This window comes from Eschrichtius robustus, chromosome 8, assembly GCF_028021215.1.
Source record: "Eschrichtius robustus isolate mEscRob2 chromosome 8, mEscRob2.pri, whole genome shotgun sequence".
In the NCBI taxonomy this organism is placed as follows: Eukaryota; Metazoa; Chordata; class Mammalia; order Artiodactyla; family Eschrichtiidae; genus Eschrichtius; species Eschrichtius robustus.
The window spans coordinates 107,901,480-108,002,822 of NC_090831.1; the positions used below are offsets into that span (position 1 = coordinate 107,901,480).

The 101,343-nt window shown below is 43.3% G+C and overlaps 3 protein-coding genes across 8 annotated transcripts; 2 read left to right on the forward strand and 1 right to left on the reverse strand.

Annotated features, from left to right (window-relative positions):
• Positions 1 to 209: 209 nt before the first annotated feature.
• CPA5 (carboxypeptidase A5) lies at positions 210 to 19,610 on the forward strand. 2 transcript variants are annotated; one of them, XM_068550099.1, is made up of 11 exons: positions 210 to 325; positions 1,488 to 1,569; positions 2,571 to 2,705; positions 11,240 to 11,338; positions 12,528 to 12,629; positions 13,833 to 13,934; positions 14,286 to 14,396; positions 14,861 to 14,951; positions 18,294 to 18,493; positions 18,750 to 18,834; positions 19,323 to 19,510. In XM_068550099.1, the coding sequence occupies exons 1-11, from the start codon at positions 210 to 212 to the stop codon at positions 19,508 to 19,510; spliced, it is 1,311 nt and encodes a 436-aa protein (XP_068406200.1). The 2 variants fall into 2 exon arrangements, with proteins under 2 accessions (XP_068406200.1, XP_068406199.1); XM_068550098.1 differs by lacking the exon at positions 18,750 to 18,834 and having other exon boundaries at positions 19,323 to 19,610.
• A 9,604-nt stretch (positions 19,611 to 29,214) lies between these two features.
• CPA1 (carboxypeptidase A1) lies at positions 29,215 to 36,937 on the forward strand. Of its 2 annotated transcripts, XM_068550100.1 has the most exons (11): positions 29,215 to 29,253; positions 30,038 to 30,141; positions 31,025 to 31,106; positions 31,564 to 31,797; positions 32,036 to 32,137; positions 32,671 to 32,772; positions 32,964 to 33,074; positions 33,709 to 33,799; positions 34,307 to 34,506; positions 35,012 to 35,096; positions 36,750 to 36,937. In XM_068550100.1, the coding sequence occupies exons 1-11, from the start codon at positions 29,215 to 29,217 to the stop codon at positions 36,935 to 36,937; spliced, it is 1,338 nt and encodes a 445-aa protein (XP_068406201.1). The 2 variants fall into 2 exon arrangements, with proteins under 2 accessions (XP_068406201.1, XP_068406202.1); XM_068550101.1 differs by lacking the exons at positions 29,215 to 29,253; positions 30,038 to 30,141 and adding an exon at positions 30,489 to 30,553.
• A 4,323-nt stretch (positions 36,938 to 41,260) lies between these two features.
• CEP41 (centrosomal protein 41) lies at positions 41,261 to 90,204 on the reverse strand. 4 transcript variants are annotated; one of them, XM_068549457.1, is made up of 11 exons: positions 90,068 to 90,204; positions 76,513 to 76,576; positions 63,390 to 63,437; positions 59,130 to 59,191; positions 57,437 to 57,506; positions 51,429 to 51,573; positions 49,579 to 49,730; positions 49,108 to 49,175; positions 47,947 to 48,061; positions 47,289 to 47,504; positions 41,261 to 42,388 (listed from the first exon to the last, which is right to left on the reverse strand). In XM_068549457.1, the coding sequence occupies exons 1-11, from the start codon at positions 90,098 to 90,100 to the stop codon at positions 42,300 to 42,302; spliced, it is 1,062 nt and encodes a 353-aa protein (XP_068405558.1). In that variant the 5' UTR covers positions 90,101 to 90,204; the 3' UTR covers positions 41,261 to 42,299. The 4 variants fall into 4 exon arrangements, with proteins under 4 accessions (XP_068405558.1, XP_068405557.1, XP_068405556.1 ...); XM_068549456.1 differs by lacking the exon at positions 41,261 to 42,388 and adding an exon at positions 44,157 to 46,596; XM_068549455.1 differs by lacking the exons at positions 41,261 to 42,388; positions 76,513 to 76,576; positions 90,068 to 90,204 and adding an exon at positions 44,157 to 46,596 and having other exon boundaries at positions 63,390 to 63,683.
• Between the last annotated feature and the right edge of the window lie 11,139 nt (positions 90,205 to 101,343).

Sequence of the window (101,343 nt, forward strand, 5' to 3'; positions counted from 1 at the left end):
TTCTCAGGAGAAGACTCACCTAGAAGTGGGGAGGGGCGCCCCAGCTCTCCAAGACCTGGCGTGTGGGAATCCCACACACGGTCTCCCCAGAGAGAGCCTAACGCACATTCTCGGGTCTGGCCTGTCGGCCTTTAGGTGCTCTGCTGTCCTGAGGCCTGACCATGCCCGTGCACGAGGAGAACCCCTGAAGTTCTCCTGGAGGAAGAAGCATGCAGGGCTTCCCCGGAGGAAGTGCGGGCCGAGCGCTGTCCCCTGTGGACAGGCAGACGCTTCTGGTCTGCAGCTTTATCCTGGCAGCAGCTTTGGGCCAAATGAATTTCACAGGGTGAGTGCCTGCTCCTTAGTGGGAGGGAGGATTGCTGGGAGCCAGGTGACCGGGTGGCCCAGCGGGACCTGATCAAGGTGAAGGGATTCAGGATTTCAGTCCCCATCCTGAACCCGCTTCCAACTCCGTCACCTCTCAGTTTCATGTGCGAGGGCAGGACGCGCAGCTGTATTATTGTCCCTCCCCCAACCTAGAGTTCTTAGTCTGGGCTCCAAGGGTAAGCTTTCAGGGCTCCAAGAATCCCCTGAAATCATATGTAAAATTTTTTGTGTATCTACTTTTTTTCTGGAGGAAGTGTTTGTAACTTTTCTCCGATTCTTAGAAGAGTTATAACCCCCCAAAGACTATGTACTCCTAACGTATGGGTGTGGTATTGTCTTCCTTTGAGTAAAAATAAGTATGAGTATTATATACCCTCTACAGACATGATTTCTCAGCTTCCCAAAGATCCCGCAAGGTAACCCCTCCATAGTATCTCCATAGTAGAGAAGAGGAGACACAAGCTTAGAGAGGGGGTTCATCATCCAGGGTATCAGAGCCAGTCAGGGAGGGAGCCATCGCTATCCCAGGCTCAGACCCCAGAGGTCACACTGCAGGCTGCTCAGTTATATGACCTCCCCAAGCCTCCAGAGGGACGGGAAGGAGCTCAGCTTCCCCCTCTGAGGTGGTTTGAGATTGATCTCTTCCATGTCCTGCGGCTCTTGGGAGAAGGCAGGAGAGGGCACGGGGTTGGGGCAGACATGGCCTTGGGCCCTTGTATGAAGAGCACATGGGGCCACCATTGGTGCCCCCGACTCCCTGTATCTATTCCTTTCTGTCCTTTATTCCTTTTGTTCCCCCTCCCTCCTCCATCCCCCACATTCCTTTCCCATCCTGTTTCCCCTGTCTTAGCATTGGGCTCATCAGCAGCACTGACAGGCTTTTTTTTATTTAGTCCCCTGGGTGGTCTGTCCTTGGGGCTGGAGAGTCCACTGGTCCCAGGCTAAAGGGCTTCCGTGCTTCCCAGGGCTACAAGTCCTTCTGCTCAGGGGTCCTCTAGCCTCCCAGCTGTCCTGCCAGGTCCCCGCAGCCTGGCCTCTTTTCCACTCTGCCTCTTCCAAGCAGCACAGTCTTCCAGGAATCCCTCTGAGCAGCTCCCTCCACCCTCTCTGTGTCTTTCCAGTGACCAGGTTCTTCGAGTCCTGGCTAAAAATGAGAAGCAACTTTCACTTCTCAGGGATCTGGAGGGCCTGAAGCCCCAGAAGGTGAGGACTCCACAGGGCTTGGGGACGAGTTCTCTCCTCCCTCACAGCGGCCTGCACCTTTGGCTCCATGTCCTGCTTCCCCCACCCCAAACCTGCCCTCTGGGTGTATCTGCCAAAGATCACAGCACTGTGGAAAAATCAAATGTGGCTCCTCTTCAGAAGAGGTTGGGAACACTCACCTGGAAGGTTGGGTGGCCCTTCTTGGCTTTCCCCTCTGTCCTGTAGGGGGGCTGCTCTGAAAATGGCTGGAATGTCCTGAAGCCACATGAGAGGTACATGTATCTCTGGGTGGTATGCCATGCAGCATGCAGACTGGACACATCTGTTTCCCAATTGGAATGGCTTAGCTTGGCAAACCTGTGTTTTATTTGGGTTTGTCCCTGTCAGCCTGAGCATCGGTTTCTGAGAACATTTGTCCTCAGCAAGTATTCCACAAAGCAAAACATTTTCTTCAATAATAGAAGGGTTTTGTTTGAGGGCTGTTGAAACAACCTGATATTTCTGGATGTGGCCCAAAGCCCACGTTCCTATTCGTTTGAGTGCCCTTATCAACCAGGACTCAGAAAACTTTATAATAATTCTCTCCATTTTACAAACTGAAAAATAGACATGGCAGTCGGATGGCACAGGGATCCAGATCAGGCCTCTCCTACCCCTTCGGGGTTTAGGGGCAGTGACGTCTCCCTCTTCTCACCAGGATTCTTGTCCATGTTAATGTCCCAAGTGATGGGCCGTCTCACCTTTAGAGATTATTTTGGGCTCTTTAGATCCAGGCGAAATTACATGGTGTGAGTGAGGCTGGGAGATGAGGTGCTTAGCATCAGGGAAGGAAATGCAGTGACTTAGGGATTTTGTTTGTCCCTGTCTTGCTGCTCGGCCTTAGGGGTTTCATTTTGGAACTGGGGCCCTTTCAACTGTACAAGAGAAGAACATCTGGCCCTCCAGGGTGCCTACAGGATTGTGTGATAAACATGCCCGTTTTTCTCTCCTTTGTGATCAAGGTGGACTTCTGGCGTGGCCCAGCCAGGCCCAGCCTTCCTGTGGATATGAGGGTTCCTTTCTCTGCACTGAAGGACATCAAAGCTTACCTGGAGTCTCATGGCCTTGCTTACAGCATCATGATAAAGGACATCCAGGTGAGGTCCTGCCCCAGCGCTGCGGCTGGGGGTCTCACCTTCATATCCTGTTTTGGTTTGGGCCCAACATGGAGAAAGAACATCCAGGGCTAAAATGGATGTTTTCTTTCTGGAGTTTCATCTGCATTTTTGTGAACCTACCATGGAAGGAATGAAACCTCACACTTCTCAAGGAAAATTTAAATCTAAGACAGAGTTCATAAGTCATAGTATGGTAATGGCAGGGTAGCTTGTGGAGTCCTCTTTTATTTTTAATTAAAATTTAAAAAAATTTTTTTATACAATTTTAAAGGTTACTTTCCATTTACAGTTATAACAAAATATTGGCTCTATTCCTTGTGTTGTACAATACATCCTTGAGCCTGTCTTACACCCAATAGTTTGTACCTCCCACTCCCCAACCCCTATATTGCCCCTCCTCCCCCCACTGTTAACCACTAGTTTGTTCTCTATACCTGTGAGTCTGCTTCTCTTGTTATATTCACTAGTTTGTTGTGTTTTTAAGATTACTTGTGGTGTCTTCTTATGGAGGAATTTGTAGTTCATGGCAAAGGAGGAGACGGGGGAGAAGGGAGACAGGAGGAAATAGCTCAGGTCTTTTCTGGGCACCGTGGGGAGGGAGGCAGCTCTTCTGATGGCTCCTTTTGCTCTTCTGACTGCTCCCTCCTGTGTCTGTTGTGTCTCAGCCATTTGATAGCAGGGGATTCCTTCACTCCAGAGAGGCAGGAAGAGGTGAGAGAAGCCGAGTGTGAGCCCTGCTGCGGTTTCCTTCCTGCCACCTCCACTGCAGGGCTCTCAGTACTGGGCGCCTCTCCCAGGCAGGATTCTGCCAGAGGAACAGCTTTGGGAGAAGCAGCTGCAGGCCTGCCCTTGGGGAGGGCGAAGGGAGACTTCATCCCAGGCACCCCATTCTCCCCACCCTCACTTGTTGCTGCACCTTACAGCGTCTTTTCTGAATGTCGTGAAATTCTATTTTAATTGTTCTGTCTGCAAGGATATCCCAAGGAGTCTCTTTCCTAAAACGATTCTTTTGGGCATCACTGGGTTAGACCTCTCTGGCTGCACCCCTCCGCAGATGCTGTCGTGTACCTGTAGATTTGTATCCATGTAGATTCCTGCCCAGCCACATTGTGCTGCAGCTAATCTCCTCTGAGGGCTCTGCGTGTGGGAATACACAGTCCCCAGAGCGCACACACTTGACACCACATGCCATTAGGTGCATTCCTTCCCATGTAAGCACGGGGCTGGGGCGCTGCGGTCCATTCAAAGACCTTTCTTCCTCCTCAGGCACATCTGTTTCCCGCTCAACATTTCCCTAATTAAATCCCCCACAAACAAAAATGGGGAAACTCCCACAGACAAGAGAGGCTACCACATCAAAAGACTTAGTGCCCAATTCTCATTTTTCCCCCTTGCCTGCATTTTGAAGTTTGCATTTCCCTGCTTCTGCCCTGCCCTGGAGACCCCGCAGCATTTGGCAAACAGATATGAAGAGGTCTCTGAAAATTTTCTGTTGATTTCTGCATATCAGGAATGGACCCAGAGGCACCTGTGAGTCTCCCCCGCTTCACCGGCTCCTCTGGAACTGTCCTCTCCTGTCATCCCCAGCCCTGGATTCCCTTCGCCGGCGGGGAATGGGGAGCTTTTCACGCCCTCTCAGTAAAATGCCCTCAACTCGGGGCCTTAACCCAGTCTGGCAGGATTTTCACCAACACCTTGCTCTGTCTGCAACGCATCAAGCTCTGATTGTTATACTTGAGATCACATTTTGGCTCCCAGGGAGCTGGGGCTGGGAGGAGGCTGCTGTGTGGAGTTGATGTGTGGTGGTGATGGGGGAAGGTGTCGAGGAGGAGGGAAGCTCAGAGGTGCTAACAGGAGGGAAGGGCTTTGCACCACTCAGGTTGTTGGCCTCCAGTCTCATGTTTTAGTTATCAACGCACAGACCTGATTGCTTTCTGTCTTCTGGATCGCCTCACCCCAGTGTCTGGCATAGCGTCTCCTGCATGGTGGGCCCTCAGCCACTGTGTGCTGAATGAATCACTCTATCGGCAGGTTCAGGAGGAGCATGCCCGGAGAGAGACCTGACTAATATGCTGGTCTGTGTCTCCAGAGCCCCCTCCCCTGAGCCCCTCAAGGTGCAGAATCATTTGCCTTATCTATCTTTATATCCCAGCACCTACCAGAGGGCCTGCCACTTAGGTGGGGGGCTTAGTAAATGTCAGTTGACTTCATGGACATGAGAAGGAGAGGGAAGAGGAGAGAGTATGCTTGCTTGTTAGTGCCAGGCTGAGAGAAAGTGTGAAAAAACTTGGTGCCAGCTTTTACTTTGGCCAGAGGCGCTGGAGACTTTTGAGGAAGGGAGGTGCCCCCCTGCCACTCCTGCCTTGTGATCAGAGGGATGCTTGAGATGAGCTTATTCATTCCACCCACAGATACAGAGACACCTACTGTGTGCTGGGTATTGGGCAAGGCACTGGAAAAACAAAGATAAAAAAATGTAGTCACTGGATCCAGGGGCGCTTGAGTGCTGTGGGGATGGGGGAGTTGAGGGGAGTAAATCAGTGATGACAATGGAGTAGATGATGCGCTGATGGAGTGGAGCAGGTTGCTATGGGAGCGAGTACAAGAGGCACTGCACGTCGCTCTGAGGCTCCGAGAAGGCGGTAATTACGGTGTGGCTGAAGAGCAGCAGAGGGGGGGCCGGGGAGGGGAAAGGGCCTGTGATTGGCACTGAGGCCAGACCAGAGCACAAAGGGCATCCTCCACCAGGTGAACAAGTCAAGATAAAATCCCGAAAACCATGGGGGAGCCATCGGAGGGCTCGGACATGATCAGATTTGCATTTTAAGAAAAATCTCTCTGACAGTGACAATGTTGACAATGTTGAGTTGGGGACAGGAACAGGGAGAGACTGACAGACAGGAGGGTGGTGCGGAAATTGCTGTGGGCCAGGGAAGAAATTATCTGATTCCGAGTGCGCTGTATTTGCATTTAATTTTTCTTCACCTCCTCATTCTTTTCAGCCCTTTGGTTTTGTTTTTTTTTTTCCCTGGGATGAGTCACCATGGCAAAGCTTCACTTGAGCAATCAGCTCTGTGGATTTTAATGGCTTTTTTCTGATTACAAAATTAATAAATATTCATGGTAGATAATTTGGAAAATAGGGGAAAGCACAAAGGAGAAAACAAAAATCACCCATGCTCCGAGCACACTCTAGAGCAAAATACAATTTAGTGTAAATAAAACTTCGCCAATTATCCCCTCTCTCCTGGATCATTCCCATTAGCATACAAATATAGAGTTATTTCTCTCATCTTAAAAAGGTCCTCTCTTGATCCTTTCCCCCACCTCCAGCTATCACCCCATTTCTCCTCTTCCTCATAGAGCAAAACTCCTGGAAATAGTGACTGTACTTACCATCTCCATCCCTCTCCTCGGGTGGACTGTCCACCCCTTGCTTCACCTCAACTGCCCTTGACAATGTCACACACAGCTCCTAGGTCCAACTCAGCAGTCAGCTCTGAGTGTACAGTGTCCTGTTCTTTCATCTTTCAGCCTGACTGGTCACTCTCTCCTCTCTGGAACACGTCTCTCCATGTGACTTCCATGACACTACACTCTCCTGGGTTGTCCCATCTTACTGGCTGCTCCTTTGCATGTTGTTTCCCTGGTTCCCAGCTCTGTCCTTCGACCTCTCCTCTATCCCCTCATCCAGGATCATGGCATTGAATACCTTCAACCTCCTGAATACTCCCATATTTATAGCTCCAGCCAGACTTATATATCTGACCTGAACTCCAGACTGACGTATCTGACCATCTACTTGGCATTTCCACCTAGGTGTCTAATGGGCATAGCAAACTTCACAGGTACAAACCTAGCTCCCCTGGCCACTCCCTGGCCTGCTCCTCCATAGCCTTCCCCAACTCAGGAAATGGCAGTGCCATCCTCCCGTCACTCAGACAAGAAACCTGGAGTCATCCTTGACTCTTTTCTCACATCCCACAGACAGTCCATTAGCAAATCCTATCAGCTCTCCCTTCAAAATATATCTTACCACATCCTATTCTATCACCACGGGTCGACACCCCGTCAGCCTTCACCTGGATTATTCTGGTAGTTTCCTAACTGTTCCCCCTGATTCCACCCTTGCCTCCTTATTGCCTAGCCTCAAAACAGCAGAGGTGACCTTTAAAAATATGCAAGTCCTATTATGTCACTCATCTGCTTAAAACCCTCGGTGTCTCCCCACCTCATTCAGAGTAAAACCCAAAGTCCTTAAGACTGCTGTAAGGCTCTACACGATCCAAGCCCCACCCCACGTCACTGTGCAGTCTCCCCTTGCTCACTCTGCTCCAGGCACTGGAACCTGCTTGATGTTCCTCCAGCTTGCCTGACCTATTCCTGCTTCAGTGCCCTTGACTAGGATCATACTTCAGGGCCTTTGCACTTGCTGGTCCTTGTAGCTGGAATGCTGCTTCTACAGATATCAGCATGGCTTATTCCCACACTACTTTCAAAACTTGATTCACGTATCAACTTTTCACCCTATTTTGAGCTGTACCTTTCTCTTCCCACACTCCCCCAGTTCCCGCCCTCACTTTTCTCCTTGGCACGTACAGCCTTCTAATATCCTATATGATTTACTTATTTGTCTTGTTTATTGTCTGTCTCCCCTATCAGGCTGTAAGCTCCATGAGGGCAGGCAATTTTGTTTTGTTGGCTGCCATATCTTTAGTGCCCAGTGTGTGCTTCACAAACACTGGTCTGCTGAGTAGAAGAGATTAAAAAGTGGGAAAGGTGTTGGCTGGGGTGGGGGTGGGTGGCAGCTCTAAAGAGGAGAGGAAGACAGGAATAGGCAAGGAAAGGAAGGAATCATGGGTAAGGCCCTGAGGGAGAGCCAGAGTCTGGCTGCACAGGGGTAGGGGGCTGAGGAGGGTTGGGGGTAGGGGTTGGGAGACAGGGACAGCAGAAGGACTAGGCCCCTCTGTTGGTCCCAGGGAGGGGCAGGGGCTGCCTGAATCACCCAAGTGACCACTAATGGGGGTCACCTGCTGTCCAAGTCCTGCAGACACCACTTCTCCCTGGAGGAACCCAGATTTCCTGGTCATGCCCTGTAATGATTATTCCACCACAGAGTCCTGGAGTCACCCAAGAGTTACTGTTGTTGTCCTGTCATTGTCATCATCATCGTAGCTGGCATTTACTACATGCTAGGCAATGTTCTAAGCATTTTACATGTATTCACCCTTCTAATCCTCACAAGAACACTTCAAGTATGTGTGAAAGTACATGGTAACATGACCCCCATTTTATGAAGGTGCAGAGAATTTCCTAATTTAGGAGACTGAGGCACAGAGAGCTTAGTAATTTGCCCAAGTTAGTGACAACATCAGGATTTAATCTGAGACAGCCTGGCTCCAGGCCCTGGACTCTTTACTCTTGTGCCGTCTGCCTTCTCAAGCGGTGTCATTGTTGTTCGTATGGCGTTTTAGCTTTGCCTTTTGGGCAGGGAAGCCCCGGTTCGGTCTTGAACTCTGAGGGGTCCACTCTGACAGCCCCAGATCTGTACCCCCTCCCCCCATCCAAACGTAGGCATGGCGTGTAACTGCCACCAGCCATGCAGCTGCCACTGCAAACGTCAGGCCTGGAAGAGGAGGCCAGGGATGCATGAGGAGAGGTGACGGCCCTCCTCACAGAGCGGGCATTAGAGCCCAGCTCCTGCCCGCCACCACTGTTTCTGGGAACTTCGTCCATTTTACGTCTGTGGTTGGAGTGAGCTGTGAATGCAGATTCCCCTCAGGCGTCATCTTCACCTTTGGGGCCCACGGTCCCCCAGCCCCCCATCTTGGAGGTGCTGTTCGTAATGTCCCCATCCTTCCTTGCTCCTGTCATAAATTAATTTACACTGAGGTGTTACTATCCCTGTCAGCTTACGGCTTCCAGGGAGGCAAATGGCTTACTTCTGAGTCTTTTTTTTCTCTGAGAAGCCTGACAGGGCTGTAATTAGGCAAGCCTGTGGCAAGTCTGCATTCTTAGTTCTCCCATCCCCTTCCCTCAGCCCTGTGAAGGGAGCAAACATCTGCGTATTTTTCAGGCCAGGGTAGATTAATGTTCCTGGAATCGAGGGCCCAGCTGTGAGGGCTGAGCATTCCCAATTTGTAAGCGGGTGTCATATCCATTCACAAGGCTGTGAGCGTGTTTGGAAAGTTATTTGCAGTTTGGTGCCGACTTCCCATTTGCCTCCAAGCTGTCGTGTGGAACAAAGGACAGCCTTATGGGAACTCTCTTCCTGTGGGTGTCCCTGAGCTGTGGGGAAAGAACTGGGTCCTCCAGTCCTATCTTCCCAATTTTTCTTCCCTCTCCTCCACCTTCGCTCACCACCTCCATCCCTAGGAAGTTAGATGTATGGGCCCTTTAACTTTATGGCGCTGGGGCCCTGACTCCGGGTGCGTTGGCCTGACCTGCTCTCTGCTCTGCAGCTGCTCACCGCAGCTGGTCATGCCCGGCCCACAGTGAGGGACACACATTGGTCATGGAGGCTGCTGAGATTTCCGTTGATTTTCTGGGAAGAAGACAGATTTCCTTTGTTAGAGCTTCCCAGGCTGGTGCTTGTGCCAGTGAGGATCAGGGCTCCTCCAGCCATCTCTAACTAAACCAGCAATCCCAGCTTTGCCCAAGTGGGAACGTCCCCAGCCCAGCCAGTTCAGCTGGAGAGCATTGCAATTACAAATGCCTAGCGTGTAGTTGGTGCTCAAAAAGAAAATGAAATGAGCCCCAAACATTGACTTCCACTCCCATTTAAAAATCTGTGAACTTGAGGATTGTGAGCAAGCTGACAGGGGCGGTGGGGTGAGTGTGTCATCTGGTAGTGGCCTCGGCTGCAGCGGGGCGGGGCGGGGTGTCTCTTCCAGCCCTGGGACTGAAGGCGCCACGGCTGCTGCTTTATTTTTAGCCATTTGGGTGTTTTGCCTTTGTTTTAGTATTATTTATTCATTTAGAAGATTTTACTTATTGAAGTAGTGTGAGCACGTTGCCAAATTGCAAAAATAGAGAAAAGGAAAAATTCCTTGAAATCATAATCTTTCTCTCCTAACAGGCATGTTAGCATTTTGGGTTTTTTTTTGGCATTTTACTGTGTTGTTTTCCTATGCTTGGGGTATTGCCTTTTCATTATTTAAAAGCACTTTTAAATTACAATAGTATGATGGACTTTTCACCTGTTGTTCATATTTTATACGTGTGCTTACTCTTTCTCTGTGTACACACACACACACACACACACATATAGACATGTGTACGTGTGTGTGTGTGTGTGAGATTCTTATTAGCTTTTAGTTTTGATAGCTAGCTGGCCTTAAGGAACATAATGTTAGAAACTAGGATGTCTGGGTTTCTATCTCATCTCTGCCCCTTGTTAGCTTTGCTATTAAGTCTCTTTACCTCTCTAATTTGCATTTTCTCTAAAACATGAATAGTTAATTCTTGCCCTGTCATCAGGTCATCTAACCAGATCAACCGAGGTGATGAGTATACAAATGCTTGGTTAAACTAAAAGACTCTGGCCTGAAGCAAGGCATTATCAGGATTTGCTTGTGACCCAGAGCTGCAAAGCAGTGACTCTGGGTTGACGGCCTCTGCTTTCCCAGCACCGCTGTGGCAAAGGGGCCCAGGCACCTCCCATGCTGCACAGGCAGGGCTGAGTCTTGGGGTGCTTCGGTCCCTGGGTGTCAATGTAAGGGTATGAGCTTAGGGTGAAGGGCACCTGCCCACCTCACTGAGTCCCGAGCTGGGAAAAATGCCCCAGGATGATGTGGGAGGTCAATTCAACCCAGGCACTGTACTGCCCTCTCTGTGGGAAGTACCACGTGAGGACTGTGTGCCAACTCCAAATTGCCACTCCAGGAAGGACATTGCTTTGGCTCACCTGTACTTGTGTTTAAGAGGCAGTTAAGATGGTGAGTGACAGACTGTTGGCACATTAATTATAATGATTTGGACTGGCTCTTCGAATGGCTTGGACATCAACTGTCTGGGCTACTTCCTGGGGCAGAGTGCGTGCTGTGGGTCAGGGGAGCCCTCTGCTCCCCCGGGGTCAGTGTACATAGCTCAGCTTGGGCTTTGGCTCAACAGAGGGTTCACAGAGGACAAAAGCAATGTTGGCAGTGGCCCATGAGCATCTTTTCCAAGACACTTTTATATCTTTTATTACATTTTATCCTTTTGAGATGGGCAAGGCAAGTCCCAATTTTCACGCTGAGGAAACCAAGATCAAGGTTCCACAGCAAGTTAGTGGCAATGGCACACTTAGAACCAAGTTCTCCAGACTCCTTGTCCTGTGCTCATCTGGGAAATGGCGGCATGAATGCCAGCTTGCCAAGCGGAAAAATCACCCAGCAACCTGGCATCTCCTCCTTTTGCGCAGTTCACACTCACAGCGGCTCATTCTCCGATGTCGATGCTGTCTTTGTGCAGCCAGCTGAGGCAGGGCTCAGAAGAGACATGCCTGGCCCAGCCTCCTCTTCCCTTCCTAGGTGCTGCTGGACGAGGAGAGAGAAGCCATGGCGAAATCCCGCCGGCTGGAGCGCAGCACCAGTAGCTTCAGTTACTCCTCGTATCACACCCTGGAGGAGGTGGGTCTGCCGGGTCAGGCTCTGGACTCTGTTGTCCTCTTGAGCCCGCAGGGTCTCCAGCCTCAGGACTCTGGGGTCTACAGGAGACCATGAGCTGACGCTTGGGGAGTGCAGAGGAGGAGGTCCTCCTTGGTCCTCCAAGGTCCTCCTTGGTCAAGGAGGTCCAAAATCCAGGATTCAGACAGAGGGGACTGTGGCTCAACAGTGCAGTCCACAGCAGGCGTGGGACCGGAGTAATGGGTCTACGAGGTGGAACACTAGAGCAGGGATCCAGCACCGGCCAGAACAGAGCAGGTAGAGGCACCGTCCTATCTGACATTCTGGCTAGGGATCCAGGGGTCTTAACCTCTGCACGACCATTCCTGTGTTAAGTGACCCCAGCTGTGAGTGCTAGAGCACAGAGGGACAGGAAGCTAGGCATGTTAGAGAGCCATTTTGTAGAATTAAACAGAGTTCCTTCAGCTGGAGAAAATTTATGATTACAGTTACAGCCATCGAGGGCAGGCATGACTGATTGTGACTTGTTTATAAAGGTAGAATATGCAAGAAAAGCACAGAGACGCCCAGTCGAGAAAGAAACTCTAGGCACACATCCTACTTCCATGTAAAGGATGACATCATTGATATTGTCCATCTATTATTATCATTATCACTCTCCCCGTTTCACGAAGTCCGTTAATAGAGGATCCATTTTCTTTCATATATTTGTTAATTTAATTATATATTGGAAGAATAAGAGAATGAATTAGTATATTCCATTAGTATTTATTGATGTCAGAGATAAATAATCCTGCCTTCAAGAGGCTTAGAATCTAAAAGGGTCAGGATGACTAAAAACAACACTGCAAGGACTATGAGATCTGTCAAATGGATTGAAGGGGCCAATAAAATGGAAGCAAGAGAAACTTCCAACCAGAGAGAGCCTTGCAGGCTGACCCTGGGGACTGAGTAGGCTCAGCACATGCTGCTCTTCCAGGCAAGGCTTAGGAAGAGCCTGGGAATCCAGGCTAACCACAGCTCCTGCCTTAGACCCAAGGTAGTCTTTCATTTTTGTGATACGTTTAGATCCTCAAGGGAGGTGGGAAAGCATTAAAGAGGGTGGGATGGGGCAAGGAGAATACTCAGAGTGATCCTGGGGTTTGCCCCCTCCCTGCTTAACTGCCCATCTGAGAAACTTCATTCCTTTCAGATATATACCTGGATCGACAACTTTGTAACTGAGCATTCAGATATTGTCTCAAAAATTCAGATTGGCCACAGCTTTGAAAATCGGTCCATTCTTATTCTGAAGGTAAAAGCTAGCAGTGTTGACCACTAGACTGTACAGTGAGTGCCTCTGGCATAAGTTGAGTTCATATGGGGTTGTGGCTGGGTGGGAGTTTTAGGGAGAGAGATGTGTACACTCTTGTCCCGAGGTGACCCACAAGCTTTGGGATGGTGGTGTTCAGGGACCCACCCTTGTAGGTGTGGACAGGTGGTAGTGCAGTGACCTGGCACGTCTGGGTCAGGAATCTGGTAGGAGGGTTGCTAAGGAGATGGAACTGCAGAGTGGCAGTCATCACCTTGGACTTGGGATGTGAGTGTGAGTGAGTCAGCATTCTTCCTGTTACCTCAGTTGCTTCATCTGTTCAATGGGAAGAGCGGTACCCAGAGGCTTCATTTACAACAACTGAGGTCATCTGGCTCAGGCAGCCCCACAGATAGGCCTGAGTCTATGAGGACACCTTTCAGCCCTTCACAGGGGCCACTGGAAACAGAGCTCGAGTAAAATTGGCAGCAGCAGTGCCCTTGGCCATGAAGGAGGCAGGATGGGTGAGAGTGTGGAGCCTACGGGAAAATGATTCTTTGTATGTGGCCTAAAGGGCACTCGGGAGCGTGGACCACGCAGGGCATTTGACATCCAGCTTTCAGAGAAGACAGGCACTGCAGTCCTCAACAATGCCCTGGGAGACTCTTCTGAAGGGTCAAGTGGTCTCATCTAGCTCGGGACTTGACTTCGCCTGTGCCTGCTTTGATTTCCCTTAAGGGCTGTCTGTGTGCCCTCTTTAATGTTGTCTAAGACCTTGCTACTCAGTGTGGTCCTTGGACCAGCAGCAGCAGCATTTCTGGGAGCTTGTTAGAAACTCCCAGCCTCACACCCCTTTCCAGATCTACTGAATCAGAATCTGCATTTTACTAAGCTCCCCGGAGGATTCATGTGCCCTTGAAAGTTTGAGAAGCACTATTCTAAAATACTTTCAAACCTGGGAAATTCTGTGCCTCTGGCTGGATCACTTTGCTCTCCAAGAGCATCACTGTGTCTCCAGGGCACCCCCACACGTGTGCACTTTCTATGGGCTCATGCACAGGTACCTCCACCTCCAGCCCCCCTCTCAGGAACATGGGGCCGCTCCAGGCAGTGAGGGTACATCTGGGGCCTCCTTCCAGGCAGTCTAGGGACAGCCCTGTGGCTGTTTTGGTTCAAACTTGTATGGGGCCTGGTGCTTTTCCCCAGTTCAGCACTGGAGGTTCTCAGCGCCCAGCCATCTGGATCGACACTGGAATCCACTCCCGGGAGTGGATCACCCATGCCACCGGCATCTGGACTGCCAGGAAGGTCAGCACGGACCATGGGGGCTGGGCTGGGGGGTGGGGGCTGCTCAACTATTTAAGGGCACCTCCGGTTGAAAACTTATTCATGGTTCTCCTAACCCGGGGCTGTCTACGCTCCTGCCCTATGGAACAGCTGCCATGTGCTCTGGCCTTTTGCAGCACAGAGTCCCCAGCTGTCCTCTGCCTTCTAGTTGTTTAAAATCCAAGCCTTTGGTTCTGCACAAGGCTGAACCTGATGACTGATGCCACCCCTGCCTGCAGCCACTGGCTGTACAGATGTCCTGCTCTGCTTTGGAGGAGAGCCCGGCAGGGCCTCCTGTCCCTCACCCTATCCCCACCCTGCCCTTTCTTGCAGATTGTCAATGAATATGGCAAAGACCGCATCGTGACAGACGTACTGAACGCCATGGACATCTTCATGGAGATTGTCTCCAACCCTGATGGGTTTGCTTATACCCACAGCATGGTGAGAGTACCTGAGAGGGAGGGGGTCAAGGATCAGGGGTCAGCTCTGGGGGAATGAAGGAAAGGTCACTGTGGCTTTGGGATGCTTGGCTGAGTTTCCCTAGGGGCAGGCCCCTCGGGGGCTCCTTGCAGAGTCTCACTGAGGCAGGCGGGCTGCTCAGGTGCTGTAGCTGCAGCTCTTGCCCTTCAGCCTCCCTCTTGCTGCCCAGGGAAGGCCACTGTTGATTGGCTGTGCTTGGGGCTCTCTCCATACCCATGTTTAACCTCATAATACCCCAGGTTTAACCACAAAGCATCTGATCTGCAGCCTTGGCCCAGCCCCATGCCAGCCCCATCCAGCCCTAGAGATTCCTTCCTTTTGCCCCTCCCTGGCCTGCCGGACCCCCCTTCCTAGACCAGGATGTCAGAGGCTTCCACCCAGGAATGGGCCCAGTGAATGAGGTCACCTGCCCTGTGCTTTTTCAGAACCGCTTGTGGCGGAAGAACAAGTCCAGCAGACCCGGAATCTTCTGCATTGGTGTGGATCTTAACAGGAACTGGAAGTCAGGCTTTGGAGGTACTGCAGTCTGCTGCACCCGGGGGCAGGGCTAGAGAGGACTTGGTTCCTGGCACGTCTCCCACACAGTCAGATTATGTTGACTCATAACTGGGGAGGCAAAGCAGTTAGCTAATGCAAGTGAGTCATGGCCAGGGACAGGCAGGCACATGCCTAGGATTGGCCATGAGGTATGGGGAGAGGTTGCATATGTCTGTTAAATGTATACATATGCTAAGCCTTCATGGGAAACAGCTCCTTGCATGGGGACTAACTGCAAGGGTCAGATCCTAAATATGGCAGAGAAAGGCTTAAGGAGGTCCAAAGTAGTCTTGCTCATTGTTCAAAACCCAGAATTTGTGGTGCCCCACCCAAATATCTCTCACCCTTCCTTGAATGGAGCATGCCACAAGAAAATGCCTCCAAATTCATTCCCTGAGACCTGTGACCCAAATTTTGCCCTCTGGGGAGGCCAGAACAAAGGTTCAAACATAGAATAAGCTAGTTCCTTATCATTAACACTGACTTGAGCCTGGCTTTTATTTTTGGCCCAATTACTTTGTGACCCTGGGCTGTTGGACTGTTGTTTACCTGCAGGGTTGTATGGTTCAAAGGAGGGCTTCCTCCTGAGTTCCCTTGGTGTTCTTCCTGATTATCTCCCTTGCCACACGAGGGGCTTAGGGACTAGATGGGGAAACTGAGGCTTCCAGAAAGCCCAGAGATGAGTATGTGGACCCTGGGAATGCAGCAATTTGATGGTTGGGGTGCTGGGTCTAACCAGGAAAGTCTCCAAAACAGAGGGGTTTATGGGTACAGCCCTCGGCCCCCAGACACTGGCCCCACACTATACTGGGGGATCAGGGTTTGGCTCCACAGGAGACAATGCCATGATGTTGGCTGCTCCTACCCCTTCGCCATGCTGTTGAAAAGCAGATCTGCAGATGGGAGGTCAAGCCAACGAGATAGAACATTCTAGATCTGGATGCCCATTGCTTTGAAAATCTGATTTGAGTCTGTTCTCACTGAAAAATAAGGAGAGCTCTGAAGCATCCAGAGCGAGGCCACCAGCCCACAGTGTAGGGGGTTGCCTGAGAGTCTGGGGCTGTGTTTTAGTTGCTTGTGTAAGGGAACACAGCCACATAAAATTAGGTGTTTCCACCTCCAAATAACCAGACATTTGCCCCCCAAGAGGGCATCCACGTGGGCCCCTCAGAACTGGCTGAAGGGAGTGCCCACGTACCCTGAGACAGACTGGCTAGAAGAAAGACAAATTACCTCTTAAAGAAAATAACTTTTGTGAGTTTCACCACAGGAAAAAAACATCATTTTATATATATATATATATATATATACATACACACACACACGTATATATATATATACACAATGTAAAAAAAAATATGTGGGAAAAAAAGCCCAGAGGGGACAAAAAGCTCCCATAATCCCACTACCCAAAGATTACTGCTTTTAATAATTTACCATGTCCTTCCAGCGAGTTCCCCTTGCTACAAATTACATTTTTAGAGAAGGAAAAATAAATAGCTAATGAATCCATTAGCAGGTACTTGTGAAACAGGCAGGCTCAGAGGACGTTGACTGTGAACGTCAGAGGCAGACAGCTAATTCCAATTTGGTCAGGGGAAGATTAGTTTATTCTGCTTAGCTCAAACCAGAACTAACGGCCTGAAGTGTTTCTCCATATTTGGGCAAAGCCACCTGGTCGTTGGCAGGGGAACCACTTTCCATGCGTGGGCTGCAAACGCAGACAAAGCTTGCAGCCTCCCTCGCTCTGCTCATCTGTTGCTATTTGTCATTCATCAAGTGTAGCAGGTGCAGAGGCTCCCAGCAGACACAACAAACAGGGCCACTGTTAGCTGGGCCAGCTCCATCCTGGGAGGCTGCTCCTACCCCCTCGTTTCCTGCAGGCACATCCCCTTCTAACCAGGGTCAGTCCTCGCCCTAGGCAAGGACCCGAAGACCAAGAAGAGATGCGTTCCCAGGTGACAGAATAGCCTCTGGGCCTGCCTGTGGCCAGAAATAGCGAGTGTCTGGTTAGTGACTCAGGGGGGAAGATTTTGTTTATGGTTTTATTATTGCCTTAATTTAATTGCTGCGTAAAGAGTGATCTGTAGATCATCCCTCCCAGCGCGCCACCCTCACCTGCACCCTTGGGGAGGACCTGTTTGCTGCAGTACTAGAGCAGCATCTGAACTGGTGGGCAAGCCTCCCAGCTCTCCGGCCAACTCACTGCCCTGAGGGGTGCTCTGGCATCCTCAGGAGGCTTCAGAAGTTGGGGCAATCCCTGGCCTCTGACTGGGCTTCTGTGCAGTCATTTCAGGGAGGAGGAGTGAGAGCAGGACCCGGGATGCTCTTTCCAGTTGTGTTCCTAACCCACAGATCTTGACCAGCCCAGCCTAGCCCTCCATGACGTGGCCCTTGGGGAGGGGAGGAAAACAGAAGGGGAAGAAAAGAGATGGGGAGCAAAGAGTCTAGTAGGAGATGGGAACAAATTAAATTTGTGAACAAAATAGAAGCGCAGCTGCTCTTTGCCCTCTCTCCAACTTAGGTCCCCAAGAAGAATTTTCAAAGACTCTTTGCATCTGTGGTTCCCAGACCAGCCTTGGGCAACTGTGGTGATCTAGTCTCTCTTTTCCTCCAAGTTCATGCTGTTCTTGGGCCATGGCTATGGCAAAGCTTGAGCAGACAATAAGTCTGAGCACTCAACTGACCCAAGCCTTTCCCATGGCAGTGGAGGGTCAGCAGAGAAGGATCAGCTCAAAGGGGTTGCTGCTCATAGGGGAGGCCAGGTTGGAGACCGACTGGCAACTGCTGAGGCAGGCCTGCCTTTCTAATGGAACCACAGTCAGGACTTAACCAAAGGACAAGCCAAGGGAGCTCCCTGCAGGGCCACAGAGCTGCTGAGTCATGGTGTGGCAACACTCCTCTGACGTACTAGACTAGGGTATGAAGCAGTAACAAATATCCCTCCAAATCTCAGTGGCTTAACACAATAAAAATTTATTTTTCATGCAAACAAAGTCTAATGTGGGTAGGTGACCCTCCTTGACAGCTCTCTTCCACTGGTGACAGAGGGATCCAGGACACTTCTCCATTTAGAGTTTTTTCCTTCAAGCACACAGACAGAAGAGAGTGTCGAGAAGTCGCACTTGCTCTTAGCCTCCAACTAGAAGTGACACATCATTACTGCTCACATTCTCATTGGTCAAAAGTAGTCACATGACCTCAACCAAACTGCAAAAGAGGCTAGGAAATGTAGAGGAATACAGTATATTTTGTGAGCACTAAGTGTCTTTCCCAAGCCTGGGAATTTGAACACTTTGGGTGCTTTGATTCTACTTCCAGGAAATGGTTCTAACAACAACCCCTGCTCAGAGACTTATCATGGGCCCTCCCCTCAGTCAGAGCCAGAAGTGGCTGCCATTGTGGACTTCATCATGTCCCACGGGAACATCAAGGCTCTGATCTCCATCCACAGCTACTCTCAGATGCTCATGTACCCCTATGGCCACTCTCTGGAGCCTGTTTCAAACCAGGAAGAGTTGGTGAGATTGGCTGCTTAGGGCTTGGGGGAGGCATCCAGCAGACTCCCAACAGGCCCCATGGTAGGGAGCGGGGGGTGGGGGGGACTTGTTCTCACATGTGATCAAGTTCAAAACTGGAGGTGCTGTGCTTCCTTCTCACAAGAGCCATCTACACATTCAACTTCCAAGACTCTGAAGTCCCTGCTTCTCAGCAGCTGCTGAGGGTGTGGGAGTGTGGGGAACGCCGGCATCTCACTCTCTGGATTTAATCTTGCAGTACAGTCTTGCCAAGGATGCAGTGCAGGCCCTGTATGAGGTTCATGGGATCGAGTACATTTATGGCAGCATCAGCACCACCCTCTGTGAGTGAGCCTTCCCCTGGCTGTTGCTGCTTCAGGCACCACATCCACCTGGGGTCGAGCAGGTGCAAGCTCTGCTGACTGGCAGGCCTGGTTGGCCACAGGGTTGTGCCATAGATCTAGCTGGGCTGGGCCAGAGCTGATTTCCACATTTGAATAGAAGGGTGAATGGTGGTACCCAGACACAGGCACCTGTTTCTTTGCAGCATTAATTAGTGCCTATCTCCCAATGCCTGGGTTACTGCAATGTTCCTTGAGGGTAAATATCCCAAGTCTGGTGGCCTCAAAAGCTTTCTTTTTGCCAGGGCAGAGATTGGGCTGGGTGAGCAGCGTATGGCCCAGGTTGAGGCCTGGGCCAGGAAGCTTGGTGTGGTCTGGAATGGGTGGGAATTTGGCCCACAGGGCCCACTGTCCTCTCAGGATGCCTCTGTACCTTGTGACCACACCCTGTTCTTCCTTTTGGGAGCATTTCTTTGCCCTTTTGTATCCAGATGTGGCCAGTGGGATCACTGTCGACTGGGCCTATGACAGTGGCATCAAGTACTCCTTCACCTTCGAGCTCCGTGACACAGGGCACTATGGCTTCCTGCTGCCGGCCACCCAGATTATCCCCACAGCCCAGGAGACGTGGATGGCCATTTGGACCATCATGGAGCACACGCTTAATCACCCCTACTGACAATACTGCTGAGGGCAGAGCCAGAGGGTTTGTCTTCTTTCCCAAGGCCTGGGCTCCTCCTGAAACCCAAGTTATGGGTCCCTTCCCACCCCTGCCCTGACTCCTTAGGAAATAAAAACAAGTTTGAAGAGGCTTGGTGGCTTCTGGCACTGACTGCCACCCCTTTGGGCTCAGCATTGAGGAGGGGACAGGGGCCTTGGAAATGCCTCTTCACTCCTCAGGTATCCAGGCGGACAGGGGGACCAGCAGCCCTTCCCTTTTCTCCTCTTGAAATGTTCTCGGGGCCCAGAACAGATAACACACCCCCTGGAGCTACTAATATACACGCTGTCCCTTTGGTACTTACATTTTAAGATGAGCCTGGAGGGGACAGTGTTTGATCTGAAGGAGTGGATCTCCAGTGGTGGCGTTTCTGGCACCTTGAGCGAGGGGTGGGTACAGACAGGCAGCCTCCTCCTCTTCCTGCTTCATTTCCCATGCTGGGTAGGGAGTAGACGCACATTTCAGAGTCCTCCATTCAGAAGATCCCTCTCACCCTGTTAACGAAAGTGAACAAGTTACTGGTTTGTGACCTGCTCTTCCTGGGCACCCTCACAGGCTCCCTTGGTCTTGGGAGCAGAGTCGCAGCCAGTCAGAGCCAGCACAGCAAGCACCGCACATCCAGAGAGAAGTCCTCTTTTTCCTCCTCACGATAATCATCATGGTTGTCATGCACTGGGAAGTTAGTCTAGGCAAGGCCATTTACTTTATCTCAGGGAGAGATTCTGAGATACAAATGAGGTCTCTTCCCCCATCCTCAGGCTTCCTTGTACCTTTTGCCTTCCCCCATCACTGGGGAGCCGGGATAGTGGGTGGGTCTGTTTGCTCTGCCTTCAGGGGAAGGCAAGTACCCCCAATAACAAGAAGTCAACTGGAGAGCTGAATGGGCTTGTGTAAGTCTGAGGCAGGAAGCAAGACTTTCATTTGCAAAAGCCAGACTTTAGTAATTGTTGTTGCTAAAGGAAAGGATTGTGGATACCCATGAATTGGCCCCTGCAGGACACGGAGTGCAGGGCTTTACAGACAGGGAAGAAAGCGGGGGAAAAAAGGAACAAGTCCCCCTTTCCACCCAACCTGTGGAAGAAGACAGAAGTTGGACCAGTTAACGGAAAGAGGGGATCAGTGGCAGTCAAAACTCTGGGTATGGGCCATGTCCAATATGGCGCCTGAGCCTCAGCTTAACAGTGGCTGAGCAAGGGCTCTGGACAGGTGATTAGAGGCAGCCATATGGCTGGGTACACATCAGTAATGCAGCTGTTGAGAGCTCTTAGCAAAGAAATGAGAAGGTTGGCGGGTAAGATGGCTTAGGGTAGAGGCGAGAAGGCTTAGGGTAGAAGCAAGTAGGCTGAGCTGAGGGGCCATGCAGCCAGCAGCCATGATGGCACAGTGGGCATCAACTGGGCATACCTGTGCCCAGGACCAGCTGTTCCATGTGGGAGGCCTGAGAAGTCAGGGAAATGAACCCCTGAAGAACCTAGATCATTTCCAGGGGAAGGGCCAGCGACAGAGGATGAAAGAATTCTGACTCGGGCTAGAGTTTCCCAAAAAAGATGAGTTTTTTTAGAGCTGGAAGTGGTCTAGAATTTCCAAGCTGAAGTTTTCTGCTATTGACAGAAACCCGAGGTCATGGGCTAAGTTAGATAAATAAAGCAAGTCATACTTTTGCACACTGGAGTCTGTGATTATAACTTTTATGCCCTTTGCACAAATATTTTTATTTCATCCTCAGGGGGAGGATATTACTGGTATTAATAAGCTCATTAATAAGCTCAGATAAGGAGAGCGTGATTTGGAGAGGTTTTAAAGGCCACAAAAGGCCACATAGATTGAAAGTTGAGGGAGATTTGAACTTGGGTTTGTCTAACTCCAAAACCACCGTGTCACCATTTGTCCAAGCCTGGCCTGTGGCAGAATCTATAGGGAGTCATTTAACATAAAGATGTTTCGGTTCCACCCCCAGACTGAAACAGAATCTCTGGGGTGGACCCCCAAATCTGCTTTTTTTACCATCTTCCCCAGAAATTCCGAGGTCCCTTAAAGGCTGAGAATCTCTGATCCCTGCTTTCCTGCTTCCCAGGAGGAACACGTTCAAGTCTTCTAGGGGGAGTGGGGCTTTGGGCCTCCTACCCTCTGCCATTGTCTATTAGGGCTGAAGGTGACTACAGCAGTGGGAAGCCAGTCATCCTTCCCCAAGATATTCCCAAGGGGCTGCCTTGACCCTAGCCAAATGCAGTGTGGTCTGCAGACCACAGGCATCAGGATGACCTGGGAGCTTTTTGGAAATGCAAATTCTCAGGCCACCCCAGCCCTACTGAATCAGAGTCTCTGAGGATGGGACCCAGGTGATGCTAATGCCTAGTTGGAGAAGTATTGCCTTAGAGGCAGGAGTATCTGGATGCTGATGGGCTTCCCAGTAACAGTGAAAATAATAAACTCTTTTCTGGCACATAGTGTGCACCAGGCATGGTTCCAAGGACTCAACACATTGCCTCCTCACAGCTCTAAGAGGTAGGACTATTTTTTTTTTTTAATACATTTATTTATTTATTTTTAATTTTTGGCTGCGTTGGGTCTTCGTTGCTGCGCACAGGCTTTCTCTAGCTGCGGTGAGCGGGGGCCACTCTTCGTTACGGTGTGCAGGCTTCTCATTGCAGTGGCTTCTCTTGTTGCAGAGCACGGGCTCTAGGTGCACGGGCTTCAGTAGCTGTGGCACGCGGGCTCAGTAGTTGTGGCACACGGGCTCAGTAGTCGTGGCGCACAGGCTTAGTTGTGCCGCGGCACGTGGGATCTTCCCGCACCAGAGATCGAACCCGTGTCCCTTCCATTGGCAGGCAGATTCTTAACCACTGTGCCACCAGGGAAGTCCCGAGGTAGGACTATTACTGTCCTTATTTTCAGATGAGGAAGCTCAGGCTCAGAGAGGACAGTGGCTTTTAAAAGGCACGTAGCTACTGAGTGGCAGGCCTGGGACTGGCCTGCAGGTGACCCTGAGTCATGCCCAAAGCCCTCAGGACCAGGGCCAGGAACTTGTTGCACAGACCTCTGTGCAGCCAACAGGCCCACAGAAGTTGGGGCTGAAACTGCTTTCCAGATGGGGGTCTTCTTAAAAGGCAATTTTTTCCTTAAAATCCTTCCGTGACTTAAAACCCGCCCAAGGCGCCGCATGGCTGGCCCTGCTATAGGCCCTAGCAGGTGGCCAGCCCTCTCTCACCTTGTTTCAACACCTCATTCATCAGCCCCAACCTCACGAGCTTTTTCTCAGTTCCTTCAGCTCCTTCCCAACTAGAGGCCTTTGTATGTGCTGCTCCTCCTTGTCTGGAATATTGTTTCCTCTTACTCTTCCTTCGTGTGGCCCACTCCTTAAAATTTCCCCTTCAATTTCATTGCTTCACTAGTCCTTCTAGGACCACCCACTGGAAGTAGATCTATTATTTTCTTTTCCCGAACCTTATTTCTTTCTTTGATAGCAGTGATAATAATTAATTGACTTCTTTATTTGTTATTGTCTCTACTGCTAGTTTGAGAGCCTATAAGGGGAACGACCATGTCTGGGTTATTCACTCTCACTCAGTTCCTGTCAGGCACACAGTAGGTGCTCAATATTCGTTGAAGGGGGGTGTTTCTTCTCCTCAGCCTAGTACAAATTACGACTAGGTTTAGCGTATGTGACAGAAACCCACCTTACTGTGGCTTAACCAGATCAAGGTTTTGTTTCTCTTACGGAATAAGTCGTCTGAGGTGGGCAGTGCAGGGCTAGTTCAGTGACTCCTTGATGCCCTGGGGACCCAGACCCCTCTGGCCTGTTCTGTTTTGCCGCTCTGCTACCATTTTGACCCCTAGTCTGTTGCCATCATATGACTGAATTCCAGGCAAAAAAAGGGTAAGGGTAAGGGGCAAAAAAATGTGAGCCAGCTGAGTTGGCCATCCATGAGCTTAAACTTACATCTTACTGGCTGGGACTGTGTCAGGTGGCCATGCCCAGCTGCAAGAGAGGCTGGGAAGTTGCTTTATAGCTGGACACATTACTGACCCCCCCAAAAATTGGAGTTCTGCTGGTAAGGAGGAAGGGGAGGATGGATATTGGGAAGGCAGCCAGCAGCGTCTGTTGCAGCTTCTCTGATGGGAGAGAGGATTTGAAGGGGCCTTTGAATCCATTTCTTTGCTCTAGCTCATCAAGTGACTGACTTTATCATAAAGCCATAGAACTTTCCAGATGAAAGGGTCCTTTGAAAGCTTCTAATCCAACCCTTTGCAGTTATAAAGACTGGGGGCCTCCGGATCATCTAACTTACGCAAGGCCCCACATGAACCTAATGGCTGAGAGAAGCCGGGGATTGTCCTCCTAGGACTGAGGGGTCCCCTCAGCAAGCCCAGGGCGGGTGATGGCTGGGGGTTTAAGCTTATCAAGTAAAAGCTCAAGACTTAGACATGCAAGTTTTGAAGATATTACAGAATAATCTCTTTTTCATAAAACTTGAACTTTTTCCCCCCCATTTCTTAGGTATATAATGCTAAACAAGAATTTTTTTTTCTGCATTCTGCTTGGTTTTTTTTTCCTCCCAACAAGCTGTCCTTTTTTGGTATGTTTTTTCATCCTTTTCACCAGTAAAATTTATGAGCATTTATTTAAAAGAAAAAAACATTGGAAAAACTGAAGAGAGAAAGAACGATTATACATATGGAAAGCTATAAAGAACCACAGTGAATGTGCTGTGGTTATTGCTTTCTTAAAAAAACAAACTAGGCAGGCAGTTTGGAATGTGAAAGAGTCCTGTGTGAGGGCAGGGCAGGCGGCAGAGGCCAAGGGTGATGCGCTAATGGCTGGGGTCCTGGGAGTCCCGTGAGGTGCTGTCCATTTCCCCCGTCCTCCTCCATCTCCCCTCTGACCACCCCATACAGGGCCAGAGAGAAAATGACTTTACTGAAAAATAAAATTAAAAATTAAAAAGCTTCTTTAGAAAAATAAGAAGGCCCAGTCAGCCACTTAGTACAAACTGAGGGAAAAAACAGTGAACATAGGGCCTGTCAGTGCTTGACAAACTGGTGAGGACATGTTCCTCTTGTGGGTGGTGGCGGGGGTGTGTGTCCTGAAGGACAACTCCAGCCTGTTCGCCTTCAGAGAGTCTCCTTCCCCCAGGATTCGGGACCATCCTTGGGAACGATGATACAAATCTATTCGTTCGCCTTGTCCCTCATTAACCTCTCTCCAGGGTCTGCACTCGGCCTCTTGCTCTCTCCTAACCAGCTTTACCAACTTCTGTGGCTCTCATCCACGCACCCACCAGCCCACCTCCCTCAATTCCCCAAAGCATAGCCAAGACCACTGGGTAACATCTCACAAAATTTTACTTGGGAATACAGAAGGGAAATGCAATGTAGAAAATAGAGCACTTAAATTGGATGCTGGAGATTGCTGGCATTGGGGTTGGTGGTTCATGTTCCTTCGTGAGGTAACCCCTACAGCCTTCATTCTCCTTGACCCTCTGCCTGCTCCCACATTGCTGGGGCAGCCCATCCTGCCCCCCAACTGTAGCAATGCACCCTCAAGTGCTCCCCAGCTCCTCTCCCAGGCTCAGGCAGAAGCAAACCTCCCCTTCCCCGTTTTTCCTTCCACACATGGGACATTCCTGCTTAGCTCTTCTCTCTTCTGCATCTCTGTTCTGAGACTTGGGCTCTGACTTGACTTTTCCTAAAGACCCACTGGAGTGCTGCTCCCTCCATGTGACTCTTCCTCCAAAGAAAAATTCTGCCTCCATTCTGGGACAAACACTTGCTAGCTACTTTAAAGCGACAGTTCCACAGCTTCAAAGCAAACAAATAGGCTCTGCTGGACACTCAGTTACGAAAGCAGAACTCAAGGAGGCTGCTGATGGGCCTCCACCTCCTTGTCTTCCACGTCACCCCACCCCCACCCCACAACCCCCTGCTGCAGCTTCAGCAGGATGTGGTCCCTCTCAACCTACACTGCCCTGGGAACACTCACCCACTGCAAACCCCAGGGCCCCTGGGCCCCTGTGGCTCTGTTCTGATCTTCCCACAAACCTGGCGAGCCTCTCTCCACCCTGCCCAGACCTGTCACCATAGCTGTGATTTGTTTGGGGGTAAAAATACAAATGTCCCAGAATCATAAAGTGTCACAGCTGGAAGGGACCATGGAGATCATTCTGACCAACTCCCTCCCTTCATAGATGAGGAAACTGAGGTCCAGGGATGTATAGGGACCTGCCCCAAATCATATGCTGGGTTTGTGGCAGTCTACTTTTACAAGGCATTCCTCTCCCATTTTGCTCTCTTCTGAAGTTAGACAATGTCTGTGTGAGGTGGGTACTTTTTTCTTTCTTTTTCTTTTCTTAAAAATTTTTTATTGGAGTATAGTTGATTTACAATGTTGTGTTAGTTTCAGGTGTATAACAAAGTGAATCAGTTATACATATACATATCTCCACTCTTTTTTAGATTCTTTTCCCATATAGGCCATTACAGAGTATTGGGTAGAGTTCCCTGTGCGATACAGTAGGTTCTTATTAGTTATCTGTTTTATAGCTGGGTACTTTTTTCAGTCACATGTGACAGAAAACCTACTTGAAAAAGCTTGAGGGAAAAAAAAGTAGAATTTGTTGGCTCATCCCTAGAGCTGGGGTGGGGGCGGGGCGGCTAGGTCCACCTGAATCGCATGGCCTCAGAGTTGGGAAGGGTGGACCCTCAGGGAAAAAGGAGATGCTGTTATCAGAAGGAGGAGGTTACTGGGTGGGGCAAATGAGAGATGTCCTTTACAGCCCACCACTTAACTGCCTCAAATTCCCATATAGACTTCTTTTCCCACATGCACACTTTACCACGTACAGCCTTAAACACACTTGCCAAAGGGGGATAGCTGAAATCTCATCCATCTACTTCATCCAGCCATTCTGACTGCACCCGTTTGTGCTCTCTTCAAAGATCTCCCTTGCCCACTGTCCCCGTTTGATCTCTAATATGGACATGGGGGACTGCCTCTCCTCATGCCGCTTTAACAATCCATTTTCTAGGTTTTGGTTTGGGGGGTCTCTAAGCATTGTCTTAGAGCTTCTGTTGACCATACTTGGGCATTCTCTGGCAACAGGGCTGCCATGGATAGTTGCCCAGTTTGTGCACTGCACAGAGGTATTCTGCTGAGGACAAGGGATGATGTCTGTCCAGAGCGGGAGGGGTGCCTTTCTCCATTTCACATAAAGGCTCCCCTGGGCTAAAATTTATTGTCTTCTGACAATACAAGTACTTTAAATGCTTAGTAAGTCCATCAGAATGCTTTTTACAGCAACAACAGAAATCCCAATTAATGAAAAGAAAATGAATATTCTTTCATGTTATATAGTCCGAAGGTGGGGCAACAGACTTGACAATATTCGAGAAAGGTACCTCCTTCTCAAGAGTGGGGAAACGTTTTCTAGAAGCTTCCTCACTGGCCTCCCCTCACATGTCATTGACAAAACTGTGTCACGTGCCCACCTCTAAACCAATCACTTGCAAAAGAGAATGAGATTCCTTGAAGATTGTCTTAGACCAATCTTAGAATTTATCCCTAAGCTGGGAATGGGGTGACTTTCCTGAGGGGTGACACCTGCATACAATCTGGGTTTGCTCAGCCAGCAGGAAGGAGGAGGGGATGCTGAATGCTTGTCCGTGTGGAAACAGCAGGTCTCCGTCTATTTGCACTCAGGCACTTACCCAGTGACTTGTCCTTGAATCTAGATGCCGGCCTGGTGGTTTCTTTCTCATGCTAATAGGTCTTGGTGCTCTGCCTGTTCCCCCAGCTTTCAGCCCAATGGCCCTCATCCTTTGCCCTTGCTCTGGACCGATGTGAAACATGCCCATGGGTAGAGAGGCAGAGTTGTGGCCCTCTGCCCCAGGTTCCAGTCTAGCAAATCGGTCTTTACCAAAAGGCAATTTTCAGCTTATTGAGGTGCTTTGGAGGGACCCCAGGAATTAGGCTTAATTTCCACCTGAGACCCACATTCCTCTGCCACTGTGCTTTCAGCTTCCTGCCAGTGCTGGCCCTAATTTCATCTTGCAGCATTGAATTAATCTTTTCCAACCTTGCAAGAAAATAGATTATATGACTCTTGGACAACTTAGATTGCTGGCTGGAGGCAGCAAGAGGCCCCTTGGCGAGGCAGTGCCTTCCCCCCACCCCTTTTCCAATGGTCTTGTCTTTTCTGGAAGAAATTCACAAAAGGCCAAGAGTTAGCCAACACACCCTTCAACATGTGTAGTGTGCGTGAAACATTAAAAATTATAGGACCGCTTTCGACTTAGAAATAGAAAAAGAAATATGGTTTTCATAATGCAAACTAAAGAAAGGCTCTACAAAACTTTCTTTCCTAGTGGGGAACAGATTAGAGCAGCTCGAGGGGCTTCCTTGGTGGTGCAGTGGTTGAGAGCCCGCCTGCCAATGCAGGAGACACGGGTTCGAGCCCTGGTCTGGGAAGATCCCACATGCCGCGGAGCAGCTAGGCCTGGGCGCCACAGCTACTGAGCCTGCGCTCTAGAGCCCACGAGCCACAGCTACTGAAGCCCGTGCGCCTAGAGCCTGTGCTCCGCAACAAGAGAAGCCACCACAATGAGAAGCCCGCGCACCACAACAAAGAGTAGCCCCTGATCCCCACAACTAGAGAAAGCCTGTGCGGAGCAATGAAGACCCAACACAGCCAAAAATAAGTAAATAAATAAATAATAAAATTTAAAAAAAGAACAGCTCGAGAGCACTGCAGGGCACTAAGAGATGAGGGGGACTATGAGGGATGGGTGAGACCTGGTTCCTGGTCTCAGGAAATGTCTAGTCTCATTGGGGAGACAGAAATAACACTCTAGGGACAATTAAGGAGAAATAAATATCAGTTTGTGCTCAAGAACCAAGCAGTGTGATAAACACCACTTCCCTTCCATCCCTGGCAAAATCCAGCCATTAAGACCCAGATCAAGTTTCACTTTCTTGGTAAAGTCTTCCCTGGACACTCTTGGATGGGCCCATAGTTCTGAGTCCATACCCCTACTGGTACTTTTCACTTCGCATCACAGGAAATGCACTGCTCAGGTCTCCTACAGCAAGGAGAGCAGCCCAGTGAGTGTCTTGTATGTTTAATCCTGTCTTGGTGACAGCTTCTTGGAGACCTGTTAGAGAACCAACATGTTGGTTAATTACTTCTGTCTTTCCCACTAGACTGTGAGCTCTCTCAGCTCCCTGACAAGTCAGTGGGGAGGGTCACCGTGGTATGATGTGGCCACACTTCCCACGGGCTGTTCCCAGCTGGTGAATGAGCACAGTGCGGCACTAGTACCAGCATTCCTATAGGACGTAGGGCTCCCTGAACTGCAGTGTTGGCTCCAAGATTCAGAACTGCACTGCTGCCTGAGTTCCTCCTGCCCAATCCTCTCCCAGGTGTCAGACCTGCAACGAGGTGGAGGCTCTTCTCTCTCCCCTTTATCCTTCATGGATGTGTCTCCCCATGAATCTCTTGCATGCTTAATCCTGTCTTGTTGACCCACAGCTTCTTGGAAAACCTGAGAGGACACAAGTTAGTTGGATACTTCTGTCTTCCCCGTTAGACTGAGTTCTGTGAGATCAGGGACCCACCCGTCTGCTTCGGGCATCATCTCAGGGTGGAGCACAGGACCTGGCCCAGAGGATGAATGAGCAAAGAGATGAACATTCGGAGAAGGGGCAGGTAGGTGAGAGAGAAAGAAGCCAGAGGAAGCCTCAGGGAGGTGGTAAGCCTTGCCTGGGGTCTGGAGGGCAGGAAAGGCTGCCAGAGTAGAAAGGAACAGTCTTCATGGAGGTTCAACATCTGTTGAGGATGGATTCAGTGTTTTATCATCTTCCCAGAGCTATGCTCAGGAGAGAGTTGTGGGTAAATGTAATGGGGTCACTCTGCCTTGGCATAGGAAGGTTGGCCCGTAGGAGGTGGGCTGGGGAGGCAGAGGGAACAGATGGAAACCAGAAAGGGCCACCTTGGTTGTTGGCAGTGCCCAAGCCTGAGGCCCTGACACAGAGCAGGGCCCCCAGATGCTGCTGGGGAACCACTGGGGCCCCTGTGGATTAGGGCGGATTTGTGTTAGATGTCTCTGCAATGAGGTCAGCATCCAGAGCCAGAGCAATTCCCCTTTGTGAATTCCAGTTTCTCCTATACAATGTGCAGTCCCAACAGGGTTCTGGCCCTGGTTCCCACCACCTCACTTTCTACTCAGAGGACATCTGGTTGCAGTTCCCATCAAGGGCAACCCTTGATCCCAGAGCCCTAGAGCAGTGGGGGTGGAGGGAAGCTTCTGCTTCTGTGCTGTGGCCTGATTCCCACAAGGCCACCGAGACTGGTAAGAGTGGGGCCGGGAAGTTTCCTTCATGGGGTTGTACCCTAAAGGTCAGGCGGCCCTGGACAAAGCCTGTGTGGTGAGGAGCCAGCAAATCTGGGAGCTGGCTGGGGTCCCAGAGGGTCCCATCTTGCTCTCTCATAGGAACAAAAGAGCTGGTGCTTAGGGACGTGGGAGAAGAGGACACCTCACGTGAGGCTGCAGCTGGTGTGGCTGCTCCGGAGTCCTGGCTCCTTCTCCATTGCCGGGTCAGTAAACAGGACCATAGGGTCGGTGGGCTGCAGGGCTCTGGGCAATCAGGGTTCCAGCTGGGAGGCCTCAAGCCCTAGCTGACCCTCAGGCCCAGGATGGCCCCTCATGGCCAGGGCTTGAGGCCTGGCTTATCTCTCCAGCTGTCCTGTTCCCTGCCACTTTATCAGGGAGGGTGGGTAGGTGTCAGAGCTCGGAACTCCCACCTCTCCCTCCCCGTGGGATAGAGCCCAGGTGCAAGTAGAAGGACAACTCTTGGGCACAGCCAGGAGACCTCTGTCCTGGGAGAGTTTAAAAGGCCCCAGGACCTTCTCCGCCTCAATTGACCTTCCCAACTGGCTGCAGCATGCAGGGGCTGCTGATTTTGAGTGTGCTGCTGGGGGCTGTCCTTGGCAAAGAGGACTTTGTGGGGTAGGAGCACGGAGAGGAGGGGGTGCTCAGAGGGGAGATAGGGAGGACTCAGCCCCCAGCCAGCATCTGGAGGAGATGGACAGACAGACACATGGGAAGATGGTCAGAGAGGAGCAGACTAGCGCATCCTGGAAGGCAGGCTGACCGGGGACCAGGACTGAGAAGGGGTCAGGTCTCTCAGGACAGCCTCTTGAGCCCTGGAGAATATCTGAGCTCTGAGGAGGACTTTTCAGAAGAGGAGGCAGGAGGAGGCCTAGCTAGCTTTAGAGAGAAAGGGTCTTAAGCTGGGATGGGGACAGCAGCAGTGTCCAGAAGGTTCCAAGGAGCCCAGGCCTCCCATTGCTAGGATCCCTTGTGCTTCCCCTGCTCAGCCCAGAGGACCCGGGCCCAGCCACCCTCCTCCCACCTGGGGAGCACACATGGCCAGTAGGAGCTGCTCAGGCCCTCAGTCTCCCCTCCTGCTCTGCCCAGGCACCAGGTGCTCCGAATCTCTGTGGCCGATGAAGCCCAGGTGCAGACGGTGAAGGAGCTGGAGGACCTGGAGCACCTACAGGTTAGAGGATGTGGGAGCTGCCCTGAGGCCCCAGGGTACGTCTCAGGGCAGATGGGCTCGCCTCAGACCCCCGCCTACCTGGGGCCAAATGGGGCCTGGGCTCTCTATCCCCAGCCACCCAGGAGGGAGCCATGGGACTGATCCCTGTTAGGAAGTGACTTAAACCTCCCAGTGCCTGAATCTTGCTGCCTTTGAGCGTCTGAGCAAAAGGGACCCCCACACTGCCCCAACTTCTAGTTCTTCTCTCTCCCTTGCTGCCTCAAAGCCTCTCCACTCTGCTTCCTGGGCCATTTCCCTGACCAAACTGGACTTTGTCCAGCACCCAGGGATTCCCTTCATCCTCTTCCCCTAACAGCCATGCCCCATCCCCAATTATCTGGGAAATTCTGGTGCCAACACCCCCTCCCAGGCAGGCCCTTTCCCAGCCCGCTGTGACCGTGGCTCTTGTCCTCCACAGCTGGACTTTTGGAGGGGCCCTGCCCAGCCAGGCTCCCCCATCGACATCCGAGTGCCCTTCCCCAGCATCCAGGCTGTCAAAGTCTTCCTGGAAGCCCGTGACATCAGATACACAGTCATGATAGAGGACGTGCAGTCGCTGCTGGACGAGGAGCAGGAGCAGATGTTCGCCTCCCAGAGCTGGGCCCGCAGCACTAACACCTTTAACTATGCCACCTACCACACCCTGCAGGAGGTGAGGGACCCCGGGGGCCGCCCTCCACAAGCACCGAGCTCTTCCTCAGACAGGCAGAACACGCCAGAGCCAGCCTGAGCGTGCGTGACATCTGCTCTGTCACCGTGTGGCCTCGAGGCTCTGGGTCGTGGCTCCTCCGCATTCAGGGCTCACAGCAGGCTCGCTAACAGAGCTGCTAAGGGAGGCATCCAGGTGCCCGGAAGCCATGAAGGCAGCCTTCCCTCCTCTGCCTCCTCAGATCTATGACTTCATGGACTTGCTGGCGGCCGAGCACCCACAGCTTGTCAGCAAGCTCCAGATCGGCAGCAGCTACGAAGGCCGTCCCATCTACGTGCTGAAGGTAATGGGCACCTGAAAGTGGATGTACGTGAGCACATCTGCAAGACTGGGCACCCACATCTGTGCGTAGGCACCCATGGGTGAGCCCAGGGTTACAGGGAACACACTGTTATATGGACTCCCTGTGTAGCATAGGTGTGTGCATACCAGTACACACACAATTTAAACTTTTAGGTGACGCAAGTGTTTCCAATTAAGTGTCACATTGTGGAAAGTATCCCAGAGTCTGGTAGTCCAGATAAAATGTTTTGTTTGTGACCTCCGACATAGAACTATGTATGGGCATTGGAACATGGTGGGGCCAGAAAGTCTGGCTGAGTCATATTTGCGCCAAGCTTGAGCTGAGGGCAGGAGGCAAAGCTCTGCAGGATCCCGGTCCAGACCCACTCCCACATCCCACCTGAGTGATGGTCCCACAAACAGAGCCTCAACCTGAGATACCAGAGAGCAGACAGCCTCTGGGTTGGGGTGCACTCCCCTTCAAGGAGGTGAGACAGGGCCCCAGCTGAACTATTTCCTGCTCTTCTCATCCAGTTCAGCACCGGGGGGAACAACCGTCCAGCCGTCTGGATTGACACGGGCATCCATTCTCGGGAGTGGGTCACCCAGGCCAGTGGGGTCTGGTTTGCAAAGAAGGTAAGCCTGCGGAGGTGAGGGTGCTCTCGCCTGGTAGGGCATTGGTATCCAAGGCCCATAGAAACCCTGGCTCCTGCTTCCATCCAGAAGCAATGACCACAGAGGGAGGTCGAGGGCAGGCATCCATTGCTTTAGCATGGCAGATTCCTGGCCTGGCCCGCTCTGCCCCTCTGCTCCCTAACCTCCACCAGATCACACAAGACTATGGCCAGGACCCGACTTTGACTGCCATTCTGGACAACATGGACATATTCTTGGAGATCGTCACCAACCCTGATGGTTTTGCCTTCACCCACAGCAAGGTACAGGCCTTCTCCTCTTCTTGGGGAAAGCAGGGTGGGCCTCTGTCCTCTGAGCCCCACAAGCTACTCACCCCTAATCTCAACCCCCAGAAGTTGAGAGAGGGACAAACAGACCTGTCCTCCTAGACTAGGGGTTCTTGACCTTGGCATTCTTGACATTTGGGGCAGATAATTCTTTGTGTGTTGGGGGCTGTCCTGCGCAAGCAGCATCCTGACCGACTCAAGCCCCCAGATGAGACAACTGAAAACATCTTCAGATATTGCCAAATGTCCAGGTTGTGGGGGACAGAATTTTCCCAGTGGAGACACACTGCCCAGACCTTCTTCCCTGGTTCTACTTTATGTCTATGGGACAGCATGCTACCAATCAATTTTGTAAGGGGCTGCGGGCGGGGGGTGGGGGGAGCGGTTGCCACATGCCTTCCTCTTTCTGCCAGTAGAACCCTCTGGCCAAATGCCATCCATTGTCTCTTCCATTTTCCTTCAGCCAAGAGCCCCCTTTGCAGACCTTCCTCCCTGACAACCAGTTGAAAGTGGTTTCTGATTCCATACCGTGTCCACACCCAGGATCCGGATTGGGGCTCTGTGTTGATTGTGGCCTCTGTCAGGTGGCTGATCACTTTTCCTTTCTCAGAATCGATTGTGGCGCAAGACTCGATCCCTGACGTCGGGCTCCACCTGCATTGGGGTGGACCCCAACAGGAACTGGGACGCTGGCTTTGGGAGTAAGGCCCAGTGTGGTTTGGGGAGCAGGGATGGGACGCCCCAGAATGGCTTCTTACTGTCCTTTGTCCTGTCACCCCCCAACCCTCTCCTGCCGCAGCAGTGGGGGCATGTGGGTAATGTTGGCCTCTCCTCCAAGTTGCACAGTGAGGAAGGTGGCCCTCTGAGATCTGCTTGTCCCTTTCCTGTAAAGTTGTCCCCAATGGAACTGAGGTCTGAAGCCAATCTATGGGTTTTCTAGAGTAACTTCAGCTCCTTCCCTCTGTGGTCACTTCACTGCAGGAACTGGTGTCGCTTGAGGAGCCCTTCTTACCTCTCTGGGCATGTCCGTCAGCTTTGTCCAAGTTTGGCTGGGGAAGGAGGCAGGACCCCCAGCTTATAAAAGGCTTCTGCCCTTTCCTTATCCGGGGTGGGGGTGAGCCCTCCTGCATCTCAACTCATGCAAAGACCAGAAGCCATGGAAGCCACACTGTTTGGGTGTAAGGAATGCCAACTCTCCTCTCCCACAGAGGCGGGAGCCAGCAGCAACCCCTGCTCGGAGACTTACCGTGGCAAGTTTGCCAATTCCGAAGTGGAGGTCAAGTCCATCGTGGACTTTGTGAAAGACCACAGGAACATCAAGGCCTTCATCTCCATCCACAGCTACTCCCAGCTCCTCTTGTATCCCTTTGGCTACAAAAAAGAATCACCTGCAGACAAGGATGAGCTGGTATGTGCTGATCCCTGCTTGCCTCTCATCCCAGAGGCAGCTTTGGGCAGGCCTGGGTTTTTATCCATCAAACCTGCTTAAGGCACGAGGCCCTACACTGTGCCTAGCACCCCCTTCTCCCATGGACCCCTGATGGCTTGAGAAGACCAGCAGGGCAGACAAGCCTTTCTGTCTGGTAAGCTGAGGCACAGAGTGGCTGAGTCACTTCTGTCACATGACAGAGGAAGGGGGTAGGGGTGGACTTTGAGCTTGTACCACAAGTTTAAACTTGGAGCTGCATGGTGACCAAAGGGCAGTGAAGTACCAGCCAGACATCCCACAAGGTCACATACTGCTGAGTTCCCGGGGCTGACCCTGCAGGGCCCAACAGGTTCCATGCTCTCTGCTGGGGGCCGGCTTCTGCCCCTGGGTCATCCTGCCAGCCCCCAGGATACCCTGGCCCTGCGGTTCTGGGGGTCTGGCATTGCTGGCCATGACAAGCAGTCTTGCTTGGCGTTTTCTCCAGGATCAGGTGGCTAGGTCTGCTGTTGAGGCCCTGACCTCTCTGTATGGGACCAAGTTCAAGTATGGCAGCATCATCACAACAATTTGTAAGTAGGTGCATTGTCTCTGTGGGTGGTCTGGGAGGAAGCTCAGCTGGCTTTCCCCGCCAGAGGGAGTGTCCCTCCTGGAGGAGGTAGCCAAGGGTTCCCCAACCTGGGAGCATGGGCGAGGAGAACAGCCCTGGCCATGCCTGACTACTGCTGGCTTGGTGGGCAGCGGGGCCCTTTCCTCATGTGAACTCTGCCTTCCTCGATACCTTCAGACAAACCCTTCAGTTCCTCTGAGAACTCTTATCTTGGGGTTAAGTTCAGCTTCATGCATGGAGGGGGTAGAGAGTTCTGCTAGCCTTTGTATTGTAGATCCCTAAGAAATTCAACTTAAAAAATACCCTTCCTCCAACGCCCTTCAGTTAGAGAATATATCCTATCTTTTCCCAGCTTACTTATCCATGCAATGCCCCTGAGAGGAGGACTGCTACATCAACATGGAATTAAGTCAACAAATGTTTACTGAACACCTAGGATACACCAGGCCTTGTTTTGTGTGCTTGGGATACAGTTGGGAATAAAAATAAGCAAAGATCAGGAAACCTCCATTCTAGCCAGCCATGACAATAAACATGAATAAGGAAATGATACGATGTGTTAGGTGATAAGTGCTGGGAGAAAAAGAACTACTAGGACAGGGTGAGGGAACTCAGGAGTACTGGGGGTGGAAGCAGGGCAGGTGGACTGAAGCGTAGGCCTCATTGAGAGAGTGAAATTTGGGCAAGTGTTGAAGGAAAGGAGGGATGGAGCTAAGAGGCTATTTGAGGAAGAGCCTTCCAGGCAGAGGAATCTTCTAGAACAAAGGCCCTCCCGTGTGCCCTGACTTGGCGTGTGTGGGAACGGCAGGAAGAGCACAGAGACCCAGTGGCTGCAGCAGAGACAGGTGGCGGGGATGGCGGTGGGGGGCGGCGTGAGGTTGCGGGGTTCAGATCCCATTGAGCCCTGAAGAGACACAGCCAGCTTGTGGCTGACAGGAGGTGAGAGTACTGAAGGAGCAGGGGACAGGGACACACCTCAGACTTCCTGCCCCGAGTGCCCAGTTCTGGGGGGTGAGTGAGTCACAGTCTCACCTGGGGCTGGCCTTACTTTTGGACTCCAGGCCTTCTTTGGAAACTGTTTTAACCCTGAGTCAAAAGGTTTTTGGCTTTGTTCAATATTGTGGAGTTAAATTCTGATATGCAGCCACCTCCCTCTCCCCTGAGCGATCCTGCAGCAGCTTTGATACCTACTGCAAATCTGTCTGCAAAAGACAGACAAGGGGCTTTTGCTTTGACTCTGACCCTTGCACTTTCCCCCTGTAGACCAGCATCCGGGGGACAGTCCTGGTTACCCAAGTGGGCAACTCTGGTATATTTGGGGGCTTGACCCAAGTGGCTGTTAGATGGAGGCGGCTTTCAAAATCTTGGGAGCTTCCTTGCATGACCCAGTGAGAGGAGAACCATTGCTGGTCCACTTCTCTGGGCCTCTTGGACTAAGACCCTTCAGGGGAGCTTCTTGGGAGGAAGCCAGGCTGCTTGGTCAACAGTAGGAACTTAGCAGATGCTGACTCCAGTCAACACTGCACGAGGCTCTGGGCTTTGGACCATTAGCCCAGCCCATGCAAATGTTTTCAAGTGAGTTACCTTTGTTCTGCCGGTTCTGCTCCTGCCCCAGACCAAGCCAGTGGAGGCACCATTGACTGGACCTACAACCAGGGCATCAAGTACTCCTTCACCTTGGAGCTCCGGGACACCGGGCGCTATGGCTTCCTGCTGCCGGCCTCCCAGATCGTCCCCACGGCCCAGGAGACATGGCTGGCACTTCTGACCATCATGGAGCACACGCTGAATCACCCCTACTGACCCGGCCCTTCAGCGCTGTCTTCCTCCTCCTCTCCGGCCCCACCCAGGCAGCCAAATAAAGTTTGAGTGTACATGGACCAGAATGGGGCTCATGTGTGGGAATGCATGTGGCATGTCTGCCTTTTCAAGCTGTGGCAGAAGTGATTTAGTTCCTGCAGGTCTCACTGGAAACGTGTGGGTAGTTGGACTAGATGACCCTTAAACTCCCCTGCATTCCAAGGTCCTGTGAAGTTGTATCCAAGTGGCGTCTGTTTTAATTAGACCACCCTGAGCTCAGCTCGTCAGTGGGGTGATTTGTTCATACCTTAGGAGCAAGCAGCAGCCACAGCTGCTAACCAAATGCCCGGCACCCCGCAGTGGTGAGGAATTCAGCTTGTACAATAGTGTAGCTGGTTGGATCCATTCATCTACAAAGGCAATAACCCTGAGTAAGAACTAGAATAATCCTGGTGGCCAGTCTTGTCCCAAATCAATGTTGCAGCCAGGCAAAGCAAATTTCTAAAGAGCAAAATATGGTCTCCCACTCCTAATTAAATTGGAAGAAAACAATTGGGTTAAATGGAATCATTTACTGAATATAAAGAACAAACACCAATCCCAGGGCATTTTATTAATTGAATTGTATCAGGAAGACTTTGCCTTTAGAGACAGAAGTAGTTTACTTCTCACTGCCCCATCCTTTCTAGCATCTCCTGCTACGTTGTCTCCTCTTTCACTCACCACCACTCATTATCGTTAGCAAAATTTCTCAAACATAAGGCTCTCCTCTCCTTCCCCATACCCTCCACAGCTCCTAGAATTTGGCTTCCCTCCCTTGGCTTGGTGATTCTGGTGGCTGTGATATCACACTTAGTGGCTAGCACCACAGCACATAGCATATATCTCAACTTTTTTTCAAAGCAAGAATCTACATTCCGTTTCTTCCAAATCTCTTAAGGTGTGACTGTCAAGCATGGGGTTCCTCCCACTGAAGTTGCTGGGAAGTGGATGCGGGGTGGCTTGGTAGCTTCCCAAATAGGGGGGCTGGGGTAAGGATGGCAGCCTCTCCCTGTACCAGCCAGATGAAGTATCACAATGCATCCAACTCCACTGACTTAAAATCTGTGTCTTTTTCACATAAAATAGCCTGAAGATCAAACGCTTTTTTCTTTTCTTTTCTTTTTTTAAGGGCCCACTGGGGAATTTTCATCTTGGAGGTTTTTTATAATTTTTAATTTTCTAAAATTGAGGTATAGTTGATTTACAGTATATATTAGTTTCACATATACAGCATAGTGATTCAAAATTTTTATACATTATACTCCATTCATTTTTTTATTTTAATTTTTTTTTGCTACCATTCTAAAAAACAAAAAGAATGAGGTTGACTATACATATAGTACACATAAAGTTATACATATATAAGTTTATGACGCAAGGTTAAATGGTGTTTCAGTCTTTACAGAAGGATGATCTAAAGATTTTATGACACTTCCTTCAAGTTATCTTTTAGGAACCATTTCCCTTCAATTTATGTAGATAAGCTGAAACCCACTGTAATGGCTCAGTTTGGGCAAGTAAAAAAAAACAAAACTGATCTTACTGTTTAATAAAGACTGATAAGTGAAAAAATATTAAGTTAGCAAGACAATATATCATTTTACAAAATTGGATTACTTAGGCTTCAAGGGTAGAATTGCTTAATTTAAAATAAACTGTACTCCCTGATAGCAGAGACCACTTGATTTGGCATTCAATCTCCAAAACCATCAACAGTACTTGACATACAGATACCCAATAAATATTTGTTGAATGAATGTTCTCCACATATACTAGAGAACTTATAAATTTTATAATCTTTATTTTGTAGGCTTGCAAGTCATTCTGAATTTCCCTGAGTTGTAGTTTAGAAAGTAAGGCTCTGAATAAGAAAGAGTCTTAAGAAAGGTGAAAAGACAGGAGTAAAGCACCAGAATGAAAATTCCATGAGGGCAGGGATTGTGCTGTTTTGCTCAACACTCAATTTCTACTGGCTGGCCAAGTACATGACACATAGTAGGCACTTAATAAATGCTTGTTAAATGGAGACATGGAAGTCATTAACATTTCTTTTTCTATTTTCAACTACAGGAAGAACTTTCCATTTTGTTTGCAGATACATAGTTTTACAGATCTATGGGTAAAAAAATTTTATAAATAAAATCATAAAGCTAAAAGAAACAAAAATTTTAGAAAATAATGTGGTGTATATGAAAAAGTATTAATAACCTTGAGGGGAAAAAAGCTCTTATAAGTAAAAGGGGTTTTAAAAAAAGACTAACATTTCAAAAGAAAAATAGGCAATTCCCAAAAGAAGAAACACAAAAAGCCAATAAATGAAAGATACTGATTCTCTGAGTAATTTTTTTTGTACATTAAAGAAAAATATATTATTTTTCTCCCATCAGATTGACAAAGAATAAAAAGACTGACAACTCAGTATTATCAAGAGTATGAAGAAATGAGACCTGTCATATACTGCTGGTGGGAGGATAAACTTACACCACCTTCCTGGAGGGGAATTTGGCATATAAATAAAAAATTTCAACGTATTGACACTTTGACCCAGTAAGTCCACTGGGAGGAATTTATTTTAGAAAAATATTTTGAGAAGTTCAGATAAACATATGTACAAGGTTGTAAAAAAGTTAAATTAAAAGGAAAAGAAGCTAGATAGATACCAGTATTGATATGGCTATTACCCATTTACATAATGGAATATCGGGAAGCCATTGTAGTCTGTGTTGATATGGAAAAATGGTCACAATATACTGGGCAAAAGAAGGTGGTCACATGATGGAAATATTCTAAAACAGGATTGTGGTGATGCTTTCTCAACTCTGTAAATTTACTAGAAATCACTGAATTGTATCCTTAAAATGGGTGAATTTTATGGCATGTAATTTATATTTCCATACAGTTGTTTAAAAAAAAGCAGGCTACAACATAGTATATTGAGTATGAATCTCATTTTTGTTTGAAAAACGCACACCCACTATGACTGGAAGTAGATATTCCCCAATAATAATAATTGTGGTTACCCCAGGCAGCAGTGGTGGTTTTCCTCTTTATACTTTTCTGAATTTCTTGCAATGAGTTTGTATAATCAGGGGGGTAAAAAAAAGCTATTTCAAACGCACCAGATTACCTGTGGGTAAAGTTATCTAAGATTAACTTATTATCAAAATCGAACATCTAAATGGCCATCTTAATTTGTGCCCAGATTCTTTTTCATAATTTGTCTAAACTCATTTCTTCTGCTGTTGCCCAGAACAAGGTCTTATTTTTGGAAAAGTTTATACTCCAGATAGAGCTGGAAGCAAGTGTTTCTACCAAGGGCAGGGTACTAATGTCTCCTGGTTGGGGGCCATTCCCTAAGCACTCTGTGGTAGCTCAGATGACAGCTCCCAAGAGCCCTTGCTGTTCACATTCAGTTCCTGCAGCAATCTGGGGAATTGATTATGCTAACGCCTATTCTCTAGGACTTTTCAAAAATCTTTATTTTTAAATGAACTCATTTTACTTTGTTCTTAGAGCATGATCTATGGTTCTCAGTGTGGCCCGTGGGCCATTCGTGGTCCATAAGAATCCTTTGGGTGGTCTTTTGAATTAACACTAAGATATGCATGTCTAGCTTTCTGGCTTTGGTCTGAAGTTAAAATTGAAATGTCATTGAATACAATCCAGATATGACCTCACTGGTCCCTCATCCAGTACAGGGCTATTCATCATCTCAGCAATTGTTTTGCAAGGGCAAGTGGGACTAGGTGGATTTGAAGATGCAGACGGACTCTTGCTCTAAGGGCTCTAAGGACAGAAACATCATTCTGTGAACACACTACGACCCAGATGCTCCTTACAGGAAACTGATATGACCAACCAAAACATTCAAATTGGCCAGAAGAAGGAAGAGCTCTGAGAAAGAAGCACAGAGCACCCGTCAAATCTGAAAAACTGTCAAAGGGTAATGAATTCTCCCCAAAGCATTCAGGATCCACATTAATTTGGCAACTCAAACTGTGAGCATCATCTAACGACCCCAGAGATGAAGACTGCCAAATGTTTACTGCCAAACTAAAAGAAGAAAATTAAAAGTCTTCTGCTTAACTACAGTGGTGTGTTCGGCTACATTTTTAGAAGAGTGCGGTGGAATGAGAGCTCTGCTAACATGGACTGAGGCACAGAGGTTTGCTGCTGCTTCCTCCCATGAAGCCCAGGCCTGCGGCCATAAGCCAATTCACACAATTTATGTTTCAGCCTAAATCAGAAACATCACCGCAAAGGAAAGAGAAATTCAGACACAAATCATATCAATATGGTTTTATTGGATAGTTCAACCATCAGGAAAACAGCCTACTTTTTCCCTACAATCTAATGAAAAGCTTGTAACTCCCATTCCCTAAGTGATAACTCATTAAGAAACAAATCTCAGAAACCCTGGAGCACCTGTCTTCGAGATAGGTCACCAGACACAGACAGTGGAATGGTCCCAGGAGCAGATGTTTCGGTCCCTGAATTCCTCGCCTTTTGTGCAGGCAGAGGAGGAAAGCTTTCAGTGGAATCTCAGGTGACGAGGAAGGTAGGGGAGCCAACAGCCAAGGGAAAGTTACATTTTTGTTACTGAATTGGAGGCATAGCCAGGGAGAGAGTGGCTGTACCCACCCAGAGTGGACAAGCACAGAGCAGAATGGTTTCTCAACCTTCCAGCTCAGTGACACAGGGCAAGTTGCTTAATTTCCATTTGACCCTCAGTCTCCTCACCTGAAAATGGGGGTGCCTACCTCGTAGGGATGTTCTGATAGTCAAATGAGTCAAAACGTAAAATGAAGAATCTAGGAATACTGCCTAACACATAGTAAGCTCTCCATAAATGTTTGCTAACATTATTACCTGGAAATCTTCAAGATTTGAAACAAAAGAGAAAATAAAACCCACTCTCAGATGGGGATGGTGCAGTTGAATTCTGAAGGCTACTTTGAGCTTGAGGGGACCATGGAAACAGGCAGACTGCAGACAGCCAGGCTAATAATAACGGCCCTAACAGCTTTCTGGGTACCTCCTGCAGAGGGTAATCTAAAAATCTCAGAGTGATGAATGTCTCACATACAAAAGTAGGATGTAGAAGAGGACAAGGGATAACAAACTTTCCGGGTCTCCAGAATGGCAGACCAGCGCTGAGTGGCCACCACAATGGGCTTTACATCCCAGACTTCAGTCTTGACAGGTTCAGTTCATTTATTCACACACCCTTATTAAGGGCCACTGTCATGTAGTTGGTGATTTTCACCCTCTGGGAGGTTATAGTCAAAAATAATTTAAAATAATTTTAAAAAAATGTAGTCCATCAGTCAATAGTATTTAATAAGTGACCTCTGTTTGCCACACATTTCACCAGGTGCCTCAGGATGTTATGCAGGTGAAGAGAATCTGCGTCTGCATTTGGAACAAAGAGGATAAGCATCAGAGAGTGAGACCATAAGGAGATGGGGGGGGGGTGCGGGGAGGGGGGCAATATAGTTTTGTAAACACATAAAATCATGCACTGAATCCTGTCCTGTCAGAATTCAATGCTGACAAATTGCCACCATTACATATTTTATGCTATAACTGACCTGTGTGCCAATTTAAGGACATGGCAATAGCAATTTCAATAATTCCTGCAACTTTAGGAAAGTATTACTACCCAAATGTCTTCTGAACACTTTGGAAGCACAGTGTGTCCTATTTATTGTTTTTTATAGGAAAAATATATTTTAATCAAAAAATTAATTGAACAGTAGATAAGCATATCATCATGCTCACATAAACTGATATAATATCCACATTTCTGATGTTTCTTGGAAAAAGAAAAAGGAAAGTATTATGGGAGTTAAAACTTTGAAAGAATTGTGAGAAAATAAACGCACATTATAGACACTGGGAATATTTTGGAACTGGCGAAAGAAAGGTTCTTAATGATTATCTTCAGAGTAGAGCAGGAAGGGAGTCATGGATTTAAATCCAGGTGGACAGAAATTAATTATCCCCCCTAAAAAAGTCGGATAACATAAAAGACAGAATCTACAACCAATTTATAACATGACAGAAACCAAAACCAACACAAGAAAAATTGCCTACATATTTCTTCCTAGCCTAGGACTCTGATTTCACTTATATTCCACAAGGGAATTAGAGAAAAGAAGGTTTTGTTTTGTTCTGTGTTCTTGGTGACTAGCCTAAAGTCTTATGAATTTTTGTATAATCTCAATAGCATCACAGGAAAAATCCCTCAGCAACTAATGAACACTATTTGTTCTCTTTTAATTCTGATTTACACCCCTAGTCCAATATGATTGGGCTAGTTCTGGTTTTCTGCTAAAGGTAAAAAATAAAATTACTTTTAGGTCATTTGATTCATTCTATGCCTTTCTTTTTACTTTTTTTATAAAGTTTTTTTTTTTGATGTGGACCGTTTTTAAAGTCTTTATTGAATTTGTTACAATATTGCTTCTGTTTTATGGGGGTTTTTTGTTTGTTTGTTTTTTTGGCTACGAGGCATGTGGGATTCTTAGCTCCCCAACCAGGGATCGGACCCACACCCCCTGCATTGGAAGGCAAAGTCTTCACCACTGGACTGCCAGGGAGGTCCCCATTCTATGCCTTTCAATAGATTAAACCTGACATTGTAACAGCCCGAGATGTTCTTTTTGTACTCAAGTGAGTAATGTTGCCTTCCCCTTCCTCCCTCCACACTTCTTGTTTCCTTGCTTCTCTCCTTCCTTCTCTCTTTTCTTTCTTAAATACAGTAGATAAAGTACTGAACTTATTACTTAGACTTTGGCCATCACCGTTGCTCAGATGGGGCAGCAGCTGTACATGGATAAAGCATTTTCCATCTAGGGGGGTCATAAGTTCCCAGGCAAGGGAAGCTCATCAACCCCCAACACTGACAAGACAGTCCCGCTGTAATGTGTTTAAGGTGGCAGTCAGTCCCTGCTGGGCATGAGGAGAAACCCTTCTGACTAGAGAGCTAAGGTCCCCTGCCCTAATTGGAATGATTTCCTGATTCATTTATACAAAGAAAATATGCATTACTGGGAGATAGAGCAAAAAGAAGTACTCTTTCAGATCACCCCAGTCTCATGTGACTCCCCACAAATCATCTCAACAGAGAGGAAGAGAGAAGTTGGCAGATCTCAGCATATTAACAGCAAACAACAAATTAAGAACTATGTACTTTAATCTTCAACATTCATAATTGCACAAAGTATCACAGATCGCTTAGATAATACATGTCAGGTAATCTAACGAAGAAACTAGTAAAGTAGAACATTCAAAGCAATACCTTGAGCATGTAAAAACTGCAAGTGACATTTAACACACAAAGTGCAGAACCAGAACAGGTCTTTGAGGAGTAGTTATTTAAAATCCTTACCAACAGGCAAAGTGCTATGGAGAAACACACATAAATATAGTCAACCTGCCAGATCTCTCAACTAAATGCACTGCAATTCTAATAGGTTCAGCTATACTGACTTTGCACATATACATAGTAGTTTCTGACACTCTAGTGTTGTGTGGTGATGGGAATGCAGAATAGGAACAAAGGGGGACTACCATTTACTTTCAAAATAGAATCGAGTGGGGAAATCTAAACTCCTGACTAGTCGACTTGAAAATGGCATAACCAGAACTTTGTCACAGAGAAAAAAATTTTTTTTTCTTAAAAATGCATATGTGTCCAAAATGGCTGAAAATCTTGTCCATGCTAGGGGAAAGTTGAGTGTGGAAAAATTTGCATTTTAAAAAATCAATGCTGTAAAGAAAATAAAAAGCCAGAGCATTCTGGCATTAGCAAAAGGCTGAACTTAGTTCTCAGGCAATAAATTTATGGGGAAACATGACAGGCTCCTCATTAAAGCTATGTGTACGTTGGCTGAATTTTATACAAGATTCTTGAATCTTGTGGAAAATTGGGCACGGCTTGACATCTGAACAATGTCCCTGGTTTGTTTGATTTCTAAAGCATCGGAAAATGTTGCACTTTGGAAATCAAGTAGAGAAGAATAAACACACTAAAACAGAACTGGGCTGAATGTGAAAGTTATTTTTCCATATGTCTCTATAAGATATTTATTACCTTTACTTCTCCTACAAACACAGCCCCCCATGCTGGAAATACTGTGATACTTTCTTTTTTTTGGTGGTGAGAAAAATAGTCCTGTTAAGACAAATCTTACCCAGCAGCAATAACCACCTAAGGATAGGCAATTTTCAGCTGGGTTTTCACAAGCTGGTTGCCATGACAAAGAGCACAATTTATTCCTTAGTACCTTATCACAGCTACAGATCACAGACCATAAAAATTAACATCTTTTTCCTTTTCCTGATGATTTCAGAGTTCCTCATCCTTACCTGAGGTCTTTTGTTCCCCCAATTAAATGGAATGAATGTCAGTCATCTAGCCATTCAATTAATGCTGATTCAAAATTCTGGCCCAAACAAGAATCTATAATCAAAACCTTCTAATCACAGCTCAGTCATGAGAATGAGAAGTAAGCAGGGAATTGCACTAATTACTCAATTAGACTAATACTGTATTTTTAAGCAAGGGTTTAAAGGGTTGTCAGCTCTGACAAAGGACTGTGGAGTTGTCCTCACCTTGTGTGCCGGCAGTGGCCCAACCAAAGCCAATGTTTTCAAGTGGCCATAATTTCTACCCATCTAAGATGGATGGGCCTGAGCTGGGTAATGGGAGCTTACAACTAATAAACCAACCGCAAATGAGGGATGGCTCCAGGGGGCTTCAGTGACTCTCAACCCAGCCCTGAACAGTGGGCAGGACTTGCCCGTGAAGGCAGCTGAGCACACAGCATCACCTGTGCTGGTTCCAGGAAAACATCTAGTGAGGAGAGCGTTGAGCACATGTGAGAGCTACTGCTAAATCTTAACTGAGTGATGCTCACAGGTACTGGCTTCCAGACTGAAGACGGAGCCTGCATCGGGTGCTGGGCAAAGAGCTCCTCAGCCAGCGGGTCCACAGCTGGTGGGGGCTGAAAGTTGCGAATCGTCTGCACCCCCAGGGACAGCTTCTCAGGCTGCAAAGCCTACCAAGAGAGCCTTCATGAAACCAAGAAGAGTGAGTGAAAAAGAACTGGCTGGGAAGGACACACCAGATATGCCTGAAGTATTTACAAAACAATGCAGGATATAGACCAAAACAAACTGGACCTTATTAAAAAAAAAAAAAATTAGACTTTTTTCCTACTCAGTTTCAGAGACTTAAATATTCTGTAAACAACAGGGAGGACACTAGAGCCTGTCATGCCTCTGGTTTTTGTAAAAATCCTTCCCGGGTTGGATGTGGGAGAGGAGCTGGAGACAGGAAGAGGAAAGGGGGCCTGACACACGTTGAGGTCTTTCCTCTGCAGCACCTTCTTAAAAGGACCAACTTGGGAACTGCTCAGGGGTTCCGAAAGGAGAGAAAACATTTATTTGACTAAGACAAAGTCTTTACTTCCAGGGTTTGCCTTGCAGGTGGCCACTGCCCAGTGAGCGGGGGTTCTGGTGGCTGGCAGGGCCCCCGGCAGGCAGGTTCTGACCGCTGCGGGCGCCTGGAACCTTGGAGTTTCTTCCAGAAGCATTACCTTGGTTCAGCCGGCCTGAAGGGAGCAAGAAAGCAGGGAGCAGAGCTACGAAAATGATTCCAGGGACAACCTGCCAAGTACACTTTTAAACTAATGAAGTCTTATGCTACAAACCACTTTTAAGCTAATGAAGTCCTATTCAGCACCTACTTTAGGCTAAAACCTACTCTTCATCCTTGAGATCAGTTAGAAGGTGGGGAAGGGGGTAGGGATGAAGGGAAACACAGATAGCTTTTCTTTCCTTCCTCTCCATTATCCCAATCAACCTCGTCTGTCCTTCATTCCTTCTCAGTAGAGAAGGGTACAGGAATGGTTAGAGGAAAAAGAGAAAGCAGTGTGCCAAAGGAAAGGCCAGAAGTAGTTTAAAGGTACCCAGAAGCAGCAGAAGGAAGCAAAGCTTTCCAAGAAGGAATGTGAAAGCCTCAGCTTAGCCTCTCAACTCTGCCTGAGATGCACACTTTATTTGACTGATACCCTCTCTTCTCTTTCTATGTCTGTGTGCAATGCCTAATTCTTACCATAATCTGGGATCACCTCCACTCACCTCCCCTCTCCTCACATAGCACCTGCACCTTCCCCTTCTCCTGCAAATATTTGAAGAATCTGAATATAAGAGATCAAGCTTCTCATATGATGAGGTTGATGTTCAAAGCTGCAAACCTCAAGTTCTACAGAAAACATTATTTCTAAAGGTCAAAATATCTTACTAGTACTGTCTGCAGGACCCTGGTCCTCTTCCAGGTAATATTCTATCTTCTTTAGGTCTTCTGGGGTAAATCTCCATTTATTCTCGGCTGCTGGGGGCGGCACTTTCGGGCCGGATCGTTTCCGGGCAGAAGCAGGCGGAAGGGTCTGCTGGCAAGATGCTGGCAGGGAACCCGTAATCAGTCCTTCTGGGAATTTCTGAGCTAAGACTTTTAGACCTAGGTGTGGAAGATCATCAGAAAAAGCCATGTTAGCACGGTGAGGCCAAGGCAAGCTGGAAAGGAGCCCGCATGTCTCCTCAACACAAGGACAGGAAATCTTTCTTAACTGCTTCACCATTAAGTAAATTACACCAGAAAATGTCAGTTGTTATGTGGGATTCTGAGAATTCCACCAGAAATCGTTTAGCTCAGGTCTTCAGCATTAAGGCTTTCTTACAGGGCCATAAAGTAACATCATTATTTCAGGAATTAAAAACACGTGCTGATGGAGCTAACGGAAGTTTCACATATCCTGACTCCTTTCTGCCAGCATGGTTGTCTCTCTTTCCAGAATACTAAGTTCTGAGCTCTGGGAGGGAAAAGGCGATAGGGGTGGAGTTGAAGGAGTGTGAGCCCAAGTATTCGCCTTTTAAGTCCTAAGCAGAACACAGCCCCTCACCTCCGGAAAGCATGAAGAGGTTCTCAAATCCCCGCTCGCACATGGTGGTAGCTGCCTGGCTGGCCAGCCTCTCATCGTCGTCATACAGAATGATGATCTTGCCATGGGCATTTTTCTAAGAAGCAGATGAGTTAAGGTTCGACCACGCTGAGCTAATGCTCCTAGACTATACAGAAACCCCTGAGGAAGAGAAGCTGTCAAGGTTTACCTCTCTGAGTTCAAGGAGCATCAGGTGACCCCTCTTCAGGGGGTACAGGACTTTTTCCTGTCGTGGAAACCACACAAGCTGGTATCCTTTTCTTCTATGAACTAGTATCACCATGTCCAAGACGGCACTAGTTACACACTGTACACTCTTTGGCTCTTTCATCTGTACAATCCTGGAGAGTAAGTATTACAACCTCCATTTTACAGATGAGGAAACAGAAAAACTTTTATGCCCAGTGTGTCCACTGCAGTCTTATTTATAACAGTAAAAAAATGGGAACCACCTAAAAGTCCATTCCTTCAAAGAGGAATGATTTAGTAAATTACAGTAAATCTAAAGATGAGATCTTATACTGCATCACAAATAGAGTTTATAAAGAGCTTGTGTTAGTGTGGGGAAATATACTGTAATATGAAGTGGGGAAAAGCAACATACTAAATTATATATACAGTGTAATTTTTACTTTGTTAAAAAGACAAAGAAGACAGTCTGGAATAAAATACACAAAAAATGTAGTAAGAGTTTGTTGTTCAATTGTGTGGTTATTGGAGATTTCAATTTTCTTTTTTATATTTTTCAGTATTTAAATTATTTTCTATTTGTATGATTTTTATGAGCAAAAAAATTAAAATTTCAAGAAGCAAAAAAAAATTAAAAAAGAAGGAAAAAAATTCACTCCTTACATTTTACTTGGGAAAACTTTCTGGGGAAAACAGTCTTAGGACTGACTCTCAACGGATCATAACCTTTAACCTAATGTTTTTTGTCCTACTGCAGGATGGCTTGGAAGCATTCTCAGCAACTGCTAAGGATCGAAATTCTAAAATATGCGAAGTAAACTAATTAATATCAAAGGTCCTTCATAGGGTTTTCTTACTAGGAGCATGATTCATGGTAAGTTTGAGTCTTCAGTCTATATACCATCCAACTCCTTAAAATGCAACAAAGGATACATATTCAAGAATATCATTTGAATACGGGTTCATTGTTCTAGACAGAGTTGCAATTGGGTAACTGTAAGCTGCAAAGAGAAGAAAAAGCTTAGGAAGTTTGTAGCTCTTGGTACAACTTGGCCCCAATTCTCAGCTGGTTTAAAGTCTAAGAGTTAAAAGAAACATATTTTCAAAATCAACTAGTTATAAACCTAAATACTTTTGTGAAAGAAAAGAAACAGGACATATGAACAAATAAGAAGTGTCACTTCACTGTTTCTGACATTTAGCACTGGGCCCCTGAGCCTCCTGAGAGAGTCACCAGCCTCTCTCAGAGCACGTGGTAGAGCCAACTTACAGGTTCCCAGAACACATCTGGCTAACATAGGGTTTCCCCAACTGCTGACCACAGGCTGTGGTTTGAGCCTGCCTGGGCTCAGTACCGGGCTGTGTTCTCAGGAGTGAGACACTGTAAGGCCTTCTCTCTCTTACCTCCAACAATGTGGCACTGCTGGTAAGAATCTCTATCTCTCACATCTAGCAGCAGGAAGGGGCAGTCGGGATAAGGTTTGTCTTTGGTACTGGGCTCTACTTTCTTCACAAGCCCTTTGTCTAGATCCAGTTCCCCAACGCCACTGATGACGCTGCAAGTGAAAAAGTAGGTCAGTAGACACTAGTCAGGGATTGGTGGCTTAAAGGTCAAATGCGTTTCTACAGAATGGCGAGAGGGTGCTCAATGTCTCTTCAAAAGACACTTCAAAGGAAAAGGAAAATGGATGTGGTGTCTCAGTTCCGCCTCTGAATGCAAGATCCTACGGATGGATTCCTGTTCTCTCACCCTGGACCCGAAGGAGGGGATCCACTGTCCATACTAACCTTCAGAGAATACACGTTAGGTCATTAGCACTCAGAGGGGGTAGAAACTGTAGGCAAGCTGCCTCCAGAAGCAAGGGCAGCATTCAGAGAAAGAAAGAGGCAAACAGATACTCCAATGGAATTTTGATGAGTGTGAGAAAGCAGAGCAAAAGAGGAAAGAATACGGTTGACAGGGCAGGAAAACTGAGGGCATTTCTATGTATATCATATGTAGCATAAAGTAACAATAGTGTTTTCATATATTTCATATACTTATACAGTGACTCATCCAGTATGGATTTTGAACCTTAATGTTTTCAGTAGTTATCTGTAGTCACTTCCATTTTATAGGTTACAGTGTTGAGGCTGAAGAGGCTTTTAGATTTGGCGGCATTCATATAATGAGACAGTGGAAAAGCTAGGATTAAAACGAGGGAGGTCTGTTTCTGACCTGTTTCTGAGGTCATAAAATCACTGAAATTGGTTGCCAGGTTAATATAGGCAAAACGTGGCAAAAACATGAATCAGAGAAAAAAGGATAGGTGTTATGATCAAAGTGGCGAGTAGTGAAATATCTGTATTGGGATAAGAAGATGATCACTCTTCCTGGCAAATATGAAGACACACACGCCAAACCACAGATTAGTCTAGCAATAGTTCCTCTCCCATCACAGCAAGTCAAATTCTGCCTTTAAATCCAATGATCACTACAACTATATGCCCTATAGTGCATATTTTGTTGAACCAAAGGAGAAGAAACTCTATTTCATGTGAAATTACGTGCTCAGTGGAAGCCTTGTTGGTCTATCTTGTTTTGAATGCAATTTTAGAGTCCTTGCACAGAAGTAGTTATAAAAATAATAATAGTGCGATTGACAATAGCAATTCTTTCTCTAGTAGAACTAGCTTCTCTAGTAGAACTGTTTTACCAGTAGAAGGGATGGATATGTGCAGAAAACCAGCACCGTCTTATAATCAACAGTGAATATCTGTGAGGAAGTGCTGCATCATGAAACTGCCATATGCATTTGAGAGTTGACACCAAGGCTGCTTTCACTCTCCTTTGCGCCTATTTAATATCAGAGCACTATGTGTGGCACTCTATTTTTCTTCTGATTCTAGACAGGGTAATTATAAGCTGCAGCAGACAGAAAAGGAGGGGGGGGGGGTGGAAATCATACTCCCTGAGTCAAAAGATAGTGGTTGTAAAGCTAAGTCCTAATAGCAAACTTGCATATAGGAAGGCTGAGAAGAATGGGGTTGAGGAGTGAAAATTAATGCTCTCCTATCAATAAATTCTTACATTAACTAAGAATGCTGTGACAAGATTCAGGAGGTGGCATTGATATAAAGAGAAAATAGAATGGCTGAGATGAAAATGTGGGACTTCACTACGCCAACCTGTTTCTAAGGTCATGAAATCGCTGGCATTGGTATCTAGATTAATGAAGGTAAATGCAGTGAAAACATGAATCTGATGAGAGCACCTCTGAAGAGTCGAGCGGCTGGAGTCCCCGGCTCCCTCACTGTTTATGAACTGGACAGGGCTTGGCGACTGCTCCCCAGGGCTCCCTTTCCCGTTGGTCTTGGCAGTGATTTCAGCATCAGGGCCTGAGGTTGCAGAATCATTGTCTAAAATTTGCAAGTGAATAAATAAATAAATTTAACCTCAGAATCTGTATTTACTTGTTAGGCAGTTCCACTGAAATTAGGTCAAGAAAAGGAACTCATATTACCATTATTAAATTGTTCTAAGAGTTCTAACATATAGGCTCTCAAACTGTAGTCTGTGGACCCCAGGAGACCCCAAGACCCTTTCAGGGGATCTGAAAGGCGAAAACTATTTTCATAATACTAAGATGTTATTTGTCTTTTTTACCATGTTGATATTTGCACTGATGGTGCAAAAGAAGTGGTGGATAAAACTCCTGGCCCCTTAGCAAGAATCAGGGCAGAGGTACAGAGCTTTATTAGTAGTCATTGTATTTTTCATCAACACGCACACACTCACAGTTAATAAATATGGCAGTCACATTTTTAAAGGTCCCTGATGAAGCAGTAATAATAATTTTATTAAATCTCACCCTTAAGTACACACTTTTAAAATATTCTGTGTGATGAAATGGGGGAATCCACATACAGCAAGTTTGCTACATACCAACGTCCCATTGTTGTCTCAAGGAAAAGTACGTGTGTGATTTGTGCTGCTTTTGCCTTGAACACCACTTTTACTTGGAAGAAAAACTGACAGGAAAACTATGGTTATTTAGACTTGTGCATTTGGCAGCTATTTTCTCAGAAATGATATAAGTGAATTTCTCATTTCAAGGAAAACAACTGATGGTATTTGTTGCAGTGATTAAATTTTGAACAAAAATCAGAATTTTGGAAACTATTTGCCATCAAGAGTTTGACTTCTTTAACATCTTAATGATTTTTCTGATAAGACACGTGTTGTGGTTAATAAATGTGACTTTTTTGATATTGTGTAATGAAATTTGTCAACATTTGGAAGACCTTCATAACTCAGTGAACCAGTATTTTCCAAATGACCAATGAATGATGTTATAAAATCATGTATGAGTAAAAGATACATTCAGAGTGCAAAAGAGACCAATGGGTTTAATGCAACAGGGTATGAAAAGTTCATTGATATGGTTTCAGATTCCACACTACAACTAAACTTTAAGAAGGTACCAGCTATCAAGTTCTGATGTAGTGTCAAAGAAAAATATCCACAATTATCTGAAAGGGCTATTAAAATATTCTTCCATTTTTCAATTACAGATCTGTGAGGCCAGATTTTCTTCATGTACTTTAGCCCAAAGAGCAAACTGCAACAGACTGAATGCAGAAGGTATGAGAATCATCTGTCTTCTATTAAATCAGACATTAACAAGACTTATGAAAAAGTGTAAAACAACATCATTCTCCATATATATTTTTGTTTTGGTAACATAGATATTTTGCATAAAAATATGTTATTTATATTTGTAATGGGTTTAGTATTGTTTCTTAAGGTAAATAGCAAGTATTTTTAAAATTCTTGGTTTAAAATTTTAATACCCTAAATATTAATAGATATAATTCACAAAAACCAAAACTCTTTGAGGTCCTCAGAAATTAAGCGTGGAGGGAGACTGACACCAAAAGGTTTGAGAATTTGCTGTTCTAACCAATATAATGAGAGAAGACATAGAAATAGGAGGCCTAGTTGTTAAAGAGCATATTAAGTTTTAATTTGCATACAATATAATACACCTAGAGACTTTAAGAGAATCCTATGAGAATAAGGGAAATAAATATGTTAGATTATAAAAATAATCTAGGTTTTAAGGTTAATTATAAAAATAACCTATTTATAAAATAAGTAAGTTAGATTAAAGAAAATATGGACAATCAAAATAATTTTCCTATATACCAATTAGAAAATAACATGAAGAACCTCTCATTTACAGTAACAACTGCAGATACAAAATATACTCTCCTAGAAAATAAACCTATTAAGAAATGTAAAGGCCGTATAAAAACTTATAAGTCCTGGGCTTCCCTGGTGGTGCAGTGGTTGAGAATCTGCCTGCCAATGCAGGGGACACGGGTTCGAGCCCTGGTCTGGGAGGATCCCACATGCCGCGGAGCGACTGGGCCCGTGAGCCACGGCTGCTGAGCCTGCGCGTCTGGAGCCTGGGCTCCAGAACAAGAGAGGCCGCGATAATGAGAGGCCCGCGCACCGCGATGAAGAGTGACCCCCACCTGCCGGAGCTGGAGAAAGCCCTTGCATAGAAACGAGGACCCAACACGGCAATCAATCAATCAATCAATCAATCAATAAAACTTATAAGTCCTTTATAGGTCTTGTAAAAATTTTACTTAGGGACATTAAAGAAGACCTGAATGAAGAGAGAGTGACATACCTTGCATATTCCTGACTTGGTGACTAAAAGTGAAATGATGTTAATCTCTTCCAAATTTCCAAATTTTTAGCCTTAATACAAATCCCAATGGGCTTAAAAAAAAGCTTAAAAGAATTTTAAAGATGAGAAGAGAAGAAAAAAGATATATGTATGTATATATATATATAGAGAGAGAGAGAGAGAGAGAAAAGTAATTTGGAGAACCTGCCTTTTCAAATAGTAACATATACTGAAAAGGTAAATGATCAAAACAATGCACCAGAACAATGGAAAATAACAAAGAACTCAGAAACAAATCCTAGAATATATACAAAAATCTAATGTATGTTAAAGGTAACATCAAAAATCAGTGGGTAAAGGGAGAACTATTAAATAAATGGTGCTGGGATAATTTGTCAACTATCCAAAAAAATCAAATTTAGATAACCCCTTCATATCATATACCAAAATATATAACAGATGGATTGATGTAGGAAAAAACCCAAAGCAATCAAGCAGATGAAAATGGATGAAATATAGGTGAATATCTTATTTTGGATTTTATGAATAGATGAATAGATGAAATAGATGAAAATATAGATGAAAATATAGGTGAATATCTTATTTTGGATTTTATGAATCTAAAGCACTAAACGAAAACACAATATGAAAGGCTAATAGATTTAATCATGTAAAAACTCAAATCTCATATATGTCAAAAAACAACACAAAGAAAATTAAAAGGTCAATAACAAATTAGGAAAAGTATTTGTGACATATGTAAGTGAGAAAAGGTTAATACACTTTATTAGGAGTTTTAAAACTAGTTCGTTAATAGAAAAAAAATCATGCGCACAAGGTAAAAATGCAAACAAGATAAAATTGCTAATATGGAAAGGAAGCCTTCTTTTCACTCCGGACCTGCAGGCCCTCAGGCCTCCACCCACAAGGGAACGACCTTCAAATGTTTGTCTCCTTCTAGAAATGAAACAACTACATATTTTGTATATATTTTATTTCCTCTCCTTTTTACATATCTAGGAGGATGCTATTCATACTGCTCTACACTTTGATTTGTTGTTTATTTTGTTATTTATTTATTTTTTTTTTACTTAATAATACAGCTTGGGTATTGTTCCAAATCATCAAGTAAAGATTTTTCTCATTCCAAATCATCAAGTAAAGATTTTTCAAGGCTATATTGGTTTCCAATGAATAAAGATATCATAATTATATAAAGATTTTACAAATCAATAAGTAAAAGATGAACATTCCATTAGAAAAAAAAATGGGAAAGGACATATAATGTCCTCAAAAGAAGAAATATGTATGACCAACAAACACAGACATATGCAAAGCTCAATCACACTATCAGAGAAATTCAAAATAAAACTATTAGATACCATTTTTCATCCATCAAATTGGCAAACATTTATAAAAATGAGAATTATTCATCATTGGCTAGGATGGGGAGAAATGGGTCTTCTCATTTGCTCGGTGGGAATGCAAACAAGTAGAACCTTTCTGGAGATAACGTGGAATCAGCACCGAGCATCTTAAAATGGTTCCACCCTTTGACAATCTGCAGCAATTTATCTTCAGGAAATAAATCAGAACCATACAAACATTTATGGGTTTACACTGCAGCATTATCTTATAAAAATGAAAAATTAGAAAAACGTTAATGGCCAACAATGGAGAATAATTAAATATGTGGCATATACAAAGGATAGACATTATATGACAACACAACCTTTACAATTAAGCTTTTGAAGTCTATTTAATGACATAGGAAAGTGTGCATGATAAAATGTTAATTGAAAACAGCATAATACAAAACTATATACAAAGAGTAGGGATGTGGGTGGGGAAAACAGACCAAAATGTTAATAGGGTTTATTAGTTATTTTAATTTTCTTCTTTATATGTTTTTTACAGTTTTCTAATTTTCTAGAAATATACTTTTAAGTCAGGAAAAAACAATAAACATTATAAAAGGAGTTTTTTTTATTCCTTCAAAGTTGGCCAATACGCATACAGATACAATCTGTTCTACAGGCATTCCTGAGTTATTATTCTGTATAGAGCACTAGAAAACCACTAATATTACTCACACCTTATGGTGTCCTACTTTACAAAAGCCTGCAAATTTATCTCAGAAGAGAAAATTGCATGTGCCCATATGTTCTGGTGTTGCAATCTCAACAATGAATTAAAGGACAAAATCCAGGTACTTATATAACCAGGTTAAAATTGGGAGTACTCGTATGAGGAGACTCAATTATCTCTATTACAAAGAGCCCTTATTTCTCTGCTGTGTTAGAGGCATCTGTCATAGATAAATTCCTGTCTTTTACAGATTCTTTTTATCCTCCCTAACAAAAACAAGCCCAGGGAAATGACAGTCGAGTTGTACAAACCCAGTGTTCAGACTTCCTGAGAAACTTGTCTTGAAATCAGAAGTCAAATTCCTGGCCTACATCAACCTTAACAAAACACATTCCCCTTCAATAAACAGCCACACATTGACAGCTGAGGACTTCAGGATAAAATAAAGACCTTCACTCTGTGAATTCTTTTCATGACAGAACACCTAAGAGGTTTTCTTTTCAACTTGGTATTTAAGAAAGTAAATCTGGCGCCTATCTATCTTTCTAGTCTTATCTCCTACCCCCGCACCTACCCCTCCCTCAGACCACAGCGAGACTGGATTGTGAGATTCCCCAAACACGCTTGGACTTCTTCTCTGTGCTTTTGTTCAGGCTGCTCCTCAGCCTGAGACAGCCTCACCCTTAACTTGCACCTGTTGAGATTCTACCCCTAAAGGGGGCAGAGGCCCAGTTCAAAAGCCTGGAAGAAGCCTACCTCAGTTTCCTAGCTGGAAAATACAGAGCTCTCACAGCACCCTGCATCTCTCGAAAGGCACATTCCAAGACCCCATAAGGATGCAATAAAGGCAGTGAGAAGACACGGGCTGCTACCAGAGACATGCAGATTTGTATCCTACGTCCATTCCTTATTGGCTGTTCGCTTTGAGCAAGAAGTTTAACCTCTGAGGCTTGGGCTTCTCATCTGTACAGTGTACCTTCCTTCTAGAGTTTTTGAGAAGATTAAATAAGAAAACTCATGTGAAGTACCTAGCAATATATATTCATCAAACGATGGTTTCCTTCTAGTCCTCCGTGAATTTCTGTCATGTTAGTAATTCTGTGTTTCTGTTATCATTTTCCTCACCCAATACACATACATATGTGCAGTGCACACTCGGGGCTACAAACTCCACGTAAGCAGAGCTGTGTTTTATTCATCTTTGTAGTCTCATAGCACCTAATTCTGTGACCTGTACTTATATAGAAGGCACTAAAAGTATTTGTTGAAAAAAAGTAATTAGTATATTAAACACGTTTAAAACATTTAAGACTACAAATGTTACAGCCAGAAAACCAGATGGCTTTTTTAAAGAAATAAGAATTAGCAAAGCACCAGATAGCATTTCTCAGAGAGTAACAATCTAATTACAAATAGATACATCAAAGTCCCTGTGAACACAATAGCACAAATGGTCAATTTGTTATTTTCCCCATATCCTCAATTCTCATTACCTTCTAGCCTTTTAATCTCCTCAGCTGTCACTTCCAGTGTTTGATCAGATAGGGAAGCAACTTGGATGACCTGATAGAAAAAAGAATGAAACGTGTAGAAGTGTGTATGTTTGTTTGTCTTTAAACAGAGGCAATTCTGTTTTTAACAAAAGATGAGGAAATATCAAACATCAAAGATCCCCTGTTTTGGGGCTTCCCTGGTGGTGCAGTGGTTGAGAATCTGCCTGCTAATGCAGGGGACACAGGTTCGAGCCCTGGTCTGGGAAGATCCCACATGCCGTGGAGCAGCTAGGCCCGTGCGCCACAACTACTGAGCCTGCGCATCTGGAGCCTGTGCTCCACAACAAGAGAGGCCACGACAGTGAAAGGCCTGCGCACCGCGATGAAGAGTGGCCCCCACTTGCCACAACTAGAGAAAGCCCTTGCACAGAGATGAAGACCCAACACAGCCATAAATAAATAAATTTAAAAATAAAAAATAAAAAAATAAAGGCAGAAAAAAATTTTTAAAAAAAAGATCTCCTGTTTTAAGAAAATGTCAGTGTCCCCAACTGGAGACTAAATCTCAGGTCTTCTTACTTTGGGGGTGGTAATTACACTGCAGATGATCATTCCAGAAGAAAAGATTTCTTTAAAATATTACACAACAAACTTAAAAGACCAAAAGGATAATTTTGGACTCGAAACGTAAGTAAGAGTTTAAAACTGCATTCATACATATTCTAGTCCCAACATAACATGCTATTTCTTGAAAATGCAATACTTAAAATAACAGCATTGTATCGGAAATTCTTCATGCAATGAAGAAATAAATGTAATTATGAATATATTGATTACAATGTTGTATACCCAACATACAGTTTTTAAAGTACTTTTGCCTGGGGGGAAGTGATAAATTAGGAGATTGGGAGTAACATATACATGCCACTATATATAAAATAGATAACTAACAAGGACCTACTGTATAGCACAAAGAACTCTAACCAATACTCTGTAATAACCTATAATGGGAAAAGAATCTGAAAAAGAATGGATATATATATACATATATATATATACATATAAATAAAACTGATTCACTGTGCTGTACACCTGAAACTAACACAACATTGTAAATCAACTATACTCCAATAAAAAATTTTTCTAAATGTTTGGTAGAATTCAAATTAAAAAAATAATAAATCGCTTTTCACGACTTAGCTCATAAGACCCAACATCCACCTTAAGTTACATCACTGGAACCCTTGTTTGGGGGTCAGAGAGACACTTTGTCCATAATTTTCAAATGAAAGAAGAAAGCAACTTTCCTAAAGTAACAAAATGGACCATGGCAGAAAGACTTGGAAAAAGAACCCAGTCATAGATGGGAGATCACCTGCTTTCCACAGAGAAAAATGTCCAAGCAATAAAGAATCCAGAATTCTAGATTCTCAATATTAAGATAAATGGGCAAGGAAAAATAAAACCTAAACTACAAATTTGATGATTAAAAAGGAGAATGTACATTTTACTTTAAAAAATTCTTATCAAAGAAAAAAGAAAATTAAATACCAATTAGTCCTCTCATAGGTGAAATATAAAGAATCAGAAGAAAACCCTCTGCAAACATTACCTAGAGTTGAATTTAGAAATACTCACATAAAGCAGCACAAATTAGAAAGTCTTTACTCCATTGGAAGATCATTAAACTTACCAGCTGGGCAAAAGTTGTAACTTTTAGTCTCTTAAAAAGCTCATCTTTTTTGTATCTATAATCTGAAAAGCAGAACAGGACAAATATTTTTTCCAGGCTTCTTTTGCTTTCTCAGAGATATTAATTCTTTCTAGTCATCAAGTTATATGGTATATTTTTCAAGTTATTTACATGTTTTATCTCATTTGATCCTCATGATATCCTCAGAATTAAGCATGGCAGGTATTATATCACCTTTTCATTTATTCCTTTGCTTTGGCCAGTAAGAAGCCTCAAGCTGAATTTATAAGCCACCTTTTTGGATCTAAAGATTTTACCCCTCCCCTTTATTTGTGTACCATTTTCCTTACTATGCTGTCTCTACTTTGACCATATTGTATTGCATGCATTTTTTGTAAGCCCTTTAAATCCTTTTCAGAATAAGCAGGGAATAAACATCTGCATTTTACAAATGAGGACAGAGACCCAGAGAAGCTGAGTTGCCCTAGGTCAAGAGCTGGTAAGACATTTACTATTCTATCTCTGCCCTGAAAAGAGTACAATTCTATTCCTGAGGTTACAAACTATGCTAGAGACACAGGCCAACCCTTTTTTTTTTTCCTGGAGTACAATGCTGGGCACAAACCTGTAACTGGTTGTGATAATCTCTTATATCAATTTTCCCTCAACTCCACTTCAATAAAAATCTACCTATTCAGTTTTGAATATGAAAAAGTTCTGGAGATCTATTGTACAACAAAGTAAATATACTTAACACTACTGAACCGTACACTGAAAAAGGTTACGATGGTAAATTTTCTTATGTGGGTATTTTTTAACCACAATTTAAAAAAAGAAAAATCAACTGAAAACATCAATATTTACTCAGTGTTATCTTTACAATTCTGAGACATAACTCAATGGGGGTACTTTTGCATTTGTTTGTGTTAATAATTCTTCATATCATATTAAACAGTTTTAAAAAATTTAGCCAATCTCACTTTATTATTTGTCCCATAGAGGCATATTAAAAGTTGGCTTCCCTAAACTTTTCTGAAGATGACTTGCCAATTCTGAAGAGTTTTCAGCGTTGAACTCCTGCCTACCCTTTCCCTTCACTCCTCTTCTAGGTTTATATATTGGTGTCCTTGACTCCTTAAATACTGCCTCATTATTTCAGAATTACTAAAGGTTAGCTGGATAATTACTATGGCCTTCACTGTCTCATAAACCAAGACTCCTAGCAACAAAGGAAAGGATTAAAGGTACTTAAGATTATTTACCTGGTGATACTAATCATTTCCATGAATTTTCCAAAAAACCAGCACAGACCAAATAGTTATTTTGGAGGATAATGTTAGCTTGGTTTACCAAATAGCTTGCGACTCAGAGTCGGGAAATGATATTACCTTAAAAACAGGCCTTCTGTAAATATATCAAGACTCTTTCTTATGGGAATTAAAGCTTCTCTGTTCTAAAATGTCCTAAAGATAGCAATTTGGCTAAAAATTGACCTTTCTTCCAGAAAATTCTTAAAACAGCTTCTTCTAGATACAAGATGCAAAGGAGCTTCTAAAACCCACCAGGATGCAGACCCGAATAAGCTGAGCAGAAGCTTTAAAAAGTGCAAGTGAACGACTACAGTATTTCTCTCAATTGCCACCAACTTGCCCACCAAAAGTCATTTACGTAAAGCAAAATGGCAATAAATCAGCCAATGAAAACAGTCAACAGCTTTCAAAGTAGTTTGCACTGTGGCATTTATCCACTGATATTCTTTTGGTATAGTAACATAGTTTGAAATACTTCTCCAATTCTTCACATTCTAAGTATAAAAGGTACACATTAAAATCCCCTTTAAATAGAAATCACCTTAAACGAGAAAACAGGCACTGCTATTTTCTAACGATCATAGTTTCTAGCATCCTCTCATAAGCACTAGAAATCCCAATGCACATTTGAGCCTGAACTCTACATACCTGGTTCTGGTTTAGAAGGACAGCCATCATTAGGACTTTCTGACATTATTACTCAGAGATAAAAGATCAAGCTAGACGTTTTACAGTAAGTTTTAAATTTTATAAAAAGGATAACTTGGAAAGCTCTGACAGTCTGTCCTTGCAAGGGCGAACAGAGCTTTAAGAATGGAGCTTCTGCTACTGTAGCTTCTCCCAAACTCTGTGATGGAGACAAAAAATCCTAGTTTCAGATATGTTATCAAGTTTTGCTTCTCTGGTAAGTCTGGAATCTAAGTGCGTCTCTCTCGAGTTACTGGAAGGACAGAGACCTAACTATCTAGGATGTTTCACACTGGGCCCAACTAGTGTCATCTAACCACTAGAAGCCAAGAATGGGCTTTGTGAATGGTCAATAGACACAGTGTGTCTATTTTCCCCAGGCAGAGTTGAAAGAGTATTCAGATTACAAAGGAATTCTGCGTTTTCAGGGTTCTGTTAAAACACATTATTAGCAAAGGGAAGTTGGGCTCACAGTGGAAGACAAATCAAAGGAAGTAACAGCACAAGGTTTGTGATTTCACAGAAAGACATGGCATCTAAGGTAATCCGAGAAAAGTGACAGGTTTAGGGTGTCACGAAACAAGGCAATATTCTCCTCCCTTCGGACCCAAAAGAACACCTACAACAGAAGATGGGAAAAGAGAAGGAAATATCTTCCAAAATATAGATCCCACACCAGAATCTGAAGTAATTCTAGTCAGGGAATCAGCACAAAGCGTGTAAAAGGTGAGAGGAACCTGCTGTCTTACTAAAAGGAAGCCCACAACTTCTAGAGAAGGAAGGTGAAGTAAGCATTTTCAAGGACTCTAATCCACAGGTATTTCTTTTGGGAGATAAGCTCCATTTAAAGTTTAGATATTAAAGAAACCACATTGTGCTTTTAAGAACTGTTTTAAAAAGGGTTTCAGCAATCTGGGTGGAATGGGACAATTTTTATGGGACAAATTTTGGTGTGGACAGGTGAGCCTACACTCAGCTACAAACGCTTAGGAGGTGAAAGAGGCTACAAACCAAGACAGAAGCAGGCCAGTTGAATTTTGCTTGCCATGGATGAATTAAGGACGACAACAATGACGTTTCGGTGAGTAAACAAGATTTTTTTCCATAGTTTAAAATTTTAATGTACACTTAAAATATATATACTTAAAGTGGAATATTTTACAGATATATAACATTTTAAATATATAGCATAAAATGTTTAAAATATAGAATATATAAGAAGAAAAGGATACTGCGGCATCACACACTAAAAAACAAATGTCTATAGCATCAGTCCTTGTAGTTGAACGTGGCAAATAACAGAGTCAGCAAGAAGCTGCTCCTGAGTCCAGATCTATTGTCTGGGGTTTCTCAATACTGCAGCAATTCAAAAGGAACAGGAACATTATCATTTAAATTAAAAGGCCTGCTGTGTAAAAACAAAAGTTCTGGTGAATTTTGGATTTGTAATATTCTCTTCCCAGAAGATGTATATTACCAGAGCCAAGTCCTGAACTGCTATCAATCAGAGTACCTCTTCACTGCCATTAGCTCAATACTGCCCGAGCACTGGCTTCTCCTACTGAAGCTATGGACAAATCCATCTTAGAAAATAGATGTTCCTACTTCTCTAATTCTAGCCTTGATGTGTACATTTTACATCTGTTTTGGACACAGATTGAAAAATTATGATTTTTTCACTCAATGACTAGAAGCATATCTTTGCCGAAGATTAGTTTTTTAAAAGGATGTGCATGAAATATGATTTTTAATTAAAAGAAAGCCAACTGCAATGAATTTATAAGGTATAACACCACTTTAAGAATAAGCTCTTTCTTTCTTACACCGCTAAGTCTTTCATGAATACTGTCGAATTTATACTCAAAAGAATGTTATAAGTTATTATTACTCCTATCTCAGGTATAGAGAAAATAATAAAATAGGAAAGATTAAGTACCTTGAATCCAGGTCATAAAGACTGCAGTACAATGACACTAGAAATTTGGGTTCTCAGTTCTTCACTAGAGGTTATTTCACATTCCAACATTAATATCTCCTATGGGATCTAAGTCAGGTAGAACTCAGACTCAAAGACCACAATCTTAGCAGCTGACCAGAATGGCACACAGTGTTTCCCACATCCTTCTAGGCACCTGCCACACTCACCTGACTCCCATAGCTCTGTGTGTGTGTCAGCTGTAGAGTGTGGTTAGGCTCGTTAATAACCAACTTGTAGAGCAACTACAGGGTTCCATTATCCCAAACCATCAGTAGTGTTACTCACTTTTTTTGATCTCTTCTAGCTTCTCAATGTATTTAGTCATACTGCTACCTAAAAAGAGAAGGAGGATTTTAGCTATGCTTTTCCTGGAAGAAAATGAGTAACACTGTGAAAACAGTATGGAGTACAAGTATTCCCTAAGCCTTCCCATTCTGCTTTTACAGAATTACAGTAGACAAATGGATCAGACATAGTAAATAGTCTTTTGGATTATACAGCATTATTAAAAGGTAAGGAATCCAGGGAAATGTTCTGGTCAAATGCGTTAAGCTGAGGTGCACACCCAATAAACATTAAGTCCCCCCAGGCAGCACGAATGATCACTTCATGTGATTTTTTTTCTTTCTGAGTTAAGCCTTTCCTCTTCCATTTCTCCCCCCATAAGCTTTTTGTGGGGAAGATATGCAGAGGGAGAGAAAGAAGCAATGACCTCTGAATGTCTAAAATGTGCCGTTGTGCCTACCCAAGCAACCCTTTCCTCTTCACTTAATCTTTGTGGTTTCCTTCTCTTTCCTGAACTTGGTCTTCCACTATTCATGCTGATGTTGCAGCCTGAACTAGACCACACAGTCTGTACACCAGTATTCACTGTGGATTTGATTTGCTGAGAAATAACAGCAGATTCCCACCACTGTGGAGAGTCCTCAACCCTCATGTTTTATGGCCTGGTTCTACAACACTACGCTCTAGCCAAGGTGGTTTGGAGAGTTTTCATGCATTAAAACTGGGCCAGGATCCTTCTGGTTTCCGAATGAACTAAAGTCTGGTTCTCAAGCCAGGGGCTATTATTTTTTACTAGGCATGCTTCAATTTGATTCAATTCAGCACAGCAAGCTCTATCTGGCACCTGAAAGGTATCGCAAAAGAGGAAAACATTCAAAATAATTTCTCATTTCTAAAATTGTGCTCCTAACTTTTAAGCCTTGAGAGGAGCTAGTCAGTTTCAGTCACAACTTCAGGTAAAAGAAATGCTTCCAATTAATGGCATGAACTGATGTTTTCAAGCACTATTCTGAACTTTTCTTCATGTTTAGGTCAGAAGCAGAGAAAGAAAATCCTTGCTCTGAAACCCAAAGTACATTTTCAAAAAACAACTTATATCATTTGTTATTATTAAGTCCTTGTCATGAATTCATTATAGAATAAAATTCTGAGTTAAAATTTTTCTTTCGTCTGAAGACACACAGTCCCCAGATCAGAACCAAAAAGCAGGACTCAGTGTAGTCCTGGACCCAGACCGTATCCTTCCAAAAGCTCAGAGAGACATGATAGTAGTCAGGGCTACTCAGAAGCTGAGGCTTCTCAAGACAGACACTGAGAACATCTCAGAAGAGGTCCAAATAGCATCAAAGACCAACATTAGAACAAAATATGATCTTTTCTAGGTTCTTCAGGCTATAATGGACCTGAGATGTGACCAGATCTCCACAGTGGAAACCATGAATCCTTCCCAGACTCACATCCTCTTCCCTGCAACTCTGCACTTGGGCGGGAACTCGACTGGTCAGTACTGGGGTAAAAGACAGGGCAAATGGTGTGCTGTTCAGCGTCCTGCAGTCTTATTCTTAAACTATTTTACATAGGAGCTTCTGGTTATATGTTCCTGAGTCCCTTACAGTGCCAGGCTGTTGATGTGGCAGTTGGTTTCTTTTGGCTGGAGAAGCTTTAGGCCTCCTTCCAGAATCGTCAAAAAACTGAGGTACAAAAAGGATCACTGACTTGTCCAGTGACACAGCAAGTTAGTAACTAAGTCAAGATTAGTACTCCCAACCTCCTGGTTTCTAATATGGCTCACAAAAACATATCATTCTCTGGCTGTACTGTTTTAAAAACATGATTTCACTGTGAGGTAAATATGTAGGAAGTGTTACTTCCTTTATAGTATCGGGTGGGAACCATTTTATGCTCTAAATTCCCTGAGGCATACTATGCACAGAAAACAATAGCCAACCTTATTATATAGTCTTTATTATTAAAACATTGCATTTCCAATCTATAGCAGTTTCCACTAACAACGTGTCTAAAATCCATTTCTCAGTCAGTTATCAACATTTTCAGAGTATTTACACAACACTTCATCTTCATACCAGCAGAGCCTCACAACGACCCTGTGAGGTAGGTTGTCATTCCTACTGATTATTTTTCCCACTAAAGGAGAAGGCAGAGAAACAAAATCTTTTGCAGAGGTGTACAAATACTTGGTTAAATTAAGAATAAATCTAACAGGGCTATTGATAAGAAGCTCTTTTCATTACAGCCATTCATTCTATCCAAGTAGAGGGGGGAGAAAAAGAATATGGAGGATTTCTGCATTGCTTCAATTGGAGAAATGACTAATTGACACAAAAAAATCTCTAAAAATGAGTTTAGAAAGTATGAAAAGTAGTATTTTATCCCACTTCACATACTGCTTATATCTTAACTACGCAGCTCATCTTACTGGATCTAATTTCATCTGAAAATAGTTTTTTGACGACCTTTTAAAAAGAATACAAATGAATCAATTCTATAATTGACTTATTTATAAACACATTTTTGTTTTACACAAAAGTAAGGCGCCTAAAAGACTATGAACAGACTAATTTTTTAAAATTAAAATTACACATTACTGCCAGATAAATTTTCCTAGACAATACTTTGATTTAAAAAAGTCAGCGGCTCCCCATCACTTACTGACTGAAGTTTAAACTCCTTGCTCTACTCGTGAAGGCACCAACATCTCACCTACCTCTTCAATCTTGCCTTAATTACTAAACTTGACAAACTCTCTGTTAGTCTTTGGTTCTCTAACATGTCACCTTGCCCATGTAATCATAATAGCTCACCCAGCTGGAAGTGACCTTTCCCTCCTCTGAACTTCTACCGCACTCGGCTTACCACTCACAAGGCATTTATCACTGTACTGCCTTATTTGTGCGCAAGTCTTATCTATCTTATTATACTGACAGCCCAAAACAACTATTTACACACACACACACACACACACACAGAATATCTTTATCCTTTCCATTGTCTAGCGTAGGAGGCACTCAAAAGTATTTGCTAAATGAAAAATACTATGAAGATCTACTAGCTGAAGAATCCTTACAATGAATTATATTATAATGTAAATAATCACACCCCAATTTGGTTTGCGTTTTTGGATACCTGATTTTCTCTAAGCTATGCCCAACCTGATTTATATATAGTACATATATGTTACATACTACTTAAATGACCTATATTGTTTCAGGACTCAGGTAACCTAGAAATGTATAAGATGGTATTTAGCTTCTACTTAGTCTATAATTTAAGTTGCAACAAAAGATATATAAAAAAGTTTTACAACTGGAATCAAGAGAAAGAGACAACTCAACTATGTCAATAGTGCTAAGCAAAGATAGAGCACAATCGACGAACTGAGTGACTCATTCATTAGATTTTTTCCTTTGTTTTCCTATAATTTAATAACATTATTTGAACTGAGCCAGTAAGAAAAGCAAGTGATTTTGAGCAGCAGTAATCTAAAGTGGGTAAGATTTATAAGGCACGAACTCAGTTGCTAAGAGACAATTCCATTGCTTTATTTTTCTTCAATATTTCCCTCCTCTACGGAGAAGTTCTTTTGGCTCAGAAGGAGCAGAAAGCTTGAAAAGAGGCACAGTGGTCCTTTGTTAATCTCAATAAGTTATACGAGCGCATAGTGCTTTCTGGTTTGTAAAAGGCTTTCACATACATTTCTTCCTTTGACATAAGAAACAGAATTAAATACCAAATAAAAATGAAGAGTACCTAGTCTATAATGAGTTTGAGTGCTTAAGATCAAGGCTATTAGCAGATATTCAGGAAAAGTAAAGACTAAGAAGAAAAAGGGAAATGACTAGTTTGTATGGAGATAAGAAAACTAAGGTGAATTTCTAAAAAATAAAAAAAGTCTAGAAAAGACTGAATGGAGATAGTCTACAGAATTTTAGAAAGCTAAAGAAATTTGAAATTAGACTGAATATAGATTGAAATGAGAGAATAATGCCAGCAATGAAAGAGTGTAGGAGACTAACAAAGGGAGAGCTCTGTGGTTTGGAAAGTGTCCCTTAATCAGCCTGCAGTGCTACAGAGCAGAAACCCAGAGAGGGTGCTTGAGAATACACAAGAACCCTGCAGTGGAGACTGAACAAAACGCCGTCAGGGATTTCATCGGAAGCATAATCCATTCATGGCACAGTCTGGCAATGCTGTGGAGCTGGTAAGATACATACACTCAGGCACCTATGGAACAAAAGAAATATTTGAAGTTCAAAATAATTCTGATATTTCTAGCCATGGCTATACACTGGTGTTTGAGTTTATAAGAGAAGTAGCATCAGAAGGATAGAAATAAAAAATTATCTTTACCCAGGAAGAAGATATCAGTCTTTGAAGAGCTCAGTAGAAGGTGATTTGGGTGAAGACAGGAGAGGCCACGAAATTCTTGATTTCTTGTGATTAACTCTGAATTGCTCACTGTTTGGTAAGAAAAGATTAAAGACCCATCTATTTAGCCTAGAAATGAGAAATGCTCACTCATTACCGTGCCTATTTCCACTTCTCTGACTGCAGAGCTTAAAATCATACCACAGACAGGAGTTTCTTACTTTTACTTGACCTTTAAAGTCACTCTGGTGTTTTCATAACCAGGACTCCTCACACTTTTCGCCTCATGGCAGACATATATAAGTGATAATATTTGGACAAAATGCTGAGGTTTGGGCTGTCTCAGGCCCTGATGGCTATCCAGAGGGTTAAAGGGATCTGTGTCCTGGCTTATAACCCACAGGCCACTGTACTGAATACACAGGGAGGTAAGTCACAAAAATAAATAGAAAAAAAATTAAAATCTTTCCCTTAAGTTGACTTTAAAATAATTTCTAAATCTGAAACAAACAAAAAATCAAACACTAGAATTAGATTTCTCACACACTGACTTTAAAATATGTTGAGTTTTAAGCAATGAAGCATACTCTGGCCCTTCCAAAGGCATTATAAAACTAGTTTGGTAGACTTCTGCTTCCAGGAACATGAGGTAGATGTACTTTTCTCTACTCCTCCAGCTAAGTGCAACAAAATCCCTGGACAACCCGCAAAATGGGAGAAAATATTTGCAAATTATACTCCTGATAAGTGTCTACTATCCAGAGTATATAAAAGAACTCCTATAACTCAATAATAAAAAGACAAGTAACCCAACTAAAAAACCAATGATATGAATAGCCATTTCTCCACAGGAGATATACAGATGCCAATAAGCACATTAAAAGGTGCTCAACATCATTCATTACTCATTAGGAAAATGCAAATGAAAACCACAATGAGATACCACTTCATACCCACGAAGATGACTATAATCAAAATGATGGACAATAAAAAGCATTGTTGAGGATGTGGAGAAAAAAAGAGCCCTCCTACACTGCTGGTGGGAATGTAAAGTGCAGCTACTTTGGAACACAGTTTGGCAGTTCCTCAAAAAATTAAACACAGAGTTAACGTCTGACCAACAGTTCAACTCCTAGGTACATCAACCAAGAGAACTGCAAACGTATGTTCACACAAAAACTTGTACACTAATGTTTTAACAGCATTGTGGTCAAAAAGCGTAAACAAACCAAACATCTATCAAATGATAAGTAGATAAACAAAATGCGAAATAGCTATATAAAAGAACATTGTTTGGCAATAAAATGGAATAAAGTATTGATACCTGCTACAACAATGATGAACCTCGAAAACATTATGCTAAGTGAAAGAAGCCAGACACAAAAGGTCACATATTGTATGATTCCATTTATATGAAATGTTCAGAAGAGGCAAACTCATAGATACAAAAAATAGATTAGTGATTACCAGGAACTGGTAAAAGTAAGGAATGGGAAATGATTACTTTGGGTATGGAATTTCTTTATGGGATGACAAAAAATTCTTCAATTAGATAGTGGTCATGGTTTCACAACCTTGTGAATGTACTAAAAATGTCTGAATTGTACACTTTTAAAGGTTGAATTTTATGATTTGTAAATTATATCTCAATTTAAGAAACCACACCAATTAGAAAAAAAGATTGAATGGAAAAAAAAAATCCTAGATGGGATAAATTAAGAGTTTGGTATTATCAGATACACACCACTATATATAAAATAGATAAACAACAAGGTCCTACTGTATTGCACAGGGAACTATATTCAATATCTTGTAATAACCTATAATGGAAAAGAATCTGAAAAAGAATATATAGTATATATATAAAAAACAGAGTCACTTTGCTGTGTACCAGAAACTAACACAACATTATAAATCAACTATACTTCAATTTAAAAAAATCCTGTACATTATACATAAAACAAACATAAGGAGACTCTAATAGGTAGAGAGAGGAAGGCAGACTGGTTAGGGACCTCAGGACCCGAGGAATGACATAATGGTTGAGTTACCTGGGTGTTGTCTGTTTGTTTGTTTTTTGCCTCATATACACTAGACTTGGAGCTGAAGAAGCCAGAAACCCAGAAATACCAACGAACAGACCAAAAATGTCCCTAACAAAAGCCTGCTGTCTCCAGCCAAAGGACAGCAAGACAGAAAACTATTAGATAATAACTGCCTTTTTCCAGCCACATTCCACAGAAAAGCTATGTCCTACTCTTAACTGCCAGCAAAGGCCAGATGGGGAGCCTTGATTTCCATCCTTGCTGGACTGTGATGAGATGCCATCAAAGTACCAGAAAGAGGAGAAAGAGACTGGGGCTGAAAATGTACTCAAAATATAATTGCTGAAAACTTTTCAAATTTGGCAAGTGACATGAACTTCAGATGTATATAGAAGCTGAGTAAACTCCAAACAGGACAGACCCAAAGAAATGCACACCAAGATATATCATAGTTAAACTTCTGAAAACTAAAGAAAAAAAAATCTTAAAAGCAGCAAGAGATAAATGACACCTTACCCATAAGGGAAAAACAGTTTGAATAACAGGAGATTTCTCATCAGAAATCAGGTGGCCAGAAGAAAGTGGCACAATATTTTTCAAGTGCTGAAAGAAAAGAACTGCCAACCCGGAATCCTATACCTAGAGAAGATACTCTTCAGGAATGAAAGGAAATCAAGACATTCTCAGATGAATGAAAACTAAGAGAATTTGTCACCAGCAGACCTATCCTAAAGAATGGCTAAAGGAAGCTCTCTAATTAGAAAGGAAAAGATAAAAGGAGTCTCGGACTATCAGGACAAAACAAAGAATACACTAAGCAAAACTATGCTTCTTTTTAAGTGCCCATGGAACATATACCAAGATACACCATATCCTGGGCAATAAAATGAACATCAATACATTTAAAAAAGTTAAAATATACAGAGTACATTCTCCAACCACAATGGAATCAAACTGGAAGTCAATAACAGAAAGATGACAGGAAAATCTCCAAACATTTGTAACTAAACAACACACGGGACTTCCCTGGTGGCGCAACGGTTAAGAATCCACCTGCCAATGCAGGGGACATGGGTTCGAGTCCTGGTCTGGGAAGATCCCACATGCCGCGGAGCAGCTAGGCCTGGGCGCCACAGCTACTGAGCCTGCGCTCTAGAGCCCGTGAGTCACAACTACTGAGCCCATGCGCCACAACTACTGAAGCCCACGTGCCTAGAGCCTGTGCTCCACAACAAGAGAAGCCACCGCAATGAGAAGCCTGCACACTGCAACAAAGAGTAGGCCCCGCTCACCGCAACTAGGGAAAAGCCAGTGTGCAGCACGAAGACCCAACGCAGCCAAAAATAAATAAACAAATAAATTTATAAAACAACAACAACACATGTCTAAATAATCCATGGATCAAAGAGGAAGTCTTAAGGGAGATAAAACGATACACTGAACTAAATGAAAATGAAAATTCAACATATCAAAATTTGTGAGACACAGCTAAATCAGTGCTGAGAGAAATTTACAGCACTAACTACATGCATTAAAAAAGAGAAAAACTCTTAAATCAATAATCTAAACTCCTACCTCAAGAATCTAGAAACAAGAGCAAAATAAGCAGAAGGAAGGAAATAATAAAGATAAGAGCAAAATCAATAAAATTTAAAACAGAAAAACAAAGAGAAAATTGATGAAACCAAAAGCTGGTTCTTTGAAAGGATCAATAAAATGGACAAACCTGTAGTGAAGAAAAAAAAGAGAAAAGGTTCATTCCAACATCAGGAATGAAACATGGGCTATCACTTCAGATATTACAGACTTTAGAAGGATAATAAGGGAACACTACAAACAACTCTACCCACATAAATTTGAAAACTTGGATGAAATGTACTACTTCCTCTAAAAACACAAACCCACAACTCATCCAATATGAAACAAACAATTTGAATATCCCCATAACTATCAAAAAATTAAATTCAAAATTTAAAAACTCTCAAAAAAGAAACCTCCAGGCCCAATAGTTTTACTGGACAATTCTATCAAATGTTTAAGAAAGAATTAACACCAATAATATACAATCTCTTCCAGAAAACAGGAGGGAACATTTCCCAACTCATTTTATGAGACCAATATTACAATGATACTACAACCAGGCAAAGACAATCCAAAAAACAAACCCAAAACTACAAACCAATGTCCCTCATGAATATAAACACAAAAATCTGTAATAAATAATAAATTGAATTCAGCAACATATAATAAGAATTATACACCATGAGTAAGTGAGTTTTACTCTATGGATACAAAACTAGTACAATATTTAAAAATCAATCAAAGTAATCTATATTATCAAGCTAAAGAAAAAAACCATATGATTATATCAACTGATGTGGTAAAAGCATTCAATAAAATTCAATAGTCATTCAGGATAGAAACTCTCAGAAAAATAGGAACAGGAGGAAACTTCCTCAACCTGATACAACTAACATTATCCTTAATCATGAAAAACTGAATGCTTTCCCACTAAGTTTGGGGTAAAGACAAGGATGTTCGCTCTAAGCACTCTTATTTAACATAGTTCTGGAGGTTCTAGCCAGTACAGTAAGGCAATAAAAGGAAAAAAACACATACAAACTGGAAAGGAAGAAATAAAACTGCCTTTTTTTAGATGACATGGCTGTCTACATAGAAAAGCCCAAGGAATCTACCAAAAGAATTTCTCCTTTACCTAATAAGTGAGTTAGCAAGGTCTCAGGATACAAGATAAATATAAAAAATAAGCTACATTTCTATATGCTAGCAATGAACACATGGACACCAAAATTAAAAATACAATACCATTTACAATTGCTCAGAAAAAGTAAATACTTATGTGTAAATCTAACAAAACATGTATAGGATTTACATGCTGAAAACTATACAATGCTGATGAAAGAAACAACTAGAGAAAGCCTGCGCGCAGCAACAAAGACCCAATGCAGCCAAAAATAAATGATAAATAAAATAAATACAAAAAAAAAAGTACAGGGCTTCCCTGGTGGCGCAGTGGTTAAGAATCCGCCTGCCAATGCAGGGGACACGGGTTCGTGCCCCGGTCCGGGAAGATCCCACATGCCGCGGAGCGGCTAGGCCCGTGAGCCACAACTACTGAGCCTGCGCGTCTGGAGGCTGTGCTCCGCAACGGGGGAGGCCGTAACAGTGAGAGGCCCGTGCACCGCGATGAAGAGTGGCCCCCGCTCGCCACAACTGGAGAAAGCCCTCGCACAGAAACGAAGACCCGACACAGCCAAAAATAAATAAATAAATTAAAAAAAAAAAAAAAAGAACACACAGTGAGGAATCATGACTACACCCAGGAATCACTCATGAAATTTTTTTAAAAAAATAAAAATAAAAATAAAAAAGTACAGCAATATTTCTTTGTAAATGTAAACAAGATTATTCTAAAATTTACATGGAAAGGCAAAGGAATTAGAGTAGCTAAAATAATTTTGTAAAGAAAAATAAAGTGGGACTAATCAGTCTAACCAATTTTAAGTATCCAATTTATTATATAGCTACAGTAATCCAGACTGTGGTATTGGCAGAGGGATAGACACATAAATCAATGGAACAGAATACAGAACCCAGAAATAGATGCACGTAAATATGCCCAACTTGCTTCTGACAAAGGTGAACACACCAATTCAACGGAGGAAAGGTAACCTTTTTAACAAATGGTGCTAGAGCAATTGGACATCCACAATCAAAAAATTAATCTCAATCTAAGTTGCACATCTTATACAGAAATGTATCATGGACTTAAGTGTAAAACCTAAACCAAAATGTATCATGGACTTAAATGTAAAACTTAAAATATAAAACTTTTAGAAAAAAGCATATAGAAAATCTTTGATACCTAGACTAGGCAAAGAGTTCTTAGACTTGACAACAAAAGCATGATCCATAAAAGGAAACACTGATATACTGGACTTCACCCAAATTGAAAAGTTTTGCTCTTTGAAAAACCCTGTTAGGAGGATGAAAAGACAGGCTACAGACTGGCAGAAACTATTTGCAAACCATGTATCCAACAAAGGACTAGTAGCTAGGATATATAAAGAACACTCAAAATTCAACAATTAAAAAGCAAACAATCCAATTAGAACACAGGCAAAAAACATGAACAGACATTTCACTGAAGAAGGTATACAGATACACAAATGGCAAATAAGCACAGGAAGAGATATTCAACATCATAAGTCATTAGGGAAATGCAAATCACAAGGGCAATAATATGCTACTACACACCTATAGGAATGGCTAAAATTAAAAATGGCAACACCACCAAATGCTGGTGAGGATGTGGAGAAACTGGATCACTCATATGCTGCTGGTGGGAATGTAAAATGGTCCAGCCACTCTGGAAAACAGTTTGGCAGTTTCTTAAAAAACTACAAATGCAACTGCCATACAATCTAGAAATTGCACTTCTGGGCACTAATCCCAGAGAAATGAAGACTTATTTTCACACAAAAATCTGTACACAAATGTTTATAGCACCTTTACTTGTGATAATCAAAAAGGGGAAACAATTCAAATGTCCTTCAACAGGAAGATGGTTAAACTGTGGTGCATGTATGGAATGCACCATGGAATACTACTCAGGAATAAAAAGGAATGAACTACTAATACGAGCAACAACCTGGAAGAATCTCCAGAGAATTTGCTGAGGGAAAAATCCAGTCCAAAAACTTATGTATTGTATGATTCCATTTATATAGCATTTGTGATATGACAAAACTATAGAAATGGAGAACAGATTAGTGGTAGCCACGGGTTAAGGCACAGGTGAGGGTGGAAAGTGGATATGAGGGATCCTTGTGGTCATGGAAATGTTCTGTAGCCAGACTGTATTTATCAATGTCAATATCATGGTTGGAATAGCGCAGCACAGTTTTGCAAGATGTTACTATAGGAAACTGGGTAAAGGGTACAAGGAATCTCTGTTTTATTTCTTACAATTCCATGTGAATCTACAATTACCTCAAAATAAAAAGTTTAATTAGCAAAAATACTAGATTAAAAACCTCAAAATATAAAAGGAGATAGGCAATTACTTTGTATTATAAAAAGCAGATAGAAATATCTCAATTTCCAAAAAATTGAAATTAATTTCAGGTACCATTATTGAGTCAAACTTTGGTTATGAACTGAGGAATTGAAGGGAAAGAAGTCAGTTTTCATTCACAAAACTCAATTCAACTTCCAGGAGAAAAAAAAAAATGAAGCTATAGACAAACCTATATATCTGAAAAAGACTTCAGCTCTTACAAATTTTAATTTTAAGAAGGTTCCAAAAGAAATGCATTAAGCAGTCTTTAAAACGTTGTCCGTACTGCTCAGAGAAAATACGGTATTTTTAATCAAAGTACTTCCCTCTCAGAATAACTTATTCCAGAAAGGTGGGTCACAGTTGCAAATAAAGGGAGAGGAGCTGAAGGCATTTGTGATAGAAGAAATGAGGATGGAGGAAGCACTGGGACAGCATGGCTGAAGTGACAGTACCCAGGACTTCACACCAGGTCTCCAACATCGACTTCCTCATCCTGCACACAAATCCTAGTTCTATCTCCTTTATTGAACTTCAGGTAAATCACATAATCTCTGGACTAAAATTTCCTCCTCCTCAAAGACAGAGATAACATTTTTTACCTCCCATCAAACAGGATATTTGCAAGGATAAATATCTGTACAGCACAAAAATGTTTGAAAGAAAGGTCCCAAGAAATAGTATCTGCAAGTGTGGTTCATTTAAAACATTTAATTTAAGTCTATTTTATTTGGGGAAACATGCATAACAGAAGACAGTAATTTTGAAGGAGACTGGAGAAAGAGAAAGGCAAAATGAATGAGATTTAAACAAAGTCAACATCTCAGTTTATTTTCTCAGTTGTCTTGAGGTTACTGGTAGAAAATTCAGTATTGCTAAAGGCATGTGGTACCCCTATCCACTAGCAAAACCATCTTAATAGGATGGATTTTCCACAGCAGACTTTAAGATGTTGAAAAAAACTAACCAACCAACCAAAATCTCACAAGACTGAAAATCCACCAGGGATCTGGGGAGTGGTTTTCATCATGACACTGAAAAATGTCAACAGCATGGAAATAAGCAGTAGTGCACTCTTAAATTTCATTTTACCTGAATTGCAGCACTAATTTAATTTTGCCTGGTAGTTTAGTTACTCATTCAAGTCTGTCTGACTCCACTTGAATCTAAGCTCTTTGATTACAAAAATCACAATTCATACTCATCTTTACATGTCCTGTAGCCCATAACTTTGCATGTAGTTGCACTCTGCAAATATGGAATTGAACAAACATGCACAAGTATAATCTATTACTCCCAGTTTTAAGGAAGATACTTAAGGTGTTCCAAAATAGAGGTTGATGTCCTGATATTTATTAGCCTCAGTCCTGGAACTTATTAAACACTGTTTTTATCAGTTTCTCAATTTATAGTAAGCTCAATTATGTGAATGGAGATTTTTAATGATAATCTGAAAAATAGCTTTCAAAGATAAGTCCTGAGCTCAGAAAAACATCAGCCAAGACAGTAAGAAACTTTTAGCTATGATTTATACCAGGCATGACACGCTGTTTTTTGTCAATAAGCGGCTCTTAGATTTTTTTTAAGTTTTTATTTTCTAGTCTTTACTTACCAGTGTCTAGTCTTGACTTGACATGCTGATACCTTGGGTTTTGTGGTATCCTTTTTGTCAGATACTAAAAAATAAGAAAATTCACAAATAATTGGGTTAATGTAAGGGTAAGGGTGGCAAAGTTGAGAAAGAGATAAGATACCTTAAAAATTAGAACAAATGCTAAAATTTCATTGAATTTAAAGATGGAAGGAGCTCTAGAGGTCCAACCGTTCCTTAAAATAGGACACTTCACACTACAGTATCTCCACAGGTGAAGATGGTTACCATGTTTCTGTCAAAACATTTCCATATTTTGTCAAAATAATCTCATGGCGCTATGTAATTAGGAAAAAAAGCTCTTAAAAATTATTTCCAACACTGAGTCAAAATTGATCTAGTTTCCATCCAGTCCACTGGTACAACCTACAATAAGCCATTCCATCCTGCCTCAAGCAATCCATTAAAATAACTAAAGGCAGCTCTCTTGTTCTTTTTTTTTTTTTTTTGTTCTTTTTAATTTTACTCTTTATATGATGGTTTGTAGGCCATCTTCTCGGATACCCTCTAGATTTTATCCACACGTGCCCTAAAAAGTGGCACGCAGACCTGAGCACAGTGCCCAGATGTTGCCAGGCCAGGACCCGCTGCTTGCCTTGAGTCTGATGCTCCACAGAAGTCACCACGATGGCATCTGCTCTCGGGGCAGCTGGGGCGTATCATGGGCTCAAGGAAAGTTTATGGTCAGCAAAATGCTACGTCAGGTCTCCCCTGTCCTATGCTCTGGGAGTAAACTCTGAATCCCAGTACGAGGCATTTACCCATATTAAATTTCAGTGGCATTTTCAAAAGGCATTAAGTAAGGGAAGGCTAATGAATAAAAACATTACAAAATACAGTTTTCTTGCTCAGGCTTTTTTCTGGACTACAAGTATGAAAAGCATATGTTCAGTAACAGGTAGCTGTGGAATAGGAAATTCAAACTGGGTAATACCCTTCCAGCTGCATCTTCTGCCACTCTCCCACATGTTCCCAAGTTGAGGCTGCCCAAATGTTCCCCAAATATGCCACACTCACTCAGGTTTCCAGTCTTAGCAAATGTCTGCCTAGAATGCCTTTCCTCAACTTGTCCACGGGTAACACTTCACTTCCTCTATAAAGCTGTCCAAGGTGGAATTAGGTACTTTCTCTCTGGTTCCTAGAGTACTGACACCTTGTACTATTGTTCACACCTCGACCTTCTTCCCTAGTCTAGGATTTCCTTGAAGGCAGGGACGATAACTTACTCAAATTTGTTTTCACCCAGTACCTAGCACATGGTGGGCACATTTATTGATATTCAACCAATAAATGAATATCTAGAATGAGCATTATATTACAGCAACTACTTAGTTCCTTAGAACAGAACATCAAACTTTAAAACCTGTATCACTTGCCCTTGAAAACACAGTTAACTACAGCATGTCCTGTTGGAGGATGGAAAAATAAATTTACATATTAAAATACCTTTTAAAATGACCCACAAAGCATAAAAAAAATAGGGTACACTTCAATGTCTTACAGAATATCTATTGGTCAGAGTTCTGGATTTCAGAGACCAGGAAGAATTTTTTAAAACTGGGGTACCTACAGAGAATTATCAACATTTAATTTTGACAAGGACATCAAAAACAAAGCAAAACCTCACAACTACCATCTGCTATTTTAATACTTAAAAAGTAGGAAAGAAAAAAAAATCCCAGAATAAAATGTCAGTCCTTTAGTGCTACTAAAAATCTCCTTGATATTGTCTGTGTTTTTCATTTCACCCCAGGCAAGTAAAACCTTTGTCATGGACGCTTAGCAGTGGTCCTCAGAAGTAGAACCCCTGAGCTACTTTATCCTCAGAGAAAGGCTGGAAAGCTCCTTTCTCCTTCTGATCAGTAACCCCCCATCGGTAAGAGAAGTGGCCAATGCTAATTCCAACTCCCTCTTAGACGAAGAAAGAGAAGATTCTTAAGTGAGAAAAGGAAAATACTCAAAGACTGAAAAGGGGGACTGTAGGATGAGTTCTTCAGAGGGAGGCAATATTGTGGCAAAACAAAACAAAAACAAAAAACCAAACAAAAAACCCAGGGGAAAACATGTGCCTGGTAAATTTAGGAAAGCTAAAACTAGAATTTAGTTATCTTAAGCTAAGGGATTTTCTTTTTTCTCTGTCTTTCGTTTTCCTTCCTTCCTTTGTATTTTTATAATTCCTCTCTGTATTTTCATAATTTCTATATGCTGTTTCCTGTTTTTACTTTTGTTTTGTTTTCCCCACTAGTTTCCTAGCAAAGCTCCTTTGAAAGATTCCAGGCTAGTCTCTGCTGAACCAAGGGGATTTGTCCATACCTCAGCCAACATAGCTAAGAAGTGAGGGTGTCTCTGGGGACCAGGTGTGGTGGCAGCAGAATGATGGGGGGAGAGAGTGTGGACAGCTGCAGTCGCTGAGCCCTTCCCACCCCCGGTTTTCCCTTACATAGACTAATGAGAAATCCATATGCTACAGTACAAAAATGTAGTGTTTCTTTCCCATTTTCCCATTTTGGTCCAAATTCTTGTTCCTGACTTTCTGGTACCAACCATAACGTAAAACTATTTGTGTTCCACTCTACGCAGTGCACCACAGAGTTTATGGAACTGCCAGACTTTTTTCCTTAAAATCCTTGCTTTGGGGGTGACTGTTTCTTGACCTACTGACCAACTAGCTTTTTTTCAATTACATAAACAGGATGGAATGGTGGAAAGTGAAAGAGCTGAGAAAAGCAGCTGTTTCAAGGAGGACTATTCATTCATTCAACAAAGCCTTATTGAGCACCAACAATTCATTCAGTCGACATTTACTGGATGCCTACTAGGAGTAAGCCACCGTGCTAAGGACACAGAGGTAACAAAACACAGTCCTTCCCATCCAGCTCTCGCTGATGCTGGGAAGAGAGACAAGTGAACAGACGTCACACTGCATGATGAACAAGCAGAGGGAAGCAGGGGGTGCAACAGGAGCATGTAAGATTGGCACCTAATCCAGACTAAAAGAGTCAGGAACTATTTCCTGAGGGGTGACTTCTGAGCTGAAATCCGAGGGCTGAGAAAGTTAGTCAAGTTAAAGGAGTGGTGGGTGGGAGCTCCAGGGTTCCTGGTAACTGATAGACCTGGAGGATAGTGGGCAATATGGGGTCAAATGAGGCTGAAGAGGCAGGCAGGGGCAGAACACAAAGGGCCTTGTATCCATGCTAAGAAACCTAGATTTTATCCTGTAGATCACTGTAGATCCTCTAGATCAAACAGGGGCAATTTTGCTCCCCCAACTCATGGGGACACCTGTCAATGTCTGGAGACATTTTAGGTTGTCAGAACTGGGTGGTGGGTGTGCTACCAACATCAAGTAAGTAGAGGCCAGGGATGCTGCTAAACATTCTACAATGTCAGGAAGACCCTCAACTCCCAAAAAAGAATTAGCTGGCCCCAAATGTCAATAGTGCTGAAGTTGAGGAACCCTTGTGTAGATGGTGGGAGTCACTGAAGAAGGTTAGGGGGAAGGGATGGGATTCTATTTCCATTTTAGAAAGATCACTCTGGCAGCACTCTGGAGAACTAACAGGATCATAGTCAAGAATGGAGGCACAAAGATCAGGTAAGAGGTTGTGCTCAGAGGATCTGTGGTCCTAAGAAAGTAGCAGTAGAGATGAGGAGAGGGAGACAGTTTTAAGAAGTCTTTAAGATATAAAATCTTTAAAACTGACTAGTGTAACAGGGGAAGGGCAGTGATACCATTCCCCAGAAAAGGGACTTACAGAGGAAGCATGTATTGAAAAACATGATGTGTTCTGTTTGGGGCATTTTGAATATAAGGTATCTGTGGGTTATCCAAAATGGAAGTGGTAAGCTGGCTATCTGGGGGGTCTGGAGATCAGGAGAGATTTCTGGACTAGAAAAAACAAGATTTGGGGGAAGCCATGGGAATGGACAAAATCACCATTGGAGAGTGTATAGGCTGAGAAAAAAAAAACAACCAACATTTACGGTCAGGTGGAGAAAAGCACTGTGGGTGAAACTTGCAAGAGGCCAGAAGAAAGTGGGTCATGAGAATTAAAGAAGAAGAGTTTCAGGAAGAAGAAAATGGTCAACAGTGATCAATGCTGTCAAGTCAGAGAACGAGAGGTCAAATATGAACAAGCGAACAAGAATGCAGGTCAGGGAAGAGAAAACAGAAAAGTGAATTTGGATTGAACACACCAGGACACTGCTGATGACCCTGCTGGATGCAGTTACAGCAAACTGACAGGAGCAGAAGCAAAAGCAGCAGGTTGAGTGTTATGAGAAGGGAGGAGAGTAGCCAGATGGTCTTTTTTTTCCCCTTCAGAGTTGCTAAGGAATAGTTTTTGTTGTTTGAAGAAAGGAGAGATTTGAGGATGTTTATAAGCTAATGGGCTGGATAAGAGGTTGAAAATGAGGCAGGCAGGTATGAAAACAAGGGAGCGGGAAAGGATGAGGCCCAGAGCCCAGGTGGAAGGTGCAGCTTTGGACGTATATTTAAGATAATGAAATAAGATAGGTGGTCATGATGAAGTTCAACAGGAGAAGGGAGAAAGTTGAGAAAGTTCATGTTTGTGGTACTCGTACAGGCTCTTTGAAAGCAACCAAAAATGACAGAAGCCCCTTGGGGGCTTACATCTCTAGGGAGGGTCAAAAGATAATGCCCTCCCTGTCTACCCACCCCATCCCTGCTCTTTAACCTCTAGTTGGCTTTTAAGACCCAGCACAAACACATGTTCCAGGATGATTCCTCCTCTGGGGGGCCCAGTCAGACAGAAATCTCTTCCCTGCCTGGACTGTCACAGCACTTTGTACCATTAACACTCCTCACTGCCTACACTTGGGACAGAGGCTCTACCTCTGTACCTGCTACAAGGCCTTGCACCAGTGTGAGAACAATAAGTACACCAAATGGATGGAAATGGTTCTGAGAGCTGAGCAACACACAGTGTGCGTGCTAGTGCCCCGTGGGCAGCACAGACATCGAGGGCTCGAGGAACCTGAAACAAAAAGATAGCCCTCACACTGCGGGTAATAAGGGAGACTGCATGGAAGAAATGGCACTGGAGCTGTGTTTTAAGGGTTGAACTTCTGCGGATAAAAAGATGGGGAAAAGGGATGGAAAAAGTATTCTAAGTGGAGGAAATTATAATAGCAAGGCCACTTTAAAAGCGTGTTTAAAGAACGGCAAATTGTTCTATTTGCTGGAGAAGATCCAACAACAACAATAAAGGTAATTGCTGCTAACATTTATTGAGCACTTAACTATGTTGTCAGGCACTCAGCTAAGCATTTCTCTCCATTATCTCATTTAATCCTCACAACCACCAATAAGGTATATACGAGTATTATCCTCATTCTATCTATTAGGAAGCAGGCATAGAGAGGTGGAGTGACTTCCTGAGGTTAGCTGGTAAGAGTGGTAGAACCTGGCATTAAACTGGGCAGTCTGGTATAGAGCTTGAACTCTTAAACACTTTACTGTGCAGCCTCATTCAGTCAGGGGTTCTGAATATGGGGTCCACTGATGGGCTTTAGGAGGTCCATGAGTCCCATGAAACTGTATGTAAAACTTTGAGTATATGTACATTTTTCTAGGGAAAGGGTCCTTGACTTTCACCAAATTTTCAAAGGGGTCTATAACCCCAAAACGTTTAAGAATGGTGGGTATATGGAATCCTGTGCTGTAAGGTTGGACATGGATACGTAGGCACCAGGTGGAGATCCCTGAATTTAGGCTGAGGGTCTGCACTAGGCCCTGAAGACAATGGAAGATATCAGAAACACTGAGATATGAGCCACACAATCAAAGGAGTATTTTGGTAGATTACTAATATATGCAAAGTGAGACTGGGCTTTGTGAATACATGGATGTTGTAGAAAAGGGAGAAGAATGAGAAGTCAACAATGGGATTTTTCTGAAGGAAAATCACTAAAAAAATGAGGGAGATTGTCTGAATCACAAGTCATTCAAAAATGAATGAGCTTTTCTGACTTCCCACTTCTTTTAAAATGGAACTCACAAGGTTGTTCACATTGAAATTGCAACGTATGTAGTAAGATTTACATTTAAGGACTAAAAAAAATTCCATTATATATTTTGTTCAAAATTTCTCTACTTCTCTCATTTGTATAAAGAGGACGTCAATAAAATGAAGGGACTAGGTGTCAACTTTAAGAGATTTTTGTTTATGGGAGTTTTAATCTGGACCAATCCTACCGATCTCAAACACCAACCTTGACCCATGTTTGCGTGTGCAGCAGCCCCTACTCTGCCAGCGGCTACCACCTGGGGCTGACTGTAGTTTTCAAGATGGCCACAACAGAACTTCCCAACCACTCACACTGTGATGTTGACGCTCCTCCCAATGAGGAGTGGGGGCCTATGTTCCCTCCCCTTGAATCTGGATGGGCCTGTGACTGATGGAAGTGATGCCATACGACTTCTGAGTCTAGATCATAAAAGACAATACGGCTTCCACCTGGTTCTTTCGGGACACTTGTTCTTGGAACCCAGCTCAAGCTACAAGGAAGGCCAAGTCACACAGAAAAGGCCATTTGTAGGCGATACGGCTGACAGCACCAGCTGAGTTCCCAGCCAACAGACTATATCAGCAGCCTAATGTGAATGAAGAAACTTTCAAGATAACTCTAGACCCAGTTTCTGTCCGCAAAACCACATGAGAGAGCCCAAGTAATTGCCTAGCTGAGCCTAGGCAACCTCCAGAACTGTAAGCGATAATAAATAAATGACTATTGTCGTTTTAAGCCACTAAATATGGGGGAGACTCATGAGAAACCAATATATAATTGGAACGCCAACCCACCCCTTTTACTTCCTAGCTAAGCTCGTTTTTGTTTTTTTTCTGGCCGCGCCGCACGACACATGGGATCTTGTTCCCCCACCAGGGTTCGAACCCATGCCCCCTGCAGTGGGAGCGTGGAGTCTTAACCACTGGACTGCCAGGGAGGTCCCTCTAGCTAAGCTCCTTGGGAGAAAGCAAAAAACCAAAAACTACACTGAGTAACTGCAACTTACTCCTCCATCCATTGCAATGTGGCTACTGTCCCCATCATTCTACTGTGGCTCCTGTAGGAGCTAGCCAATGTCAGAGATCCCCTAATTGCTAAATATAATGGCTGCTTTTCAGTCTCTAACTTACCTGACCTTTCTGTACACAGTTATATAGTCCCACCTTCAGCTTTCACTTGGCTTCAGTAACAGCTCTCTCTCCTAATGCTCCAATCACACATGGATGATTCTTCTGTCAGCCACTTAAACACTGTGTTCCCCAGGATTCCATCTTCTTAATCTATAGGTTCTCTGTCGGCCATTTAAGTTTAATTCCATTTACATGCTTCTGATTTCCAAATAGTGAACTCTAGCCTTGACTTCTCCCAGCTCAGATATATTCATTTACTCATTTAACAAATATTTAAGGAACAATTATTGTGTGCCAGGCAGTGGCACAGTACAGACAAGGTCCTATCTTATCTTCCTGTAAGTATGCCAGAAATAAACAAGCAAATAAAATAATTACAGGTCATGGCCTACTGGGTGAAGACAGCATATTGAACAAATGCATCTAATTTCACTTCCTTCCAAAACCTCAGTAAAACCTCATTAAAAGGACACTATTTTACAGACACAAAATCCAAAAAAAAGAGAGTAAGAGTGGGAGAAGTGATAACAAGTGATTTCTGAAGTCTAGAAAGCACATCAACAAGTGAAAATGACTTGATGGACTCAAGAAAGTCAAAGGGAAAGCCAAGAAAAATTCTTAAAAGGCTCAGGAATTGGCAGCCCCAGGCACCTCCAGAAGTGGGAGTAAAAGGAGTGACTGAAATAAGCAAGACTGGTTGAAGGCTGAATGAGAAGCTACTGGATCTCCAAAACCTTCTCCCTCTGTGCCACTAGGTGATTGCCCTTCCCCCACCATAGCAGATCTATAGATTTATTCCCTGGAAAGGGTTTCTGGACTGGGGGGTGTCTCCAGACACAGGGAAAGGATATCATTACTGAAAATAGGGGTATTAGGTGAATGATGCATACTAATGTTGAAATTTAGCCCCAACCTTAATTTGTCCAGGAATTCAGCTAGGCCTTTACTCTCAGGAGAGAGGAGGAGTTCTCTGGAGAAAATGACCAGCCTGAGAGGAAAGAGCTGAAGATACAGATTTGGGAAAGGGAGTCCCCAAATCATGGCCCACTGAGATCTTCTGGTAATTAAGCTCACATCAGCAAACTCCTCCCAAATATACAGAGATCTCAATCACCTTTTTAAGTCTCCTACTCAAAAACACAGATTAACAATTTAAAATTAAAAGAAGTTTGAGAACATTTCTATATATGGACTGAATTACGTCCCCTCCAAATTTGTATGCTGACGCTCTAACTCTCAATGTGACTGTATTGACATAGGACTGCACCTCTTTGGGAGGTAATTAAGGTTAAATGATGTCATAAGGGTGTGGCCCAAATCCCATAGGATTAGTGTCCCTATAAAAATAGACACCAAAGAGCTCATTCTCTTCCCTCAAGTGCACACTGAAAGAAGAGGTCATCCAAACACATAGCATGAAAGTGGCCAACCACAAGCCAGGAGACAGTTTTCACCAGAAACCAAATCAGCCAGCACATTGATCTTGGACTTCCCAGCTTCCAAAACTATGAGAAATGAACTTCTGTAGTTTAAGTCACCCATTCTGTGGTATTTTGTAATGGCAGTCCAAGCTGACTAATAAAAACATCACCAACAAAACAAAAAGAAAAATAGCAATATGGAGGAAACTGAGACTATGTAGGAAGAAAACATATTTTAAAAAATTATCATTAGAGAACACATCCACACAAAAACTTATACAGGCATATCTCAGAGATATCGTGGGTTCTGTTCCAGACCACCCCAATAAAGTGATTTTTGTGATAAACTGAGTCACACAAATCTTTTGGTTTCCCAGTGCATATAAAAGTTATGTTTATACTAAACCATAGTCTATTGTGTGCAATAGCATTATGTCTAAAAAATATATATATATGTATCTTAATTAAAAAATACTTTATTACTAAAATATGCTAACCATCATCTGAGCTTTCAGCAAGTCGTAGTAGTAACATCAAAGATCACTGATCATCATAACAAATATAATAATAATTGAACAGTTTGAAATATTGTGGTAATTACCAAAATGTGACACAGAGACACAAAGTGAGCAAATGCTGTTGGGAAAATGGCGCCAACAGACTTGCTTGATACAGAGTTGCACAAACCTTCAATTTGTGAAAAATGCAGTATCTGTGAAATGCAATAAAACTAGGTATGCCTGTATGAATATTCATAGTAGCATCTTTCATAATAGCCCCAAAGTGGAAATAACCCAAATGTCCATCAGTAAAAGAATGCATGAATAAAATGTGGTATATCCATGCAAAGGAATATTATTCAGTAATAAAAAGGAGTGAAATACTGAAGCATAATACAACATGCATGAACCTTTAAAACATTATGAAAGATGCCAGTCACATAAGACCAGATTTTGCATAATTCGATTTACATGAAATGTAGAGAACCGGCAAATCCACAGAGACAAAAAGTAGATTAATGGTTGCCAAGACTGAGGGGTGGGGGAATGGGAGAGACATGAGAGGACTGGGGAGTGATGGCTAGAGGTTACAAGATTTCTTTTGGGGCTGATGAAAATGTTCTAAAATTGATTTTAGTGATGACTGCACAACTCTATGAATATACTAAAACCACTGAATTGTACACTTTAAACAGGTGGATTTATGCTATGTGAATTATTTCTGTCATGCCATTATCAAAAATAAATAAATATATATATATAAAACAAGTAAAAAGATATAAAAAATTTTTTCTCTACAATTATACTAAGTACTTAGGTAAGAGTTAAAAGAAAATAATTAAGTTGAGGTATATTTTTCTGACACAGAAAGATGTCCAAGACATATTAAGTGAAAAAAGCAAGTTAAAGAACCATATGAACAATTTTTAACATTTGTGTAAAACAAAACCCCAAAATAGAACTCTCTCTCTCTCTCTCTCTACACACACATATGTAAATGCATAGAGAAAGTTTTGGAAAAGATAACTATGCAAAAAATGATAAATAATGATATAGACATTATTTATAAAAATTTATAAATAGTAGAGAATAAAAATAAAGATAGAAACTCCAGGAAAAACAACAAGCAATAAGAAAGAAAATGTAACCCTACTGATCACTGTTCTGGCAGTAATCAGTATTTACAGTCATAGGAAAAACTCAACTGTGAAAAAAAAAAAATCCAATTAGAAATTAGGCAAAAGACATAATGAGATATTTTACCAAAGAGGATATACGGAGGGTAAATAAGCACATGAGAAGATGTAAGATGTTCAACCTCAGTATCAATTAGGAAAATGCAAATTAAGACCATGATGAGATGTCGCTACACACCTATTAAAACAACTAAAATAAAAATTATTTACAGTACTAAATGTTGCCAAGAATGTGCAAACACTGGATCTCTCATACCCTGGTGCTGGGAATGTAAAATGGTATAGCCACTCTGGAAAATGGTTTGACAGTTTCTTAAAAAACTAAATATAAGCTTACCATACAACACAGCAACTGCACTCCTGGGCATCTATCCCAGAGAAATGAAAATTAATGTCCATACAAAGAACTGTACCCCAAAGTTCAAATCTCTATTTGTAATGCCCCAAACAGAAAACACCCAAAATATCCTACAATAGTTGAATGGTTAAACAAACTGTTATACATCCATACCACAGAATACTAATCAGCAATAAAAAGGAATGAACTATTGCTACGGGCAACAACTTGGATGCATCTTAAGGACATTATTGGAGCGAAAAAAGCCAGTCTCAAAAGGTCACATACTGTATGATTCCATTTATGTAACATTTTCAAAATGACAAAATTACAGAAATAAGAGGACACATTAACGGTTGCCATGGGTTAGGATGGTGAGGGGGAGGAAAGTGGATGTGACTAGTAAGGGGTAGCCTGAGGGAGATACTTGTGGTGAAGGAATAGTTCTCTATCTTGATTGTAAATTGACACACTTGCAAATCTTGATTATATCAAATCTACACGTGATAAAATAGCCTCAAACTATACACACATTGTACAAATGTCAGATTCCTGGTTTTTATATTGTACTATATTTACATAAAATATAGTCACTGGGTGAAGGGTACATGGGACCACTTTGTACTCTTTTTGCAACTTCCCGTGAATTTATATTTATTTCAAAATAAAGGTTTTTTAAAAGGACGTCAGAGTCCAAAACACAGTTCTTAAGAATTAAAAACATGATGGCAGAAATTAAAAACTCAATAGAGGGATTGGAAGATAAAGTTAAATCTCTCAAAGAGAACAAAAAGACAAAGATCTGGAAAACAGGAGATAAAATTTAAGAAAATTAGGGAACCAGCCATATAGAAGCAACATCAGAATAATGAATTCAAGAAAGAGAGGAATATTTAAGAAAATTAGGGAACCAGTCATATAGAAGCAACATCAGAATAATGAATTCAAGAAAGAGAGGATGGAGAAAATGGAGGAAGAAAGTCAACAACAAACAATTTTTAAAAATTTTGCAGAATAGAAAGACATGAGTTTCTGGCACCCACAAAGATAAGTGAAAATAGACACATAACAGGGAATTTTTTGTGAAACATCATAACACTGGTGACACAGAGAAAATTCTACAAGCTTCCAGAAAGGAACAATCAAGTCGCATACAATGGAACACAATGGCTTTGAACTTCTCCACAACAAAGACTGAATAGTAGAAGACCACAATGCAATGTTTTCAATATGCTGATGATTTCCAACCAAGAATTCTATACTTAACCAAACTCTCAGGCAAATAAATATGAAGGTAGAATAATAACATTTTTAGACATGCCTAATGTCGTAGACATAAATTTAAAATATTTATTTCTTATGCACTCTTTCTCAAGAAACTACTGGTAATTGTGCCCCTTGAAAACAACAGAGTGAGCTGAACATCTTTATCCAGAGCACAAATGGACAACCACACAGGGCAACCCAGCTCTTCTACCTCTACACTCCTAAGACTATTCCTCCTTTTTCTCCCATATTTCTGATCTCATTAACAGCATCAGCACCAATGAGTAGCCCAAGCTGGAAACCTAAGTCATCCATCACACTCTCATTTCTCAAAGCTCATTATTAAGTCATGATGATTTTATCCCCTAAGTATTTCTCTCTGTCCCTAGTTCCATGGCCTTACTTTAGGTCCATATCATAATAACCACCTAACCAATCTCCCTATCCCCGGTTCTGGACTCCTCAAATCCATTCTCCACAATGTGGCTACAACCACTGCCTAAAATGCACATCTGACCATGCAACTCGGCTACTTAAAACTCCAAAGCTTCTCAAATTCTGATCAGCAGGCAAAATAAATACACAGTGGTCAAACCACTACTCTCCACACATACCTCCCCGACATCCACGGTAGACATTATAATCCATCATGGCACTCCCCTACAGAGCCTCACAACTTTCTCAGCAAAGCTCACAGGCATCCATCCTGAGATGAGACAAGTTGCAACTCCTGTTCACTATAAAGGCCAAGAATGCTGGCAAGGCACAGAAGGCCCTTCCAGACTTAACTCCTGCCTCTCTACAAGGAACTGTCCACTTTCATGGTTCACACCTCCTAAACATGGTTCAAGATGTTCTCTCTACCTGGGATGCTTCTTCACCTGGTCAGTAACTTGGGATTTCAGACCATCTCCAGGACCCTTCTCTCACTCCCTCGGTTGAGTCCTAGCTTTCTTCTGTGCTCTCCTAACATCCTGTTTCCCAACCACATTGAACTCAAATTTTGCTTATAAGTCTTCCTCACTAGACTGAACTTATTAAAGGACTAAAAGGCCTTGTCTTATCTCTTTGTATTTCTAGCACTCCCTGCACCTTAGGAATCCAGTAAACATTTGTTGAGATGAAATGACCACATATGCAGCAGGGCACTGGAGGTGAAACAGACAAAAAAGTAAAAGGTCTTATTCGAGGAGAGGGTAAAACTAATGTCATATTTTGCATCCTTTCCAAATGGCTTGGTCTGCTTATTCCTCCTCTTTCTGTACCCCAATAATCAGAAATGATGGCTCCTTTGATTTTGTTCCTTTAACGTTTTGGGCTTCATCCAGATGTTACTTATATTTTGTAACTGCCACTCCTAGACTGTAAGCCCTTTGAGGGAAGGGACTTGTGTCTTCATGCACTTCGCTCCTTTGAGCGACAAATACAGTAGGCCTGTGCGGGATGGTGGCCAGGCTGCCCAGGCTCCAAGTCCCCCAGGCCCGCCCCGCCTCCCTCCCCCCTCCAGACCCCTCCTCACGCCGCCGCTTCCCGCCTTCCGGAGGGCGGAAGTCGCAGGCTACTGTTCTCTGCCCACGTGGAGCCTTTTTCGGTGCGCCCGCCCCCTCCGATTCTCCGATCCGGACCTGGCTCTCACCTCAGGATTTCCAATGTGCCTCCGGACAGACATATTTGCTCCAACCGACCACGCTCGGGGTTCTAGCCTCAACGGTAGCTTCTAACCGGTGAGAAGTAGGCCGGTAGGAAGTAGCCTCTTCCTACTCCCACAACCCAGCTCAGCCGCCTCCCTACAACCTCTTCTCCGATTGGCCTGCCTTCCCCTGCCAGCCAATGGCTGCCCTGTTTACTCTCTTATTGCGGGGTCAAGGGAGAGTGAGACTCCACTCAATGGTTGCCAAGGGCAACGCGGGACGCCGGCTGCCGAGGTCCTTTGGGCTCTCCGCTGGGCGCGCGGACGCCAGCTTCAGCGCGGGAAGAGGGGCGCGGGGGGAGGGGCAGGCTGCCGACTGCGAGTGGGCGGCTGCGGAGAGCTCGAGGGGGGAGGGGCTCGAAAGCGTGGAAAAAAACAAGTGTTTCTAGCTAATGTGGAAGCACAAATACCGCGCAGGGCCATCTCCCTTTAAGGCCGTATTAGCCAAACATCTGGATACTTCTTCCACAACAGGGGATAGATATGGGACATGGTTGTTCAGCAGGGATGAGAATCTGTAGTTTATTATTTTCAGGTTAAGTTAATATGCAAATTATGCAAAATATCATGTGGAAATACAGTAATTATTGTTGCTTTAAAAGCTTTTAGCTAGCAACAGAACGGCAGCCTTAATTGCAAAGCACACACATCATTCTGTGATTCATCATTCATTTAACAAATATTTAATAAGCACCTTATGAGAAAAGCTGCAGTAGGTTTTGTGGAGGATGGGAGGATGACTAAGACCCAGTCCCGTTGTCATGGAAACCATTGTGACTCCTGCCATCACCCACCACCTGTTCTTATTCCAGATCTGAAAATTAAGTCCTAGCACCTTTACAAAACAATCACACACACAGTTTGACTTGGCTCAAAATGTCCCGCCAAATCCATCAAAATTATTATTTCCTTTTACATGGGGGGAACAATACAGTAACCCTTTGCCCTTAGCTCTAAGTTGTTTTTCCAGGAATGGAGAAAGGTTACCCTGAGCTGTTCATAGTGGCTGGCTCTCTGCTTGTGAATAATAGCATACATCTGAGCTGCTTCGGGGTCTGTGCAGATGACCCATTCAACAACATGGCCTGACATGCCCTTGTCCTCTCAGACTCCTCAGAAACCCACCCTTCAGGTCAAACCTTGAATCGTGTTGTCACTCAGAGCCGCTTGACCTCAAGGATCACAGCTGTCTCTTGGCAAGTTCACGCCTCCTGAGTTTTGTTTTAACTTCCCTATGTTCTCCAATCCTTCAACTCTCTGCAATTCCCAGTTCCTCTCCCCTCCACTAGAATAAGGAAGAGTTTAGAGACTGCAGAAAATTAGAAGGGGGGCGGGGCGGGGGGGGCGGATATTTAGAAGGTTTTGCATAGCAACCAGGGCTTCTAGACACATTACAACTTAGAATGTATGCTTACCTGGTGCAGAGTCGGGGTGGGGTGATGATACAGATTATGGGTAGAATAAACAGGAGAAAGGAAAGCAGAGAGGGACATAATAGGGACGAAACTAACGGGTGGTGAGAAACAGGTAAAGAGATTTAAAGACATTTGGAGGTAAAATGAACAGTTGTTACATATATGAGAAGAGGTAAGGAGTGCAAGGAATAGGAAGACGCCAAGGATGGTTATAATTTTTCTAACTCGGGGACTGAATAGATGAGTGATAATGCATTAATTAAGTTAAAGTACAATGGAGGTCAAGAAATCAAAAGAACAGAAAATACAGGACCCAACAGCCCATCGAGCTGGAAGCTCAACTTCCATTTAGCAATGTTTGGACTCACTTCTCTCTATGGTTGGCTCCCTTTTGTTCCAGAGCCTATGGGAATATCAGGTTTCTTTGCCTCAGTAGTCATTGTGATTGTCAAATTTGGGCTGCTTATAAAGCAATCAGAGATATTATAGAAATGTGGCTTCTTGGGTCCAGTTGTCAGAGGTGCTGACTCTTTGTGTCTGGGGTGGGAATTTAAGAATCTGTAATTTAAATGCATCTTCCCCGGCTGCCACCCTTGATTCTGATGCATAGGATGTAAGGGCCACACCTTGAGAGACTAGAAGAGCCTCCCATTTCCTTCATATTTTGCCTCAGTGGAATCCTTGGAAAGCTTAAAGCTATAAGTCAAAAGGTTTTCAACATCATGAGTTTCTCTTCAGGATTCCTTTTGGGTCCTGCTATAGCAAAACTGCATCAAAATTAAAGCAAGGTTCTTATCGCCAATATGAAAAGTACGTAAATGGCACAAAATGGTAATTCATAGAAGAAAAGCATGTGATAAACTTATGAAGAAATGTCTGACTAATAAGGAAAGAAACACAAAATGAAACAACTAGATCCCATTTTTCAACTAATGAATAGAAAAAGGTTTTTTGTTTTCTCTCTTTTTTTTAATGATAATGCTAAGTGTTGGCTAATGATTCATGAAACAAGCATGCTTATACATTGTTAGTGTGAAAAGAAGTGAAAAGTAATGCAACAGTGGGCCCTCAAATTTTAACATGCTGAGGATTCTTCCTGAGGAAATAATCAGGGAGATGCACAAAGATTACACACACAGGTATTTATTAGAATCTTATTTAAAATGATGAAAAATTGAAACAATCTAATTGATCATTAGTTTAAAAATGATTAAAATAAATGATGGCATATCCATAATGAGTAATTTTATGGAACCATTAAAAAATATGTTTCAAGGAATAATTAAGGTAATGGAGAACTAACTGTTCCTGATGGAGTAAAGGGAAGAGCTGGAAAGAACTTTTTATTTAATAGAATCCTGATTTGTGTGGAGAAAAACATAGGTATCCACACACACACAAAACATTGACAAAAAAAATATTTAAAATGTAAACCGTCTCTGGATTATGGAATGGAGATATTTGTTTTATTCTTTACACTTTGTACATTTTGCAAATTTGCTTCAGGGACTATGAATTAATTTTATATCTTAATAAAAAAAAATTCTCCCCTAAGAAACAAAAAACCTGATTCTGACTTCAGCCTGAAAATTGTCTCTGGTCTTTGTCTGGGCCGATTTAGAGCCGAGCTGAATTCTGTGTAATTCTGCCCTCTGAAGTGCTATAGCTCTCCCATTCTTGGCAGTAAAAGACTCTCCAGGCACTTGAGTAAGATCCTTGCAATCAGAGTTCTGATTGCTAAGAGGTTCAAGCTTTGTTTGTAAGAGAAGAAGTTCCAATTCTTTTCTTTAAAAGTTCCTACTTTCACTGATTAATCTTATTTTTCATGAAGTTAGGAGTGCTCTTGTGAACTTCCATTTGTTGGATGTCTTCTTTTTAACCCTGTATGTGTTCTAAAAATCTTTTAGTCCCTACAGAGTCAGTGGGAGTCCCAGATAGGTAAATGTGGCTGGCTTAGGGCTAGTTAGTGTCTTAGGTGCCCCTGTGCTTGGTCTGTCCCCTCCCCCCAGCTTCCCTTCCCCGGCAGTTAGATGGGTATTTGGGTATTAAGCAGACTGGCCCTCTCTGAGCTAAAATCCTCTGGACCCTGCCTCCCCCCCTTCATGCTGAATCCATCCTCTCCCTTCAGTCTCACACCAATTAGCTCTTCATCCCCTCACCCTCAGCTCTCAGCCTGGTTTCCTGCTCAGAGCCCAGCACCCTCCCCTCAGACCTATCTCATGACATTTCTTCTGGGATTTGGGCCTTGGCTGTCTTCCTTGGCTTCATTTACCTTCATTCCCTAAATGACATGCACTTCCAGATGTTTAAGGAAATAATTCTGCCCTGGGTCTCTTCCCTGAGCCCCCAGAAATGGAACTGCTTCTGAGGCAGTGAACCCACAGATCCACAGGCCCCATGCAGTGATAATTCTCTGCAGTTCTGATAACAATTTGATGTCATTCTACCTGGCAGTGGAATGTGCCAGGGAAGGAGCACGTTAGCCTCTGAGTGGAGGGCTGACCCTTGCCCTCCTCCAGCTTAGGACAGAGTTGAAGTACTTGGCCTGGGCCCAAAGATCTCAACCATACTTGCAGCCCCTCCCAGGGGAGTAATACCTACCTCCCAGGATACCTTTGGGACCATTATAGGCTACACTGCTTGCTGGTGAAACAAAGAAATTGGCATGCTGATTGCATACCTGATGGGATTGGCATTCCCACATGTACAGTTCTGCGGCCACTTCTGAGAGACACGTAAGACTCTTACCTGTGGTAGAAATGATGTATAATGTCTCCTCCCAGGGAGATCTAAAAGCTTCTTTACCACTTGTGAGCCTAGGGCATTTGGTTGTCATATGCTGTGTTCTGCTTCTGGCTTGGGATTTGCATAGAACAATGCTTTGCCACAGAACTAGTTCCGAGGAACTCTGAGGAGCCAGCATAGGTCCCGGGATGGCACCCCAAGGGGATAGAGGAGGAATCAGTGTTGGGAGGTACCTGTGTCACTCTGGGCACAATGGTCAGTTGGAGAGCTTGTGCCCCATAAAAAGGCCAGTAAAAGTGGTTCAAGTGTGTCATGTCATTTCTCAAAATAATCTAGAAACCTGGGTTTTCATGTGAAATCTACAGGCCACTAATTTGCAACCCCTGTACTACACTCTGCAAATATAATTCCTGTCCTTCACAGTTTTTAAATAATCAAGATCATACCCATGGTAAAAACAAACATTAGTGGAAGTTCTGCTTCCATTTAGGATGTAGAAAGCAGCAAAGGACATCACTCACATCCTAACAATAAGAAAAAATGAATAATCTACAGAATCATGTTTTCTTGAATCCTTCAGAGAGCTGAGATCACAAGGCAGCCAAATAACCAAATTCCAAGAAATGACAAGCTCTACTGCAGAGAGAAGAGACGTGCAAACTGTTTCATGTTTAGCAGATCACTGAAGAAAAAGTGACGGCCATAGAAGTGGGTAAGAAGAAATCAGCTACAATTTTCACTAATTCCTAAATGCTGAGTTTTGGCTAGCAGATCAGTTTAGAATAACTGGGAGCCTGTGTTGGTTAATTTTATGTGTCAACTTCACTAGGCACGGTATCCAGATATTTGGTCAAACACTATTCTGGATGTTTCTGAAAAGGTTTTGTTTTGTTTTGTTTTTTTGGCCGCATTGTGCAGCTTATGGGATCTTAGTTCCCAGACCAGGGATCGAACCTGCACCCCCTGCAGTGGAAGTATGGAGTCTTAACCACTGGACTGCCAGGGAAGTCCCTGTTTTGTTTTGTTTTTTAATGAGAGTAACATTTAAATCAGTAAACTTTGAATAAAGCAGATTGCCCTCCATCATGTGGGTGGGCCTTATCCAATCCGTTGAAGATCTTAAGAGAAAAAGACTGAGGTCCCCCGAGGAAGAGGGAATTCTGCCAGCAGACAGCCTTTAGACCAGAGTTATAACATCAGCTCTTCTCTGGGGCTCTAGCCTGCCAGCTTACCCTGCAGATTTTGGACTTGCCAGCCTCCATAATTGTGGTAGCCAATTCCTTAAAATAAATCTTTCTCTCTCATAGATGTATAGACAGATAGATATAGATATACATTTGTATCTATATGTATTTATACTGGTTCTGTTTCTCTGGAGAACCCTGACTAGCACAGAGTCCCAGACACAAGGGGAGTTTATGTTCATTTGCAAGGTCTTTTCTGTGGGTGTCTAATGGGTGCTCCAGAGAAAGATAGGGGGCAGGACAGGAGACCAGAGAGAGCCTCCCTTGTTGGTGTAGGTTTGTAGAGGTGACTGGCTGCTGCTGGGGTTAGGTACAAACCACCACCATATCATCTGGCCCTTCTTTATTAAAGCAAAAAAGCTTTAAGCCACCAGGGGAGGGGCTGTAGACCCTCCTGCCCCCAGAGTCACCAGGGGAGGGGTGGAAGCAAAATCTGTCTGCATATGGGAGGGCAGGAAACCATTTCTCACTCCCTGGAGCCCAGCGGACATCTGTTGCTTCAGGAGGAAGGGTAGAAGCAAAAGGTGTTTGCTCCTGGGGCAGAGTGGGGAGGGGGGGAGAAATCATGGGAACCTCTTGGGTCCAAGAACCTATACCAATATAAAGCAGAGGTAGACTACCACTGGGAGATAAACAGGTACCTCTCTCCTGCCCAAGCCCCACCAAAGATACAAGGCAGAGTTTGGCTACCATGGGGGAAGTAAGGGAAGGAGGGTAGGAACAATAAGAAGGTCCCACTCCCGAGGCCCAGATGCACAGGCCTTATCTGAGACTGAGATTGTACCAGGAGAATCAATAACCACCACCTGCCTCCACCACAGTCTAGCAACAAGCAGCAAGCAACAGCAGCCTATTGCTGAGGGCGAGACAAGACTGTGAGAGAAAATACTGCAGCAACCCATATCCCACACTAAGCACAAGGTAATGGCACTTGCTGGTGCACCAAGGGTAATGATAGCAACAACTAAACTCAAACCAGCCCAACTACTTACCAGATCAACTCAACCCACACAATAGTTGCCTAACAGAAGAAACATGATTCTTTCCAGGCATAAATACTGTTCACCTAAGTCTCTATTAGCTTCTACACATAATGTCCAGCATTCAATAACAAATTATGACAATACAAAAAGGAAAAAGTGAGAGAGAGAAAGAGGGGAAGGCTTATCATCAAGAGATAAAGCAATCAACAGAACCAGATCTCAGCAGTATGTGTCTATCAGACAGAAACTTCTAAATAACTATGACTAATATATTAACACATATTGACTGCAGGATTTTGCAGAAACTAATGCCTGTGGCCGTAATACATCTCTGGTCAAAAATGTGTTAAAAGATCTAGTGGAAAAAGGCAGGAAACATGTATGCACATATGGAAAGTTTTGCAGATAGATGGAAACTATAAAAAGTAAATGTGAGAGATAAAAATATACAATATCAAAGATAAAGAATTCTTGTAATAGAATCATAAACAGACTAGATAACTTGAAGATAGTACATTAGAAATTATCCAAAATGAAACACAAGGAGGAAAAAGTGGGGGAGAAGGGTACAAAAAGGAAAAATTTTAAACTGTGGGCCAGGGAATTCCCTGGCGGTCCAGTGGTTAGGACTCAGTGCTTTTACTGCCGGGCCTGGGTTCAATCTCTGGTCAGGGAGCTAAGATCCCGCAAGCTGCATGGCACGGCCAAAAAAAAAAAGCCCAAAAAACAAAAACACAACAAAAAACTGAAATGGTAGGACAATATCAAGGAGAAGATAGAGAATAGGGCAGTAGAAATATTTAAATATATAATGGCCAAGAATTTTCCAAAAGTAATGAAGTACAACAAACTGCAGATCCAACAGGCACAGAGAATCTCAAGCAGCATAAAAACAACCAAACCAAAACAAAATCAAAATAAAATCTACCTATACAGTCATATGTCATTTTGTATGTGCTTTGCAGATACTGCAGTTTTTATAAATTAAAATTTTGTGGCAGCCCTACATTAAGCAAGTCTATCAGTGCAACTTTTCCCATAGCATTTGCTCGCTTCATGTTTCTGTGTCACATTTTGGTAATTCTCACAATGTTTCAAACTTGTTTCAAACAAATTATATTTGTTATAGTGATCTGTGATCAGTGATCTTTTATGTTACTACTACAACTCGTGAAAGGCTCAGATGATGGTTAATATTTTTTAGCAATACAGTATTTTTAAATTAAGGTACATATATTGTTTTTAAGACATGATGCTATTGCACACTTAGTAGACTACAGTATAGTGTAAGCATAACTTTTTTTTTTTTTCATAAAACTAGGCCTTTAATGCTTTTTTTTTTTTTAAACATCTTTATTGAAGTATAATTGCCTTACAATGGTGTGTTAGCTTCTGCTTTATAACAAAGTGAATCAGTTATACACATACAATATGTTCCCATATCTCTTCCCTCTTGCATCTCCCTCCCTCCCACCCTCCCCATCCCACCCCTCTAGGTGGTCACAAAGCACCGAGCTGATCTCCCTGTGTTATGTGGCTGCTTCCCACTAGCTATCTATTTTACATTTGGTAGTGTATATATGTCCATGACACTCTCTTACCCTGTCACATCTCACCCCACCCCCTCCCCATATCCTCAAGTCCATTCGCTAGTAGGTCTGTGTCTTTATTCCCGTCTTGCCACTAGGTTCTTCATGGCTTTTTTTTTTTTTTTCCTTAGATTCCGTATATATGTGTTAGCATACTGTATTTGTTTTTCTCTTTCTGACTTACTTCACTCTGTATGACAGACTCTAACTCCATCCACCTCATTACAAATACCTCCATTTCATTTCTTTTTATGGCTGAGTAATATTCCATTGTATATATGTGCCACATCTTCTTTATCCATTCATCTGTCGATGGACATTTAGGTTGCTTCCATGTCCTGGCTATTGTAAATAGAGCTGCAATGAACATTTTGGTACATGACTCTTTTTGAACTATGGTTTTCTCAGGGTATATGCCCAGTAGTGGGATTGCTGGGTCGTATGGTAGTTCTATTTGTAGTTTTTTAAGGAACCTCCATACTGTTCTCCATAGTGGCTGTATCAATTTACATTCCCACCAACAGTGCAAGAGTGTTCCCTTTCCTCCACACCCTCTCCAGCATTTATTGTTTCTAGATTTTTTGATGATGGCCAATCTGATCAGTGTGAGATGATATCTTATTGTAGTTTTGATTTGCATTTCTCTAATGATTAATGATGTTGAGCATTCTTTCATGTGTCTGTTGGCAATCTGTATATCTTCTTTGGAGAAATGTCTATTTAGGTCTTCTGCCCATTTTTGGATTGGGCTGTTCGTTTTTTTGTTATTGAGCTGCATGAGCTGCTTGTAAATCTTGGAGATTAATCCTTTGTCAGTTGCTTCATTTGCAAATATTTTCTCCCATTCTGAGGGTTGTCTTTTGGTCTTGTTTATGGTTTCCTTTGCTGTGCAAAAGCTTTTAAGTTTCATTAGGTCCCATTTGTTTATTTGTGTTCTTATTTCCATTTCTCTGGGAGCTGGGTCAAAAAGAATCTTGCTGTGATGTATGTCATAGAGTGTTCTGCCTATGTTTTCCTCTAAGAGTTTGATAGTGTCTAGCCTTACATTTAGGTCTTTAATCCATTTTGAGTTTATTTTTGTGCATGGTGTCAGGGAGTGTTCTAATTTCATACTTTTACATGTATCTGTCCAATTTTCCCAGCACCACTTATTGAAGAGGCTGTCTTTTCTCCACTGTATATTCTTGCCTCCTTTAGATAAGGTGACCATAAGTGTGTGGGTTTATCTCTGGGCTTTCTATCCTGTTCCATTGATCTATATTTCTGTTTTTGTGCCAGTACCAAACTGTCTTGATTACTGTAGCTTTGTAATATAGTCTGAAGTCAGGGAGCCTGATTCCCCCAGCTCCATTTTTCGTTCTCAAGATTGCTTTGGCTATTCGGGGTCTTTTGTGTTTCCATACAAATTGTGAAATTTTTTGTTCTAGTTCTGTGAAAAATGCCAGTGGTAGTTTGATAGGGATTGCACTGAATCTGTAGATTGCTTTGGGTAGTAGAGTCATTTTCACAATGTTGATTCTTCCAATCCAGGAACATGGTATATCTCTCCATCTATTTGTATCATCTTTAATTTCTTTCATCAGTGTCTTATAATTTTCTGCATACAGGTCTTTTGTCTCCTTAGGTAGGTTTATTCCTAGATATTTTATTCTTTTTGTTGCAATGGTAAACGGGAGTGTTTTCTTAATTTCACTTTCAGATTTTTCGTCATTAGTGTATAGAAATGCAAGAGATTTCTGTGCATTAATTTTGTATCCTGCTACTTTACCAAATTCATTGATTAGCTCTAGGAGTTTTCTGGTAGCATCTTTAGGATTCTCTATGTATAGTATCATGTCATCTGCAAATAGTGACAGCTTTACTTCTTCTTTTCCGATTTGGATTCCTTTTATTTCTTTGTCTTCTCTGATTGCTGTGGCTAACACTTCTAAAACTATGTTGAATAATAGTGGTGAGAGTGGGCAACCTTGTCTTGTTCCTGATCTTAGTGGAAATGGTTTCAGTTTTTCACCATTGAGGACAATGTTGGCTGTGGGTTTGTCATATATGGCCTTTATTATGTTGAGGAAAGTTCCCTCTATGCCTACTTTCTGCAGGGCTTTTATCATAAATGGGTGTTGAATTTTGTCGAAAGCTTTCTCTGCATCTATTGAGATGATCATATGGTTTTTCTCCTTCAATTTGTTAATATGGTATATCACATTGATTGATTTGCATATATTGAAGAATCCTTGCATTCCTGGGATAAGCCCCACTTGATTATGGTGTATGATCCTTTTAATGTGCTGTTGGATTCTGTTTGCTAGTATTTTGTTGAGGATTTTTGCATCTATGTTCATCAGTGATATTGGCCTGTAGTTTTCTTTCTTTGTGACATCTTTGTCTGGTTTTGGTATCAGGGTGATGGTGGCCTCGTAGAATGAGTTTGGGAGTGTTCCTCCCTCTGCAATATTTTGGAAGAGTTTGAGAAGGATAGGTGTTAGCTCTTCTCTAAATGTTTGATAGAATTCGCCTGTGAAGCCATCTGGTCCTGGGCTTTTGTTTGTTGGAAGGTTTTTAATCACATTTTCAATTTCAGTGCTTGTGATTGATCTGTTCATATTTTCTATTTCTTCCTGGTTCAGTCTTGGCAGTTTGTGCATTTCTAAGAATCTGTCCATTTCTTCCAGGTTGTCCATTTTATTGGCATAGAGTTGCTTGTAGTAATCTCTCATGATCTTTTGTATTTCTGCAGTGTCAGTGGTTACTTCTCCTTTTTCATTTCTAATTCTATTGATTTGAGTCTTCTCCCTTTTTCTCTTGATGAGTCTGGCTAATGGTTTATCAATTTTGTTTATCTTCTCAAAGAACCAGCTTTTAGTTTCATTGATTTTTGCTATTGTTTCCTTCATTTCTTTTTCATTTATTTCTAACCTGATCTTTATAATTTCTTTCCTTCTGCTGGCTTTGGGGTTTTTTTGTTCTTCTTTCTCTAATTGCTTTAGGTGCAAGGTTAGGTTGTTTATTCGAGATGTTTCCTGTTTCTTGAGGTAGGCTTGTATTGCTATAAACTTCCCTCTTAGCACTGCTTTTGCTGCGTCCCATAGGTTTTGGGTCGTCGTATCTCCATTGTCATTTGTTTCTAGGTATTTTTTGATTTCCCCTTTGATTTCTTCAGTGATCACTTCGTTATTAAGCAGTGTATTGTGTAGCCTCCATGTGTTTGTATTTTTTACAGATCTTTTCCTATAATTGATATCTAGTCTC

Bases quoted from the DNA above. Each gene is read 5' to 3' on its own strand.
- CPA5 (XM_068550098.1), top strand. From the start codon at position 210: ATGCAGGGCTTCCCCGGAGGAAGTGCGGGCCGAGCGCTGTCCCCTGTG. The intron at 14,397-14,860 runs GTGAGAGTACCT...GTGCTTTTTCAG, and splicing joins TTGCTTATACCCACAGCATG to AACCGCTTGTGGCGGAAGAA. The intron at 18,494-19,322 runs GTGAGATTGGCT...TTTTGTATCCAG, and splicing joins TTTCAAACCAGGAAGAGTTG to ATGTGGCCAGTGGGATCACT.
- CPA1 (XM_068550100.1), top strand. From the start codon at position 29,215: ATGAATGAGCAAAGAGATGAACATTCGGAGAAGGGGCAG. The intron at 30,142-31,024 runs GTCAGTAAACAG...TGCTCTGCCCAG, and splicing joins GGCTCCTTCTCCATTGCCGG to GCACCAGGTGCTCCGAATCT. The intron at 31,107-31,563 runs GTTAGAGGATGT...TGTCCTCCACAG, and splicing joins AGGACCTGGAGCACCTACAG to CTGGACTTTTGGAGGGGCCC.
- CEP41 (XM_068549455.1), bottom strand. From the start codon at position 63,537: ATGGGAAGGCTTAGGGAATACTTGTACTCCATACTGTTTTCACAGTGT. The intron at 57,507-59,129 runs GTAAGTTTAATG...TTTTTCTATCAG, and splicing joins TTACAACTTTTGCCCAGCTG to GTCATCCAAGTTGCTTCCCT. The intron at 49,176-49,578 runs GTAAGAGAGAGA...TTCTCTTTGCAG, and splicing joins GCAGTGCCACATTGTTGGAG to CTTACAGTTACCCAATTGCA.